A 105394-nucleotide genomic window follows, 5' to 3' on the forward strand; every position below is an offset into this window, starting at 1 on the left:
CAGGGCGTCCCTCCTTCCTCAGCAGAACAAGTCTGCCCGTCTTCCACTGCTTTGGAAACCGTCCCGACTCGAGGCAGGCTTCAAAGAGCCGCACGAGCCGGTCCCCAAGGGCACCGAAGGCCAAATCCCAAACCCGACCGTGAACACCGTCAGGGCCGGGGGCCGCGTCTTTCCTCCGCATCCTCGACACGGCCGCACGAATCTCCTCCTCCGAGATGCTCGGAGGGACCACCTCAGCAGGGGCATCACCGCTCACGTCATTGCGTGGCGGCACGCCCATGAAGGGGGGCTCGAAGTCCCTCTCCATCCGCGGGAACAGCCCGGAGACAATATCCCGCAGCTGCTGAGGCTTTTTTTTTTTTTTTTTTTTTTTTTTTTTTTTTTTATTGCCCTTGTAGGCAGACGAGCATACGGCCCACCTGATGGTGAGTGGTTACCGTCGCCCATGGACTTCAGCAATGCCAGGGGCAGAGCCAAGCCGCTGCCTACCGCTTAAAACTCTCCACAAGCCTCGTTTGAAGAAGGACATGTCATAGCGCTCGGGAAACACCGTGGAGGGGAGCTCATTCCATAGCCGGATGGTACGTGGCAAAAAAGACCTCTGGAAACGCACTGTGGATGACCGCAGTGGCTCCAGGTAGTATGGATGAACTCTACTCCGGTGGCGGGCGGTGCGATGGTAAAAACGAGATGCCGGTATCATCTCGAACAATTCCTCAGAGCACTCCCCATGGAACATACGGTACAAAATACAGAGGGAACCGAAGTCCCTCCGCAGACCCAGAGGTTCCAAACGATCCGTGAGACCGGGATTATCGACAATCCGAACGGCCCTCCTCTGTATGGAGTCAAATGGAAGAAGCTGGTATTTGGGAGCCCCGGCCCAGAGATGGGAGCAGTACTCCACGCGAGGCCGGACTTGTGCTTTATAAAGCAAAAGCCTTTGTCCAGGCGTGAAGTACCGCTTCGCTCTGTTGAGGACTCCCAGCATTTTGGACGCCAACTTGGCTTTGCCTTCCAAATGACTCCGAAACTGGACATCGCTCGAAATGTCGACCCCAAGTATCCCAATACTCTCGGAAGGTTGCAGGGATACTCCTTGGAATTGCGGCGCCATGACAAAGGGGTCCTTCTTCGCAGTGAACGCGCAAACTTGTGTCTTTAACGGGTTGAATTGAACCAAGTTCAATTCACCCCATTTGGAGACTCGCCCCAGAGAGTTCTCCACTTCAGACACAAGTTTTGATCGTCTCTCTTGCACCACGCTCCGAGAGAGACTCTGATGGCCGATATATCGCGCATCCCCCGTGCTGTCATCCGCATAGCAATGCATGCCATCAATAGACAGCATGTCATTGATATACAGGATGAAAAGCGTGGGGGAGAGCACCGAACCTTGTGGAACGCCAGCGTTAATGGTCATGGTATCAGAACAGTCACCGTCTACAACGACCGTGATGCTCCGCCCATCCAAAAAGCTAGCGATCCACTTGCAGAGACCCTCGGGGATTCCGTAAGATGGTAGCTTCGACAGAAGTGCCCTATGCCAGACCCTGTCGAAGGCCTTCGCAATATCAAGGCTCACAGCAAGAGCCTCGCCCTTGCTCTCCAAGGCTTCAGCCCACCTGTGAGTAAGGTATACAAGAAGATCGCCAGCTGAGCGACCGTGACGGAAACCGTACTGTCGGTCACTGATCAGCTGGCGATCCTCCAGATACTTCAGGAGTTGTATATTAATTATTCGCTCCATCACCTTGGAAAGCAAGGAAGTTATCGCGATAGGCCTGTAGCTCGATGGGTCCGACCGGTCACCCTTCTTGGGGATAGGGTGGACGTGGGCAGTCTTCCATGAAGACGGAACCCTGTTAGTGCAATAAGAGAGGCGATACAAACGCGTTAGCGCAGGCGTCAGCTCAGGGGCGCACGTTTTCAGAACCACTGCAGGGATGCCGTCTGGCCCGCTCGACTTATGGACGTCCAGGAGTCGGAGTTCCCGCCTGACTGCACACTGTGTAAAGCAGATCTCCGGCAGGGAACTATCACACCGGAGGATGTTCGGTGGTGTGGCACCCCCGTCGTCCACAGTCGAGTTCGAGGCGAAGAGTTTGACCAGAAGGTCAGCCTTCTCTTTCGCACTATGGGCCAGACTGTCATCGGACTTGCGTAGTGGTGGGAGACTAGACCTGCAAAAGTTACCTTCTGCAGCTTTGGCGAGCGACCAAAAAGCACGGCTCCCAGAGGGATAGCTCTTCAGTCGCTCGCCAATTCTAGCAACGTGCTCCGATTTCGCCCTGGCAATAACCTTCTTGTAGGACCTGGAAGCGGCGTTATATTTCCGCCTTTCCTCTGAGATGTTAGGATCCCGACGTCTCCTAGCATCATCCCATGCAACGTATGCGGACCGCTTGAGGTGTGCAGCATCCCTGCTGGCATTGTTATACCAGGGTCTGCTGCGACCCCCAACGGGCACTTCAGAGGAGGGAATAAACAATTCCATCCCCTGGAGCACCACGTCTTTAAGACGGTCCGCACAGACGTCAGGATCAGCAGAGGAAAAGCAGAACCGCCCCCATGGGTAGGATGCGTAAAACTCACGCAATCCATCCCAATCTGCTGACAAATACTGCCAAACTCTTCGATACCTGGTCGTCGTTCGACGACTAGGACGAGAGAGTGGTGTGGCAGCACGGATAAGGCAGTGATCAGACGATCCAAGTGGAGCGTCGACCACCACACTGTATCCGGCTGGATCGGTGGTCAGCAGAAGGTCCAACAGAGAAGGCTCGTGCCCCTCAATATCTGGGACACGGGTGGGCTGTGTCACCAGCTGGGAGAGGCCGTAGGCCAAGGCGAAATCGTAGGCAGTCCGACCCGGGAGGTCAGTGGTTCTGGACCCCAACCACTCTTGGTGATGAGCGTTAAAGTCTCCAAGAACCACCACCTCCGCAGATGGGTACTGCTCAAGCACGCGGTTAGTCCCCTCTTGCACATGCTCTATCAGAGCTGAACCTGCATCACTGCTGTGGGACCTGTACAGGCACGCGTAGACTCGGGTACAGCCCCCGTGATCTACGCGCAGCCACAAGAGGGACAGGTCCCGTTGTTCGAGGCTTCGTAGACGGCGACAACAGACATCAGCCCGGACGAATACACACACCCCGGCTTTACGCAGGAAGTTGTGCTCCAATACGTAGCCGGGGTATTCAAGGTACGAAGTATCATCCGGAGCAGATATCTGCGTCTCCGTCAGAAAAAGAAGGGCAGGCTGCGCCGTCTCAAGATGGTGGTGTACGGCGTCGAGGTTGCTATGTAGACCCCTTACATTGCTGAAATCCACATTAAATGTGGAATGGGGAGTCGCCGACAAAACCCTTTTCCTTTTTCGAACTTTCATTTTTTTATTTTTTTATTTTTTTATTTGGAGAGTGGGATTGGGCGGGGTAGGATGTTCGAGGCGAAATCGTGACAATACCTGAATAAAGCGCGGAGCACAGTACGTGCTCGACCACGGGTTGCGTGAGCGACTGACGCAGGGCATGGAAGGGCCCCCAGTCCACCCTGCGTGCGATCGCCGGGATCCACTCCGGTCTCCGACTCCGGCACGACGACCGCACGACAGGATTTTACACCGGTTGGCGGGACAGCTTCCCGGGGCGGAGTTTAGTAGTGACACCCGGGTTCAGGTCCCCAACTGACCGGCGGGCGGCGGCGAACACCGTTTCACTGGGTCTCCCTATACCCCCGTCAGACAATCACGTCCCGCGAGCTCACACGCACGTCTGCTCCGCATGTTCCAGGTATCGCCAAGATTCACCCCCAACAAGGAAGAGGAAAGGGTAGGAATAACACTGGCTCTCCAACCCACACGCCGGAACACAGCTAGGCTATTTGGCGGCGGACTCTAGTTGGAGGGTGGTCGCCAGCCAGTCGGACAAGTCCTACCACCGATTATGTATTCGGCTCCCGTTTTGCACCACCCAGGGGTTACTTGTAGGGAATCGCGGGTTAAACCTACGGAAGCGGGAAGCAATCAACCCCCAAAACACCGTCTCAAATCGGACATATCTGTGGTCCGAGAGCGTCTCCGCCCCCTCGAGTACGCGCCAGCCGCGGGTTCGACGCACGGCGGACGGGGACGCGAACGTCACGTCCACGTGAGATTGCCCGTTCCACCGCACGCAAGTCGCGACCGTGCCCCTGTTTAGGAGACAGAGGCCGGTCGCGATCGCCCACTCCGAAAGGGCCTCGCCTCGCGAATCCGTGCGGGGGGAACCCCAAGCCGTACACTTGGCATTGAGGTCCCCCGCGACGATGACAAGGCGGGACCCGAGGCGGTGTAAAAGCGCCTCGAGCCCGCCCAGAAACCGCTCGAACTCGGCGAGGCTCCTGTTCGGAGAAAAGTACGCCCCGATCACGACGGTCCCGTCGATCCTAGCCGCGACGTACCCGGGTCCCCTGGCCACCATATCCAAGGGGGGTAACGCCGCAGACTGTCGTAATATAATGGCCACGGAGCCGTCGACGTCCCCGATCCAGCAGTCCTGGTCGGTGGGGACGAAATACGGCTCCGCGGCGACAGCAACATCGATTGACCACTCCGCCATGGTGTGGACGAGGAGATCCTGTGCCCTGGCGGAGTGGTTCAAATTACATTGGAGGAAGCGATGGACGCAACCCATTACGGGGCTACGTCCATCGCTCCCTCGTCTGTCCCGCCCTGCGGCTGCTCTGGTGCCGCGGCGGGAGCTGACTCACCGGCTGCCCTTTTTGCAGCCGGCTTCTTTTTCTTTCCGCCCCTCCTCGTTTTTGTAGAGGAGGGGGCGAATTTACACGCCGGGCCCCCGGCCCGGTGGTCGGCCTTCCTTTTGGCCGCGTCGCACAAGACGCAGTGCGGCGCGGCTGTGGTGCAGGAGGCTGCCTTGTGCCCTGGTTGGCCGCAGCGGAAACACAAGCCGCTGCGGTCCACGGTCGAGGGGCACTTGGCGAGGCCGTGGCCGGTGCCGAAGCACCGAAGACAGCGCCACGGCCTGGCATCCTGCAGCTGCACGTGGGCCACTACCCAGCCCACGCGCAGCCTTCCTGGGCTGTCGGAAGGCCGCCCCTGTGGAGGGGTGGCCAGGAGGGTCGCCGTTGCAATCGGGCAACGCGCCCACGCCGTCCGGGTACCAGAGTAGGTTGCCCGGAGCTCCCCGACTTTGACGTCGGCGAGGGCGCAGTTGCCCTGCGACGCGATGGCCGAGGCGACCTCCTCCTTCGTGGCACACTCGTCGAGGCCCGTAATTTTCACCTCCGCCATTTTTACGGGCCGCGCGATGCGCACCACCTCGGGATCCGGCAGGATCTCCCTCAGCCGGGCCGCCAATTTTTCGGCCGCGGCGTTGGTGTTCGGGCCGGGGCACTCTATGAGACGTGCCCCGTTGGCCGTCTGCCGGACCTTGATGCCCCCCTCCACGCCGAGGGCGTCCACATCCACGCCACCGCGCGCCTGGGTCATCACCTCGTGGTAGGTGATGCCTTTTTCTTTGCCGGCCGGCAGCAGCTCCACTACCACTGCAGCCGACCGCGGGGCGCGCGGCCTCCTTCGTCCATTTCGGCCCCTCGGCTCCGCTCGACCCTCTTGGCGGGGAGCGGCGGCCGCAGGGGCGGGCTTGGGGCGCGGCGCGACAGGCGCCGCCACCTTTTTGGGCCCACGCCGCACTACCGTTGTCCATGCCTCTTCCATAGTGGCCGGAACCGGGGGCAGCGGGCGGGGCTGGGGAGTCGGGGCCGGTTTCGGAGCGTTGATGCCCCCCTTCTTCTTGGTCCGGCTCCTGCCGGGCCCCGCCTTCGCAGGCTGGGACGGGGCAGGAGCAGTCTTCTGAGTCCTGCGTTGGCCGGTGACTTTTGCTCCTGAGGGGGCGGGTTTTGGTGCCCCCGTGACTTGTTGGGCCCCCGATGGTCCGGGCTTGGACGGAACAGCAGCCGAGGCGGCTGGACGTGCCGCAGGTGTCGCGCCCTTTTTAGGGCCGCCATAAGTTCTGACGGCCATTGTTTTTCGGGGTGCTGGCACAGGCGCACTGCCTTTCGCCTCATGAGCGAGGGGCGGCCTCGCACGCTCCACCCTGGAGCTGCGCGCTTCCTGTATAAGGAGCTGCCGCCTCAACTCCTCGACCTCAGTGAGGCCTTCCGCTTCGGGCGGAGGGGGAGCGGGGGCCGAGCTGCGCTGTTTCTCGACCAGGTCGTTGACCACTGTGCGCAACTCGGCCATGTCTACCTTCATTTGCCCGTTCTCCGCGCGAAGGCTACCGTTTTCGGCGCTAATTTGCTCTAAGCGGGCGTGCATTAGATCTAGTTCCTTACGTAGGCATATCGTCTCCTCGTCCGTCGTGCGGCTCACCACATTTTCCATTAGCTCTGCCAGGGTGGCGGCTGATGACTTCATAGCGCGCACGTAGTCTCCTTTAAGCCCCGCTGCCGATCCTGTGGCTATGGTGGAGACGATGTCCTTGACTATTGTAAATTTTCGGAGGGGGTCAAATGGACCCACCTCGGTTAGGTAACGTTCTAAACGCGCGACCTCTCCGGTTTTTGTCTTTTGTCTTGCCTCACGGCAGGCGGCCCTGGACTGCGCCGAGGAGGCAGCAGCCAGTCCGCGAGACGAAACTGTGTCACAATCTGTGGCGGGTGGCGCCGCAGCAGCCGCCGGCCCTTCCGCCAACGCCATGTATTTGGCGCTTGCAGGCTCTCCTTCCGAGGAGTCGGACGGAGGAACAGATGCCGGCTGACGAGCCGACTTCCTCTTCCGCCGAGTCCGCTTTTGGACGCTGTCTGCAAGCAGCACTGGCGTCTCCCTCCCACTGGACGCGTCGCCCCTCGCGGAGCTTCGCGCCGAGTGAAGCGAGAACAGGCTGTCGCATCGCTCGAGGAGCACGGTGGGAACTCGATCCCTTACGCGACCCGTGCTGTCGCCTCCTACGTCTTGGCATTGTTTGCCCCCCCCAGAAACGGTGGGGCAGCGTGCGGCCGATCGCTCGACCGCACGGAGGGATTCTCCCCCCGCGGAGCGGGAGGTACCCTCCTGGGGTAATAAATCTTTAACAAGTGCCATTTTCATTATTCCTTTTTGATTAACCAGGGGTCGGTCCCCTGGGGTCTGGTTGGTACCCTCGGGACTGGACTCCCTCCAGCCATTCATCCCATCGCCGGGCACCAGAGCTTAGGATTGGGGCATTTTTTAAAGAGGTTTACGTCCTCGCGGCCCCGTGCCTCGCGGCAGCGGCCCCCGTCCCCCACGCGGTGAGGATTACGGGTTGGCCGGCGGCCCGCCGAGTGCAACGAGCAACACGGCAGACCACCGCCCGACGCTCAAAAGAGCAACAACCACGAAGCCACGCCGGTATACCGGTACCCCCCTCTGGAGGGCGTGCCCCTGTAGCCGAAGCCGGGGACATGGCGACCAGCGGCCGGAAGATGCGTAAGCAACGCCGGCTCACTTCTCCATCGAAGGGCAGGCCAAAAGTGGCCCACCACCACCCATGGGTTACGTCCGAAACAGGTCGAACGTGACCCGAAGAAAAACAAAAAAGGGGGAAGAAAGGGGACAAGAGAGGGAGCCCGAGCGTCTCCAGGAGGAACACCCTTCAGCGAGTGAAGGGCGTGGAGAGCCCGCAACTCCCCCTGCTGGTTTTGGTCCGCGTCATCCGATCTCTTTCGTTGCAAAGCCTAACTAGGCTACCCTACTCCTACACCTAACTTACCTCCCTAACACCTAAGAATCCTTGCAACGAAAAAGATCGGACGATACCCCTGGGAGTGGGACTGTTCCCAGAGGATCCCGTTATCCGCCACCTACGGACGCGCCCGGTGGGAGTCCAGCAAAACTCCCCCACAGACGGAGCCCCCGGCCACGCAGAGTGCGCGCCGGGGGTCCCGCCCAGGTTAGCTGGGACGCCTCCCTGGGACCTGGAAGCGGAGGCGCTCGCTGCGGATTACGCGTGGCGATGCGATCTCCGCTCCAGGGGGGAGCCGCGTCCTGGCGCGGCGGAAGTTCGAGCGCGGAAGCTTCAATCTCGGCGTTCCGTGCTCGAGGCGTGGTCTCGCCGCCTGGCGGACCCCGCCTACGGGCGACGGACCGTCGAGGCGATCCGCCCAGTCCTCTCGGACTGGGTGAATCGCGACCGAGGACGTCTCACCTTCCGAGCGACGCAGGTGCTCACGGGACACGGCTGTTTCGGTCGCTACCTGCACCTCGTCGCCCGGAGGGAGCCGACTCCGAAGTGCCACCACTGCAGTGGCTGCAACGAGGACACGGCGGAGCACACGCTCGCGTACTGCCCCGCTTTCGCGGAGCAACGCCGCGTCCTCGTTGCAAAAATAGGACCGGACTTGTCGCTTCCGACCGTCGTGGCTACGATGCTCGGCAGCGACGAGTCCTGGCAGGCGATGCTCGACTTCTGCGAGTCCACCATCTCGCAGAAGGAGGCGGCGGAACGGGAGAGGGAGAGCTCTTCTTCCCTCTCGGCGCCGTGCCGCCGCCGTCGGGCCGGGGGCCGGAGGAGGACGTTTGTCCAGCTCCAGCCCCTATGAGGAGGCAGTCTCCTCCCGGTGATGGTCACGGGGCGACCTAAGGGGGTTGAGGCTGCGCCGCACGCTACCGTCACTCTAGCGCGCTGGCACCAGGAGGACGGGACGGCGCGTCGGCGGCTGCGGACTGCGATGCGGTCCGCATTTTCGTCGTCGCTGTCGTCGCCGAACATACTGTTGAAGAGCAACCCGGTCGGCGGTGTATCGCGTTCCGACCCGGCAGGCTGGTTCTGACCCAGCGGGGTATCCCGGAACACCAGCGGCACCGCCCGGGCGGCCTGGTAGGGCCGCCGTACCGCGGAGACTGACGTCGTTGGTCGTCGACTATCGCCTCGACGACCCGTCAGACGGGCGTCCTCGGGGTGGCGCCGCGTGTCTGGTTGTAGTGTTGACCGCGGGAACCCCCCTACTCTGAACGGGTTCTGACCCCGGACGGAGATCGGACGTCGGGTGTAAGAGTGCAGGGGAGTCGTTTAGTGGGTGGGCCCTAAAATCCTTGGGCCCGCGATCTGCTCTCAACACCTGCAGATCGTTGAGTCTCACATACCCCGCGCGCCCCCTAGGCGCGGGGACCTCGTAGGAGGTTCGGCCCCCGGCCCGAAAAAAAAAAAAAAAAAAAAAAAAAAAAAAAAAAAAAAAAAAAAAAAAAAAAAAAAAAATTGTGGCGCATTTACGTTGTAGCTGTCTATGGGCTCCAGTAACCACTTAACACCAGGTGGGCTGTGAGGTCGTCCACCCATACAAGTTATAAAAAAAAATTATTATATTAATAAGATATTTTAACACGTTAACTGCCAAGGTATATTTTCTAAATCCTCCTAATTTAATTTCTTGAATTTGATTTCAAATGGTTAATAATGAATAATTACGTATAAAAAAGAGTTCCCTTTTCTTTATTTTAGTAAAAAAAAGAAAATAAAAAAACTGTCAGGCACCGGTCCCTGACGTGGCGCGAATGATACAAATTGTAGTCCCTGCGCCATGTCAAGCATTATGTCAGGCACGTAGGTGTAAATCCACGAGTTTGAGCGCGCTTCCTTCTGCATTTTGGCGGGAAATAACCGTCAGTGTCCGCCGCCTTCGGCTATCATCAGTAATTTTCGACAATATATTAAATTAAAAAGGCACAAATACGGTATTAAACTATTTAAAATATTTACCAATCCAGGATATACATTAAAGGTTCAAGTTTACTCTGGTTAACGTGATGAAACTGAATATGTAACACCTAGCAATATCGTTATGTCTCTTATGACCAGCTACCTTAAACGAGGTCACACGCTCTATACCGACAACTGGTACACCAGTGTAGATTTAGGCAGAAAGCTCTTAGAAGAAGATACTCACCTCGTTGGTACGTTCCGCAAAAACAAAAGACATTTGCCTAAGGACGTTATGACAGGAAGCCTAAAAAAGGGAGAATTTCGAGCAAAAGAGAACGAAGACGGTATGACATGCATGAAGTGGAAAGATAAACGAGACGATTTACTCTCGACAAAACATTCAATTGGATTTTCAAGAACACCGAAAAGAGGCAAGGAAATAATAAAACCTAAAATTGTGACCGATTACAATAATGCTAAAGCAGCAGTAGACATATCGGATTAAATGATCGCCTACTCAACACCGCTACGAAAGTCAGTAAAATGGCACAGAAAACTGGCTGTGGAGTTACTACTAAATACAGCTTTGCTCAATTCCTAGATGGGGATAGTAGACTACAGAAAGATTTTGTGCAAATATCTAACAGAATCAGGCAAAGAAAACAACGAACCAGAGCTGCGATTTACAAGAAATACAAGAAAAAAGCATACATTAACAAGAAAAGAAGGGACTGTGAGAAAATCTCGGAAATATTGCTCTAGATGCTATAAAATAAATGTACAGACAGTTGACAGAATATATGCAAGAAAAAAGACCAAACAAGTTGTAACTTACTGCCCTCAATGCCCAAATGAACCTCATTTTTGTCTTCAATGTTATAATATTGAACATAAATAATAATTTTGAATATCTCTATTGTTCGTTAAACAATGATTCGCCAAAAATATGTGATTACCTCAGTAAATATTAAAGTTTTTAAAATTTCATTGTGTTTTAATTCACCCCTATCATAAAAATACATGATAACTTTTTTTCTAGATATAAAAATAAGAGGCCATGTTGAATATGTCTTGCTTGGGGCCACGTCAGTCATTTCTAATAGAAAAGAACACTGTAAACGTGCTGGACGGCACACTGCGATCATTTAAGTTTGATGCTTCGATGTCAGTCACCGGTGGCTGACATGGCCTGAACAGTTAGTGAGTCTGTCAGGCACCGGTGACTGACATGGCAGCTAACGTGTTAAGTATTTATTACTTTTTTTAACCTCGAGATGATCCGACGAATTTGCATAAAGCATACAGTGATAAAATAATTTTGTTGTTATACTGTGCATCATCTCACACAGTCACCAAATTTATTTTAAGTCGACCAACTTGTCGAAATTTCGCCGTAATAACAAAGAAATGGCTTTTATAATGTTTTGCATTATTCATAGGGATTCTCTAATAAAGAGCTCGACAGGCCGCCTTTCAGTATTTATTAGCTTCTTACGAAATGACAAATTCCTTATGAACTCACACGGCCCTGTTTTATGAGCGAAGTTGGGCTCTTTGTACAATGGCCGTGTTAAACTTCAATATTCTCTTAAAAAGTGGCAATGCTAATGCTTCTCTTTAACTTTTCTATCAAAATTATAATTTATACACAAATTAGGTTTCAGGTAAGTCTATGATTTTAGTGGGAATAATTTTTATTTAAGGTAACTTTCCGGAACGCACCCTTAAGAACTTGAAAGCGCTTGTCAGAAATATATCACGGTATTAGAATTTTAAATTTATAAATTCAATAATACTAATTTTAATTAAAAATAATTTATAAATTATATTTATTTGTTAACAGTAGACCAAAAGTCCTCATCTATTCAAATAAAAGTGATTAAGTGTATACTGGAAAAGTGGACGAAAAAAGACCGATAGTAGAGCCTCGACACGGTGGACTGACCAGATCTGCATTACTCTCGACACCACAGTCCACTCTAGACTCTACTCGGCGGTAGATAGGAACAAATAGAGTAGAGTGATCCCCAATAAACTCTTGTTTCAAGGAAGTGGCCACGAACCTCAGCATTGAGGAAACTAAAGCGAGGAGGATACTCGCAATATTTAAATATACCCGAAGACGCAAAATATAATTTAAAAGCTATTAAATCATGGCAAATTAATATTAATGACATTAATGCGATCGCTTTTAGGATGAATTATTCACTGCTGAGGTCGCGATTATGGAAATAATGTTGATACTTGGTCAACCAAATCAAAAACAGTTTTCAGCCTTAAATTGCCTTATCCCTACTAAGATATGCCTAGGCCAGCTCTAATCAGAATAAGGATACTACCAATAAAGTTAGGTTAAAGAATTATCTATTAGCAGGTAAACAGTAGCTTAGCTGTGCTCTTGGCATAGGTGATATCCATGAGCCACGGTGACCACAAGCCACGGTACCTACCAATAGGTAGGTAGACTCGCCTGTTTATGAAGACATTTAAAATAATAATCCAGATTAACAAACTTAAATGATTTTAAGGTACTGCTATATTTTCCATTGTAGTAAATATCTGTAGCCTAAAAGTCCAGCATACCGTATAACGTTTCATCATGTAAATTAATATGTGATTTTAAAGGTTCACCCTTTGTTGTAATCCCGATAGAATAGATGCAACCAACTTACCTATTTCTGAAGGGAAACAGTCATGTGTCAATGTCAAATATCTTCCTGTTTGATTGAGATAAAGTCATATTGAACTTAAATCAATGGAACTACTCAACTCTTTTGCGAGTATGATTATAATATCAACAGCATGACTGGCTGCGCAGCCAATAAACCTCTGAGAGTTCGAGATGATCGCTCAATCTCGTTTTTACTATCGCACCTCCCACCACTGGCGCAGAATTCATCAATACAGGCACTGAGCTCCAGCAACACATAACATCTGCCCACAGCAATGATACTGAATGATGACCACGACCGCTCTGACAAGAGCGATACAAAATGAAATGAAATAACTATTTTTGAAAATAGTTCTTAAAAGCCGCATCAGAGCAGCCATAGACATAATGCGGTTAACAAACTACTTTGGTATGCATGGAATGGGACGCATCTCCCGAATCAGGTGTTGAATTAGTTTATACTATTACGTTTTGTTTTGATGTTTATTTTAATAGCATTAATTTATCGAACATAAGTAACAGTTCTTAAAAGCGCCGTTGTGAAGGTGGGAATTGTTTTCATCAACCTGAGAAGCTCTTAGATATCAACAACGTAAATGCCGCCATTCACCTTGAGATATGAGTTCTGAGGTCTCAGTATAGTTACAACGGCTGCCCCGTCCTTCAAACCGAAACTCATAGCTGCTTCACCACAGAAAAAGGCAGGGCGGTGGTACCGGTACGGACTCACAATAGATCCTACAACCAGTAATTACACAAATTATAATTTTCACCGTGGAAGTCAATCGCAAACAGTCGTTAAGTACGTATTTCATTCGAAAAATTGGTACCAGTCTGCGGGATTCGAACACCGTTGCATCGCTCAAGACGAATGCACCAGACGTCTTATCCTTTAGGCCACGACTAATGTCAATTCACACAATCCATCCATTTGTACATCTACATCTTCCTGTAAAGCAGCTTTTCGCAAAGTGGGCGAAAACGCCCCATTTTGGGCGCTGCTAGCCTAAAGGGGGGCGGTAAGAGACCCAGAAAAAAAAATGGAGCCTTGTATAGAGGCTTGGGAGGCGATTTTTAATTTCATCTAGGAAAGTTCTTAGACACCGACTGACCTCTCACTATAGTGGTTTTTAAGTGGGTGAAAAAATAGGGGCGCTAAAAAATATATTTTTCTCAAAGTGGGCAGTAGACAAAATAAGTTTGGGAGCCCCTGCTCTAAAGCCTTCCACATTCATAGTTAAAACCCTCTTAACAACAGGTTTAAGATTTGGAAAAAATCTAGTGACAAAATACTTCTTCAGATATTTGAATGGGGTGACCTTGATTGGGTTCAATTAAAAACATCGAATTGTTAATGCCAAATAAAACGGTCCTTAAATTACAAAGATAAAAGTTACGTGTTAGCGAAAAGTCTCGACTCGAAAACTCATCTACGGAACTCGTTTTAAATCAACATAGACAATGTCTCAAAACCGCACGGTCAGTACAGTCGACAGAACAACTGAAAAATATGCTCTAACCGTACCATACCGGATTTCGGTACGTCGGGTATTAACTCAATTGCCCCTATATAAGGAAACCAAGATCTAAATCTAATACACCAAGATCTAAATCTAATAGAGTCCGGTCCTCGCTTAGTTAGACTCGTTAGTGAACTGGAACTGGCAATAAATAGATTTAGTCTAAAATTGCTTTAGAAGAACAACCAAAATTTTCTAAAGGGTGGGTACCTTGAACACACACGTGGAGGTATTCTGAAAATTTCGGCAACGATGTAATCGTGGGTTCTGATCTAAAGCGCAGGACGGCCGTTAAAAAACTTTGAGACATCGACCTCATGCCTCAAGGTGGATGACGTCATTCCGCTTGTGTTACTTATTGGCTCCGGTAACTGATAAATTGTCATACCTCTTTACTCTTTGATGACATGAAAATTAAGCCGGTTGTAACTCTAAAAATAAATCTCTACCGAATTAAAAATAGTCTGATCAGTTCGACAGTGATCCTTAGACTCACAGACCATACGACAACTCTGTGCCAGTAAAGTAATCTATTTACAACATATGTACGTTACACTCGGTAACAACATTTTTTTGTTAATAGCTTACCAGTAAAGCCGCTTATGCTAACGTAAGAAGAGATACGTATGTTAATGCTTGCTGAGTTAAATTTAACCTCGCAGACGCATCGCTAGACAGGAAACCAGACCTTTAAGCCCCGAAAACTAATAATAAACTCACAGAGATCATTCACATACATAAAAACGGCTCAGAGTCATGCAACCGGGACATCCGTGCATGACGAGGGTACATCTCGTCATATTTCAGCGTCAGTGTCCTAAATATTTTTTGCGCACGTCCGGAATTCACGAGTGTGTGATATAAAGCATTATGATGCAACCGAAATATCATAATCAGATTTATGTCTATCAGTTTTTGTGCGGAATCTGACGTTAAATTATGTATTTCGGAGGGTTGCTTCGGAAAACTGACGGAACTCTATACAAGTATATTCTTAGTCGGCCACTATTGTCGGAGTGGTCGTGGTCCCACTGAAGATGTACAGCAAAAGCATTAGTTAGGTTTTAAATTTATTTTATACGTTTATATATATTGATGCGGCTTCGCGAACGTACTTACCACCCTGCATTTAAAAAAGTAAGTCATGCTAAACTTTGAACCAAAGTAAATTTGTACATGCATTTAAAATTAGCTTTACGCATATATTAAAATTTCACATTATTTAAGCTATCATCTTTAATTATTTATATTACATATTTATTTAAGTTAATTATTTAAATAATTAATTCAATTACTTAATTTTATAAATGTTTTATTTTACACAATCAAAATAATGTTACATTTTACAAAATAATGTTCGCGAGCCAAACCGATGACAAAATGGCATCGGGTAATCTATATATTAATACGTGAAGCACAAACTTTGTATCCCTTTTTACGAAAAACGCGCGAACGGAGAAGTATGAAATTTTCCACACTTATAGAGAATATAGAGAAGAAGTGCACAATGCTAATATTTTTTTTAAATAATGCATAAAAGATACATTAAATCAATAAAGAAAACATTACACACACTACATACCATGTATTTGACGCACACACGCATGCATACTATTTATTGTCAAACTTTTTTTCTTGACGTCTGCTGTCAAATTGAGAATAGATTAAACATTGTTTGTCTTTGTTAATATTTTTTATAGTGTAGTCTTGGCGAAATTTGTGATTAAAGAAGTATAAAATACAATCATAATAGTATACAAACTTACAATTCCAATTAATTATAGTCGAATTTCGACTACTGCGGGACCTCTAGTTAAAATTAAAAAGACAAAAGTCCTGCTCTATTTCTATTTTGAAGCCGTAACACTCTAGACTTCGAAAGGCTCGAGTTTCTATACAAAATATTTATGAATAAATAAATAATAAATAACTAGGAAAAAATCACGCACGGTCATCCGGTAGCTCAGAAATGAATGACAAAAAACTATGTTATTTTTTGTACGTTATTACAAAGTTAAGTCGTACACTGTGTGCATTACTAATCAAAAACTTACGTTACGGACGTTTTTTCCCGGTTAGGATACCCTCCGCATCGTCCCTTAAGGAAGTTCGTTCCACAATCTTATACTCTTACATATTTTCTGTTTACTACAGAATAAAAGTGTCGATGTTCATAATATGATATATAATGACACAAAGGGGCGGAAAAGTCGCGCGGACACCACTATCTGACACGCACCCCAATATGCAATTAACGCTATAATAGGTAAAAGTAACGGGCAGTTAAACTCATACATTTAAAGTTAAAGTTCACAATTTAGACAAAACAACTCAGGTAGGCAGCAGCCACAGAAACTCATTTATAATTTAAAGTAATCTCGTAGGGTGACCACGCCGGAACGGATTAAAAAAAAACTGGTATTAAAGTTTTTTTTTTGGTAGGCCATAGAATAAGATCGCACGAGAATTTGTCACTATCCTGCGCTTGTAGCGGCTACGAAGCTGAAGGGATAGAGATTTACTATTGAATCTTCGATCTGATATCTCGAGGTTCACCGGTTTTCACTGTATTTTCCGACTTCAATAACCAATTAAAAACAGAAGATAACAAACACGCATAGATCTTGTGGTATAAAATAAAGAGATCGCAAAGAATCACGCAGATTCGATCTCTTCATAAGAGGGGTGGTTTCACCATTCTTTGGGCAAAATCGACTTAATCCACGGTATCAAGCTCATCTGCGTTATTCATTTATTTATCTATATAAATAAAACGTGTGTACCTTTGTTCTCCTTTTGAATGAAAGTTAGTATGATTACTGTGTACACATTAGGAATTATTTTATCATTGTTTTGTTTTTATCAATAAATAATAAATATATAAATAACCGGGACAAGTCACACATGGTCAGCTAGTCCCAAACTAAGATTCCCTACATGGTGGAAACTAGCGACGGATGTATTATTAAATATGTATATCCTTGGATAACGGTAGGCATCGGCTTGGCTCTGCCCACGGCATTACTGGAGTCCTTGGGTGATGTTAACCACTCACCATTAGGAGGACTGTATGCTCGTCTGCCTACATTGGCAATAAAAAAAAACATAAAAAAACACGCAGACAAAGAGCAAACCACATTGTTCATCACTTGAATATTTGCTTGATATGGGAATCGAACCCACGACCCTCGATCATTGTAAGGTAAGAGGCGCTCAAATGGTTTCGTACAATTAGCTAGTGTCAGCGGAGCGTGACTGAGATTAACCCAAAATCACTGATTAAGCTGTCTATAGATTCTTTTAAGATATATTTTGTAATTTTAACAGTGTTCGTTCCACGTCCCCTAAGCTATGAGACAAGTAAGTACGCCTGTATTCAGAATGCCAACGGTTGCATAGTCTCCAACTCCGATCGGTTACGGACTGCACTTCAGTCATTTACCAAAACACCCTCAATATCCAAAAGAAAAAGAAAAAAAATTACATGTGTGCAATTCACACGTGGTAGAAGTGAAACCTTCCAAAATTAAAATACAATTATCCTAAACGTCTTAAGTATATGTAAAATTTTGTCATTAGTAAATAATTGTAAGGTAGCGCCCTCTGTGAATTGATATTTTAATTTCACGTATAATCCTAAATTAAAATTCACTACAAGAGCTTTCATACATACGTTAGTATTAAAAAATCTCACAGATGGCGCTGTATTAAATAGTATGTATATTTCTGTCTCATTCTTTGCTGGCTTCATCCTACACATTTTTGTATTTGTGTCTGTCGTTTTTTCCGTTGCATCCGGTTTGAAATCACAACGATTCTAAAGAAGTTTTCACTTCAAAAAACTAAAAAGCCACACGCAATCAAATCATGGCCACCCCACGTCCACGTACTCTATCTAGCGTAGGCAAAATAAGTGTGGCGGTCGCGTTCATTACGCGAAGCAAACAAAGTTGCGACCGCCAGGAGCGAACTTATGCCCGGGACTATGCTCGACGTGCCTAATTAATTGACACCAGTTTATTCTGTCAGTGTACTTTGTATTTGGGCGACGTAAAACGGCGAGCTTAAATTACGCTGTATTACGAGAGGGGCCGTTTAATTTGCACGTAAATAATCGTTAGGGCTTGATGGGCGACACTGTATTTTCAAGTCGGCGTGGCCTAAAGGATAAGATGGCGGGTGCATTCGTGTTGAAGCGATGCAACGGTGTTCGAATCCCGCAGGCGGGTACCGATTTTTCTAATGAAATACGTACTTAACGACTGTTCGCGATTGAGTTCCACGGTGAAGGAATAACGTCGTGTTATAAAAGTCAAACCCGCAAAATTATAATTAGCGTAATTACTGGTGGTAGGGCATCTTGTGATAATGCGTTTCGGCTTGAAGGGTGGAGCAGCCGTTGTAACTATACTGAGATCTTAGAACTTATATCTCAAGGCGGGTGGCGCATTTATGTTGTAGATGTCTATGGGCTCCAGTAACCCCTTAACGCCAGGTGAGCTGTAAGCTAGTCCACCCATTTAAGCAAAAAAAAACTCGTGTAGTTTGTCAAAGAGATTGCAACATGGTCGCCGCAGTACCAACACGTGTCATCAAACTTTGAATAATATTTGAATAATGGTTACCTTATAAAGCATAGCTAGTGTGGTTAATTCGTATAATCATGATTATGATGATGATTCGTATAATGCAACGGTAAATCAAAATTTGGAAATGGAAAACTTTTTTGATTACCCGCACGATTTCACTGGTAATTTTATTTATGAAGAAAAAGAAATGAAGGTCGTCCTGATGATAAACAGTAAGAAGTAATAATTAAATAGTTTTAAATAGCTTAAGGCCGAGATGTATCAATTAATTATTATTTTTATTGTTTAGATGCGCGAGCTCACGGCCCATCTGTTTTTAAGTGGTTATCGAAGCCCCTAGACGAAAACAACGTAAGCCACCCACCATGAGACATGAGTTCTAAGTTTCAATTTTACAGTACAGCAACTGTAGAAATAGGTATACTGGTGGTGTCTAGTACAGACTCAAAAGACGCCCTAGCGCCGGTCAGTACCATCAGGAAGTAAAATAATCAATAACAGTCGTATGAATTGAGCGCACAATTGGTTAGTCATTCCCGATCCTGCGGACAGATTGGAAAGCAGTCGACGTCGCCCAAAACACTTCATTTCGGATCCTCCCGATTCACTAACGGTGCTTTTAGGTACCTCAAGCACCGGTCATCATTAATTTACTCGTCGAGCCCTTCGTCGCAAGCGACAGGTTCGACGAGTAAATTAATCCTCAGACACAGCCCACTGAGTTTCTCGCCGAATGTTCTCAGTGGGTCGCGTTTCCGATCCGATGATAGATTCTGCGAAGCACGGCTCTTGCTAGGGTTCGTGTTAGCAACGTCGTCAGGTTTGCGCACCGCGAGCTCACCTACTAGTTAAGGTTACGTTAAAATAGCCTCTCAAGGCTATCAGCTTAGATAGGAAAAAAAAAGAGCGCACACAGACACTGTTTCTGTGATAACGTTTTTATTAAGTCCCCTTTGGCCCATGATGATCAACAATTTGTATCTTCTAGGTCGAGGTTATATAAGTGATAACTTGAATCAATTTTATCTCACCATTATTTATGTCCGTGAACCAAGCTGAACGCGTGAAAATTTAACATTAAACAATGTAAAAATTACAGTAAAAATCTCAATAACTTCCGATTTAAAAAAAAAAAAAAAAAATATTGATTAATATTTCAAAAATGTAAATTGACAATATAATTTGTAATAATTTTGAATTGAAAATATATTTATTTGACAATTTTTTATTACGTGTAGGTGAGCTCACGGGGCTCAAACCGGGAGTGAAGCTTTAGCAGTTCGAGAACTGTGCTATGTGAAGAATACAGATATCATAACCCGCGTTGAACTAATCAGTATCACACCTATCGTTTTCTACATAAATAAGGCCGATAACGTTTTAAGAATATTTTTAAACTAACAGAGAACTGTGATGTTTTTGGTCCACTTCAAAACATTACAGCATCGACCACGTAATTTATGACCCCGTCCGTGTGTAGTTTCGAGAATAAGGTGTTATCTTCAGGCACTTTACCGCAAAGTGCTTCCGACCGCCTAACTTTACAACTCATGTGAAATTCAAGCTCGGTGCTTGGTCAAGAGGTTAGTGTGGCCATCGTTTCTTTGGACTTAGTGTTTTTATTTTATTTTTATGTACGGTGTAATGAGCATGCCTAGTGACAAAGTGATTACTGAAATCCGTTGACATCAAAATGTGAAGCTGACATCCGCATCAATAAATTTGATTGATACATGAGGTAAAATTTTTAATTGTGTGTCGACCTTTGTATCAGAATAGATAATGGTACTTACAAGGCAGAATATTTAAAATAGGCTAACTAACCATTGTCATGACAATTCATTCATGCGATTTACGACGCCTATATGAGGAGATTAGGATGATGATGATTAGAAGGAACCACAACGATGGACAAAGCAATCGATATTTCTGTAATATTTCAGGAATTTACAGGAAACTTACACAATTTTGAGCCTTAGCTCTAAAGAGCTATTTTTTTTTAAAGAGAATTTATCTCATTAGGAACTTATCTCAATGCGGCTGAATTTGAATGAAATAGCTGCCGGGAGCATTCATAAAAGAATTTGGGATGTTTGATCTTTTTTAGGATTAAAGTCACGAAGCACACGAAAGTGTAGAGCAACATAACGCAACAATCACGATTTCGTGTTTGACGCAACATTTTGCGACGGGCCCAAATAAATATAAAAAGTCGTATGGAATATCTGCAACGTGTCGCAAGAATGACAATGAAGACTCCAATGTTACATTCGACAAATTCATGTTGTGTTTTTTTTTTATATTACAGGGTGTAAAAAGACGCAAGCGGAAACAAGGACAAACATCTAGCCTAACGTAAAAGAAAATCAATGGGTTGACTAAACGAAACAAATATAATGTGCTAATTAAAATTTAAGAATCCGTATTAGGCGGTTACCTTGGCCCATAGACATCATATACGTAAATGCCGCCACCCATTTTGAGACATGAGTTGTTAATATTCTGTACAACAATAGCCTTATTCTTGAAACCTCAACGTATTACTGCTTCGTGACAGAAATAGGCAGGATCTACCCATGCTGACTCAAAAGACGCTCTATCTCCAGTAATTGGCTCACACATAAAGTCTCAGTGATGATTACCATATTTTTTTAAAGTTGTTTTATTTTATAGCCAAACATTTTTAATGCGGTTTATTTTCACAGCAATGTATGACTTGTCCGTGCCCAGTAAGAAATAACCAGTTTTTGTAGTAATTAATACTTTGAACTGTAATAAATGCAATTTAGAACGATGACCCTAAATTAGTTACACTCGGCGTATTGGAGAGGCTTCCGATCATTACTACGCACTAGCTGTTAACCGAAGTCGATGCTATTACACGATATTTGGTATTCATTTTCAGGGTGTCTTGGTTTTTACCGGTACATATACGTGGGATTCATGGTACAAAATAAAATGTAGCACTACCATTATTGTATACAAGACTTGAAAATTTTAAGTTAATTCTAATCGCGGCGAAATAATGACCATTCTTCGATAACACCCAAACGGATTAGGTTAAAAAAAAAGCAGGATAATGGGACGAATCGGTACCACATTTCAGGTAAGCTTCGGAAACGTCCTACAGGATGACTTATCAGTAAACAGAAGGAAAAGAAAAATCCCAGTAAATCAACATTAACGTGAAGAAATATTAAATTATCTTCAGCCCGACTTTGTTAGGGGGAATTCTGAAATATTCACGCACAGGGCTGATGCTTGGTGGAATTACATTTTCAGCAGTCGACGCGAGCGATGATGTATGGGCGCGTGAGCTCTGTCAAGGAATACACAGTAAAAAAATATATTACATCGTGTTTGTTTTAATATACGTAATTTATGCCCAATTTTGTTGGTTGTTGTGTTTTGTTTCCTTAATATAGTTTATTGTTTGACCGTGCAATAATCTGAGGTTCTTTCGTGTTGTAAATACCATTTTAATTATAGCTAGTTTTACGGAGATTTTCTCCAATTTTTCGAATGAAATACGTATTCAACAAATGTTCACGATTGACTTCCGCGGTGAAGGAATAACGTCGTGTAATAAAAATGAAACCCGCAAAATTATAATTTGCGTAATTACTGGTGGTAGGACCTCCAGGAGGTGAGTCCACGCGGCTAGGTGCCATCAACCTGCCTCTTTCTGCCGGGAAGCAGTAATGTGTATCGGTTTAAAGGCTGGGGCAGCCGTTGTAACTATACTGAGACCTTAGAACTTATATCTCAAGGTGGGTGGCGCATTTACGTTATAGATGTCTATGGGCTCCAGTAACCATTATCATCAGGTGGGCTGTGAGCTTATCCACCCATATAAGCAATAAAAAAAGATCGCTGGAGCAGACAGGTCCTCGAGTGGAGATCGCGTAACGGAAAACGTAACGTGGGACGCCCTCTGGCTAGGTGGTGCGATGACCTCCGAACGGTGGCCGACAAGAAATTAATGAGGAGAGCCGAAGACCCGGCTCAGTGCTGTAGATTGGGAGAGGCCTATGTCCAGCGGTGGACGACTGCGCTAACGATGATGATGAGGCAACGGCTTCTCGACTTCCGAGAAGTACTATCCATATCACGAGGGGTACCGTCAGAAGCTTTAAGTTAAATCGCGCTTTGATTTTGATCCGCTTGGCTGACAATCATGCAGTCTGAGGACATGATTTCAGTATTATCAAGTAAAGATTTCGATCAAAATGTACCTACTTAAAATCTCCTGATCTATATTATAATACGTGAAGCAAAAACTTTGTATCCCTTTTTCCGAAAATTGCGCGGACGGAGGAGTATGAAATTTTCCACACTTATAGAGAATATAGAGAAGAAGTGCACAATGCTAATATTTTTATAAATAATGCATAAAAGATACATTAAATCAATAAAGAAAACATTACACAAACTACATACCATGTATTTGACGCACACACCAATGCATACTATTAAAATTTATTGTCAAACTTTTGTTCTTGACGTCTGTGGCCAAATTGAGAATAGATTAAATATTGTTTGTCTTTATTAATATTTTTTTATAGTGTAGCATTGGCGAAATTTGTGATTATAGAAGTATAAAATACAATCATATAATAATAGTGTACAAACTTACAATTTCAATTAATTATAGTCGAATTTCGACTACTGCGGGACCTCTAGTTTCATTAAATCGACCAAATAGTTTACTAAAATACATTGTTGTCTAATGCGATCTATAATAAAATAGAAGATCAAAACGACCGGTCTTCAGCCTCAAGAACACGAGAGTCTCAATTCCATTTTGTATTCTGTACGTACAACGAAACTTCTCCAAGCCGTGGTATAATTTCACTTGTGAATAATTTGCTATGCGTTCCGCCTTGTAAGTCAGGCGTTTTTTCCTTCACATTATAATGGTCGCGATGTGTTTTTTTTTCTTCAGTATGATGCCTTGACAACTACAATATTCTGTGGTTAAATTTTTTTAGCTCGATTTTTGAATATTGTTCATTCATTGTTTTGAATATTGTTGTGTATCTCTTCTTTTTTCAGGGGTATTTGTTTTTATCGATGTGGCTTTTTGTAGGTCATTACCCTATTCCGAATCAATTAAAAGCGTTTTCTTAATAGGGCTTTCATTTTATCTAGCTAATTATAGTTATAGCTAATTATAACTAAAAATTTAGCTAATTGTAGAATTATGGAGAATAACTGTCAAGGCTAAGTGATTCCAAATGACCACGATAGCTCTGCCAAGTGTAACCTACTATGATGATGATGACTTATATTTTCAATCTATTGGAAAATCAGTTAACAGCTAGTCAATCATTTATGGCCTCGTCGGCGGAGTGGTTAACGGTTCTAGCTGTTGTGCTAAGGATCGTCTCTCTAGCACTATAACCATGGCTGCTGGTGCTCACAATAGTAAGCGCAGGGTCCTAGATTGGTTGTGAGTCTTTGAACGTGGAACGTCAATTTACTTAAATTCTCCACGAGCGGACGAGACTTGCTCTTTGACTAGCGTTAAATCTGTAATTCAGAAACAAATAAATACATTGGATTTGCGGTTCTCCAGTCGATATACTACCAGATAATTGAGGCCGTCAGCGCAAAAGTAGCCTAAGCTTACCATAGTTATTATGGAGCAATGAGGTTTAAGTTTTCATGCATTTGAATTTGAGTAGGCAAAAAAACTAATAATAATATTTACAAAGCCATCTGTTATCTATGGGTAAAACTATGGATAAGCCGGTTTTGCATCAAAATGTATTATTTTTATATAAATTGCAATATAGATAAAAGCATGATTATGAAAAATTGTGGGTTAGGCAACTTTTGCTCTGACGGCCTCAATTCTAGATCTGTTGATACGTGAAACCAAGAATCGGCTGACACACTGACATATTTATTAATGCAGATTTAATCGTCGTTGCTTCGACCTTGTCATTGACTACGACAATAACCATCCAATGAGTTAATATAACCAAGCGATATTTCATCCAAATCCGTTTGGCGTTTCTTACGTAAATTCAAATTTATAATTTTAGCACAAATATTCTGAGAGGGGATTTTTTCAAACAAACACATCATCAAAAACAAAGGACGAATGTTTATATATTAAATGATAAAAATGATAACACGAAGGATCATGAGACTGTCTGGCTATCCAATTTTCTTGATGGCCTCTTCCAATTTGGTGTAGCCTAGAAAGCTAACGGCTAAGAATGAAATTTATCTCATTCTTTGAACGGAAACGATGCGACCTTACTTACGTCTAAGAAGACGCTAGACGAATTCCATTTAGGTCAAACCTTAAGACGCTGTCAATCACAAAATAAACAACACGTAATATTATAGACTATTGATTTGTGATTTACTTAAGTTTGTACAAAGGAATATCTAAATAAAAAAAACGTTTGAATGTGATCTCTGAATGTACTTTAAAAAGTCATCATCATCATCATCAGCCTTTATCTGCCCACTGCTGGACATAGGCCTTCCCCAATGCCTTCCACAGAATGCGGTCCTCCGCCTTCCGCATCCAACGACTTCGCGCCGTGCGCACTAAGTCGTCGGTCCACCTGGTTGGAGGACGTCCCACGCTCTTGGAACCCATCCATGGCCTCCATTTGAGAACTTTCCTCCCCCACCTGGCGTCGCTGGCTCGAAAGATGTGACTGGCCCATTGCCACTTTAGCCTGAGAGCCTTTAACTTTGAGAGCGATGTCGTCGACTTTGGTTTTCCGTCGAATTACCTCGTTCCGGATTTTGTTCCTTAAAGAAATACCGAGCATAGCTCTCTCCATCGCCCGCTGTGCGACTCTTAACTTATGGACCAGCCCCGCCGTCCAGGTTTCCGCGCCGTAGGTCATCGCGGGGAGAACGGACTGATTAAAGACTTTTGTCTTCAGGCATTGAGTAATTTGCGAGGTGAGGATTGCACGGAATTTCCCAAATATTGACCAACCCAGTCGTTTGCGTCTCTTAATCTCTGTGTTGAAGCTACCCCAGCCAAGCTGGATAGCCTGATTAAGGCAGATAAAGTATTTTACCTCTTCGATGGCTGCATTCGAGATGGTAACTTGGCCCTGGACGATTTGATCATTGACTTTCGTCTTGTCAAGCTTCATCCGCAGTGACACGCATCAGGAAGAAGCTTTGAGATCGTTGAACATACCACTGAGGTCCTTCAGCGATTCCAACATTATGACTATGCCATCGGCAAATCAAAGGTGCGAGATGTACTCTCTATTGACGTTGATTTCGCGTGTTTTCCAGTTCAGCGTATTGAAGACATCTTCAAGTGCAGCGGTGAACAGCTTCGGAGATATAACATCTCCCTGTCGGACACCCCGCTGCAGCTTGATAGGTCTAGATTGGCAATCCTGGATTTGTACGATCATCGTCGCAGCTTCGTATAGACTTTACAACACCTCGATATAGCGATAGTCTATCTGGCATCGCTGTAAGGATTCCAGAACTGACCAGGTTTCGATAGAGTCAAAAGCTTTCTCGTAGTCCACGAAAGCCACGCACAGTGGCAGATTATATTCTGTAGACTTTTGTATAATCTGTCTGAGAGTGTGAATGTGGTCTACGGTATTGTAACCCTTTCGAAACTCAGCCTGCCCCTGTGGCTGGCATTCATCAAGCCTTCGGGCGAGACGATCAGTAATGACCCTAGAAAATACCTTGTAGACGTGGCTCAAAAGATATATCGGTTTATAGTTCTTCAACAAAGTTTTATCACCTTTCTTGTAGAACAACACGACCTGACCTCTTGTCCACGCCAATGGTGTAGTCCCGTTGTGTATGACGAAATTGTACAGGCTCTGTAATTCCTTCAGGATAGGAATTCCTCCGGATTTCAGCAGCTCCATAGTAATTCCATCTTCATCAGGCTCTCTACCATTTTTGAGCTGTTCCAGGGCTATCCGAATCTCCCCGACGCTGATGTCCGGGACATCATCCGAGTAATGCCGAGTAAGCGGTGCTCGGCTGTCACTAGCTCGGGTGGCAGCTGTAGGTAGAGAAGTGTGCATTGCGTAGAGTTTGCCATGATATTTTTCGAATTCACCTAAGATTTCTAATTTAAAAAAAGTACTCAGAGGAAAAATACATTCGCGGTATTGAGTCCTTCTTAGCTTTACATTTTAACGAAATAACTTGATTTGCATATCTTGTTTATTTCAATAAAAATTAAAATATTTCCCAGCGTATTACACGAAATGAGCTTCCCTTCTAGAAATAATAATTGTTTTTTTTTTTTTTATGATTGAATGTTTACTAGTGGCCCGAAGGCCTTTCCAGTTTCACCAGGACAGGTGGGCGAGCAAAGGCTCAGCCAAGAGGGGTGGGATTTGCTAACAACTGCCCGAGCGCCTCCGAAGGAGACCTAACAACTCAAGAGCAATTGTTTCGCGAATGAATCTACTACCGGATCGGAATCGCGACCCGCTGAGAAGATCCGGCGAGAAACTCAGCGGGCTGATGCATGGGTTAGGTTGCACGTCGACCTCTTTGTCGAGTTCGACGAGTACGGTTACCGGGGTCCCTAAGCCTGCCCCTAGTATTAGAGCTGAAGGCATCTAATGCAAAGGTTATTGGATCTGATGGATCCGTAAGGACGTGTCTAGGGCGTCGACGGTGACTGGCTCCTGCATGATCAGGATTCGGGGAGTAGTCAGCGGCGGCAACGATAAGGCGATTATCATGACGCATAGCCTTATCGAAGTATCGTTCCGACGCTGACTTCATGTATTTCCGAATTGATTCGAGGCCCAGGTCGTCGTGTAGGTCAACGTTCCTCACGAACCACGGAGCCCCGACAGCTAACCTGCAAAAGCGGGATTGTAGGGATTGGAGGGTGTCTATGTGTGTGCGGGCCGCGTGAGCGAACACCACACTCGCGTAAGTCATGACGGGCCTTATGCAAGTTTTGTAAAGTGTCACCTTGTTCCGAAGGGACATTTTACTCCGCTTACAGATCATGGGGTAGAGTCTACCGAGAATAAACGCGGCACGGTCACGGACTGATTTTATATGCGGGCGGAATGTCATCGATGCATCCAGGGTAACGCCCAGGTACTTGACCTTCCTGGCCCAGGGTATGGGTTGTCTAAAGAGAGTAATCGGGGGTGTGAGATTCCTCCTCCTAATCCGGGAGGAAATCCGTGTGGAGCTTCCCCTCTGAAATAGCACCGCAGTACTTTTCGCTGGGTTGATGTCTATGCGCCATTTTCGGAACCACTGTCCTAGGGCTAGGGCTGCGCTCTGAAGCTTCTTCGCGATTAGGGACTTATTTCTACTAGAATAGTAAACAGTCGTGTCGTCGGCGAATAAAGCTAAATGGGTCGGCGGCGACCGGGGAATATCGTTGACGAATAAGCTAAATAGGAGGGGTGACAGGACAGAGCCTTGCGGGACTCCAGCTGTGAGAGGTCGTGGGGAGGAGCGGGTTCCCTCGACTCGATATCGAAAAGAGCGGTTCGACAAGAAGTCCCGTATGATGAGCACGAGACTATCCGGCACGCCCATGTTGAATAGTTTGAAAATCAAACCATTGTGCCAGACTTTGTCGAACGCTTTTGCGACGTCGAAGAAGAGAGCTCCCGTGTATAACGGTTTTGGTCGATTAAGCCCCACAAGAATGTGCTCCGTGAGGCGGTGCACCTGTTGAACGCATGAGTGATTTGTACGGAATCCGAATTGTTCATCGATAAGAATGCCCTTGGATGAGACGAAGTCTCTGAGGCGTTTGTAGAGCAGACGCTCATACAGTTTGCCTAGAGACATGAGGAGGCTAATCGGGCGGTAGCTCGTCGGATGATTTTTTGGTTTACCGGGTTTATGTATGCCGATAACGTCCGCTTCTTTCCACACCGCGGGAAAGATACAGTTCGCCATAGCGGCATTGAAAATAGATGCCAACATCACGATGAGTTGGACGGGTAGAAGTTTAATAACGCGGTTGGATATACCGTCGGAACCGGGAGCCTTGCGAGGACGTAGGTCTTTGATCAAGTCTTTAACTTCCATCGGGGTGACGGGTGGTAACGCATCAGAGGGTGGCAAGGAGGCTCTGCGTTCTACCTCACTGTCTACTAATTCTACATGAACAGGGTCCACGGATTGAGTGCTGGGCGTGCACTGGGTTTGCAATGTATCGGCCAGCAGCTCTGCTTTTTCGTCATCATCGAACGCCGCGAGTCGGCCTGAGGGGCCTACGAGGGGGGGCATAGTTACTACCGTATCCGATTTGAGAGTACGAGCTAAGCGGTAGTAAGACCTTTGAGAGGGCGCGAGTCCTTCTAAGAAATCAGACCATCTGGCATCTCGGACTTCGGTGATGCGAGACTTTACGTCGCGTTGTAGGGCACGCATTCGAATACGATTTTCCGCGGTAGGATACCTATCGTACGCACGGATCGAGGCGTTCTTAGCTCTAAGGAGTTCCCTAATATCGTCGGGCAATTTGAAGCGGTGAAGGAAGTCCTCCGCTACAACTTGCTTCGATGACCTATCTAATGTCGAGGTGATGTGTGACGTTACGATGTCTATGGCTTCAGCGGTATCCTGAGGAGACGGGATAGAGTCCGGACTAAACGGAAGCGATGGTGGATCAGATTCAGCCAGGCTGATGCCCAGCGTGTGCCAATCCACCACAGTCCTCGTGACGGGAACGGAATCGGGAGCGCGACCGAGCTTCATAACGACGGGACGGTGGTCTGAATCTAATTCTGAAACTACTTCGATCGAGTGTAAGCGCAGAGTTACGTTTTTTAATAACGCTATGTCGAGTATATCCGGGCGATGCGCGATATTTAGCGGGTAGTGAGTCGGGGTTAGCGGAGCGACGATATCGAAGGCGAGATCATCGACTAACGCGTCAAGCCGCCTGCCATTCGGGGTTGTGGTGTGTGAGTTCCACCTGATGTGTTTACAATTTAGGTCGCCCGCCAGAATGACAGAGCTCCCCATACCGAGCAGCGCCTCGATATCACTGCTTAGAACGATCTTATCCGGTGGAAGATAAACGGACGCGATAACGATCGGCGCGTGTCCCGTCAGTGAGATTCGGCACACTGATGCTTCGATATTAGCGAGCGCGGGAGGATCGAGCGGGACGCAATGCAGGGCTCTTCTATAGTAAATGACGGTACCACCACCACGGGCAGAGAGCCTGTCGTTCCTGACCATGTTATAGTTCGCGATTTTAGGGTCACGGCGCGCGGGCTTAAGTAGGGTCTCCTGCACTAAAAAGATATCAATTTGGTGGTCACGCAAAAAGTCAGAAACCTGATCACGTTGATTTGCGAGACCGTAAGCGTTAAAAAATCCTATCGTTACGGATAGGGGCTTTATTCTACTTATATACGCCATTGATTACCGGCGGAGTGAGGGGAGGACGTACGTATTTAATGACGCGTATACGTCGGCGTATTCCTGCACAACGGCGATAAAGTGTTGTGCAGTGGAGGCAGCGCGAATGGCGTCGCCCAAAGCGTTAACGCGCTCAAAGTTGATCGACTGAAAGAAGTCGATCGCTAAAGCGAGATTGTCGGACGCGGTCGGAGGGCAAGTCGCGGGAGAGGGACGAGTCGCGGGGGCGGGACGAATCGCGGAGGAGGGAGTTGTAGCCGTGTTCGTGTACGGCAGCGGTTTTGCCCAGGCCGAGACACTGGGCACCGCCGCCGGAACGAACGCTGGCTTAGCCTGCGACGCAGAGGGTGCCGAGGCTTTGATGTCTGGGCCGGAAGCTCGGAGGCGGTTTTGGCGGGCGACGCGGCGATTTATTTTAGGGGCTCGGGGGCAACCACGGTAATTCGCGGGGTGACCCTGTGTTCGACACAGGACGCAGCTAGGCGGTTCCGTCGCGGTTTTTTGGTCGCGAGCGCAGAGGGCCGTGGCGTGATCGCCCAAACACTTAACACATCGGGGGCGCGCGTGACAGTTACGGGAAGAGTGCCCGTACAATTGACAGTTATGGCACTGGCTAGGAGTGCCTTTTTTATGGGGGGCTTCGACAGCGATACCAGAGAGCCTACAGACGGTCTGTGTGTTAAAGATTTTCTTACCCTCGGGGGTAGGCTGGAGAGCGACTAGAACCATATTATATGGCTCCCTACCGCGACCGGTGTGCATACGGTGCACAGAATTCACTGGTAGGCCTTGTTCTAACAGGTCGGCTTTTACGAGCTCTACATCTAACTCTTTAGGGATTCCGCGTATTACAACGCGGAGTTCGCGCTCCTCCTGGAGCGTATACGTATGGAAACTTATACGCTCCTTACGGAGGTAAGAAGAGAGGGCCCTATGGTCGTCGGGTGTTTGAACCTTAATTTGAATGCCGTTCGCGAGGTTACGGGCATTCGTGAAATTTATATTTTTGGCCTTAAGGGCCAGGCAAACTCGATCCCAAGCTGCCTTCTCCTGAAGGATAACCGGGGGAGGGGTCTGGGTTTTATTTTGTGCCACCGGACGCGGCGACGGAGTGGCACGGGCTGGGGGCGCAACGGGAGTCTGAGGGCGGGGGCGCGACGCGTTCACGGCTTTGCTAATTTTAGCGGCCGCGGGAGCTCGAGACTCCGCGGCACGCTTCTTACCCTTCTGTACCAGGGTGAATCCATCCGTCGATGAGGCGGGGGCGAGGTCGACCTCCATGTCCGAGTCAGAGTCGGAGCACGAGGAGGCGGGTGCAGGCGACCTACGAGCAAGTGTAGGTGTTTTAGAGGGCGCGACGGAGGCCGCGGATGATCGCTCAGCTGAAACGATGGTCACGGCGGACGACGCAGCAGCTTTTCTCGCCAGTATAGGCGACACGGGAGCGGCAGGCACGACAGAGGCTGCGGTGCTCAATGCAGAAGCTCTGCACGCAGGTACAGGCGACGCAGGAGCAGCGAGCGCGGCGGAGTCCTCGAGAGGGCTCGCAGTGTGATTGGCCTTGAAGGCCAAAAACTCCGAGGCGAGCTGTGGGTGGCGAAGTCGGAGGAATTCCGCGAATACAGCGTCCATGATCGCTGAGTACCCAGGTGGGGCGGCCCCGGGTCTTGAAAACACTCGCCTTGCGGCGAGGCCCCAACTTCTCGGACCTGAGCGGTTCTATTGAACACAGGTGGCAATGCGGCGCGATTACTACAGGACAAAGAAAAAGCACAACAAAACAGAAATTACGAAAAGAAACAAAACAAATAAATACTTGCAGGAAACCACTTTGTCGGCAGATGTACCACGAACACAGAAACAACAAAAGGAAACAAAACAAATAAAAACTTCCAGAAAGAGCACTTAGTCGGCAGATGTACCACAAACACAGGCCGCGCGAACAATGGCCGGGCTAACAAAAGCCGGGCGAACAAAGACCGGGCGATCGAGTGGACGATGAGCACGTCCGCACGTGACGGGTGCCTCTATCGGAATGAGCACCAACGTCGATAATAATTGTACAGCTCATAGCTATCTATGAATAATATTTATTTCATAATATTATTACCCAGTTAAATATTATTATATAGCAATTAGTAGGTAATCTAAAATACATATTACACTGTATACATTTTGTGACTTGATTTGGTACTGCTGTCACAACCTCCACAGCGGGCAAGTTCACTGACACAGTCAAAGTCATTACATCATGCGCGATCGTCTGAGTCGCATCTGTCTGAGTGATTTAAACAGTAATAACTATTAAATCAATAATGTTAAGGGCAATTATATTGTGCTTGATATTAGTGACATGTAGTGCATACAAATTGTTAGCTGTTTTTCCGTTCCCTGGGAAGAGTCACATGATTTTAGGTGAAGGATATGTAAGGCTTCTCTTGGAGGCTAATCACGATGTAAGTGACATATTAATAATCGTTTTCAATATCTCAAATGTAACGTAAATAAACTAATAAATCCAGTACAGCCTGACGAGCATTGTAAAATTGCGTTTGTATCAAACCATTAAGGTTCATTTTTGCGTCTCTATATTTCATTTCGATCCCTCAATTTAATATGGAACCACGTTATGATTTTGTTTGAGCATAAATTATCAAGTTTCAAGTCATTATATAAAAATAGTCGGTGAGATATTTTTTTAATTAATAATAATATTGAAATCATGTATAACCCACCTTCCAATAATCTCTCGATTTAAGCCAGTTTTATTTTTAAAAAAAAAAATAAAAAAAATAACTTAGTAATGACAGCATTGCGTTCTGATCACTAAAAATATATCAATAAGTAATATAAATACACCAGATTCAATTTTAAAAACGGAAAGAAAAAATTCTCTAAACTAAAAATAAACTCTACTTGCTCTGCTTGTTGCTCTACAACCGAACCGTTTTGATTTGAATTTGAATATTATTACAATGACATTATGTATTATTTTGGGATTCAAAATAGAACAATACTATGTAATTGGAACGTGGCGTGAAATACTATATTATTTTTTATTATTCTTGACAGTTAATATAACTTTTATTTTTCATTGTGTTTGGCTATCGTCATGACGGACACAATCAATATTATTTCACCAAATACCGAATACGTTCATTACTGATTATAAACTCCACTACATCACGTCCCTGGCGGTAGAGTGTATTGCACCAGAACTAGATATTTCTGTAAATAAATATTCATACGTGCCGATTTGAATAAAAAAAGCCTGCGTGATCGGATTACAAACAAAACGACCTTGTTACACTGACTGATGGTTGAATTCTTAAGAGCTCGAGAACTGCTTATACAGAAAAACAACAAAATATAATATTGTTATCTTTTTGGTGTTTAAAAATCTAAATTTTTATTTAAGCATTTTTAATATGAAAATCCATATCACAGAATTAAAAGCGGATGTAGTAAAAGAAACATGTAACAGATATGCAGGATATACAACTTAAGGAACGTTGTCGTCAGGCAAGCGATTGATCGTAAAACTCATGCCGTATTCCAGTGCAGCATAATAAGAGGATATGCCGCACCGACCTCACATCATGTTGAATAAGGGCGAAAAGAAAAAAAAGACTGGAATTCCACCTATCCATTTTTCTCTATGAATTCTTTCTTAGTTTGTAAGATCACTTCATGGTGTATTGTGAACTACCGCGGAAGGATATCATCAACCCACGTATTTTTGTACCATAGCAGTTAGACAATCTGGTTTGAAGGTGTAAGACGGCAGTTATACAATTACAATTGACATTTCGATCTGATGACTCAAGTTGGGCGACAGAATCAATAATTTGATGTCTATTGACTCCACTAACCGTATAGCCAAATACTGTGAATTTGTTAACCCATCTTAGAAATAAAATTAGTTAACTAAACAAATTATTACTGGTGTTAGGATCTCGTGTGAGTCCGCACGGGTAGGTACCACCACCCTGCCTATTACTGCCGTGAAGCAGTAATGCCTTTCGGTTTGAAGGGTGGGGCAGCCGCTGTAACTATACTTGAGACCTAAGAACTTATATCTCAAGGTGGGTGGCGCATTTACGTTTTAGATGTCTATGGGCTCCAGTAACCACTTAACACCAGGTAGGTGAGCTGTGAGCTCGTCCACCCACTTTAAGCAAAAAAAAAACTGCTTATTTTGTCATTTTATTATAACGTTGGCATCTTAATTCGCAATAATAAAACTGTACTTCTAGATAAATAAACGTCTCTGTTTTTTTTCTCTTTGTATAAAATCATTCTCGTTTCTTCTCCTAGGTAACGTACTTAACGCCTGCTCCACTAAAGATTGGTCATCCAAAATTAAGACAGATCGATGTATCTTCAACCGAAAAGGGTTTTGATTTCGGTAAGAATTAATACTTTTCAAATTTACGTAGAACATTTGTCCATCCACTGTCTGGCTATCTTCTTCCGTATTCCTTTATAAGGTATACACAGTATGCTTCAGTATGTTATTGGGATTAGCAAATCATATAAAAGCGAGTTAAGGACGGACGATAAAAAAGTACTAATATAGGCATAGCTAATTAGAATATAAAAAATTTCGATAATTTTTTTAGGCCTGACTAAACGATTCATATTCTATTGCCCACGAGCAGATGATTAATATTCCTGCCCATTGTCTGTATAGGTGATTCGTATTCCTGCATTTTCTGCCGCGATATGATCATGCACTTTAGAAGGGTGGGATAACCGAGACAAGTGACATTTCGACTTAAATTTTCAAGTTGGGCGGAATTCATGATGTGGTGATCTTAAGCTAATCCTGCCGTCTAGTGGGAAAATATTCAATTGCGGGTGGTGTAAATAAGAACAAGTGCTCTAAATAATATGTCTTGACTACCAATGAAGTTGCCGTTTTACAAACCTGGCCTTTTGAAAGGTAATTTATACGTACGGCTGATAATAAATTTTAAATTAAAATAAAAAATTTATTTTAAAAATATAGTATTCTACTAGCAAATTTTTTTCAAAGAAGATTATAGCCTATGTCACTCGGGAACAGTGTAGCTTCCAAACAGTGAAAGAATTTTTCAAATCGGTTCAGTAGTTTTGAAGCCTATTCAATACAAAAAAACAAACAAATCTTTCCTCTTTATAATTTTAGTATAGATAAATACTTTAACTTTCTGTGGACAAAACGACAATTTAAAATAGATAAAAACTTGACGACCTATTTTACACTATCCCACTGCAGGCCAATCGAAATGAGGACACAGAATAATTACTTGAATACAATACAACAGATTCTCGTTGTCTCGTTGTCACGTCTCGGGTTCGAAAAATAAAGATAAATTAGTTTTAGTTACTATGACAAGCATTAATGTATTATTTTTATTTATTTATTTATGTACACACAGAAAAAAGACATAGTACAGAGTAATAGGAAAATTATGTACAAAGGCACTGCTTATTTCTTTAAGAAGTCTCTTCCAGCAGACCTGCGAGAGGATAATTAGAATAATAATAAAAAGTGATATTTTTTTTTTTCTTGTAATTAAATTAGAGGTCACTTCCATTTTAGATGGCCTGTTCAACTTTAAGAAGTTGATTAACAAAGAAGTCGATCTATCAGATACGAATCACAAGTATATCGTAATGCAATATGTAACCGAGTCATTGTTAATGCATCCCAACGTACAAAAACTGCTTTTGGATACAGATCAAACGTTTGATGCCGTGATTGTTGAGTGGATGTATAGCGACTTGTATTCTGGGTGAGAAAATTACTAAAAAATTATTAATTTATTTCGATCGATTAAATCATTTAGTACCCACGATGTTAATTACCAGTAAAAGACAGTGCATAAAAAGGTTTGGTCAATATATTTTTTATAATTAAAAAAATAACTAAGTCTACATACATATTTTACAAGATTAAATACTTTTCTAGGTTTTCAACTGTCTTCAACTGTCCATTTATTTGGTCGTCATCGCTGGAGCCCCATCCCATGATCCTTAGGCTTATTGATTCTTTACCGAATCCAGCTTACTTTCCTGATCATACTTCATCCTTAGAACCTCCCTACACATTTCTAGAGCGTGTTGAACAATTATGGAACATTGCTAAAACTTTATACAACAGATGGTAAGGAATTGTATTTTATATTGATAATTAACATTTAAGAAATCTAAAATGTAATAAAGCATTTACAATAAGCAAACATAAGGCAGGTTTTTCAGACAGATCTTTTTTGCCACGTACCATCCGGCTATGGAATGAGCTCCCCTCCACGGTGTTTCCCGAGCGCTATGACATGTCCTTCTTCAAACGAGGCTTGTGGAGAGTATTAAGCGGTAGGCAGCGGCTTGTCTCTGCCCTTGGCATTGCTGAAGTCCATGGGCGACGGTAACCACTCAACATCAGGTGGGCCGTATGCTCGTCTGCCTACAAGGGCAATAAAAAAATTAAAAAAAAAAGTTGAAATTTCATTTTCTCTGTCTAAAATGCTTACTTTTTGTAAGTGCTTTGTGTCATGCGTATCAGATCTGTGTAATAGAGCAGAAAACCGAAAAGGAGATTGAGTTTTAGGATTGAGGATTAGTTCATGATAAATCATGACCATCAACATCCGGTAAGAGAGCAAAATTTAAAGAAACGTAATAAAACAATAGAAAATAAATAAGTAAATATTATTAACCTCGTCTTCGATAGGAGATTGAAAGAAAAAGAAGAAAGTATTTACGAGAATGCGTTTGGACCAGCCGTTAAGAAACGAAACAGAGTTTTACCACCATACAACGAAGTGAAGTATAATGGATCATTGATTTTGGGAAATTCTCACGTGTCTACTGGAGTTGCTTTTAGTCTTCCTCAGAATTACAAGGCGATCTCAGGATATTATATACCGAAAAAAATACCACAGTTGCCCGATGTAAGTCAAAAAACAGATTCCTTTCATCCTTCTCATGCTCTTCTTCCAATCGCCTGGGGTCGGCGCAACATGTTTTCTCCTTCCATAATCCTCTATCATTTATCAGTTATTCGCTAATTCCCCTTTTATACATATCGTATTTCACGCAATCCATCCGTTTCTTCTTAGGTCTACCTTTGCCTCTTAAAAAAGAGATTCCTCTAATGATAGAAATTATATTCTAAATAGTTCAATTCAACTAATCGTAATAATCTGTCTCCGTACAATAAATAACAAATGTGATACATTTTTTTATAATATATAAATCTTTTTATAGCAAGTTATGTCTATGTATGCGTGCACGAAATGCATCCTAAATTGAACTATGTGATAGTCTTTAAAACTCAACTTTTAACTTAACTTGCTTCTTATAGAGAATATAGAGAAGAAATGCACAATGCAAATATATTTTTTAAATAATGCATAAAAGATACATTAAATCAATAAAGAAAACATTACACACACTACATACCACGTATTTGACGCACACACGCATGCAAACTATTTATTGTCAAACTTTTGTTCTTGACGTCTGTTGTCAAATTACTCAATTACGATTTTGGATTCACCCTCTAGGTTAACAATGACCTCTTTTGCTTTGGTCTTATTTTTAGAATAGTGTGAGAGCTGAGATCGTTAATCTCACATAAAAAAATACTACATATGGTAATTGAATTAAAAGATAGCTGATACAGATACTATTAGAAAGTTGGAATTTTGCCATTTTTTTTTTAATTTTTCGAAGATCTACTTGTATGTTTTTTCAGAAAATAAAAAATATCATGGACAAAGCAGAAAATGGTGTAATTTACTTCAGTATGGGAACAATGGTAAAAAGCAAAACATTACCAGAAGAATTGAAACGGAACCTAGTAGATATGTTTGGAAATCTAAAACAAACCGTTATATGGAAATTTGAGGAAGACTTAGATGGATTACCAAATAATGTGCATATTGTATCGTGGGCGCCGCAGCAAAGTATTCTTGGTAAGTTCCACGAATTATGATTTTAAAGAAAATTCACATAAAATTACCTGTTCAAATTTTTAAAAATTATTCACACTTTTTTTTACGCTAACTCTATTTATTACAACTGTTAGGAGGACATACAGCTAAATGGGTACAGCTGCTCTGAAATAATGCATTTAACAATTAAGTTAATTTTTTTCAACGACGGTATCCTTTTGAATTTGTTTTCATTTATTGACGAAAAAATGAGTTCACGATCCACTCGATGTCAGATAGTTACTGCCCTTGAAACATGAGCCCTTGGTCTCAATGTAAAATCAAAACAAACCAGCGTATCAAGGACGCAGATGAAATAAAATTTTAACAAACTCTGACACACAGAGAAAAATAAATCCCAATTTCGTGCTAACTTCGTTTTGAACTAATCTATCATCTATACTAAGAATGTCGCTAAATGTTGCCATTCCCTACAATCTGTCTGCATAGTAACTATATTTACTAATGCTTATTTGCTGACGTGCTTTGTTTGACGATTGCATCATTGTATGTACAATCTGTTTTGAGCATTCAGTAAGCAAGCAATCAGCATTGTAAGTACAATCTTTTTAATAAAGGTCGCGTTCTTATTTATAGCGATACCGTCCTTCAACTTTATTGTATATTTAATATAATAATATAATAATAATAATTTAAATTAATTAATTAATTATTTAATATAATAATAATAATTTAAAGTCGTCGTGGCCTAAAAGATAAGACGTCCGGTGCATTCGTGTTGAAGCGATGCACCGGTGTTCGAATCTCACAGGCGGGTACCAATTTTTCTATTGAAATACGTATTCAACAAATGTTCACGATTGACTTCCACGGTGAAGGAATAACATCGTGTAATAAAAGTGAAACCCGCAAAATTATAATTTGCGTAATTACCTACTGGTGGTAGGACCTGTTGTGAGTCCGCGCGGATAGGTACCACCGCCCTGCCTATTTCTGCCGTGAAGCAGTAATGCGTTTCGGTTTGAAGGGTGGGGCAGCCGTTGTAACTATACTGAGACCTTACAACTTATATCTCAAGGTGGGTGGCGCATTTACGTTGTAGATGTCTATGGGCTCCAGTAACCACTTAACACCAGGTGGGCTGTGAGCTCGTCCAACCATCTAAGCAATAAAAAAATATAAAAAATATTAGGTCTTTAAATGTTGCGGAATAAATTGAATAGATGTGGTTGCGCAGCTAATTGATGACACGATAAAAAAAGAAAGTACAGTTTTATTCGCGGTATAAAAAAACACAACTAAAAAGGTTCACAAAGTTGAGTTAGCCGTGTTTCCTCATTGCTGAAGGTCGTGATAGCCGACATCCGTGACTTTTTTCTCGGTGGTCGCCATTTTGTTTATCTTCAATCATCACATGCAGCATTACAGACACTAGAGTCGAGTGTGATGCGAATTCCGTAAAGTCAACATGTCGCTTGTGGCCTTCTCCGAATTCGCGAGTGATTATTAGTTTTCGACATTACCTTATACCTTGCTAATACTAAGTTAAAAATGTTTGTGAGCAAAATCTAAATTTCGTTCTCATCAACAAAAGGTAGTTAAATATGAAATCCATTATCCTAAGTTAGCTTCGTAAATTTTCCATTTTGTTTTAGTATCTGTTCTTACTTTTAATTTACTGTTATTTACATTCTCCATGTACAGCATCGACAGACAAACAACCTAAGGCGAACTATCATTGACTATAAAGAGTCTCCTCCTCGAGTCGTGTTCCTCATGTCTGAGGGTCGTGACCACCATCACCCATGAGCTTCAATCTTAGGATCTTTTTCCACTTTCCCCTGTCCACGGCGTCATGCAGCGCGCTGTACACTGTACTGTCCAAAGCGGTGCGGATCTGATCGGACCAACGAGTATGGCTGCGGCCTCTAGATCTGTTGCCTTCAACTTTCCCTGTGATCATAAGTTTAAAAAAAAAGAGTAGGCACAATATAAGTGTTATTGTTCACAATTTGTTTCCTTATCAGATCAATAAAGTTTTTCCACTAATTTGCAGTCGTTTCTAATTTCAATTCCATTTCATTTCTTAAGATGCTCAAAAAGTTTTTTTTTTTATTTACTATCATTTTTAGTATTACCATTAAAGTCCAAAAACTATCTCATCTGAACTGTGATATTTTCCACAGCTCATCCCAACTGCGTGCTATTCATCACTCATGGCGGCTTACTGTCTACAACTGAGGCACTACACTATGGGGTCCCTATAATAGGGATCCCAGTTTTTGCCGACCAATTTCTCAACATCAAAAGAGCAACCACAAAAGGATTTGCCCTCGAAGTTGACATTAACTATGAAACACCAGGAAACTTAAAGTTGGCGATCGATGAAATTTTGAACAGCCCTAAGTTAGTAATTTGTTATGAAGCTTATTTTGTATCGCGAAGTAATTAGTAGTTCTTCTTAATAAGAATAGCTTTAAGACTTCGATCTCGTGTCAAGGGAAAATGTACCTTGTAACATCTATGCCCACAGACATTTTCGGTGATTCTTTAACACTTCGCTTTCAACTTCGTTGATAAAAAGTTTTACTGTGTCTAAATACTGCAAAACACTTTGCAAATTTCTAAGCCAGCAGAAAGTAAACATTGAAGAAGAAGAAAAAGTAGTGATGAGCTAAGAATTAATATTTTGTAAACACTTTTGATGAATCGTAATTGTTATTAATAAAGCATAATTTTGCTTTCAGTTTTAGGCTATCAAGACTTATATGCTTCAAATATTAGTAAGCTTGTATTATGTAGTAATACATTAATATTTTGTACCTGCTGAGACATAATTTCGTACCTACTGGTAGTAGGGTCTCTTGTAGGTCCGCACGGATAGGTACCACCACCCTGCCTATTTCTGCCGCGAAGCAGTAATGCGTTTCGGTTTGAAGAGTGGGGCAGCCGTTGTAACTATACTGAGACCTTAGAACTTATATATCAAGGTGGGTGGCGCACTTACGTTATACATGTCTATGGGCTCCAGTAACCACTTTTTTTTTATTGCCCTTGTAGGCAGACGAGCATACGGCTCACCTGATGGTGAGTGGTTACCGTCGCCCATGGACTTCAGCAATGCCAGGGGCAGAGCCCAGCCGCTGCCTACCGCTTAATACTCTCCACAAGCCTCGTTTGAAGAAGGACATGTCATAGCGCTCGGGAAACACCGTGGAGGGGAGCTCATTCCATAGCCGGATGGTACGTGGCAAAAAAGATCTCTGGAAACGCACTGTGGATGACCGGAGTGGCCACTTAACACCAGGTGGGCTGTAATCGTCCATCCATATGAGCAATAAAAAAGAAACTTTATTTATTTTTATTCAGTCATTCATTTATAATTTACGTTTAACCTGTGTTAGTGAAGTACACAATTTTACTGTAGATATCGTGAAAACATTAAGCAGCTATCGCTGGTCTACCACGATCGTCCGGTGTCTCCTGGTGCCGAGCTGGTCCACTGGGTGGAGCACGTCGTCAAGACTAAAGGAGCTCTCCATCTGCGCTCACCAGCACTGCACGTGCCTTTCTACCAGAAGCTGTACTTAGATCTTTTTGCTGTAATTTTAATGATGCCATTGGTTTTATGCATACTTCTGAGGTATATGAAAAATAAATTATTCGGTGTTATAAAAAAGAAGGGAAAGAAGACAAAAAAGAATCAGTAATTTTAATTGATTTTTAATACATATCATGTACATATTATGAAATAAATCAAATATGTTTTATTTTTGATTGTCTTATTATAGTAAACAGACTAGCTGGGCCCGCGGCTTCGCCCGCAACAAAATGTAATTTTACATCTAGTATCTTTAAACAAGCAATTCTTGTATTCGGGGCCGATAAATCGATCTAGCTACGATTTATTTTCAGAAAATGTTGTTTTATTCGTGTTTTCAATAATCAACTTTATCGGTAATCAACTTAAACATAAACTTTTTTTTTTTATAAAGAAATTAACAAATGATATAATATAATATCAATATGTAATTCGTATTTAAATATAATTACTAAAGAACACAATTGAGCAAAAAAAAAACAGCAAAGCTAAGTCATCCTCTAGTTAATACATAAAAGCCATAAGATGCTCCAGAAAGTTAGCTACGGTAGATATTTAGGTGAATATATGTATGTATGTGTATACTTATATACATTCTCTATTGCTTATGGTTATGAGTCAAAAGATAAAAATCGTTGCAACCAGTGCCACCTCGTCGGCACTAATGTAAGGTTCAATAATAAAATTAATGTCATATTCGTCATGTTGCCCTTTGTATGTGTGCAGTTTCATATTAATTGAGCTAACGGGTCTCGAATTTTCGATGAAGATACTCTTTCGCACATACATTATTTTTTATATATATTATTAGGACGTCTTTATTCCAAAAAGACGTATTTACTGTTACTAGGACTACTACTAGGAATGGGATATACTACAAAGATATTATTGTTGTTTTTTTTATTGTTTTTTTTTTATTGCTTAGATGGGTGGACGAGCTCACAGCCCACCTGGTGTTAAGTGGTTACTGGAGCCCATAGACATCTACAACGTAAATGCGCCACCCACCTTGAGATATAAGTTCTAAGGTCTCAGTATAGTTACAACGGCTACCCCACCCTTCGAACCGAAACGCATTACTGCTTCACGGCGGAAATAGGCGGGGTGGTGGTACCTACCCGTGCGGACTCACAAGAGGTCCTACCACCAGCTTGCATGGTGAATTACTTCACGGCCCTCGTGATGATAATTATATAGATTATTGAATCCAATACACATCAAAAACGGGATATTACCCATTTTGCTTGCACAATCGACACAGCTACCCGAGCGCCTCCGAAGGAGACCTAATCGCTCAAGAGCAGCTGCTTCGCGAATGAATCTACTAGCGGATCGGAATCGCGACCTGCTGAGAAGATCCGACGAGAAACTCAGCGAGCTGATTCATGGGTTAAGTTGCACGGCGAACTCTTTGTCGAGTTCGACGAGTACGGTTACCGGGGTCCCTAAGCCTGCTCCTAGTGTTAGAGCTGAAGGCATCTAATGCAAAGGTTATTGGATCTGATAGATCCGTAAGGACGTGTCTAGGGCGTCGACGGTGACCGGCTCCTGCGTGATCAGGATTCGGGGAGTAGTCAGCGGCGGCAACGATAAGGCGATTATCATGACGATTATTACAATTAAATGAAAACCGCGCGCTTTAACTAGTGATAGCTTCATAATGACCATATAAGGTAATCGTTGATACCGGAAATCAAATTCTAGGTGCCTAGAAATTTCTAAAACAAAATAGCGAACAACGGATCAACTGTTTGAGAATAATTCGATTTCGCTCGATTCGAGTATTGCTATGTCAGTACCACAGGTGTTTTCTGGAATATGGACAATAGTTTGGGGCGTGACTCGCTTCGGTTGAGCCGTTCTTTTCACATTTCTATCTCGTCTCATACGAAAGATCTAGAAGTCCGGTCATTGCGCATCGCCGCCACAGGAAGTAGGCCGTTCCGATACAAACATATAAAAACAAACTCGCGCAGGAGGAAACAGTTTCGACGCCAGAGTTATTTTTTATTGCTTAGATGGCTGGACGAGCTCACAGCCCACCTGGTGTTAAATGGTTACTGGAGCCTATAGACATCTACAACGTAAATGCGCCACCCACCTTGAGATCTATGTTCTAAGGCCTCAGTATAGTTACAACGGCTGCCCCACCCTTCAAACCGAAACGCATTACTGCTTCACGGCAGAAATAGGCGGGGTGATGGTACCTACCCGTGCGGACTTACAAGAGGTCCTACCACCCGTAATTACGCAAATTATAATTTTGCGGGTTTCGTTTTTAATACACGATATTATTCCTTCACTGTGGAAGTCAATCGTGAAAATTTGTTGAGTACGTATTACGTATTAGAAAAATTGGTACCCGCCTGAGATTCGAACGCCGGTGCATCGCTCAACACGAATGCACCGGACGTCTTATCCTTTAGGCCACGACGACTTCGACGAGTTCGCACGAAGATTATAAGTGATCCATATTCGTGATTATTTGTTCTCGTTTTAAAAGTAGTACAGCAGTCCCACACAAAAATAAACAGGAATATTAAAATCGATTGCATTATTTTTCAACCCCTTTATATATGTTTGGTTGCGATTTACTATTTTTTTGTGTCTGAATTAATTCGATTACTATTCAACAAGTGATTTCTTCAACCTTTTAATAGTGTAAAAAATTGCTATGGCTATAGACTCGTATATTTCTTAATAGTGATTTAACAAAGTAATGAAATGTGCCAGGGGGTATCTTAAAATTAGTAATCTTATCGATATAATCATTCCGATAACTTTTAAATATGTTTCACAGCGATATTTTTCGTCATTAGCATTCTATTATCATATTAATTTAGTCCAAATCAGCACTGCCTCCACAAGAAACGAGAGGAGATATGGCCGCGATAATTAATTCCCATCGTGTATTCCGCGCGTGAGTTGTTAACATCGGTGGCTTGTGTGTATCTAAATAGAACAAATTATTCTAAAACATTGAATTTGTTAAAATTCCCATAAATAATAAATTTCAATAGATACTTGAAAATAATAAGCTTTTGGTTTTGTATTTACTATTCTATTAAAAATTGCCACCGAAAAATTGTATACAAGATAGTTCATAATAATATGAAATTATTAACTAATATATATAAGTATAATAGTTAAAACTTTATACTAAACCTTGTATTAGTTCATGTTAATATAATGTAACTCAAACACATAGCTGGGATTTATTTACTATTTCATTCATACAGGTCATTGCTTCACTCAATCTTATCTTATACCTTTAAGCGAGCAATTCTTGTATATTAATATATAATTATATAATCTAAATCTCGGAAACGGCTCCAACGATTTTCATAAAATTTAGTATACAGGGGATTTCGGGGGCGATAAATCGATCTAGCTACAATTTATTTTCAGAAAATGTTGTTTTATTCGTGTTTTCAATAATCAACTCTTCCCGACATCTATTGGCGAATAATAATACTATTTTTCTTAATTGAGGGCAACTAACCGCTTTAAAGACACAACAAGATGGCGTTATCAAAAAAAAAACCGTCTACTATTATTTATTGGTAACTTACCTGTATTTAGTATAAGTTAAAATGTAATCTTTTCTTTTGTACCTCATAGCGTAGTGGAATGGTGATCGTCCGGCATAAGCAGTTGGGGTTTGATTCTGGGTTGGGTAATCGTATTTCATTTAAATATTTGATTATTATTATTTTTTTAATTATATTTCGGTCGGACTTAATTGTCGCCACTGCATTCCGCGTAATTTTTAATTGCTTCGCGACAGATGCCGACGCCCTCTCCCGGTCTCACCTAGTGCCTGGGTGTCGCAGTTTTTATTGCCCTTGTAGGCAGACGAGCATACGGCCCACCTGATGGTGAGTGATTACCGTCGCCCATGGACCTCAGCAATGCCAGAGGCAGAGCCAAGCCGCTGCCTACTGCTTAATACTCTCCACAAGCCTCGTTTGAAGAAGGACATGCCATAGCGCTCGGGAAACACCGTGGAGGATAGCTCATTCCATAGCCGGATGGTACGTGGCAAAAAAGACCTCTGGAAACGCACTGTGGATGACCGCAGTGGCTCCAGGTAGTATGGATGAACTCTATTCCGGTGGCGGGCGGTGCGATGGTAAAAACGAGATGTCGGTATCATCTTTCGCGCTTCAAGTGTCGATTCGACGCGTTCCAGAAAACTGGGGGTCCACCGTACGGATTACAAAGTACGTGCCGCACGTCTAAGTACTGATCGTGGACCATCACACACCGTCTCCAAGTTTTGACAAGTTGTCGTGGCCTATAGGATAAGACGTCCGGTGCACTCGTGTTGAGCGATGCACCTGTGTTCGAATCTTAGGCGGGTACCAATTTGTCTAATGAAATACGTTCTCAACAAATGTTCATGATTGACTTCCACGGTGAAGCAATAACATCGTGTAATAAATATCAAACCTGCAAAATTATAATTTGCGTAATTATTGTTGGTAGGACCTCTTGTGAGTCCGCGCGGGTAGGTACCACCGTCCCGCCTATTTCTGCCTTGAAGCAGTAATGCGTTTCGGTTTGAAAGGTGGGGCAGCCGTTGTAACTATACTAATACCTTAGAACTTATATCTCAAGCTGGGTGGCGCATTTACGTTGTAGATGTCTATGGGCTCCAGTAACCACTTAACTCCAGGTGGGCTGTGAGCTCGTCCACCCATCTAAGCAATAAAAAAATAAAAAATAAAAAAACAGTTCCCCATCAAGCAGTGGAACCTTCCTCAGAGAAGACCTCCATGCGTCACGGATCGAACGGTCAAGTACCCAGAGCACACAGGTTTTTTTAAGCCAGAGAATTTCCCTGTGCCGCGAACCCACTCCCCGCGCGTAGTCGTCAGTAGTGTATTTTTTTTTTAATTCAATTAATTATTATTTTTTATATTTAATTAATTAATATTTTTTTTTGTAATAAACAATTTTAATCTTTGTAGTTTAGTTTCTTATACCTGCCGTCAGGCGGACATAACAAGTAGCTTCTTGAAGAATTTCTGAATTATACAAAATAAATTAAAATTCGTTGCAAAGGCATCCATCCATTGGCGACTCTTGAAATTAATTCAAAGGAGGGCTTCCGTTTAAAAATTTGAGAAAGAATTCACGGACTTCAACTTACATTCCTTCCGTTCGAGATTATAATACTTTATTGTAATCCGAATATCAATATCAAAGACCCTATTTGACTTGACGTCTTTTGGATTACTCAAAACGCCTAACAACTTCTAAGTATATTTTCTACGAGTCAATGACTAGTCTCAAATTCATTAAAATCTTTAAACCTTTTAACACGCTAAGCTCGAAATTTCCTGTTAATCAGAACAGGAGATTAAAAGGTACACGCATTAAATAAATTCACGTTTGCTTTTAAAGCAGGTAATATTTTTTCGAAGTGTGTACATATAATTGTTTCTGGGTGTGATCTTCTTTCTAGAGTGGCTCAGAAAATTATTTTGGTCTCCGACACAAAAAGTCTCGATTTTACCTGGTCTCCGCCAGTGTGTCACTACTCATGAACTCCGGGGACTTTGAGATCTTTTTCCAACACTATCAACCCAATGCGCCGGTTATTGGCCCAACGATCGCACATTCTCTGCTCTTTTTTGGGTCTGGAATCAAATCATTCCTTGTGTTTCAGCTGTGGGGGCTTATCTCGGATTTAAATCCAACTAAACAATATCTCCGTCGCATTTTGGCCCAAACAGCTGGACTTTTATACGACGTCGGCTATATGCCCGTAATCTATCTATCTATCTATATATATATATATAAATGAATTGCTGTTCGTTAGTCTCGTTAAAACTCGAGAACGACTGGACCGATTTGTCTAATTTTGGTCTAGAATTATTTGTGGAATTTCAGAGAAGGTTTAAATGGTAGATAAATATGAAAATGTTCGGAAAAAAATAAAAATAACAATTTTGTTTTTCCTTTGATGTGTCCTCCGTCGGAAGGATTCCTTTTGTTTGTTTTAAGTTTATTTTATACAAAAGTTTAGGTCTTTTATTTATCGATTTCGGCACTACGAAGTCTGTCGGGTAAGCTAGTTATCTATATAAATAGCATTATGTTTCCATTGCGACATTAAGTTTTGCACAATAAATTCTCGTTTCATATTATTTCAAAGTGTTATTTTAATTAACAGATGAGACATGATTTATGTTTGCTATAGTAATGTCTGAGCTTAAACCAATTTATTAGCATCCGAATAACTGTTATTAATTTTCTTTTCGGTAATCATAAATTACATATTTAGGTCACACTTAGATGTATAAACAACAGATCTAGAGGCCGCAGCCCGACTCGTTGGTCCGATCAGATCCGCACCACTTTGGACAGTACAGTGTACAGCGCGCTGCATGACGCCGTGGACAGGGGAAAGTGGAAAAACATCTTAAGATTGAAGCTCATGGGTGATGGTGGTCACGACCCTCAGACATGAGGAACACGACTCGAGGAGGAGGAGGAGATGTGTAAACGGACATCGTCTAAATTACCCACATATGAAGTAAGCATCAAACGTGGCTCATGAATAATCAATGAAAGACTCTTTTGAGCATCGCACGATGAAGATTCCACGAATTTCACACAGCTATTTCATTTATGTACCTAAAACATACATTCAATAAAAGCTTCGCTCAAATTATCTTTCAGAATTGTTTTTGGAGTCAAATTTACATCAGTTACTAGCTGACCCGGCAGACTTCGTAGTGCCTCAATCGATAAATAAAATACCTTAACTTTTGTATAAAATAAACTTAAAACAAACAAAACGAATCCGTCCGACGGGGGACACATCAAAGGGAAAACAAAATTGTTATTTTTATTTAATTCCGAGCATTTTCATATTTATCTACCTTTTAAACCTTCTCTGGACTTCCACGAATAATTCAAGACCAAAATTAGCCAAATCGGTCCAGCCGTTCTCGAGTTTTAGCGAGAGTAACGAACAGCAATTCATTTTTATATATGTAGATTATCGTACATAGGTATCCCATTATTATTATTATATTAACATTATTGCTCCTGTCATTATTATTATTATATATTACATATTATATTACTGCTATCATATCATATCGTATCACATTACCAAGTCTCCCATTACTTAAAATAATAGTGACGTCTGCGATTTTGAATTAAACCCTTACACGTCTTTTTATATTAACTAATTGTCCCCTGGTGGTCGAAATTCGACTATAATTAATTTAAATTATAAGTTTGTACACTATTATGATTCTATTGTCAAAGACTATTGTCAAGATTTCGCCAAGACTACACTCTATACATTTATTCTATTCTCAATTTGACCACAGACTGTAAGCAATAAGAAGTTTGACAATAAACCAATGCCAATGCAAAACCAACCGTATGCCTGCGGGTGTGTCAAATACATGGTAGTGTGTGTAATGTTTTATTTATTGATTTAATGTATTTTTTTATGTATAATTTAAAAAAAAATTACCATTCTACACTTCTTCTCTATATTCTCTATAAGTGTGTAAAATTTCATACTCCTCCGTCCGCGCAATTTTCGTGAAAAGGGGTACAAAGTTTTTGCTTTACGTATTAATAAATAGATTTTGCTTAAACGCAAAAATGATTTAAAATAATGAATAAAAAAAACGTGTTTTAGTTTAAAAAACAAATGCTACATTAGAACATAAATAATGTCATTTTCTACTTAAATTCTATTACCTATCCGTCTTATTTACCCTGTTTTCCGAAAAAATAAATTGTTGCACTTGTAGGCAGACGAGCATACGCCTCGCCTAATGGTGAGTGGTTACTGTCGCCCATGGACTTCAGCAATGCACGAGGGGCAGAGCCAAGCCGCTGCCTACCACCTACAATGTGTGACAAGAAACAGTAGATAAAGAGTCTATACGAAAATAAGTGATGGAGCTAAGACCATGAGCAACTATATGCACTCAATTTTTGTTTTATCTTTAGGAAAATCAATTATAACAAAATTATGAAGTGATAACATAAGAAGTGATCATGAGTGATGATAAAATCGTATCAATAATACATTATATATATATATATATAACTTATAACAATTATTGCTAAATCATAATGACATTTCATAAATGTACATTTTAGTGCACAGAATTGTACTTAGAATGAAGTTTTGAATTTTTTTATGGTTTTTTTTTTTTATTTTGAAGTATCGTATTTCTGCCGTGAAGCAGCAATACCTTTCGGTTTGAAGGGCGGGGCAGTCGTTGCGATGAGCATAGCTGAGACTTGGAATCCATCTCTCGATATGGGCAGCGACTTGGACGTGGTTAATGTCTATGGGCTTTTTTTTATTGCTTAGATGGGTGGATGAGCTCACAGCCCACCTGGTGTTAAGTGGTTACTTGAGCCCATAGACATTTACAACGCAAATATGCCACCCACCTTGAGATATAAGTTCTAAGGTCTCAGTATAGTTACAACGGTTGCCCCACCCTTCAAGCCGAAACGCATTACTGCTTCACGGCAGAAATAGGCGGGGTGGCGGTACCTACCCGTGCGGACTCACAAGAGGTCCTATCACCAGTAATTACGCAAATTATAATTTTGCGGGTTTTATTTTTATTACACGATGTTATTCCTTCACTGTGGAAGTAAATCGTGAACATTTATTGAGTACATATTTCATTAGAAAAATTGGCACTCGCCCGAGATTCGGACACTGGTGCATCGCTCAACACGAATGCACCGGACGTCTTATCCTTTAGGCCACGACGACTTCACACAACTAAGCAAAAAAAATACATTTAAAATCTTTGTAAACATTAACAAGATATTGTTTGAGATGATCCGATCATCTCGTTTCTACCATCGCACCGCCCGCTATCGAAGTAAAGTTCATCAATACTATCTAGAGCCACTGCGCTTATCCACAGTGCGTTTATGAAGATTTTTTGGCCACGCACCAACCGGCTTTGGACTGAGCTCCCCTCCACGGTGTTTCCCGAGCGCTCTGACATGTTTTTCTACAATCGAGGTAAGTATTTTTATTTTTATTGCTGAGGTGGGTGAACGAGCTCACAGTCCACCTGGTGTTAAGTGGTTACTGGAGCCCATAGACATCCACAACGTAAATGTGCCACCCACCTTGAGATGTAAGTTCTAAGGTCTCAGTATAGTTACAACGGCAGCTCCACCCTTCAAATCGAAATGCATTACTGCTTCACGGCTAAAATAGGCAGGGCGGTGGTACCCACCCGCGCGGACTCGCAAGAGGTCCTACCACCAGTATAGTACTTAACAGTAGGCAGCGACTTGGTTCTGCCCCTGGCATTGCTGAAGTCCATGTGCTACAATAACCAAGGTGGACCGTATGCTCGTCTGCCTACGGGGGCAATAAAAACAAAATAAAAAATAAAAAAGACGACAGAATATTCCAGCCCTGTACAACTATTTTACAGTTCAATCGTTGGTTGATAAGAATTGATTTATTAAATATGTTATCGGCAATTTGTATAATACGGTATTTTATACAATACCTAGGCAATGTTTTTTTTTTTTATTGCCTTTGTAGGCAGACGAGCACACGGCCCACCTGATGGTGAGTGGTTGCCGTCGCCCATGGACTTCAGCAATGCCAAGGGCAGAGCCAAGCCGCTGCCTACCGTATAGAATATCTAAAACGTTAAGGTAATATGTGAAATATTTTTCATGTTATACTTTGTCAAGGCATTCTACTTAGGAACCCCGGTAACCGTACTCGTCGGATTCGACAAAGAGGTCGACGTGCAACCTAACTCATGCATCAGCCCGCTAAGTTTCTCGCCGGATCTTCTCAACGGGTCGCGATTCCGATCCGATAGCCGATTCATTCGCGAAGCAGTTGCTCTTGAGTTGTTAGATCTCCTTCGGAGGCGCTCGGGTAGCTGTTAGCAAATCCCACCCCTCCTGGCTGAGCCTTTGAAGACTGATTACTTAACTTTTAACCGATTACTTATGAGTCAATTAGATTATGTTAGTTAACCCAGAAGAATTTTAAGTTAAATGTTATTTGATTGTGATTTTTCTATAAATACCGTTGAATAAATATTGTTTTTCATCAGAACTAACTACTTACTAATTGTTAATTTTAATAAAGATGATATAATGTGTTATTTTTGTCTGTCATTTTATACCCTTCTGCTTCCTTTTTTTTATTGCTTATATGGGTGGACGATTTCACAGCCCACCTGGTGTTAAGTGGTTACTGGAGCCCATAGACATGTAAAACGTAAATGCGCCACCCACCTTGAGATATAAGTTCTTAGGTCTCAGTATAGTTACAACGGCTACCCCACCCTTCAAACCGAAACGCATTACTGCTTCACGGCAGAAATAGGCAGGGTGGTGGTTGGTACCTACCCGCACGGACGAAATATATCATATAGATTTACAATATTTGTTTGTTGAATGTATTAAAACATTTTGCGGTAGACCACTTACTCACCAATGTATAGAGATTAGATTACGAGAACATAACTAATCATTTTTATCGTGGAATCAGTTACAGTAAAATAAGTAGTGACAGATTAATGTATAGAAATGAACTGCTGTTCGTTAGTCTCGCTAAAACTCGAGAACGGCCTTTACCGATTTGGCTAATTTTGGTCTTGAATTATTTTTGGAAGTCCAGAAAAGGTTTAAAAGATAGATAAATATGAAAATGCTTGGACATAAATAATAATAATAATTTTGTTTTTCCTTTGATGTTATCCCCTGTCGGACGGATGCCTTGTTTTTTTTTTAAGTTTTTTTTTATACAAAAGTTTAGGTCTTTTATTAAATTTATCGATTGAGGCACTACGAACTTTTTTTTTTTTATGATTGAAGGATTACTGGTGGCCCGGAGGCCTTTCCAGTTTCACCAGGACAGGTGGGCGAGCAAAGGCTCAGCCAGGAGGGGTGGGATTTGCTAACAGCTACCCGAGCGCCTCCGAAGGAGACCTAACAACTCAAGAGTAGCTGCTTCGCGAATGAATCTACTACCGGATCGGAATCGCGACCCGCTGAGAAGATCCGGCGAGAAACTCAGCGAGCTGATTCATGGGTTAGGTTGCACGGCGAACTCTTTGTCGAGTTCGACGAGTACGGTTACCGAGGTCCCTAAGCCTGCTCCTAGAGCTGAAGGCGTCTAGTGCAAAGGTTATTGGATCTGATGGATCCGTAAGGACGTGTCTAGGGCGTCGACGGTGACTGCACTACGAACTCTGCCGGGTCAGCTAGTAACGAATATTATTCCTTCTAGCTAAAGATGAACAGTAAGGCCATATGGATATTGTCCGAAGATCGAACACGACCATTGCGGTGCGTTGATAATAATATTTGGTTGTCCACTTTATTCTAAAAACGTATTTATTTATCGCCTATACATATTATCAAGATACCTACAGACACTCATATCGGTGTCTCGTTCTGACTAACTTCATTCTTGGATAGCCTTCCATCTATCGATATCTTATGAATTTTTCTTCTTTTTTTTTTTTTTTTTTTCCACAGGAGAAAATCGCCGGATCCCCACCCGCACGGCAGGTGGGGTATGTGGGAGTCGAACCTCACTAAAAACTCCTGCCGCTCACAGCCGGCGCCCTACCCCGGACCGGGTGGGAACCCAATCGTATCGATTATGAATAGGCTATATTGGTCGTATCTTTGAAAGCAAAGTCATAACTGAAGATTTATAACATGATAACACAAAAAGACTTATAATATATTTCTAGACAACAATATACATTACATACCGAATGATCATTGTTCTATACCTACTCTTCGTATATACTGTGTTACTTATAATATTTTGTATTCAAATTTAACAATATTTGCTATGTGTATGTGCATTACTATAATTCTCATGTTGTATTTATTATTTTAGCTGTCCTACACACACTCATCACTTTTAATCATTATTCTCATAATCCACTCGCAGGTCTGCTGGAAGAGATTTCTTAAAGAAATAAGCAGTGCCTTTGTACATAATTTTCCTATTACTCTGTAGTATGTCTTCTTTTTTGTGTGTACATAAATAAAAAATACATTTTATTTTTCGCATCACAATTATTTAAATGCTTCTAGAGACTAAAGTTGTAGTATTGATTTTATTATATGTCGGCTGTCCCACACTTCAAGCTGGATGGTATAAATACTCGCGGCATAAACAGGCTGGATGGTGATACCCATGCTAGCTTAACACATGCCCTATCACCAGTAACCCTACAAAAATGCTACTGTTAATTATTTGATGAATATTTTACTTGCTTTTATGACACCCACATCGGCTGTTATTCCAGGCCGTTAGTGCTATTCTGTGGTGTCCAGACAGAAATCTTTTTTATTTTCAATAATTTCCCGTTAAATTCATGAAATATAAACAGCACCCATATTCAGCTGCAATTTTACACCTAAAATGTTAATGATCACAAACGAAGCCATTAAGTACAGGCTATTTATTGTAATCATTAATGAACCCTGGTAAGCGTCTTGAACTTTTGACCTAATGTTTTTGTGCAGTTAGAAATCTGGAATTTACATTTAAAACTTTGGATTAGTAAAGAGATAATTTCATCAGTACACATATTTGTATACAGTATAATTATACATATATGTAGGACGGCGGACTAACGAGAAATGGACCCATCTTATTTTTATTTTTATTTTTTACACTAAAAAACAACAACATATTATTATCACTTTTACATCTTACCACCACCACACACACTAATCTTTTTTATCTGACTACCTACTGACTTTGACAGCCCATCCACAAAGGGTTGTTAGATTTAAATAAAATTAAATTCTAAAAAATACTCCTCACGGCCGTCCTGGTTAATTATCTGATCCAGATGAACAATTTTCTTTCGACGTAACCCATGGTTTCATGAAATCAGCAGAAGTCGTGTTGATTGGACCTTCTGCATTTCCAACTTTCCTCAAACCATATCGGTCATTTCCTTTTTTTTTTAAGACTTCATAAGATCCTAGGTACTTAGGAAATAATTTACTGCCTTGAGAGGCACTCTTTGCGTTGCTCACACTGCGTTTTCTTGATTGCAACTAAATCGCCAACTTTGTAAGACGTCGCTTCTTTTCTCTTTCGTTTATAATAATAATAATAATTTATTTATTTCTCTCATAAAGGTATAGTACAAATACAAAATTAAATGGAAATTAACCTTATAATTTATTTTGTAAGCCTTTGAAAGAGCTGAAGTCTGTACTAGGTTCAGGCCTGTATTACTGATCTCCAGGCTCCCTCCTTCTTAAGATAAAATAGATTAGGTTAAGTCGTGAACAGATGCTGCGGACTAGTGTTGAGAGATCATTAGGTGTTATCATTTAAAGTTATTATGCGTGTGTGTGTGAATGTGTGTGTATTTGTATGTGTGTGAGTGTGTGTGTATATGTGGGCGTGTGCGCGCATGCATGTTGTATTGTGTATGGGTGAGTATCTGCATCTATACGTGTTCATTATTACTATTACATAGGTATAAATAATTAAATTTAATTTGAAGTATTTAGGTAAAGCTAAATAGAATTTTGAGAAATTTGAAGCATTTAGGTAAAGCTATAAATAGAAAATCTGCGTTAGCTCACCGCCGGTTGGCAGAGTTCCCAGAAGGCTGGCAGCATTTCCACGCTGGATAGCAATGCTAATTCTTTGTGCAAAATACGTACCGGCCTTCTGGTCTTCCGAGGCCTCAAAAAGTTTTTTTTTAAGGTCCTTAAAAAAGCTTGTAGCAGATGGGCCCCAGGGGCCCAAAGTTTCCACCCCAAACGGAACAAAAATGAAATCTTTGGAGAGATTTTCATATTTCCGTCGTTTGAGGCCTTCAGCCGTTGAAGCAGCGCTGCCAGCGTTAGAATTAGTCCCAGAAAGACGTGTCGGTGCCATGGTATCTACACAAGTCGCATCCCAAACGAGCGACCGACCCATCTTCCAGGGAATCGTCGACATACCGTCTGGTCTCTTACCATCGCTTCGCACCAAACCATTCGGTTCTAGAATGGCTGGCACGCCGGCGCTGACAAGGGCCCGACGGATGATGTCATTTATGCTGGCGTGGCGGGATATTCTGCCAGCGCTTTTCACGCATGAGAGCCCGTGGCAACCAAAGCGGTCGACAATGTTGCCACACTGGCAGTGATGCTGAACACAGCAAGGTGCCCCCAGGCGAAGACAGGTTGCTAAACGAAAGCTATTGTCGGACATTAGAGTGCCGTGTGAAGTGATGGATGGGCCTGCAACCATAGCCCCAATTCCCATTCTGCAACTGCGAGGAGGCGAGCACGCTCTGTTGAATCTCTACATGAGTCAAGTAAATTTTTACGTATTAATTCACAGAGCGGCTCATCCCACAATCGCTGAGAAGTCGGGACCGTGGGTAGATCAGTATTAGGGCAGGTGAGTAACCACTCATTTCTTGCTTCAGTCATATAAGTGATTTTTGGATCCAATAAAGGCGAAGACAAAATTTTAGAAACGAGTTCGTAAGTACTGTGGACTGAACCAAGAAATGCTGGTAATGCTACACATGAAATTTTGCGGATGCCTAGGCCCCCAAGCTTTATCGGGAGAGAAGCTAGGGACCATATTCGGTCGTCCATGTCTACGTTCAAAACCGCGACGAGTGTATCTCTCACTATGTTGTCCAAATCCTGTAAAAGAGTTTCCTGTGTCCAGATTGGACAACACCGGAGGTAGTAGGTAAATTTGGGAACGAAAAGGCAGTATCTAATGATGTTGTAAGCCATATGGGTGTTAATTTTGAGTAGACGGCCTGAACATGCACTAAAATTTAGGATTTTCTCTTTAACGAAGTCCTGCATGGACTCCTCAAAGACTGGGACACCCAAGAGACGAAGTGATGACTTATCTACAATTTGAATGCTAGGAATAAGCTTCTTAATTTTCTCTAAAGTTGGTAACGAAATTTTATCATTTGAAACAAAAATTTCACATTTATTTAAATTAATTTAGAGACCAATTTCATGAAATTTTTCTTTTAAAAATAAAAAATCATCTAAAACAGAATCCACATCGATTAATAATTAAATTGATTAATTGGGCTCAAAAACAAAAAAGCAAGATTACTTCACAGTCTGGAGTAAGTTCTCTGTTTGCTCGTAGTCTAGGTCGTGAAGCCAATTTGTTAGTGCATGTTTGCATTGGGTCTGTGTCATGGGGTATATATTAATCAGCTTATTGATTTTATTGTATATGAAGCTACTTAGAAAGCCATAGAAACGTTGAGCTAACGATGTAGAAACAAGTATTGTGGGACGCACACCATGCCCGCGCCGCTGACTTACGAGCAATGTCGAATCGTATCGAGTTTTCGAGTGTGTAGTCATAATAAGGTTAAGGATAAATAATTTACGGACAGAAAGGACTTTACGGGTTTTGTAAAGATCATTTGTAGGAAACATATAAGGTAGCCGCCATCCAACTTTCAAAATACATCTCTGAGCACGTTCAAGTTTTAAAAAGTGTGTTTTGGAAGACCCGCCCCATACCACTATGCAGTACTGTGTGACTGATTGACAAAGCGCTAGATAAACGAGTGTAAGTACGTTCCTGTCAGTAACATGACGCAGATTTTTAAAAATGTAAGTGAGTTTGCGGTAATCTGGACGACGGAACGTCAGTATATTTTTTTATGTTTTCTTCTTGTATCTTCAGTAGCGATTCTTTAGCTTTTTCTCTCAGCTCTTGTCTTTTTTCTTTAAAAATTTGTATTTCTTCTTCCTCTATTAACTTCTTAAGTTCATCATCGTCTTTATCTTTTATTTTAGTGCCAAAGAGTAATTCAAATGACATCATTCCTGTGCTTCTTTGGTAGGTACCATTCAGACCACCGGTGTAACCACACACCTTTTGTTATTTACATTCACGGATTTCTTGTTTTTTTTTTGTTTTGGTGAACTTTTATAATTGACTTTGAACTAAACTCTTTAGAAACCTGATGCTTAGAAGATCGCTCGGAATCTGATTAGAACCCAAAAAAATACTGAGAGGCTATCCATTTTTTTAGTTAATTTAAGATATGTCATGATTTTTAAACTATCTTACTTACGTCAACACAATTATTATAATCGATTACTAAATCTGACGTGAAGATAGATAACAGTCGCGTGGCTCTTATGAAAGCGATACAAATAGAACTTGTTTCGGTTGTCGTGTATCATTCACAGTACGTATTAAGAACGCGAGCAGCGTAACACAAAAATACAATGAATGTTCAAACGATTCATTTGTTGGTGTTAAGTGCGCTCGCTTGCGATGCATATAAGATATTGCTCGTGTTTCCGTACGTTTCGAAAAGCCACGCTATTCTCGGAGAGGGTTACGTCAGGAATCTCCTGAAAGCAGGACATGAAGTGAGTATTCAGTTCTACTATTTCTGGCCAACGGCACACGGTTTCATAGATTTTTTTGTTTAGCTTAGTCTTCATTTTAATTAAAGACATTTGCTTCCATAATTCTTAGTTTAGACATCAAATAAATAAATCACTGTTCTGTAAGTCGCCTGACACACTAACTAAATACATCTTTACTTACATATTAGACTTTCATAATTGGAGAAGTACCTGTCACATTTTTCTACAGCTTAATCGCATAGTCTTATCTGAAACATTATTTTTTTCATATAAATGTTGATTAATTTCAAGCCTTATGCTCGTCTGTCTACACAGGCAAGTAGGGAAGAGAAGTTCATTCTTTTGAATTTGAGTTTATTAAGAGCTTGAAGAGGGCGAAAATGACACTACCATTTGAATTGATAGACTTATATTAAATGCGTGCTCCTGGCATGTCGAGTTATCGGCAGATTTCATTCATTCACAAACTTAAATACGCTACACATGTTGGTGAAGTGAAATTTTTGTTAGTATCGGATGTATTTAACAATTAAAAAAAATGCTAGATTGAATCAATTTACTTGTCATTGACATTTAAGTTTAAATTGATTTTATTTATCGTGGTTAAAGACGAATGAGCCCACAGCCCGCCTCGTGATAAGTTGTGACTGGAGTTCATGGACATCACACAGTAGATGTCGTACAACCCACTTTCATAAATGAGACATCTCAATTGTTTTCTATCACAACTGTCCCACTCATCACTCGTCTAACTCCTTCACGGCAGAAATGTACACGAAGAACCTTTCCGTGCGGGATTATAGATCCGCATTATCACCAAGAAAAGCACTGTTTCTGAACTTGATTAGACCGGGCATCTTGTCCTTTAGACCAATAATAATACTTCTTGTGGTTTGAAACCGTATGGGATGATAGCATTTTAACGTTTGTTAGGCTACATTTCACGCCCTTTGGCTAGTCTACTAATCTCTGTAACAAAATAATATACTGCAAATATTATTTCAGGTGACCTACATAACGCCATATCCGAAAGATCCGGCTCCTAATTTACGGGTCATCCAAATCGCACAGCATGCCTTGGAGGAAAAAATGAGTAAATATACAGTTTTGTTTGTTCATTACTTTATTTTTATTGTCAGTGTCAATAAGAGTCGAGATGTGTATATATAACTGAGAAATCAACGAAACCAGTAGACTGAGCAGTGTGACTTGATAACGAAACTGGTGGTAGGACCTCTTGGGAGTCCGCACGGGTAGGTACCACCACCCCGCCTATTTCCGCCGTGAAGCAGTAATGCGTTTCGGTTCGAAGGGTGGGGTAGCCGTTGTAACTATACTGAGACCCTAGAACTTATATCACGAGGTGGGTGGCGCATTTACGTTGTAGATGTCTATGGGCTCCAGTAACCACTTAACACCAGGTGGGCTGTGAGCTCGTCCATCCATCTAAGCAATAAAAAAAAATGCCTTTCTTGAATGTGTGGCGGTATTAAAGTTAATGATGACTATGGGCTCCGGTAACGTGACGTGGACGTGACGTAACCCAACCATCTTGTTCACGCTTTAAATTAAAAAAATATTAAACTAGATTCAAGTTAGGTGATTCCGCCAGCAACTAAGCTATGGTGGTGTGAATGAGTTCAGAATCCTTGAACAAGCTCGCCCAAAGCACGCCTACAGAAAGCTGTATGCAACTTAGTAAGCGTATATGGGTTGACAGTGAATTTGACGACATTATCGCAAAATCTCAGCCGTGATGACTAGCCAATATACTAAACAATGATAAGGTTCGATTAATCACTGCAACATGACGCTATTAGTAACGAGGTTAAATCGTCAGTGCAGCACGAACAGATAATTCAACGAATAGTAACTCTACTGCAATTGCCGTGGCCACCCCAACTTGCTATACCGGAGCAGTATTCCAAGAAATAATAACATGAAAATTGTGCAGCTGTTTGATTTAGTTCGAGAGATTAATTAAAATACTTAGACAGAACGTTAATTTCTATGTGTGTCCGGTGCAATAGGTGGCTTATTTGCATTTATTAAAAGCAGATTTACGTATGTTTTGCATGCAATGCAACGCTAAATTCAAAGATTGATCGAAATAGTTTTCAAATATACCAAATATCCTCGGAACTTAATAGTAGAAAGGTAAAAATGAACATAGATAAGTAATGCCCTTATACTCTGTATACTTATTCTCGTGTTTCTTCTAACAGCTGTGTGTACGAAATATATTAAATAAAATATTAATAAATAAATAGTTCAAATGTAACAAATGCAAAATCGATGCCGGCCCGCTTGGCTTTCAGTGTTTGATTCGACTTTGATTCTATCGCTAACAAACTCATTATATTCACTAAACCAATCTGACGATGATCTTAAAATTTACCCGCTTCGAAGTCTATACGGACATCATCATCATCATCATGTATTGGAGTGTTGTAGGTGAAATAAAAGAGAACTGTTCAAGTCGACAATTCGTGTAATACTATTATAATTTAGTGTGTGCAGTTACAAATATAAGGTTAGATGAGCTGCACACTACACCTCCCCTCTTTTTAAAAAAAAATGATATTATTATATAATTCCTTTTTTTTTTTTTACTTAAACTAAATTACACAAAATATTATTAAATTTCATACTTTACTAACAAAAATCCAATAAAACAATATTTTAAGTTACAAACTTCTTTGTATTATTTTTATGAGTTATGTATGCTTTATTATTCTTTAAAATTATCTACATCTAATGACCCCATTAAATCTAAAATAACTCTCTCAAAAGCAGTGGATGCCGTGGATGTGATAACCATTGGTTCCTTTGTATGTCTATTGGAATGCTTTTGAATCTGACAACTTTTACATTTCTTTACGTATTCTGATACGTCATTGGTCATTCCTGGCCAATAATAATACTTCCTAATATTATTTAACATTCTGTTTACCCCCGCGTGGCCACTCGTGGGTAACAGGTGGAAGTCATTTAGGATCACAGTCTTTGTGTCTTTGTCAGTAATTCTTGTCACATCTTTAATAACAAGTAACTTGGGAAAATCTTTCAAATGGCTTATTTCCTTTACAAAATTGTTTACAATTCGTTCATAGCGCTTGCTTTTAATTATTACGAGCTCGTTTATTTCGATTTGCTTGCAAAAACGTTGTAATTCTCTCGTTAACACACTTACGGTAGACAACGATTGAGAAATTATAAAAATTGCTGATTTTTCAGGCACGAATTTGCAGTTACCATTATCACTAGTAAAATGTTTGAATTTTTCTATCTGTTTTAATGTATTTTTATTACAAAATAGAATCAATTCAACGCTGTCAATTGGTCGTTTGAGGATTTCCACTACTTTAGGTTGATCAGGCCTTGGAGTAGAGGATACCTCCGTAGTCATGTTATTATTGTCACAGTCAATACGTAACCTACGAGCCTGTGCTCTTGTCATGACCGATACTACATGCTGTTGCATTTCCTTTAAACTGTTGGATGTAATAGGTATCCGGCTCAATGCATCTGCAGCTGCGTCGTGCAAAATTCACATGATTAATTATAATATTTAAATAAATATATCCCATAGACTCTAAATTACCACTAATTCCTTTTATAATTATCTTATCATGTTTTACTAAATTCAATAAATTCTTATGTCGCGACAACCATTCATACTTAAGTACACATAAACTAGCTCCACTATCGATTAATAAATTAAGATCGATATTACTATTTTTAAGTTGACACTTAATTTTACACAAAAATTACTATAACTAAAAATCGAATGAGTGCACTGTTTAGGTACGAAAAAACTCTAAGTTGTCATAATTATTTGCGTTATCGTTGCGCAAGTTGTCTTGGACATTGGACTCTTGCGTATTATGCTGTACACGCTGATTATTCATCGGCCGTCCGCGAAAATGCTGACGCTGGCGCTGATCGCCTGAGTGTTTACCTCGATTTACGATATGTGAAGTTCTTTGACCTGTGCTATTTTCATAACAATTATAGTTACGATTATAATCTAATTTCTGATCTTGAATTTCTTGATTCGGTTGAGTCAAAATACACTTCAATTTACTATATTCTTTTTGAGCTTTCTCGAGTTTCTTAAAACCTAAATCTTCTGTACGCCTATTTGGACCAAGTTTTACTACATATTCTCTTAAATATTTTAAATTAGCATGTAAATCTCGCAATTATCGTGACATCATTTCCTTAAACTAAATATAAAGAAATTTCGCATGAACTAAATAATAACAACATATACTCGTAATAGAGAATACTAAAATAACGGAAAAAAAATATTACAATATCAAAGCAAAAACTTACATTGCAGTAAGCACGTATTTACTGTCAACGTATATGTAGTTCATGACTTCTTACGTAGCATGGGTGAATGAGCTCCTCAGCATTGGACTCGAGCTGACTCCTAGCTGCTCTATCTCGGACCCGTACAATTTATCTCCCGGCGCCCTGCATATCCTCTCATCATAAGGCTTGAGCATTCTCCCGGCTCCCGGCAGCAACACCCTTTTCTGTCTTCTTCTATTGTTCTCATCGCTTCATCCAAATCAATCTTCTGTGAGGTTTTTTTTTTCTTTTTCTGTAATTTGAAAATCTTCTTTCCTCTTATTTCTCGTCTTCACAAACTTCTATTCTTCATAATATTCTTCATAATTATATTTCTTCATATTTTATTCAGCTACTCTCGTATTTTACGTATGTTGCAAAAATTTTAACTGCTGGCTAAGGGTCGCCATGTATTGGAGTGTTGTAGGTGAAATAAAAGAGAACTGTTCAAGTCGACAATTCGTGTAATACTATTATAATTTAGTGTGTGCAGTTACAAATATAAGGTTAGATGAGCTGCACACTACAATCATTTCAGCCTATCGCCGTCCACTGCTGGACATAGGCCTCTCCAATAGATTTCCAGTGCGACCGGTCCATTGCCACCTGCATCCAACGAGACCCAGCGCTTTTTACTAGGCCGTCGGTCCATCCAGTAGGTGGCCGTCCCACACTGCGCTTGCCAGTACGTGGTCGCCACTCCAGGATCTTTCTGCCCCATCGACCGTCCTCTCTTCGTGCAATGTATACGGACATATATTATTATAATTACTTTTATATTTATAGATGAATCTTATATTTCAGACTCCACGTTCACTATAGAAAAGCTAATGCACAAAACTCATGCAGGAATGGAAATGTTTAAACTTGTCAAGTCTTTTATTAATACAGCTAATGATACAGTATCTAATACGGAAGTACAACAGCTGATGTTAGATCCGCAGACACATTTTGATGTTGTTATTGCAGAATGGATGGTAACTGAAATTTTTAGTGGGTAAGATGAAACAATAATTAATAAGCAGAGAAAACCTAATAAATAAAACAATTGCGTAATGACGATCACTGCTACAGATAATTAATTATTTGAAACCAAATGAAGTCACGATAAAAAAAGCTAAATAAGAAGTCGTTAAATAAATCAAATCTAGTATCTGAGCTCAAACCCATTATCATATTTTTTGAAGTGATAGCGTCTAAAAATCGATGAGCACCAGCTGCATACACGAACAAAGTGTCACGTTCCTCCTGAGCCTGAGCGTGCAAGCGAGAGCGCGGAACAAGCAATAGAGAGGCACGATCGGCCCAAGCGTTGCCTTGTGACATATTTTTTTCTCATCTCGCGTGACGTCAGAGCTAGCAGTTCTGATAGTTCTGCTACTAACGTTAAACGTAAAACGTCCGTAAACCAATTTTACAGCGACCGAGATTTTATTTTAATTTGAAACTCCTCTTTTTGATCTGATTATAGGTGAAAAAAATGTTCACACCGTTACCATCGTATCAGAGCTCAATTAAAAAAAATTTACACATTATTACGGTATCACGAAATTATCTGCTGTGGGCCTCATATTTCTATTTTAGATTATAAGAGTTATTATGGATATTCGTCTATCAATATGTAACTGGAATATGATGTTTTTTCAGCTTCGGTAAAATTTTCAACTGTCCATTCATATGGTCATCTTCAATGGAAGCACATAGCTTGATATTGCGTTTGATAGACGAGATTCCCCATCCTGCGTACTCATCAAACACGCTAGGGCTTTTTGAACCACCATACAATTTCTTCCAAAGAGCAATAAACACTTTGATGGAGATTGGATTAAAAGTAGCCAAATGGTAAGTGTCTACAGATAGAAAAGCGAAGTAAACGAGTGTTATAGAAACATTTCTGCTCATTGCCTTCTAAAGAAAAATCATGTTTTAAAAAGTTCGTCGATATCATGATAGTAAACATATGACTTTATTTAAAAAGAAAAAAAAATTTGGTGATGTTTGATTCACTACTATTAAAATGAGTGTGGACGCGGGGCAGCAACAAGACCGGTGGATTCCTGTTACAGTGAACTCACTGCGTTTACTTACTGAACTAATTGGTGGCATTTTATCATCGTCAGTTGTTCTATTACATCCTAATTGATAAGAATTGCATTTTCTATTCCCTTCTTCGGGTACAATTATAAAACATATTTCGACTGTCCATTTTAAGTACTAGTGAATTAACCCATAGACACAGCCCACTGAGTTTCTCGCCGGATCTTCTCAGTGGGTCGCATTTCCGATCCGGTGGTAGATTCTGCGAAGCACTGCTCTCGCTAGGGCTAGTGTTATCAACGCTCCCGGTTTGAGCCGGGGAAAAAATCTTTCAACCAGACTACTTTAGAAATTCTCTGAATAGTAAATTTCTAATTAATCTGATTTAGTTTTTAACTATTTTATTTAAATAGGTTTTCCATTTCAATAGAAGAACATATTTATAAAGAAGGATTTGCTGCTGCATTCAAAGCAAAAGGTCTCGTTCAGCCTAGCTTGGAAGAATTGAGATACTCTGCTGCTTTGGTTTTGGGAAATTCCCACGTTTCTTCTGGAGCTCCGCTGACATTGCCACAAAATTACAAGGCTATTGGTGGTTATCATATAGACGAACAATCTAAGCCATTGCCCAAGGTAGGAAGAAAATGATTAAACAACATTATTAATATCATTTAATGGACCTAAAACTACTACTACTACTACTACTACTACTACAAATACTACTACAAATACTACTACAAATACTAATACTACTACTGCTACTACCATGAACTGCTCCTAGAAACGTGTAAAATAAAATAAAATTTACAAATTTCAAAATATGATCTTTCTTTCAGGAATTTAAGAATATTTTAGACAACTCGAAGCATGGCGTTATTTATTTCAGTCTAGGATCGGTAGTTTCAAGTAAATCGATGCCTGCAGCAATCAAAACCGGATTATTTGAAATGTTCAGGAGTTTAAAATATACTGTTATATGGAAATTCGAAGATGACTTTCAAAATATTCCTGATAACGTTCACGTCGTAAAATGGGCACCACAGCAAAGCATACTAGGTACACTAGAACCAACTCAAACAAAAATCGATACAATGAAACCCATTTTCATAAGCGATCAATTATATAGTTTATATTTCTATATTTTAGCACATCCTAACTGCATTCTCTTCATCACCCACGGTGGCTTATTGTCTACAACGGAAACATTACATTACGGTGTTCCTATTATTGGAATACCCATATTTGGAGATCAGGTCATGAATATCAAAAAGGCTGTCCATAAAGGCATTGGACTAGAAGTGAAACTTGACTTGGATACTCCAAAGAACTTGAAAGCAGCTATAAATGAGGTTTTGTCCAATCAAAAGTAAGTGTATGTTTATAATTATTTCATAAATTACATTCAATAGGCTTACATTAAAATATATACCACTTGTAGGTTGAAAATAAATTACTATAAAATAAATAACTGGGAACAAATTGCGCACGATCATTCAGCCGCAATTTAGGATTCCCTGGGTTGTGGGTACCAGAGACTGATAAAAATACTTATATATGTTTAAATGTATACATAAATAGATAATAAATACCCAGAACAACAGCAAACAAACCTATTCTAACACAGAGATCGTTTTTGCCACACACCCAAGGTGTTTCCTGAGCTCTACGCCATTTCTTCAAACGAGGATCGACTATAATCATACCATGGTGTCACCTAAGAGTGAATGCAATCACTAGATCACAGTCACCGAGATGTCTGTTAGCTCGTAGGCATATAAAAATAAATAAACTATTATTATGTAACCTTAGTTGAATTTTTATCATAGAGCTGTTATCGCCAGACATACATAATACATTCCGATAGAGGCACCCGTCACGTGCGGACGTGCTCATCGACCACTCGATCGCCCGGTCTCTGTTCGCCCGGCTTTTGTTAGCCCGGCCATTGTTCGCGCGGCCTGTGTTTGTGGTACATCTGCCGACTAAGTGCTCTTTCTGGAAGTTTTTATTTGTTTTGTTTCCTTTTGTTGTTTCTGTGTTCGTGGTACATCTGCCGACAAACTGTTTTCCTGGAAGTGTTTAATTGTTCTGTTTCTTTTTGTTATTTCCGTTTTGTTGTGTTTTTTCTTTGTCCTGTAGTAATCGTGCCGCATCGCCACCTGTGTTCAATAGAACCGCTCAGGTCCGAGAAGTTGGGGCCTCGCCGCAAGGCGAGTGTTTTCAAGACCCGGGGCCGCCCCACCTGGGCACTCAGCGATCATGGACGCTGTATTCGCGGAATTCCTCCGACTTCGCCACCCACAGCTCGCCTCAGAGTTTCTGGCCTTCAAGGCCGATCACACCGCGAGCCCTCTCGTGGACTCCGCCGAGCTCGCTGCTCCTGCGTCGCCTGTACCTGCGTGCAAAGCTTCTGCATCGAGCACCGCAGCCTCCGTCGTGCCTGCCGTTCCCGCGTCGCCTATACTGGCGAGTAAAACTGCTGCGTCGTCCGCCGTGGCCACCGTTCCAGCAGCGCGATCATCCGCAGCCTCCGTCGTGCCCTCCAAAACACCTGCTCGTAGGTCACCTGCGCCCGCCTCCTCGTCCTCCGACTCTGACTCGGAGATGGAGGTCGACCTCGCTCCCGCCTCATCGATGGATGGATTCACCCTGGTACAAAAGGGTAAGAAGCGTGCCGCGGAGTCTCGAGCTCCCGCGGCCGCTAAAATTAGTAAAGCCGCGAACGCGTCGCGCCCCCGCCCTCAGACTCCCGTTGCGCCTCCAGCCCGTGCCACTCCGTCGCCGCGTACGGTGGCACAAAATAAAACCCAGACCTCTCCCCCGGTAATCCTCCAAGAGAAGGCAGCTTGGGATCGAGTTTCCCTGGCCCTTAAGGCCAAAAATATCAACTTCACGAATGCCCGTAACCTCGCGAACGGCATTCAAATTAAGGTTCGAACACCCGACGACCATAGGGCCCTCTCTTCTTACCTCCGTAAGGAGCGTATAAGTTTCCACACGTATACGCTCCAGGAGGAGCGCGAACTCCGTGCCGTCATACGTGGCATCCCTAAAGAGTTGGATGCCGAGCTAGTCAAGGCCGACCTTCTCGAACAAGGCCTACCGGTTAACTCCGTACACCGCATGCACACAGGTCGCGGAAGGGAGCCATATAACATGGTTCTCGTCGCCCTCCAGCCTACCCCCGAGGGTAAGCAAATATTCAACATCCGAACGGTCTGTAGCCTTTCCGGAATCGCCGTCGAAACCCCACACAAGAAAGGCACACCTAGCCAGTGCCATAACTGCCAATTATACGGGCATTCTTCCCGTAACTGTCACGCGCGCCCCCGATGCGTCAAGTGTTTAGGAGATCACGCCACGGCCCTCTGCACTCGCGATCAAAAAACCGCGACGGAACCGCCTAGCTGCGTCCTGTGTCGTACACAGGGTCACCCCGCAAATTACCGCGGATGCCCCCGAGCCCCGAAAATAAATCGCCGCGTCGCCCGCCAAAACCGCCTCCGAGCTTCCGGCCCAGACAACAAAGCCTCGGCACCCTCTGTGTCGCAGGCTAAGCCAGCGTTCGTTACGGCGCCGGTGCCCAGTGTCTCGGCTTGGGCGAAACCGCTGCCGTACACGAACACGGTTACAACTCCCTCCTCCGCGATTCGTCCCGCCCCCGCGACTCGTCCCTCTCCCGCGACTTGCCCTCCGACCGCGTCCGACAATCTCGCTTTAGCGATCGACTTCTTTCAGTCGATCAACTTTGAGCGCGTTAACGCTTTGGGCGACGCCATCCGCGCTGCCTCCACTGCACAACACTTTATCGCCGTTGTGCAAGAATACGCCGACGTATACGCGTCATTAAATACGTACGTCCTCCCCTCACTCCGCCGGTAATCAATGGCGTATATAAGTAGAATAAAGCCCCTATCCGTAACGATAGGATTTTTTAACGCTTACGGTCTCGCAAATCAACGTGATCAGGTTTCTGACTTTTTGCGTGACAATCAAATTGATATCTTTTTAGTGCAGGAGACCCTACTTAAGCCCGCGCGCCGTGACCCTAAAATCGCGAACTATAACATGGTCAGGAACGACAGGCTCTCTGCTCGTGGTGGTGGTACCGTCATTTACTATAGAAGAGCCCTGCATTGCGTCCCGCTCGATCCTCCCGCGCTCGCTAATATCGAAGCATCAGTGTGCCGAATCTCACTGACGGGACACGCGCCGATCGTTATCGCGTCCGTTTATCTTCCACCGGATAAGATCGTTCTAAGCAGTGATATCGAGGCGCTGCTCGGCATGGGGAGCTCTGTCATTCTGGCGGGCGACCTAAATTGTAAACACATCAGGTGGAACTCACACACCACAACCCCGAATGGCAGGCGGCTTGACGCGTTAGTCGATGATCTCGCCTTCGATATCGTCGCTCCGCTAACACCGACTCACTACCCGCTAAATATCGCGCATCGCCCGGATATACTCGACATAGCGTTATTAAAAAACGTAACTCTGAGCTTACACTCGATCGAAGTAGTTTCAGAGTTAGATTCAGACCACCGTCCCGTCGTTATGAAGCTCGGTCGCACTCCCGACTCCGTTCCCGTCACGAGGACGATGGTGGATTGGCACACGCTGGGCATCAGCCTGGCTGAATCTGATCCACCATCCCTCCCGTTTAACCCGGACTCTACCCCGTCTCCTCAGGATACCGCTGAAGCCATAGACATCTTAACGTCACACATCACCTCAACATTAGATAGATCATCGAAACAAGTTGTAGCGGAGGACTTCCTTCACCGCTTCAAATTGTCCGATGATATTAGGGAACTCCTTAGAGCTAAGAATGCCTCGATACGCGCCTACGACAGGTATCCTACCGCGGAAAATCGTATTCGAATGCGTGCCCTACAACGCGACGTAAAGTCTCGCATCGCCGAAGTCCGAGATGCCAAATGGTCTGATTTCTTAGAAGGACTCGCGCCCTCCCAAAGGTCTTACTACCGCTTAGCTCGTACTCTCAAATCGGATACGGTAGTAACTATGCCCCCCCTCGTAGGCCCCTCAGGCCGACTCGCGGCGTTTGATGATGACGAAAAAGCAGAGTGGCTGGCCGATACATTGCAAACCCAGTGCACGCCCAGCACTCAATCCGTGGACCCTGTTCATGTAGAATTAGTAGACAGTGAGGTAGAACGCAGAGTCTCCTTGCCACCCTCGGATGCGTTACCACCCGTCACCCCGATGGAAGTTAAAGACTTGATCAAAGACTTACGTCCTCGCAAGGCTCCCGGTTCCGACGGTATATCCAACCGCGTTATTAAACTTCTACCCGTCCAACTCATCGTGATGTTGGCATCTATTTTCAATGCCGCTATGGCGAACTGTATCTTTCCCGCGGTGTGGAAAGAAGCGGACGTTATCGGCATACACAAACCCGGTAAACCAAAAAATAATCCGACGAGTTACCGCCCGATTAGCCTCCTCATGTCTCTAGGCAAACTGTATGAGCGTCTGCTCTACAAACGCCTCAGACACTTCGTCTCATCCAAGGGCATTCTCATCGATGAACAATTCGGATTCCGTACAAATCACTCATGCGTTCAACAGGTGCACCGCCTCACGGAGCACATTCTTGTGGGGCTTAATCGACCAAAACCGTTATACACGGGAGCTCTCTTCTTCGACGTCGCAAAAGCGTTCGACAAAGTCTGGCACAACGGTTTGATTTTCAAACTATTCAACATGGGCGTGCCGGATAGTCTCGTGCTCATCATACGGGACTTCTTGTCGAACCGCTCTTTTCGATATCGAGTAGAGGGAACCCGCTCCTCCCCGCGACCACTCACGGCTGGAGTGCCGCAAGGCTCCGTTCTCTCACCGCTCCTATTTAGTTTATTTATTAATGATATTCCCCGGTCGCCGCCGACCCAGCTAGCCTTATTCGCTGACGACACAACCGTTTACTACTCAAGTAGAAACAAGTCCCTAATCGCGAGTAAACTCCAGAGCGCAGCGTTAGCCCTCGGACAGTGGTTCCGAAAATGGCGCATAGACATCAACCCAGCGAAAAGCACAGCAGTGTTATTTCAAAGGGGAAACTCACCGCTTATTTCCTCCCGCATTAGGAGGAGAAATATCACTCCCCCGATCACCCTCTTCGGCCAACCTATACCCTGGGTTAGGAAGGTTAAGTACCTGGGAGTCACCCTGGATGCATCCATGACATTCCGCCCACACATAAAAACAGTCCGCGACCGTGCCGCATTCATTCTCGGCAGACTCTATCCCATGATCTGTAAGCGGAGTAAAATGTCCCTTCGGAATAAGGTGACACTTTACAAAACTTGCATAAGACCCGTCATGACTTACGCGAGTGTGGTGTTCGCTCACGCGGCCCGCACACACATAGACACCCTACAATCCCGCTTTTGCAGGTTAGCCGTCGGGGCTCCGTGGTTCGTGAGGAACGTTGACCTACACGACGACCTGGGCCTTGAATCAATCCAGAAATACATGAAGTCAGCGTCGGAACGGTACTTCGATAAGGCTATGCGTCATGATAATCGCCTTATCGTTGCCGCCGCTGACTACTCACCGAATCCTGATCATGCAGGAGCCAGTCACCGTCGACGCCCTAGACACGTCCTTACGGATCCATCAGATCCAATAACCTTTGCATTAGATGCCTTCAGCTCTAATACTAGGAGCAGGCTTAGGGACCCCAGTAACCGTACTCGTCGAACTCGACAAAGAGGTCGACGTGCAACCTAGCCCATGCATCAGCCCGCTGAGTTTCTCGCCGGATCTTCTCAGCGGGTCGCGATTCCGATCCGGTAGTAGATTCATTCGCGAAGCAATTGCTCTTGAGTTGTTAGGTCTCCTTCGGAGGCGCTCGGGCAGCTGTTAGCAAATCCCACCCCTCCTGGCTGAGCCTTTGCTCGCCCACCTGTCCTGGTGAAACTGGAAAGGCCTTTGGGCCACCAGTAATTTCTCAATCACAAAAAAAAAAAAAAAAAAGTTTTAAGATCTAAAGCCGCCATGATGTATGTTTTTTTTATTTTTATTAAGCCGCCGTGATATGACCTGTACATCAACCTGTAACGCCCTCTATTTTTTAGTAAATTCAAAAAAATTAAAAAAAAAAAAAAGGTTAAAAAAGCAAGAGAAAGATTACGAAAAATAAAAAATATATATAGTTTCAATATTATTTTCATGGAGGTTTAATTTTAACTTTTTGAAAACTTTAAGAGTTGGTGGATAAAGTGGTTGGTTTGATTACGACACTAAAAGTTGGTAGATCTACCGAAAAGGGTATACGCATTAAATAAATTCACGTTTTCTTTTAAAGCAGGTTATATTTTTTCGAAGTGTATACATATAATTGTTTCTGGGTGTGAACTTCTTTCTACAGTGGCTCAGAAAATGATTTTGATCTCCGACACAAAAAGTCTCGATTTTACCTGGTCTCCGCCAGTGTGTCACTACTCATGAACTCCGGGGGCTTTGAGATCTTTTTACAACACTATCAACCCAATGCGCCGGTTATTGGCCCAACGATCGCACATTCTCTGCTCTTTTTTGGGTCTGGAATCAGATCATTCCTTGTGTTTCAGCTGTGGGGGTTTATCTCGGATTTAAATCCACCTAAACAATATCTCCGTCGCATTTTGGCCCAAACAGCTGGACTTATATACGACGTCGGCTATATGCCCGTAATCTATCTATTTATATATATAAAAATGAATTGCTGTTCGTTAGTCTCGTTAAAACTCGAGAACGACTGGACCGATTTGTCTAATTTTGGTCTAGAATTATTTGTGGAATTTCATAGAAGGTTTAAATGGTAGATAAATATGAAAATGTTCGGAAAAAAATAAAGATAACAATTTTGTTTTCCCTTTGATGTGTCCTCCGTCGGAAGGATTCCTTTTGTTTGTTTTAAGTTTATTTTATACAAAAGTTTAGGTCTTTTATTTATCGATTTCGGCACTACGAAGTCTGTCGGGTAAGCTAGTTATTTATATAAATAGCATTATGTTTCCATTGCGACATTAAGTTTTGCACAATAAATTCTCGTTTCATATTATTTCAAAGTGTTATTTTAATTAACAGATGAGACATGATTTATGTTTGCTATAGTAATGTCTGAGCTTAAACCAATTTATTAGCATCCGAATAACTGTTATTAATTTTCTTTTCGGTAATCATAAATTGCATATTTAGGTCATACTTAGATGTATAAACGGACATCGTCTAAATTACCCACATATGAAGTAAGCATCAAACGTGGCTCATGAATAATCAATGAAAGACTCTTTTGAGCATCGCACGATGAAGATTCCACGAATTTCACACAGCTATTTCATTTATGTACCTAAAACATACATTCAATAAAAGCTTCGCTCAAATTATCTTGCAGAATTGTTTTTGGAGTCAAATTTACATCAGTTACTAGCTGACCTGGCAGACTTCGTAGTGCCTCAATCGATAAATAAAATACCTTAACTTTTGTATAAAATAAACTTAAAACAAACAAAAGGAATCCGTCCGACGGGGGACACATCAAAGGGCAAATCGGCTGTCCAATTTCAAAACCTAGTATCTGACAAATTTAAAAAAAAGTGTGTTTTTGCATTTTTCGACCTTGTAGACCATTCTCCACATATTAGGATAGCAAAAACCCCCAAAAATTTGTAAAAAACGAAGTTACACAAAGTCGGAAACCTAGTATCTACAGTAAAGGTTTTCAAAATGCAAAAATTACAAGATTAGAACATAGTATATAACATCAACCATTTTAAAAACCTAATAAGTGCTTGTAGTTACTTGGATTTAAAATGGTTCATGCAGATACTAAGGCAATGAAATGGTTGAAATAAACGTCAAAACTCCCGCGAAACTTTAGTAAGTGAGAAAATCGTTGCACGTTGTTCGTGTTTTTGTCTATAAAATGAGTAAAAATCAGTTTTATAGGTCGAAATTGATCTTGAATGCTTTAAAAGAACAACATGGTGAAATGTAAGTACGCTTCAGTGTGTTTTATTATTGTCAAGGTTTTTTGTTTTCCAAAATTGCAACCTACTACGACACATAAAGTAAATGAAGGTGCAAATATTCCAGAGGATGTTAAAACTGCATACGGGGATCACAAAGCTAGAGCAAGTAAAGCAATACAAAAGTATCAAGAAGATGCCTCCCTAGAAAATACTTCCTCTGTGAGATACTATTCGATGGATTTACAAAAAGTTATGTTGTTACCCGACATGCCTAAAGTCAAAGAATCGTTTTTCTTGAGTAGAATGATAACTTTCAACTTGACATTTGCACCAATCAGAAAGAAAACGAATGTTAATAATATTTGTATTCTATGGCATGAAGCCTGTTCTGGACGAGATGCTCATGACATTGTTAATGCAATTGCAGCAATGATCGAAAAAGAAAGAGATTTTAATCATTTGATATTGTGGTGTGATAATTGCAGAGCTCAAAATAAAAATTGGATCCTCTTTACATCACTTGTTACTATAATAATCTCTGGGTTTTTCAATTTAAAAAGTTGGACTTTGTAATACCTACCTAACTAAAGATCACACAAGCATGTCGCTGATGGAGTTCATGGCAATATGGAGAGGCAGATTAAAAACAAAAGATGCTGTGTACGATTTTGAAGACTATAAGAATGTAATTTTGGGTTGCAAATCGCATATTGAAGTTATCGAATTCGAAAAATCGTATGAGTGGGTAAAAAAGAAACGCATACCGCGACGCAATGATGACCTTGTTCCCATTAATAATTTTTTGCTTAGTTCTTTGGTTGAAATAATATTTGTAAATGGGTGCCGTAATATGTTTTGAATGATTTTTAATCTCCGTATTCCGAGTTGAATTCTCTTATTAAAAACACAATCTCTTGATCATGCCAACCTTAAAAAATATTCCAAGAGGCATTAACGAAAGTAAAAAGGAAGGCATAGTAACAACTTTATTTAGCTTAAAGAAGTTTTGGAGAAGAAGTCTTGGCAAAGTGTACCGATTAATAATAATCCAGTTAATTTAGTTTCTAGTGGACAAATATTAATAACCGAATAATTTATTTTTATTTGACTGTTTTCAAATATTTTGAGTGATTATTTTTTGATTTTTTACTGTGAACAAATAGTGTTTGGTTTCCGATTATGTGTTTTTTTTTTCTTTTTCATTAAAACTGCTTATTTCTGCCCATATTTATGTTGTTTTATTCTGTTTTTTCTTACTATGTTTAAAAAATTGCATTTAGTTCCTACTCAGTAAATTCAGACCTAAATGAAAACAAAGCAAGTGATCTTACTAAGTCTATTAATTTGCGTTTATCCCCACTCATTATATTTTAGAATTAGATGAAAACAAAGCAAGTGATCTTACTAGGTTTTGAAATTGTCACACTCAAAAAGTTTGATCTAAGAAAACAATCTTTTTATTAGTAACTGCTCCTCTACGCACATCTTTTGTGATAGACGCATGAAATCTACTTTTTTATAAAGCCTGTTATGCACCTCAAATTTTGCAATCACTCTCAAGAAGGTACGACTAATATTATTGAAACGGCACGCTGTCAAAGATATGAAATTGTTTTTCGGCTCTCCTGTAAAATTTAGTTTTATGCAGATACTGGGTTTTGATATTTCACAGCCGAAATAAAATTGTTATTTTTATATAATTCCGAGTATGTTCACATTTTAAACCTTCTCTGGACTTCCACAAATAATTCAAGACCAAAATTAGCCAAATCGGTCGAGCCGTTCTCGAGTTTTAGCGAGACTAACGAACAGCAATTCATTTTTATATATTTAAAGATTACATATTATATTATCCCTATCATATCATATCGTATCACATTACTACGTCTCCCATTACTTCTAAATAATTATGGTCATGGTTAAGAATTAAAATAATAGTGATAGTCTGCGATTTTGAATTAAACCCTTACACGTCTTTTTATATTAACTAATCGTCCCCTGGTGGTCGAAATTCGACTATAATTAATTTAAATTATAAGTTTGTACACTATTATGATTCTATTGTCAAATATTATTGTCAAGGTTTCGCCAAGACTACACTTTATACAAATATTCTATTCTCAGTTTGACCACAGACTGTAAGCAATAAGAAGTTTGACAATAAACCAATGCCAATGCAAAATCAACCGTATACCTGCGTGTGTGTCAAATACATAGTAGTGTGTGTAATGTTTTATTTATTGATTTAATGTATATTTTTATGTATAATTTTAAAAAAAATTACCATTCTACACTCCTTCTCTATATTCTCTATAAGTGTGTAAAATTTCATACTCCTCCGTCCGCGCAATTTTCGTGAAAAGGGGTACAAAGTTTTTGCTTTACGTATTAATAAATAGATTTTGCTTAAACGCAAAATGATTTAAAATAATGAATAAAAAAAAAACGTGTTTTAGTTTAAAAAACAAATGCTACATTAGAACTAAATAATGTCATTTTCTACTTAAATTCTATTACCTATACGTCTTATTTCCCCTGTTTTCCGAAAAAATAAATTGTTGCACTTGCAGGCAGACGAGCATACGGCTCGCCTAATGGTGAGCGGTTACTGTCGCCCATGGACTTCAGCAATGCACGAGGGCCAGAGCCAAGCCGCTGCCTACCACCTACAATGTGTGACAAGAAACAGTAGATAAAGAGTCTATACGAAAATAAGTGATGGAGCTAAGACCATGAGCAACTATATGCACTCAATTTTTGTTTTATCTTTAGGAAAATCAATTATAACAAAATTATGAAGTGATAACATAAGAAGTGATCATGAGTGATGATAAAATCGTATCAATAATATATATATATTTAAATCGATGAAGACTTCTTGCGTCTTTTCATAGTCGAACCCTGTTGCATCCACCGTTTCCAATGGGTTTTAAACTATTATTCGTGCGAATATAGTTACATTGGTGTCGTGTGAATTCTATTACCGACAAGAAATTTTATTTAAATTCGAAAATAAGATATTCAATTTGAAATAATTCTCGCTGGTTCCTTGCATCCGTTCATGATGGAAATAATGTGTCACATTGTATATTTCTGTATTTGTTCCATACATTTAATCAGTTTTTCGACATCCATCCAAATGTATGGATATATCGGTTCCGTATACTGCCCTGTATTTATTCTATGCATTCCACTAATTACATGACTACTTTCTATATTTGAGATTATATTGGTACCGAATATTTTTTCTGTATGTACTCCATAAATTGTTTTGAGGTTGCTGCTTCCTCCTAAAGTTATAGTAATATCGATACCGTATACTTTTTGGAGTGCTGCCGTCTTCGATTAATGTAATAGTTAATAGATAGATAATAGATCTATCAGCGGAACAGAATTGCAACCCACTAAGTTTTTTTTTTTTTATCTTTTTTTTTTTTTCGCTTAGATGGACGACCTCACAGCCCACCTGATGTTAAGTGGTTACTGGAACCCATAGACATCTACAACGTAAATGCGCCACCCACCTCGAGACATAAGTTCTAAGGTCTCAGTATAGTTACAACGGCTACCCCACCCTTCGAACCGAAACGCATTACTGCTTCACGGCGGAAATAGTCGGGGTGGTGGTACCTACCCGTGTGGACTCCCAAGAGGTCCTACCACCAGTGATATTCACTGGGGTATGTCTATAGATTAGTTCGTTAGTCGAAGACTTGGCGGTGGATCGCGTTTCCGACGCGGTGGTAGATTCTGTGAAAACTGCTCTTGCTAGGGCCAGTGTTAGTAACACTCCCGGTTAGAGCCCCGTGAGCTCACCTTCTGATTCGGTGAATCTAGAATAACCCCTTGAGGCTACTAGAATAGGTAGGGAAAAAAACCACGGGTGTGATTTTCGTAGGGTTGATGTCGATGCGCTACCCCCGGACACACTGTCCTAAATTGGTGGCCGCGATCTGGAGTTTACTATGCATGAACGACTTATTCCTACTCGAGTAGTAAATAGCCGTATCATCTGCGAAAAGGGCTATCTGTGTCGCCGGCGACCGGGTTTTATCGTTAATTGACAGGCTAAAAAGTAGCGAGGAGAGAGCGAGCCCGAACTGTTCGTCGATCAGGATGCCTTTCGAGGAGATGAGGTCCCAGAGCGTTTGCGTAATAATAACTGGTATAATGTGCCTAACACTGAGAGAATGCTGATCGGACTGTACCTCGCGGGTTCGTTTTTAGGTTTTCCAGGTTTGTGTATGCCGATGACGTTCTTTCTACACCACGGGAAAGATGCAGTGCATGATAGCGGCATTTAAAATGGAAACTAGCATGATTATTAGTTGGGCGGGTAAAATTTTTAAAAGGCGAGAATTGTTTCTGGCGGATCCAGGGGCTTTCCTTTGTTGTGAGTTCGTGATTTCTTCTTTAACTTCGTTAATGATGGATGGGGTAAAGTGGAGTAATGCGTCTGAGAGTTTTTGGAAAGCCGAGGGTTGGCGTGAGGGGCATACGAAGGGAGGTATAGTGGCGATATTTTCCGATTTGAGGGTCCTAGCTAGTCGCCAGTACGCTTGTTGTGGTGAGAGGGCGCGAATCCTTCTAAATAACTTTTCCATTATTATTTTTTATTACTTATATGTGTGGACGAGCTCACAGCCCACCTGGTGCTAAGTGGTTACTGGAGCCCATAGATATCTACAACGTAAATGCGCCACCCACCTAGAGATATAAGTTTCAAGGTCTCAGTATTTACAACGGCTGCATTCAACCTTCAAACCGAAACGCATTATTGCTTCACGGCAGAAATAGGCAGGGTGGTGGTACCTACCCGTGCGGACTCACAAGAGGTCCTACCACCAGTAAACAAGAGGTCCTACCACCACCTTCCACCTTGTATTTCGGGTTTCCTTTAGTCGAGATTAGACATATTTCTTTCATCTTTCTCAGTTTTCTTCCAATTAGGTTTATGCGTGAGTATATTACTTTTTTTGAGTGTCATTTTTCTAAATTTTACTATGAACACGAAATAAAACATTTTTTTTTATATAAATGAAGTTTTATTTATATAAATGAAGTAAGTACAATAGAACAAAAACGCTTAGAAAACGCTCAGGAATATGAACAATCACATATCACACATATCAGTACAAAATCTCAAAAATAAATAAAATAAATTACACAACAATGCTCTTATTTATTTTAATTAATAAATAAGAGCAGTGTTGTGTAATTTATTTTCAAAATCAAATAAAAACATTGCTAAATAACTAAAACAATTGCGGTAGGCGTACAGTACAGGTCACTAAGTATTAATTATAATAAAAATTATAAAGTAACAAATCAGTCATGATCTACGTAGCTGTTGTTTTTATCGCGGACTCTTATTAAAAGATGAGGCACAATATTAATTACTTAAATAATAACAGTCATTCAAATCAGATACACAACATAATTATGTAATCATGTACTTACATTCATTTAAAACATACCAAAATAACCTAAAATATAACAAAAACGTCTACAACGTTACAAAATATGTTTATGGTCACATTCACTATGCTTAAATTAAATCAGTCGCGAGCTTCTGTCTCTTGCCCATTTAGCCCAAAAATGCAAAATTAAACGTGTATTTGGTCTCTATTATTAGTACAGTTGTTAATTAAGATAACATTAAAAATTATGCAAAAGTGACGAGTCGTCGAATTTCGTCGAGTCTCCCGTCCTTCTCGGAGAGTTTTAGCATGTTTATCAGGACACCTAAATTACAAAATGTACCAGTTTTCAAGTACCAGAAATAAAATAATAACTAATAAATAATAATATGTATCATATAAAACCGCCCGGTAAGAATGAAAAAAATAACGATATCGATTAAGACCTGAGAGTAAAGGACGAATTTTGAAAGAACGCTTGTCAGTTCTATTTCTTAGTGTAAGTGTTTTGTATAAATACTTTTATTTTGAGCCAATCCTTATTGATCAGGAGGTCTCGGTGTTTCTCTTTAAGAGCCTCACATTCATGTCTTTTAGGTGGTTGTTTGTTTTTTATATGAAATTTAAAAAATGTAGTGCAAATTTTTTTTTGTTCTGCAGTCCATGGTATCAGTCCTCTATCATTACAGATTATTGAGGTTTCTAAATTTAAAGGTTCCTCAATGTTTTTGTGGGACAAGAGCTTAGGTTCTAATAATGAGTAGGTGTCCTGATGAAACTCTTCAGATGCATGAGGTACATTACCAAATGAGCAAGCTTGATCCAAGGTCTTGTCATTGTATAAACAAGATTCATCAGAAGAAGTCTGCAAAGATGAAATTAGCATATGACTGTTAAGCTGTGATAGAAAAATATTGCATTGTTAAAAACATATTTGACTTAAGTGGATGGATATTGAGTTTAAAATGTGAAAATTTGTACAAACGGATTTTTTTTTACTTTTTTTTAAAAGAACGTATTTAATAAAGAAAATAATTAAAAAACTAAAAGATTACGTGGATATCTATATTATTATAATTTCAAATAATATCGTTTCCCGCGGCGTGGGACGTCATACTGCACGGTTCATACCTACAGTGAGTACTAACAAATTCGCTGGCGCTGAATTATTTACATTTTTAGTATGTTTTTTGTTTATTACGCGATAGTTGAAAATAAAATCTACATAAAAATATTATATTGTCCCTATATGTCAAAGTACGGCATTTTAAAATCTAATATCGTGTACGTTACCCTTTTAGCCTATAGCGCAAAAATCTTCCTCGCAAGCGACGGGTTCCACGAGAACGATAACCGGCATTTTATTAAGTTAATATAGTATTATAAATATCATGAAATTCTATCATCATAAATTGTAGGTACTTACATTTTGTACAGGCGGTGTATAATTCGAATCTGTGTCAGAAACATCAGGACTTGAACAAACTATTTCTTCCTGGAAATACAGTAGCTAAATAAGTCGTAAGCATCAAACAGTTGTAGTTGTTAAAAAATATTTAAATTGATATAGATGTGTAGGTACAAACCTCATTTAACTGATTTGTAGGTAACGCTGAATCAAATAAATCACATGAATTTTCTTTTTTTCGTCCTAAAACAAAAACAATAAGTGTCAAGTAAGTCGAAAGTATCAACGTGTACCTAAGACATTTTGTTACCTATTAAACTTCTACCCGTCCAACTCATCGTGATGTTGGCATCTATTTTCAATGCCGCTATGGCGAACTGTATCTTTCCCGCGGTGTGGAAAGAAGCGGACGTTATCGGCATACATAAGCCCGGTAAACCAAAAAATCATCCGACGAGCTACCGCCCGATTAGCCTCCTCATGTCTCTAGGCAAACTGTATGAGCGTCTGCTCTACAAACGCCTCAGAGACTTCGTCTCATCCAAGGGCATTCTCATCGATGAACAATTTGGATTCCGTACAAATCACTCATGCGTTCAACAGGTGCACCGCCTCACGGAGCACATTCTTGTGGGGCTTAATCGACCAAAACCGTTATACACGGGAGCTCTCTTCTTCGACGTCGCAAAAGCGTTCGACAAAGTCTGGCACAACGGTTTGATTTTCAAACTATTCAACATGGGTGTGCCGGATAGTCTCGTGCTCATCATACGGGACTTCTTGTCGAACCGCTCTTTTCGATATCGAGTCGAGGGAACCCGCTCCTCCCCACGACCTCTCACAGCTGGAGTCCCGCAAGGCTCTGTCCTTTCACCCCTCCTATTTAGCTTATTCGTTAACGATATTCCCCGGTCGCCGCCGACCCATTTAGCTTTATTCGCCGACGACACGACTGTTTACTATTCCAGTAGAAACAAGTCCCTAATCGCGAAGAAGCTTCAGAGCGCAGCCCTAGCCCTAGGACAGTGGTTCCGAAAATGGCGCATAGACATCAACCCAGCGAAAAGTACTGCGGTGCTATTTCAGAGGGGAAGCTCCACACGGATTTCCTCCCGAATTAGGAGGAGGAATCTCACACCCCCGATTACTCTCTTTAGTCAATCCATACCCTGGGCCAGGAAGGTCAAGTACCTGGGCGTTACCCTGGATGCAACGATGACATTCCGCCCGCATATAAAATCAGTCCGTGACCGTGCCGCGTTTATTCTCGGTAGACTCTACCCCATGATCTGTAAGCGGAGTAAAATGTCCCTTCGGAACAAGGTGACACTTTACAAAACTTGCATAAGGCCCGTCATGACTTACGCGAGTGTGGTGTTCGCTCACGCGGCCCGCACACACATAGACACCCTCCAATCCCTACAATCCCGCTTTTGCAGGTTAGCCGTCGGGGCTCCGTGGTTCGTGAGGAACGTTGACCTACACGACGACCTGGGCCTCGAATCAATTCGGAAATACATGAAGTCAGCGTCGGAACGATACTTCGATAAGGCTATGCGTCATGATAATCGCCTTATCGTAGCCGCCGCTGACTACTCCCCGAATCCTGATCATGCAGGAGCCAGTCACCGTCGACGCCCTAGACACGTCCTTACGGATCCATCAGATCCAATAACCTTTGCACTAGACGCCTTCAGCTCTAGGAGCAGGCTTAGGGACCTCGGTAACCGTACTCGTCGAACTCGACAAAGAGTTCGCCGTGCAACCTAACCCATGAATCAGCTCGCTGAGTTTCTCGCCGGATCTTCTCAGCGGGTCGCGATTCCGATCCGGTAGTAGATTCATTCGCGAAGCAATTGCTCTTGAGTTGTTAGGTCTCCTTCGGAGGCGCTCGGGCAGCTGTTAGCAAATCCCACCCCTCCTGGCTGAGCCTTTGCTCGCCCACCTGTCCTGGTGAAACTGGAAAGGCCTGTGGGCCACCAGTAATCCTTCAATCATAAAAAAAAAAAAAAAAAAAAAAAAAAAAAAAAAAAAAAAAAAAAAAAAAAAAAAAAAAAAAAAAAAAAAAAAAAAAAAAAAAAACATAATACACACTCATACTACCAATTCATATATGACAAAACGACATTGGATTATAGATCAATCTTATCATAAAATTCAATGAAATCATTTCGTATTTTCTAGTGATAAATTTAAGTGAGTCAAAAACTTTAGTGTAAATAAAATACGTTTTTAGGTATCGCGATCGAGTTAAGGAGTTGTCGTTGGTATATCACGATCGTCCGGTGACTCCGGGTGCTGAGCTGGTCCACTGGGTGGAGCACGTCGTCAAGACTAAAGGAGCTCTCCATCTGCGCTCACAGGGGCTGCTCGTGCCTTTGTACCAGAAGCTGTTATTAGATATAATCTTCGTGTCGTTATTGTTGTTCCTTGGTTTTGTATTCTTCGTCAAATTTATGGTGACCCGGTATTTGAAAAAGAAAATAGATATTAGAAAAAAAACTTTGTAGCTTTAAACCTTATACTAATTATATTTCAAAATGCATGGCAAATTGCTAAGTAATAAATTATATACATATTTGGGAAAATGATTGGATATCCTAGGTTTCAGATCTACCTATTGCATGTTACAAATTGTAAATGGTTTGAATGTTCTTGTTATCTACAAATTACGTTATTATTATTATTATTATAAACTGGATACGTATTTACGTAACGGAATCTTTCAATATAATTTTCACGAACTTCATGTAGTACAATTGACGCTCCAAGACCGATGGGCAGTGCATGGTCATTTTATTTGTGCCACTATCGTGATTAGGATCAAGTCACATAAATACTCGCAAATATTTTAACTGCATTTTTAGAATCAGATTTATTTGCAAAATTCTATTTATTTATATACAAATGGATGGTGTAGAAATTAAACCCAGCAAATGGCAAAAAAACTACAAAGGCGAAATAGTTACAGTCCTTCTTCCTTCCAAAATTATATTAGGACAATAGTTAACACGAAATTGACACAGATGTCAATAGAGCACAGTTTACCAAAGCTAGACCTGATTTCAAAACATCGCGGTCTTCAAACGGCCAAAAAGCACTGAAAATACATTTATCTAATTTCATTTAAAAAAAAAAAAACGTGTTGCACTCGGAGACTGCCGCGGTAAATCTATTGCATAGGATTTTATATCACCTTATGTAATTATAATTATTTATTTATTTAATTTATGCAGTCTTTTTTTCCTCTGTTTTTCTTTTATATTAATTTAAGTTACACTTTTTGAGCGTGGTGGGACCGATAAGAAAACAGTTTTTTTTTTTCTTTAATTCAATAAATGAGAAGTTAATATTGTTCAAAATATTTTTATTATCTTACAATACATGTAGGTTATTCAGGAATATTTATCACTGAAACTATAGTTTTATGGTAACTGAAATAAGAAACATTAGTTTGAAACTTGATATCTTCTAAATATCTGGAAAATACCGCGTCAATGGTGGTCCCATATTTTGTTATAAATTATTATTTTTTTAAAGTTCGAGATTTGTCCGCGAATGTTATTTAGATTATAAGTGACGCAATTGTATAATAATGTTATTATATTTTGAATGTTCTGAAAATATATTGAAATAAAATATCTTGAGTTTGTATGAAACAATAAAAATATTTCCCTTATTGTTAATAAGAATATTATAAAATAACGCGAATATTTAATTCGCATACGCTTTAAAATAAATAAAGTATATATTTATTGATATATTTCATAGATTTTAAACAAGTTTATATGTAGGTATATTTATATTTGTAGATTAATAATTTTAAATATCCGTTTTAGAAAATTACCAATAGCACATTGTATTTCATTTACTGTCAGTTCGGAAGCTATCCGAATTAATTTATGTCTTTATTATTGTGTAATGAAACATTTCAGGTGCCAACATATACAATTATTATCATAATATTCTTATTGTTATAAAAAAATATATCATTAAATTGTTCGTTTATATCTCCAAGTTAAGGCTAAGAAAGGTTTTGTTTGTTGTCAATAGATGGCGCTGTATGTATTTTCTAAAACGCGCTATAGACATGTGACAAGGAAAAATACAATAGCGTTTCGTCACATTTACGGAGATACGCTCTATCAGTCTCCTGCCGGCGATAGGCAAGCTATACGAACGACTCCTTCGTAAACGGCTCTGGGACTTCGTCGCGTCCAATAAAATATTGATCGACGAGCAGCTTGGTTTCCGCGCCAAACACTCGTGCGTCCAACGTGGTCAACTATACCAACTTTTCGGTAGATCTACCAACTTTTAGTGTCGTAATCAAACCAACCACTTTATCCACCAACTCTTAAAGTTTTCAAAAAGTTAAAATTAAACCTCCATGAAAATAATATTGAAACTATATATATTTTTTATTTTTCGTAATCTTTCTCTTGCTTTTTTAACCTTTTTTTTTTTTTAATTTTTTTGAATTTACTAAAAAATAGAGGGCGTTACAGGTTGATGTACAGGTCATATCACGGCGGCTTAATAAAAATAAAAAAAACATACATCATGGCGGCTTTAGATCTTAAAACTTTTTTTTTTTTTTTTTGTGATTGAGAAATTACTGGTGGCCCAAAGGCCTTTCCAGTTTCACCAGGACAGGTGGGCGAGCAAAGGCTCAGCCAGGAGGGGTGGGATTTGCTAACAGCTGCCCGAGCGCCTCCGAAGGAGACCTAACAACTCAAGAGCAATTGCTTCGCGAATGAATCTACTACCGGATCGGAATCGCGACCCGCTGAGAAGATCCGGCGAGAAACTCAGCGGGCTGATGCATGGGCTAGGTTGCACGTCGACCTCTTTGTCGAGTTCGACGAGTACGGTTACTGGGGTCCCTAAGCCTGCTCCTAGTATTAGAGCTGAAGGCATCTAATGCAAAGGTTATTGGATCTGATGGATCCGTAAGGACGTGTCTAGGGCGTCGACGGTGACTGGCTCCTGCATGATCAGGATTCGGTGAGTAGTCAGCGGCGGCAACGATAAGGCGATTATCATGACGCATAGCCTTATCGAAGTACCGTTCCGACGCTGACTTCATGTATTTCTGGATTGATTCAAGGCCCAGGTCGTCGTGTAGGTCAACGTTCCTCACGAACCACGGAGCCCCGACGGCTAACCTGCAAAAGCGGGATTGTAGGGATTGGAGGGTGTCTATGTGTGTGCGGGCCGCGTGAGCGAACACCACACTCGCGTAAGTCATGACGGGTCTTATGCAAGTTTTGTAAAGTGTCACCTTATTCCGAAGGGACATTTTACTCCGCTTACAGATCATGGGATAGAGTCTGCCGAGAATGAATGCGGCACGGTCGCGGACTGTTTTTATGTGTGGGCGGAATGTCATGGATGCATCCAGGGTGACTCCCAGGTACTTAACCTTCCTAACCCAGGGTATAGGTTGGCCGAAGAGGGTGATCGGGGGAGTGATATTTCTCCTCCTAATGCGGGAGGAAATAAGCGGTGAGTTTCCCCTTTGAAATAACACTGCTGTGCTTTTCGTTGGGTTGATGTCTATGCGCCATTTTCGGAACCACTGTCCGAGGGCTAACGCTGCGCTCTGGAGTTTACTCGCGATTAGGGACTTGTTTCTACTTGAGTAGTAAACGGTTGTGTCGTCAGCGAATAAGGCTAGCTGGGTCGGCGGCGACCGGGGAATATCATTAATAAATAAACTAAATAGGAGCGGTGAGAGAACGGAGCCTTGCGGCACTCCAGCCGTGAGTGGTCGCGGGGAGGAGCGGGTTCCCTCTACTCGATATCGAAAAGAGCGGTTCGACAAGAAGTCCCGTATGATGAGCACGAGACTATCCGGCACGCCCATGTTGAATAGTTTGAAAATCAAACCGTTGTGCCAGACTTTGTCGAACGCTTTTGCGACGTCGAAGAAGAGAGCTCCCGTGTATAACGGTTTTGGTCGATTAAGCCCCACAAGAATGTGCTCCGTGAGGCGGTGCACCTGTTGAACGCATGAGTGATTTGTACGGAATCCGAATTGTTCATCGATGAGAATGCCCTTGGATGAGACGAAGTGTCTGAGGCGTTTGTAGAGCAGACGCTCATACAGTTTGCCTAGAGACATGAGGAGGCTAATCGGGCGGTAACTCGTCGGATTATTTTTTGGTTTACCGGGTTTGTGTATGCCGATAACGTCCGCTTCTTTCCACACCGTGGGAAAGATACAGTTAGCCATAGCGGCATTGAAAATAGATGCCAACATCACGATGAGTTGGACGGGTAAAAGTTTAATAACGCGGTTAGATATACCGTCGGAACCGGGAGCCTTGCGAGGACGTAGGTCTTTGATCAGGTCTTTAACTTCCATTGAGGTGACGGGCGGTAACGCGTCCAAGGGTGGCAAGGAGGCTCTGCGTTCTACCTCACTGTCTACTAATTCTACATGAACAGGGTCCGCGGATTGAATGCTGGGCATGCACTGGGCTTGCAATGTATCGGCCAGCAGCTCTGCTTTTTCGTCATCATCGAACGCCGCGAGTCGGCCTGAGGGGCCTACGAGGGGGGGCATAGTTACTACCGTATCCGATTTGAGAGTACGAGCTAAGCGGTAGTAAGACCTTTGGGAGGGCGCGAGTCCTTCTAAGAAATCAGACCATCTGGCATCTCGGACTTCGGCGATGCGAGACTTTACGTCGCGTTGTAGGGCACGCATTCGAATACGATTTTCCGCGGTAGGATACCTATCGTACGCACGGATCGAGGCATTCTTAGCTCTAAGGAGTTCCCTAATATCGTCGGGCAATATGAAGCGGTGAAGGAAGTCCTCCGCTACAACTTGCTTCGATGACCTATCTAATGTCGAGGTGATGTGTGACGTTACGATGTCTATGGCTTCAGCGGTATCCTGAGGATCTTAAAACTCTTGCTACATACGATTTCTACATATCTGTGTTTACACTCTATATCTAACGCGATTCAATTAACAAATAACTGATTGTAATTTTTAAAACACATTCAATTGAACACTATCAAAATGAGTGAAAGTGAGAGTGAAAACGAAGAAAATTCTACTCCTCGAAAATTAAAAAAAGATGCATTGCAATCAAAAATATTCTCAACTATGGGAAAAATTATCGCCGTACAAATATTAGCGCCGCGGCCTGTAATTCTGTTTTATCATTGGATTTCTAATAAAATTAGTTCAAATATGTCTTATCCAATCGAAAAGTAAATGAAGGATGCCAGGTTCTTATTGGAGGGTCTCTAAAAGACTTGAAAGGTATGGGTGGTAGATCTAACTTTTCATAGTAGGATTTGTTGGAAACTACCAACTTGTAGAACCCTATCTCCCACCTTGACGAATTTCGAGTTGGCAACACTGCGTGCGTCCATCAAGTGCACCGCCTCACGGAGCACATCTTATTAGGGCTGAATAGGCGGAAACCCATCCCGACAGGAGCCCTCTTCTTCTATATAGCGAAGGCGTTTGACAAAGTCTGGCACAACGGTTTGATATACAAACTGTACAACATGGGAGTGCCAGACAGACTCGTGCTCATCATACAAGACTATTTGTCGAACCGTTCGTTCCGATATCGAATCGAGGGAACGCGCTCTCGCCCACGTCACGTTATAGCCGGAGTCCCGCAAGGCTCCGCCCTCTCCCCTTTACTGTTCAGTTTGTATATCAACGATATACCCCGGTCTCCGGAGACCCATCTGGCGCTCTTCGCTTATGACACGGCTATCTACTATTCGTGTAGGAAGAAGTTGTTGTTACATCGGCGACTCCAGATCGCAGCTACCACCATGGGACGGTACGCGACCGTGCCGCCTTCATACTAGGACGTCTCTACCCGATGATATGCAGGCGAAGTAAATTGACCCTTAGAAATAAGGTGACACTCTACAAAACTTGCATACGCCCCGTCATGACCAATGCAAGAGTAGTGCTCGCTCACGCGGCCCGCACTCACCTAAAATCATTTCTAGTCATACAATCCCGTTTTTGCAGGATAGCCGTCGGAGCTCCGTGGTTCGTCAGGAACGTCGACCTCCATGACGACCTGGACTTAAGAGTCCATCAATAAGTATCTTCAGTCGGTGTCGATGTGCCACTTCGGTAAAGCGGCACGACACGAGAACCCTCTTATCGTGGCCGCCGCGCCGGTAACTACATTCCCAATCCTGCGGACAGAATGGAAAGCTATCGACGTCGCCCCAAACACGTCATTTCGGATCCTCCTGATCCACTAACGGTGCTTTTAGTTACCTCAAGCACCGGTCATCGTTCTCGTCGAACACGTCGCTTGCGACGTACGGGCTCGACGAGTAAATTAACCCTCAGACACAGCCCACTGAGTTTCTCAACGGATCTTCTCAGTGGGTCGCGTTTTCGATCCGGTAGTAGATTCTGCGAAGCACGGCTCTTGCTAGGGTTCGTGTTACATCGAACCTCAACACGAATGCACCGGACGTCTTATCCCTTAGGCCGCGACGACTTTAATTCAATTCATATCATTTTATTATTAATATTAAAAGAAATCAGTTTAAAAATAAAATAATCAGGTAAATAATTAATCCAGTTATATATGACGGGGGAGATACTGGCGGAACGTTTTTAAAAAGTGTGACGTCAGCATTGCTGGCAATGTCTGAAATGAATGCAATAACTGTAACGTCAGCAATGCTGACGTCACAGTTATTGCTTTCTTGACGATGACTCATATTTGGGCTTCCGAAACAAAACTTCACGAGAACTTTGTGAACGAGACGAACGTGTGTTCGAGACGGGTTCGACGAGAACGGTGACCGGTGCTTGAAGTACCTAGAAGCACCGTTAGTGGATCGGGAGGATCCGAGATGACGTGTTTTGGGCGACGTCGACTGCTTTCCATTATGTCCGCAGGATCGGGAATGTAGTTACCGGCGGCCACGATGAGGGGGTTCTCGTGTCGTGCCGCTTTATCGAAGTGGCGCATCGACGCCGACTGCATATAACTAGTCAGGTCATAAGTATTGTCACACAGTAAAAACTTTTCTTTTAGAATGCTGGCCACAAAAAAGTTTATTGAATTCGAATTTCGAAATGTTCATGAAAATAAAAATGTATACTTTTAGAATTTTACTCATTTTTAAATATGGAGTGGACGCTTAAAGAAGACCGTGTTGCAGTTATTGCGTTGCATCGTTGCGGTTACGCGCCAATTCAAATTTTTAACATACCGAAAAATTTGAATATAACCAAAAGATTCGTTTATCGTACCACCAAACGATACAATGAAGACTCTAGTGTAGATGACAGGTCAAGAAGTGGTCGCCCTCGGTCTGTTAGGACTCCAGCAGTGATAAAAGCTGTGAAGGCGCGAATTCAAAGAAATCCCAAACGTAAGCAGAAACTGTTGGCCCTTCAGATGGGGTTAAGCAGAACCACGGTGAAAACGGTGTTAAATGAAGACTTAGGGCTTCGGGCATATCGAAGAAAAACAGGACATCGTCTGAATGCTCGTCTAATGGACCTGAGACTGAAGAGATGCCGCGCTTTGTTGAAGCGGTACGCGGGAAAAAAATATCGGGAAATTCTTTTTTCGGATGAAAAAATTTTTACCGTAGAAGAGAGCTACAACAAACAAAATGATAAGGTGTACGCACACAGTAGTGAAGAAGCGAGCAACCGTATTCCGCGTGTCCAACGAGGTCATTTTCCATCCTCGCTCATGGTATGGTTGGCAGTTTCTTATTGGGACTTAACAGAGGTACATTTTTGTGAGAAAGGTGTAAAAACGAATGCAGTTGTGTATCAAAATACAGTCCTGATGAACCTTGTGGAACCTGTTTCTCATACCATGTTCAATAACAGGCACTGGGTATTTCAACAAGATTCGGCGCCAGCTCATAGAGCGAAGAGCACACAAGACTGGCTGGCGGCGCATGAAATCGACTTCATCCGGCACGAAGACTGGCCCTCCTCCAGTCCAGATTTGAATTCGTTAGATTACAAGATATGGCAACACTTGGAGAAAAAGGCGTGCTCAAAGCCTCATCCCAATTTGAATCACTCAAGACATCCTTGATTAAGGCAGCCGCCGATATTGACATGGACCTCGTTCGTGCTGCGATAGACGACTGGCCGCGCAGATTGAAGGCCTGTATTCAAAATCACGGAGGTCATTTTGAATAAACTTTAGTGTCATAAGAATCTATGTTTTGTTAAGTTCATTTTGGTATATGAATGGTTACATAATGAATAAACTTGTTTCAATTATTTTACATTAAACATGTGACAGAATTTATGACCTGACTAGGTACTTACTGGTGGACTCTAAGTCCAGGTCGTCATGGAGGTCGACGTTCCTGACGAACCACGGGGCTCCGACGGCTATCCTGCAAAAACGGGATTGGCTAATTTGAAATGATTTTAGGTGAGTGCGGGCGGTGTGAGCGAATACTACATTTGCATAGGTCATGACGGGGCGTATGCAAGTTTTGTAGAGTGTCACCTTATTTCTAAGGCACAGTTTACTTCGCCTGCATATCATCGGGTAGAGACGTCCTAGAATGAAGGCGGCACGATCGCGTACCGTCTTAATATGAGGGCGGAATGTCATCCTTCTGTCGAGGGTGACGCCTAAATATTTGATCTTTTGGGCCCACGGTATGGGGTGGTCGAACATCGTGGTTGGGCGAATGGCGGAGGCGGAGGTGTCGACGTGCCTAGACGGGAGAGGGATGCTCAACGTGGTGTTCGGAGGGCGACCCCTTTTGAAGAGCACCGCTGTGCTTTTCGTGGGGTTGATGTCGATGCGCCACTTCCGGAACCACTGTCCCATGGTGGTAGCTGCGGTCTGAAGTCGTCGATGAAGCAACGCCTTCTTCCTACACGAGTAGTAGATGGCAGTGTCATCGGCGAAGAGCGCGTAACGGGGAGAGGGCGGAGCCTTGCGGGACTCCGGCTGTGACGTGACGGGGGCGGGAACGCGTTCCCTCGACTCGATATCGGAACGAACGGTTCGACAAGTAGTCTCGTATGATGATCACGAGTCTGTCTGGCACTCCCATGTTATACAGTTTGTATATCAATCAAACCGTTGTGCCAGACTTTGTCGAACGCCTTCGCTATATCAATGAAGAGGGCTCCTGTCGGGATGGATTTCCGCCTATTTAGCCCTAGTAAGATGTGCTCCGTGAGGCGGTGCACTTGATGGACGCATGAGTGTCTGGCGCGGAACCCAAACTGCTCGTCTATAAGAATCTTATTCGCGGTAACGAAATCCCAGAGGCGTTTACGAAGTAGCCGTTCGTATAGTTTGCCTATCGCCGGGAGGAGACTGATGGGGCGGTAACTCGCGGTTTCGTTCTTCGGTTTGCCCGGCTTGTGTATGCCGATAACGTCAGCTTCTTTCCACGCCGCGGGAAAGATGCAGTTCGTCATAGCAGCATTTAAAATGGTGGCCAACATCGTTATCAGTTGGGCTGGTAACAATTTAAGCGCGCGGTTGCGGATGCCGTCGGAGCCGGGAGCTTTCCGTGGTTGTAGGCTATCGATCGCCTCCTTAACCTCGGAAGTGGTAATGGGGGGTAACGCGTCCGAGGGCGGCACGGAAGCTCTGCGTTCGACCTCCCTGTCGACTAACTCGGTGTGTTCGGAGTCCGTGTGTTGAGTGCTGGTGGTGCACTGCTCTAGCAGTCCATTGGCCAGCAACTCTGCCTTGTCATCGTCATCGTAAGCCGGTGGTTGGCCTGAGGGGCGTACGAGAGGCGGCATAGTGACGATAGTTTCGGACTTGAGGGTCCTAGCTAGTCGCCAGTATGCTTGGTGAGTGGGCGCGAGTTCTTCTAAGTAACTATCCCAGTTTTCGTTTCGGGCGTCGCTTAGGCGGGATTTGACCTCCCGCTGTAGGCGACGCATCCGAGTCCGGTTTGAATCCGTGGGATATCGATCGTAGGCCCGGATTGCCGCGTTCCTGACTCTTAAGAAATCCCTAAGCTCGGGGGAAAGTCTGATGCGGTGCAAGCAGTCCTCCACATCGACTTGTTTAGAAGATCTTACGATCGCGGTCGAGACGTGATCAGTGAAGATGTTTATGGATTCGACTGTGTCCTCGGGGGATGGAGTTGAATCCGGGCCGCAGGGGAGGATTGGTGGAGCGGTGTCAGCTAAGCACGTGCCCAGCTTCTTCCAATCCACCATGGTCCTCGTATCTGGTTCGCGGTTAAGTGGGCGACCGAGCTGCATGACGACAGGTCGGTGGTCTGAGTCGAGTTCTGACATTGCCTCGATGGAGCGCAAGCGCAGAGTTACGTTCCTCAGCAGTGCCAGATCTATTGTGCTCGGACGACGTGCGGCGTTGTACGGATAGCACGTGGGGGTCGGGGGGTTGAATATCTCGAATGTGAGGTCGTCTATGAACGCGTCGAGACGCCTACCGTTCACATTCGTGCGATGGCAGTTCCACCTAGTGTGGTGGCAATTTAAATCGCCTGCCAGAATGACCGCGTCCCCCATAACGAGCAGTGTCCCGAGGTCACTGCTCAGGAGGGGTTTGTCAGGGGGGAGATAGAAGGATGCGATGACGATCGGCTGGTGTCCCGTCAGCGCGATGCGGCACACTGACGCCTCGATATGTAAGAGCGAGGGAGTATCGAGAGGGACGCAGTGCAGGGCCCTCCTTATAGTAAATGACAGTCCCGCCCTTGGGGGCGGAGAGTCTGTCATTCCTAACCATGACGTAGTTCGCGACTTTGGGGTCGCGACGCGAGGGCTTTAGGAAGGTTTCCTGTACCAGAAGGATGTCGATGAAATTATCGCGGAGAATGATCGTCGGTAGAGCGGCCGGTATTTATAGTGATTTTTGCAAATCAACACGTGTATGAGTTTTTAGGTTAAGTATTGAAATAACACGTGGTGATTATAAATCACGTATTGTTTTACATTACAATGAGTGTCATTACATCACAATTGATTCTAAACAGTTAAAATATGTTTTCTTGGTTGATTATTTGACTTATGTAACTAAAAGTGATTCTTTTAAATGCGTGAATCATCCATCGCGCCGATACGGCCATACTGACAGGCGGTGCGCGCTCTGCACCAGCCTCGTTTGATTTCTAGCAGGGTCTCGTAGGTTCTCGTAGTCTCGGGGTTCTTTACAAGATACCTGTAATACTAAAAAGTTTGAATAGCGACTTGCGTCGCTTCAGTCAAAAACAAAACAAAAAATCCCCCCACTTCATTTACGTAGAAAGTGAAAATATTTTTGAATAATAGAATGTTAAGGAGTTATTCCAGGCACCAAAATCACGCTTTTAACCAAATTCAAAAGAGGAAGTTATCAATTCGACCATAATTTTGTATCTGTGTGTAATTTTGTATCTGAAATCAAGAAAAATCTATAATTGTCAAAGCTTATCTTGAAGTGATTTGGTGTTTCAATGTTGTAATGAATAACGTATTAATTTGGATAAGGATTAGAATCATATTTATAAAAATACCTTCTCAAAAAATGCTTTACTTCAGAACAAATTTGGTAAACATATAAAACGTTATAGTGAGCCAACCTTAATATATAGACATATGCTGTCGCAGACTTTTTTAAAGATCTTTTAAAGGGAAACAATTCTTTCATACATTACTTTAGCGAAACTTTAACCGTTTCCGCAGCGCACGCAGTGGAAGCTCTCAAAAAGGATTAAAACCCCAATTTTGAAACATTATTTATTGGTGCTCCGCTTGCGTTGGTCTTAGCGTGATGTTGTATAACGTATATATAGCCTTCCTCGATAAATGAGTTATCTAATACTGAAATATTTTTTCAAATCGGACCAGTAAGTAGTTCTTGAGATTAGCGCGTTCAAACCAACAAACTCTTCGGCTTTATAATATTAAAAAATTATAGATAAGTATACATTACAACTCGACCAAGCTAAGTTTGCACTTCGCATCGATTACGTCACAATTGCTCAGTAATAATTTTCCTTTATGTTTCTTTTTCATGATTATGTTTCTCCCTTCACTTTGTATCACCTTTCCTTTCATTTTTGTTGCCCACAACAATCCTCTCGAAGTAAAAAAAAATGAACGTTAAGCGTTCAGTAACAACAGTTAACAGTTCAACAAAAACTTAACAAAAATAGTTCAATAATATAGCTAAACATAAACAAAAAACCTAACAAGAACAGTTAAAAAATTTAAAATTCAACAGATAGGGAGACGAAAACTCGTATGACGCGTGTCAGCAACAAAGATGCTAACTGTACTGACGCGACAGGGCGATCGCGGGAAGGTGAGCGGGGAAGTGGGCGGGCGCCGCATACCAGCGAGGTGCAAACTTAGCTTGGTCGAGTTGTACTTAGGAATTTGCAGTTCGTTTTGAAATATAATTAGTATAAGGTTTAAAGCTACAAAGTTTTTTTTCTAATATCTATTTTCTTCTTCAAACACCGGGTCACCATATATTTGATGAAGAATACAAAACCAAGGAACAACAATAACGACACGAAGATTATATCTAATAACAGCTTCTGGTACAAAGGCACGTGCAGCGCCTGTGAGCGCAGATGGAGAGCTCCTTTAGTCTTGACGACATGCTCCACCCAGTGGACCAGCTCAGCACCCGGAGACACCGGACGATCGTGATATATCAACGACAACTCCTTAACTCGATCGCGATACCTAAAAACGTATTTTATTTCCACTTAAGTTATTTGCGCACTTAAATTCATCACTAGAAAACACGAAATGATTTCATTGGATTTTATGATAAGATTGATCTGTAATCCAATGTCGTTTTGTTATAAATCATTTTGTAGCATTAGTGTGTATTATGTATGTTTGGCGATAACAGCTTTATGATTAAAATTCAACTAAGTTTAATAATATTATAGTTTATTTATTTTTATTGGTATACGAGCTGACAGACATCTCAGTGATCAAGTGATTACTTTCACTCTTAGGTGACACCATTGTGTGATTAAAGTCGATCCTCGTTTGAAGAAATGGCGTAGAGCTCAGGGAACATCTTGGGTGTGTGGCAAAAATGATCTCTGTGAGCTGTAGTTCTAGGATATAAACCGTCATATGCCAATAGCGGGTCTTACTATAAAAGAATATGACGAATCGACAATTGGAAGTCTATGACGAAGTGAATGATGCGATTTCGTGTGTGGTTCATTGGTTGTGTATCAATAACCTATTATTGAATAGTGAGAAAAAATGAATTAAATTTACTTTAAAATGTATTAAATCATCTTTAAATGTGAGACAAGTAGATAGTAATGTAATTGTTTGTGAGGAATCATTGGAGCTTGTTGAGTCAACCGTATTTCTTGGTATAACAGTGGACTCCAAACTGCAGTGGGGACCTCATATTCATAAATTGGCGAGTAAGCTCAGCTCTGCAGCATACGCAGTAAAAAGAATTAGAATGTTAACAAACGCGGACACGGCTTGCTTAGCTATGGCATTTTGCTATGGGGCAATGCGGCCCATGTAGAAATGATATTTATTCTGCAGAAAAGAGCTATACGTGCTATTTATAACATGCACTCAAGGGAATCCCTGAGGGAAAAATTTAAAGAAATTAAAGTTCTCACTATGCCATCCCAGTACATTTTTGAAAATTTGTTGTATGTTCGTAAACATATTGAGGAGTTTCCTAAAATGTCGGACATACATAATAGAAATACTAGGAACAAACACAAGCTTGTTGTGCCGATGAGTAGGTTACATAAGATACGAAATTCATTCGGGTGTTTGTCTGTGCGTCTGTACAACAAAATCCCACAAGATGTTCAGAACCTACATATACATAGGTTTAAGAAACTACTAAAGAGCATTTGTGCAATAAAGCTTACTATAAAGTCAATGATTATCTAGAAGATTGCACAAAGTGGGAATGAGTTGCTCGCTCCGGGCATTTCAATATTGTAATAATTGTTACGTTATAATACTCATTGTAAAAATGAATATTTAAAAAAAAAATCTTTTTTTTGGAGTTTACTCCTTTAGAATCGATTTACATATATAGGCCCGGGGTATGAAAATTATGGGGACCAAAATCGTACTAGCATGTCACACGAAATGCGTTATGCGCCTGATTGCGCATGTCACACGAAATGCGTTATCGCAGGTGACGCCGGGCTGCTGCGCCGGCAGTCCGCCACAAAGCCTCGTACTGATCGCGCGTTTCTCTCATTATTGTATTTTCATATATTTGTTAGTCGTTTGTTTTGTGTCTCGTTAATTTGTTAATAATCTGTAGTGTATCGTGTTGTCGTAATATAGAACTATTTCTCGTATTGTTTCGTTTAATTTTTTATATCCAGTAAACTCCAGTCGTGCGTCGGAGCGGACACACACACTTTTTTTTGGAGTTTACTCCTTTAGAATCGATTTACATATATAGGCCCGGGGTATGAAAATTATGGGGACCAAAATCGTACTAGCATGTCACACGAAATGCGTTATGCGCCTGATTGCGCATGTCACACGAAATGCGTTATCGCAGGTGACGCCGGGCTGCTGCGCCGGCAGTCCGCCACAAAGCCTCGTACTGATCGCGCGTTTCTCTCATTATTGTATTTTCATATATTTGTTAGTCGTTTGTTTTGTGTCTCGTTAATTTGTTAATAATCTGTAGTGTATCGTGTTGTCGTAATATAGAACTATTTCTCGTATTGTTTCGTTTAATTTTTTATATCCAGTAAACTCCAGTCGTGCGTCGGAGCGGACACACACACTTTTTTTTATCTAATATTAAAAAAAAAAATTACATGCCCGTTGAGTTTCTTGCCAATTCTTCTCAGGATGGAGGCTAGTTTTTGTGAATTGGCGGTAGTTCTTTTGACGTTCTACAAGTATGTACTTTCATTTATGTTGAATATTTTTTCGATTCGATTTGATTTGAAACGGACTAGTGCCGGATTTTTGCCAAGAAATTGATTGTCTATTGATCATTTTTAAACACTTTTAATAGTAAAAAGATTTTTATAGTACATGAAAATAAAATTTCCACACAGCCACATGTATAAAATTTCCAGATAACCACATTTGGACCGTACCACTTTAGAAATCAAGTAAAGATGAGGTCTCACGCTAAGTTCCTATTCTGTAAGGTCAAAGGTTCAATATTGCAATTAGCAGCAGTACAGGATTTCGTTTTGAATTGAGAGAAGTTGTGCTGCTTTTACATTAGCGCCGAGGGTCGTAGGGTCGATTCCCATATCGGGCATACATTGTGCGATGAACAGGTTTGTTTGGTCTTGTTCTGGGTGTTTATTATCTATTTATGTATATTTAAACATATATAAGTACCTTTATCTGTCTCTGGTACCCACAACCCAGGGAATCCTGAATTGGGGCCGAATGATCGTGCTCGATTTGTTCCTAGTTATTTATTTCATAGTAATTTAAATTTTGCAACCTACAAGTGGTATATAATAATATTTTAATGTAAACCTATTAAATGTAATTTATGAAATAATTATAAAAATACACTTACTTTTGATTGGACAAAACCTCATTTATAGCTGCTTTCAAGTTCTTTGGAGTATCGAAGTTAAGTTTCACTTCTAGTCCAAAGCCTTTATGGACAGCCTTCTTGATATTCATGACCTGATCTCCAAACATAGGCATTCCAATAATAGGAACACCGTAATGTAATGTTTCCGTTGTAGACAATAAGCCACCGTGGGTGATGAAGAGAATGCAGTTAGGGTGTGCTAAAATATAGAAATATAACCTATATAACTGATCGCTTATGAAAATGTCGTTTCATAAGCGAAGCGTTTCGAAGTTTCTCTGAAGGATAAAATCCGGAATGAGATTATTCGACAGAGAACTGAAGTCATCGACATAGCTCAAAGAGTCAGCAGGCTGAAATGGCAGTGGGCTGGCCATATATGCCGTAAGATTGGAGATGCCGTATTGGTAGGCAGCGGCTTGGCTCTGCCCCTGGCATTGCTGAAGTCCATGAGCGACGGTAACCACTCACCATCAGGTTGGCCGTATGCTCGTCTGCCTACAAGGGCAATAAAAAAAAAAAGACTGACGATCGCTGGAGCAGACGGGTTTTCGAGTGGAGACTGCGCAGCGGAAGACATAACGTGGGACGCCCCCTGGCTAGGTGGTGCGATGACCTCCGAACGGTGGCCGGCAAGAAGTGGATGAGGAGAGCCGTAGGCCGGGCTCAGTGTTGTGGATTGGGAGAGGCCTATGTCCAGCAGTAGATGACTGTGGGCTGTTGATGATGATGATGATGATGATGAAAATGGGTTTCACTGCATCGATTTTTGTTCGAGTTTGATCTAGTGTACCTAGTATGCTTTGCTGTGGAGCCCATTTTACGATGTGAACGTTGTCAGGAACATTTTGAAATTCATCTTCGAATTTCCATATAACAGTATATTTTAAACTCCTAAACATTTCAAATAATCCGTTTTTTATTGCTGCAGGCATCGATTTACTTGGAGCCATCGATCCTAGACTGAAATAAATAACGCCGTGCTTCGAGTTGTCTAGAATGTTCTTAAAATCCTAAAAGAAAGATAATATTTTCAAATTTGTAAATTTTATTTTATTTTACACGTTTCTAGGAGCAGTTCATGGTAGTAGTAGTAGTAGTAGTAAGTAAGTAGTTTAGGTCCATTAAATAATATAAATAATGTTTAATCATTGTCTTCCTACCTTGGGCAATGGCTTAGATTGTTCATCTATATGATAACCGCCAATAGCCTTGTAATTTTGTGGCAATTTCAGCGGAGCTCCAGAAGAAATGTGGGAATTTCCCAAAACCAAAGCAGCAGAGTATCTCAATTCCTCTAAGCTTGGCTGAATAAGACCTTTTGCTTTGAATGCAGCTGCAAATCCTTCTTTATAAATCTGTTCTTCTATTAAAGTGACAAGCCTATTTATAAACAAATTGTTAAATACTAAATCAACTTGGTTATACATTTACTAGCGCAGATCAGGTAGGTTGGCCAAAGTACTAATTGAATAAGGTATTTTTTTAAAACGTGTTTTCATCACAATGAATCAATTATTTAAAAAGAAAACAACTGCATTTTGATGCAAAATTAGTTGCCGTAAATTTTTTGTCTTTTACGCTTACCATTTAATTACTTTTAACGCAATCTCCAACGAAGTGTTTATTGCTCTTTGGACGAAATTGTATGGCGGTTCAAAAAGCCCTAATATATTTGATGAATAGGCAGGATGGGGAATCTCGTCTATCAAAGGCAATATCCAGCTATGTGGTTCCATTGAAGAAGACCATATGAGTGGACAGTTGAAAATTACACTGAAGCTGAAAAAAAACTTTCCTGTCACATTTTGATATATAAATATCTATGATTACTCTTATAATCCAATATAGAAATATGCCGTTCATCATCATCATCTTCATCATCTCAGCTTCCTTCTTTCGGATTCGGTCTCGTAGATATGCCGTTCACAATACTATATCGACAGATAATTTCATAATATCGTGGGTTGAAGAAACGTTATTTAGTTTAAGTGACATTATTGCAACTTTATAGGAGAGCTATTTAAAGTTTCAAAACTTTTTCAGCTGTTTGAATAGAGTGAACTTAATTGAAGTTCAATTAAAAGCATCGAATTATTGATGCTAATACCAAATAAAACGCATCTTTAATTACAAAGATAAATGTCGCGTATTAAGCGAAATTTCGCTTAAACCCAATAGCCTTTACCCCTCGATATGGTGTTAATGTGTAAAGGCTCTTCAATTGATTTCTGATGTGGTGGTACCGATGTCAATATTTTTTTAACCTATATTATGTTCCTAATTTTATATTGAAATAATGGATATGGGCTCAGTCACTAGATTTGATATATCCAAGGATTTTCTTAATTTAAAAAAATATTTTTATCGTGACTTCGTTTGGATTCGTAATTATCTTTAGCATTAGTCATTACGCGATTGTTTTATTTATTAGATTTTCACTACTAATTCACGATTGTTCATCTTACCCACTAAAAATTTCAGTTATCATCCATTCTGCAACAACAACATCAAAATGTGTCTGTGGATCTAACATCAGCTGTTGTACTTCCGTATTAGCTACTGTATCATTAGCTGTATAAATAAAAGACTTCGTAATGTTAAACATTTCCATTACTGTAAAACTGTAGTCTATTAGCTTTTCTATGGTTAACGTGGAGTCTGAAATACAAGATTCATCTATAAATATAAAAGTCATTAGTCATATATGTTCCGTATAGACTTCGAAACGGGTAAATTTTCAGATCATCTTCAGATTGATTTGGTGAATAATGAATGAGTTTGGTAGCGATCGAATCAAAGTTGAACACCAAACGCCGGAAAGCAAAGTGGGCCGGCATCGATTTTGCATTTGTTACATTTGGGTCTATGTTCATTTTCACTTTTTTTAACATTAGGTTCCGAGAATATGCGATTTGATATATTTAAAAAATAATTCATATTCGGTAATATAAGAAATCGGATTTAGTTTTTCAGGTCTATAGATACATTCAAATGATTACATATATGGATTTTAAGTCTGATCATTACATATTATGACACCCGAAAAGCTCATAGACTGCCTGTTGCTTTAAGAAACTTGAGTCATAAGGGGAATTTCAAATATTGACTATATTACCCATCTTAATGAAAAGCAGGCCTTAAAGAAGCGAAACGTACATGGAATAGTGTAAAATTAGCAATGATGATGTTTTATCTTAACGTTTTAATTAATCTCTTGAGCTAAAAATCGAACAGCTGCAACAATTTTCATGTTATCATTTCTTGGAATACTACTCGGGTACAGCAAGTTGTGGTGACCACAGCAATTGCAGGATGCAGTTACTATCCGTGGAGTTCGTGCTGCACCGACGATTTAACCTCGTTATTAATAACGTCATGTTGCAGTAATTAATCGAACCTTATCATTGTTTAATATATTGGCTAGTCATCACGACTTTGCTTTTGCAATAATGTCAGTCACATTCATTGTCAACCCATATACGGTTACTAAGTTGCATACGGATTTCTGTATGCGTGCTCTGGGCGAGCTTGTTCAAGGAACCTAACTTGAACTTCATTTAATATTTATTAATTTAAAGAGTGAACAAGTCTATATGGCATGCTGTTCTTTTTTTTAATTTTAATGCTTAAATGGGCGAGCTCACGTCCACCTGGTGCTAAGTGGTTACCGGAGCCCATAGACATCAACAATTTAAATACCGCCGCACATTCAAGAATTCATTCAGGAAAGACATCTTCGTCATCAACTCACACTGGTGAGTCTGTTGCATTCATGGATTTCTCAATTATGACAACCTGTAACATTTTTGTACTTCCCGCAGTATCGATTTTCTTTTAATAAATTTAAGCTAGTACACACATCTCGACTCTTATTGACAGTGACAATAAAAACAAAGAAATGAACAAACAAAACTGTATATTTACTAATTTTTTCCTCGAAGTCATGCTGTGAAACTTGGATGATCCGTAAATTGGGAGCCGGATCTCTCGGATATGGCGTTATGTAGGTCACCTGAAATAATGTTTGTAATGTATATATTTTTTTGTTACAGAGATTTTTAGACTAGCCAAAGTGCTTTTTTTTGTTACAGAGATTTTTAGACTAGCCAAAGTGCGGTAAATGTACTTTCTTGGTGATAATGCAGATCGATAAGCCTGCATGGGAAGGTTCTTCCTATACATGCCATATCACTCCTATCTTGCCATGGCCCTTATGTCGTTAGTATAGAGAGCGCAGAGGAATGGTCCCAGGACGCTTCCCTGAGGAACCCCGGCCGTGACTGGGCGCACCGACGATTTGGCACCCTTGACCGCGACAAGGAAGGATGTTCCCTCCAGGTACGACTCCAGCAGTCTCACTTAGGCGTGCTGGAGGTCCGCGATCCGCAACAACTTGTAGACCAATCCCGCATGCCAGACACGGTCAAAGGCTTTCTTGATATCGAGAAAGAGTGCAGCCGCGTATTGGCGTGCTTTGGACCGATCCGCCAAGTTGTGCACAACGCGAACCAATTGCAGCGTTGTCGAGTGACCGCTACGAAGCCCGAATTGTCTGAGAAGGACACCCTTCTCAGCAGCAGCCGCTCGAACAACTTGCCCACATGCGACAGCAGGGTGATCGGACGGTAACTGGAGGGGTTTTTCCTATCCTAGCCGGGGTTGGAAAGGTAATGACCTTGCCCAATTTGCAAATTCCCGGGAAGTGCCCTGTGGACAGAATAGAGTAAAACAGCCGTGTCATATAAGACACGATCTTTTCGGGGAAGTGGAAGAATGTTAGGCCCTCCCTAATACCGTTCTCACCCGGCGCCTTGCGCCTCTTTATTCGTTTGATGGAGAAGCGAGCCTAACCCGAGAAGCATCGGTTGCCCCTCTCGTCCACTAAAGGATAATCGGGGACAGGCCGATTTGAGAGCTGGCGGCAAAGTCGGTCGAGGGCCACGGAAAGCGGGTTCTCGTGGGCCTCCTCAATCCGCTCCTCCCACGTGGAATCCCAACTCTACTCCGGTGGCGGGCGGTGCGGTGGTAAAAACGAGATGCCGGTATCATCTCAAATAATTCCTCAGAGCACTCCCCATGGAACATACGGTACAAAATACAGAGGGAATCGAAAGTCCCGCCGCAGACCCAGAGGTTCCAAACGATCCGATCTCGCGCTTAATCCTGGGGCAACGAGCTGTCACCCAAAGCCTCCTCAAGCCCCTCTTCCGGCGAATGATCGCCTCCAGATTCTGATTCTGAATTCCTGCTCTTTTGCCAGGGCATAACAGTACCACTTAATGGTACCATCTCTGGTAGAGGTCTCCGATAGGTAGGCCTGGACAACCCTGTATTCCTCGGCCGACGACGGCAGGAATCTAAAACCGGCGCTGAAGGCGATCTCTAATGGCAGCCATGTGGCGAGGTCAATTAGGAAGAGCCTCCACCATTATAGGCGGCGCAGTTCCTCCTGGGCGCGACCCTTCGACCTCGGGGGAGGAGCATTTCTATGGGACTGGATTTAGGGCTTGGGAGCAAGGGGCTTAGAAGCGGTTATGGCCGCATAAAACGTGAACACAACTGGGTTGGGAAGTTGGGAAGTTTACGAGCCGAAGGAAAAGGAGGTCGGGTAGACTCGAGGTCCACATACCTAGTGTAGTCTAGGTTGCCCGCCGTGCAGCTTGAGGCTCGAGTAATATCCGCCATAATGGGGGATAAAGCACCATCTCGCAGAAGGAGGCGGCGAAGCGCGTAAGAGATGCACAAGCCCGCCGCCATCCGTCGACGAGCGAGAGCCAGAGAGGCGGTTCCCCTTACACGTTGGTTTGGGGACCGGCGAAGGGGGCCTAAAAAGACGACATGCAAGCTGCTCAGCACGCGTTTTACGCAAGAGCATTTGGGTGAAGGAAGGCCGGCTATCCTCGACCCACGCTGGTTCTGACCCAGCCGGGTTTTCCGTAAGATAACCCATTCTAACCGGCACCATCTAGGCCCGCTCCAGATAGCCTGCCGATCGAGAGGGCTGGTGGTCAAGGCGCGGACGACTGCCGGTCGGCGTCTCGAGGAGAGGGTGATGGGAGAGATGTGCTCCGAACTAAATGCTTCACATCCCCCTCTGCCTTTCCATGGGTTCTGTCTCATACGAGGTTCAGACGTGGGTTTTTGAGCGACAGGAGGTTTCAGTCAGTTCGATTCCGACAAGCCCCGCCCTCCATCCCAGTAGTGGGCGGAAGTCTGGCGATTTCCTCCTGACCAAAAAAAAAAAACCCTTCTCTTTCCTACCTGCATGTCTGCCTTTGTAGGCAGACATGCAGGTAGCATACGGCCTGAAATTTAAAAGTCATTTATCTGAAAAAATCATGTTTCAGATAAGACTATGCGATTAAACTGTAGAAGAATATGATAGGCACTTCCCCTATTATGAAAGTCATTATTACGTGCAGTTTACTAATAAGTAAGTAAGTAAGGATGTGTTTAGTTAGTATGTCAGGTGAGTTAAACAACAGTCATTTATTTATTTGATGATTAAACTAACAATTATTTAAGAAATGTCTTTAATTAAAATTAACACTAAATAATCCAAAAAAAATCTATGAAACCGTGTGAATACCGAACTGAATACTCACTTCATGTCCTGCTTTGAGGAGATTCCTGACGTAACCCTCTCCAAGAATAGCGTGGCTTTTCGAAGGGAACGGAAACACGAGCAATATCTTATATGCATCGCAAGCGAGCGCACTTAACACCAACAAATGAATCGTTTGAAAATTCATTGTATTTTTGTGTTACGCTGCTCGCGTTCTTAATACGTACTGTGAATGATACACGATAACTAAAACAATTTGTATTTGTATCGCTTTCATAATCGCTATGCGACTCTTATCTTTCTTTAAGTCAGACTTAGTAATCTATTATAATAATTAAGTTGACGTAAGTAAGATAGTTTAAAAACATCACATATCTTGAATGAACTACAAAAAAATAAAATAATAGTTTAAAAAAACTAAAAAAATACGCTTTTATAGAAAATCCTACTAAAAAATAGAAAATAAATCTTAATAAATTTAAATTAAAAATAGTATAAGAAAAAAATATTTTTATAAAAAGTACTGTTATCACATTCTCACGTGGTAGATCGAATATCTTGTATGACTATTCTATCAATATTCAAACTTTGGTACGCACCACAGTTATCCGTGATTTGGGTATTTATTTGGATTCCAGTTTGATTTTTATGTTCAAGTTAATGAAATAATAAATAAGGATTTTCAAATGTTAGGCTTTATACTTAGAGTTGGTAAAGATTTTAAAAGACCATCTACTCTGATTCTGTTGTACAACAGTTTTGTACGATCTATATTGGAATATGGCTCCGTCGCCTGGAATCCCCAATATAATATTTATATTGAGCGACTGGAAAGAGTCCAAAAAAAGTTTTTTAAACATATCTTATACCATTGTCGTCGCTTTGACTCACCAGAATCGACATAATTTATCTCTCTAGTCGATCGTAGGCTACTGAGGGATCAAATGTTTTTATATAAAATAATAAATAATGAGATTGATACTAGCTACCTTCTTTTCAAATTTTCATTTAAATGTAGTCGTATTTCCGCGCATTCTAAACAGACCTTCCACATTATTTCCACATGTCCACGGCTCGAACGAAATATACTTCTAACTCTTTCGTCCGTATATCTTGTAGGTTGTATGATGCTAACTTTTCTAATGCTGACATCTTTTGCTTGGTACTTATAGCATATAGAAAAGCTATTTTAAAATATTTATAAGGTGATTTAGTCCGATGAGTATTATATATAGTCTTATAGTGTAAGTTGATGTACAAAATAATGTGTGTATTGTGTTGCTTTTGTTTTTTTTGTAACTTAAATTTCTGTTCG

The 105394-nt window shown here is 41.9% G+C and overlaps 3 protein-coding genes, 1 long non-coding RNA gene and 1 pseudogene across 7 annotated transcripts; 2 read left to right on the plus strand and 3 right to left on the minus strand.

The window, feature by feature from the left end:
• Positions 1-24272: 24272 nt before the first annotated feature.
• LOC105842359 (uncharacterized) lies at positions 24273-26490 on the minus strand (annotated as a pseudogene).
• A 5593-nt stretch (positions 26491-32083) lies between these two features.
• Positions 32084-41543, plus strand: UGT40A1 (phenol UDP-glucosyltransferase). Of its 2 annotated transcripts, NM_001043575.1 has the most exon segments (8): positions 32084-32286; positions 34148-34238; positions 35418-35610; positions 35787-35981; positions 36549-36768; positions 37575-37794; positions 39960-40179; positions 41201-41543. In NM_001043575.1, coding segments are annotated over 8 exon segments (1563 nt in total). In that variant the 5' UTR covers positions 32084-32145; the 3' UTR covers positions 41484-41543.
• Positions 41544-57634: 16091 nt separating this feature from the next.
• Positions 57635-82499, plus strand: UGT40B4 (UDP-glycosyltransferase UGT40B4). Its single transcript, NM_001257036.1, has 8 exons — positions 57635-57781; positions 58787-58874; positions 62945-63137; positions 63788-63982; positions 64591-64810; positions 65014-65233; positions 65324-65543; positions 82226-82499. The coding sequence occupies exons 1-8, from the start codon at positions 57635-57637 to the stop codon at positions 82497-82499; spliced, it is 1557 nt and encodes a 518-aa protein (NP_001243965.1).
• Positions 78184-80296, minus strand: LOC105842366 (uncharacterized). Of its 2 annotated transcripts, XR_009973539.1 has the most exons (4): positions 80168-80296; positions 80008-80091; positions 78405-79446; positions 78184-78336 (listed from the first exon to the last, which is right to left on the minus strand). It is a non-coding gene; the product is annotated as an uncharacterized LOC105842366 (long non-coding RNA). The 2 variants fall into 2 exon arrangements; XR_001140031.4 differs by having other exon boundaries at positions 78184-79446.
• An 11890-nt stretch (positions 82500-94389) lies between the features above and the next one.
• Positions 94390-104362, minus strand: UGT40B3 (UDP-glycosyltransferase UGT40B3). Of its 2 annotated transcripts, none has more exons than NM_001257052.1 (8): positions 104120-104266; positions 101439-101526; positions 99980-100172; positions 99099-99293; positions 98675-98894; positions 98305-98524; positions 97491-97710; positions 94390-94663 (listed from the first exon to the last, which is right to left on the minus strand). In NM_001257052.1, exons 1-8 carry the CDS (start codon positions 104264-104266, stop codon positions 94390-94392), a joined length of 1557 nt encoding a protein of 518 aa, NP_001243981.1. The 2 variants fall into 2 exon arrangements, with proteins under 2 accessions (NP_001243981.1, XP_062525249.1); XM_062669265.1 differs by lacking the exon at positions 94390-94663 and adding an exon at positions 97369-97412 and having other exon boundaries at positions 104120-104362.
• Positions 104363-105394: the final 1032 nt, after the last annotated feature.

The sequence above is a fragment of the Bombyx mori genome, chromosome 7, assembly GCF_030269925.1.
Source record: "Bombyx mori chromosome 7, ASM3026992v2".
In the NCBI taxonomy this organism is placed as follows: Eukaryota; Metazoa; Arthropoda; class Insecta; order Lepidoptera; family Bombycidae; genus Bombyx; species Bombyx mori.

Excerpts from the sequence above, each read along its gene's own strand:
- UGT40A1 (XM_021351352.3), top strand. The coding sequence starts at position 35,492 with ATGCAATATGTAACCGAGTCATTGTTAATGCATCCCAACGTACAAAAA. Across the intron at positions 35,982-36,548 it reads AAAACTTTATACAACAGATG|GAGATTGAAAGAAAAAGAAG; the intron begins GTAAGGAATTGT and ends CGTCTTCGATAG. Across the intron at positions 37,795-39,959 it reads GCCGCAGCAAAGTATTCTTG|CTCATCCCAACTGCGTGCTA; the intron begins GTAAGTTCCACG and ends TATTTTCCACAG.
- UGT40B4 (NM_001257036.1), top strand. The coding sequence starts at position 57,635 with ATGAATGTTCAAACGATTCATTTGTTGGTGTTAAGTGCGCTCGCTTGC. Across the intron at positions 64,811-65,013 it reads AATCTAAGCCATTGCCCAAG|GAATTTAAGAATATTTTAGA; the intron begins GTAGGAAGAAAA and ends TCTTTCTTTCAG. Across the intron at positions 65,544-82,225 it reads GAGGTTTTGTCCAATCAAAA|GTATCGCGATCGAGTTAAGG; the intron begins GTAAGTGTATGT and ends ATACGTTTTTAG.
- UGT40B3 (NM_001257052.1), bottom strand. The coding sequence starts at position 104,266 with ATGAATTTTCAAACGATTCATTTGTTGGTGTTAAGTGCGCTCGCTTGC. Across the intron at positions 101,527-104,119 it reads TCCTCAAAGCAGGACATGAA|GTGACCTACATAACGCCATA; the intron begins GTGAGTATTCAG and ends ACATTATTTCAG. Across the intron at positions 99,294-99,979 it reads ATAACTGAAATTTTTAGTGG|CTTCAGTGTAATTTTCAACT; the intron begins GTAAGATGAACA and ends GTTTTTTTTCAG.